Source organism: Ursus arctos, unplaced genomic scaffold, assembly GCF_023065955.2.
Source record: "Ursus arctos isolate Adak ecotype North America unplaced genomic scaffold, UrsArc2.0 scaffold_11, whole genome shotgun sequence".
NCBI classification, from domain to species: Eukaryota; Metazoa; Chordata; class Mammalia; order Carnivora; family Ursidae; genus Ursus; species Ursus arctos.
In genome coordinates, this window is record NW_026622775.1 from 54340437 (window position 1) to 54464754 (window position 124318).

A 124318-nucleotide genomic window follows, 5' to 3' on the forward strand; every position below is an offset into this window, starting at 1 on the left:
CTGGTTTTGAATTGCGTTTCAGACAATAAGTAATGTATACAATTGAATGCTTTTTAATAAATTTACAGAGTAAATTTATAGTTACAGTGCAACTATCAACAGAATTCAACGTTGAATAGGAGCGATAAGGTTGAATATTTTTCCCTTGCTCCTAAACTTGAGGGGAAAGCATTCACACTTTCCATAAGTATGATTTTAGCTATATTTTTTTCAAAATGCCCACTATCAGATTGAAAGGGCTCACTTTTACTCCTAGTTTATTGACAGTTTTTATCAAAAATAAATGCCAAGTATTGTCATTTTTTAAATTTTTACTGAGATGATCATGTAGTTTTGTCTTTTATTCTACTAATACAGTATATTCCATTAATTAATGTCCTGATGATAAATCAATCTTGAATTACTGGGATAAATTCTACTTGGTCATAGTATAGAATCCTTTTTATAGGTTGCTGGATTTGGTTTACTGATATTAAGAAATTTTGCATCTATATGCATGAGTGATGTTGGCTTCTAGTTCTCTTATGATATCTTTGACATTACTGGTTTCATAATATAAGAAATGGTGTTCCTATTTTCTGGAAGATTTTATGAGGTACTGGTATTACATCTTCCTTAAGTATTTGATAGAATGGTTTTTCTTTTAATTCCTCTCAAATACTGATGTTCCCCCAAGGATTTGCTCCAATTCTGTTCTAGTATTGTTTCATCTATCCTCCTTTAATTATCTAATCCACACCCATATGATCAGCTTGCAGTTTGTAGGCTAAGGACTTCCCAATGTTTCTTCAATTCACATTTCCCTCTTGAGTTCTATATTTCTCTTTTCAACTGCCTATTGGCTATTTGTATTTAAATTTTGACTGGCAATTCAAATACCCAATTGTCCTATCTGTTTTAATGGAGTAAAAGCCACCCATCTGCAGTCAGAGCCATAGACTTACCGACACCCACTTTTCACCACTATGTATTTAATGAACACCAAATCTTATAACACTGCTTCCAAAATATCTCTTGAACTTTTCTTCTATTATTCTTCTCTGACAGAGTCATTATTCCTCACTTGAATTAAACTATTCACTCAACTGCTTTCTTTGTTCTTATTTTGGGGCCACTTTTGATTGTGTGTTTCAACCGGAAAGCATCATTTGACTATTAGAGGTGAAAGCAAGAATGCCCATTAACTTCTCTTTTATTATGTTCAGTTAGCCACTGTATAGCACATCGTTAGTTTTTGATGAAGTGTTCAATGATTCATTAGTTACATGTAACACCCAGTGCTCATCACAACACATGCCCTCCTTAATACCCATCACCCTGTTACCCCCTCCCCTCTGAAACCCTCAGTTTGTTTCCCATTGTCCAGTCTCCCTCTCTGATTTCTCCCCCTTCAGATTTCCTTCCCTTCCCCTATGGTCCTCTGTGATATTGCTTATGTTCCACATATGAGTGAAACCATAAGATAATTGTCTTTCTCTGCTTGACTTATTTCACTTAGCATAATCCCCTCCAGTTCCATCCATGTCAATGCCCATTAACTTCTAAGAGAAGTCTTCAATCAATAGAAAGGCAGTTATCTGCCAAAGCAGCCTAACTTTTAGAGCCCCCAGCATCGTAGTCGTACAGAAGAGTAGCATGTACCCTATTGGTATTTACTCTTTTTTTCCCCTTATCCCTTGATAATATAACAGCCCTGACTAAGGTTAATACTATCCTTTTTTCCATTAAGAATACATCTTTTCCTTAATTATTTCCTGCAATGATGGTGTAAAATTTAAGGCTTTTCATCCAAAGACTTAGATCCATAAGGAAAATTATCAGGTGAATATTAACATCAGAAACATAAACTGTTAATAACCTTATTGTAACATAATTTTCTTTGATTTGTTCTTTTGAATGTCTGCTCATACCATATCCCTAAAATCTATAGTCTGCAAAAATAGTTTTTAAAAAAATGAAAAGCCAAACACAAGTATATATGTGTGAAAGATGATAGATGATGATGATAGATGATAGATAGATGATAGATAGATAGATAGATAGATAGATAGATAGATAGATAATAGATAGATGATGATAGATAGATAGATAGATAGATAGATAGATAGATAGATAGATGATAGATAGATAGATAGATAGATAGATAGATAGATAGATAGATGATAGATAGATGATAATAAAACTCTCTAGGGGTAGACAAACATGACAAATAAGAAAAAGAAGTTATTTTCATACCTAACCCTTAGAAAGTTAAATGTAATACATTTGCTTGATAAATGGATATTATAGTTAAAATCATAAAAAGCAATTACAGTGACATTTTCAGCCATCTGCATGTACAATGCCAATTATGTTGAGATGTCCACAATTATATATTTAAACTAACTGCCATTAATAAAAGTGCCTATTCAAAAAATCAGTTCATTTTACAAATGAAACAACAGTTAATACCAATTATCAGTTGTCAAGGTAACAGCTGAATACTAAAAGGCGGGCATTTTGCTCCATTAGCTTATGCAATCTGCTTCCTAGATGGGTGCATAGGGTGTAAAGTCAAACATCCAAGAGATTACAATGCTTAGGTCAGATATTCTTTCTTTGACATTTAAACACTACCATTAAAGTTATACAGAAACACTATTAATTATGCTTGATTGTATCCTTGTCTAGGTTTTAAAGCAAATAATTACAGAGTATTTATATCCCAAAACATTTCTATATTACTAGTTAGAAAAATATGCTTCAGAATATCGTGAGATTTCTCCTCTTTTAAAAGAAATCACTTTATGTAAAATTAAAAACGTTTGTACATCCATTTCACTTTCACATAAATCATATACAAAAAGTTATATATGAGACTTTAAAAGAATCACTTGATCATAGTTTTTTCTGATTTATATTTTCTAAATTTTAAAAAATATATTTATGAGAGAATTTTTGTGCAACCTACTTTTCATTGCCTAGTGTTATTTCTTCTGTAGAGTCTTAATTTTTAATTGTGTAAAGACTGTATAATTTGTAGCACTTGTAGATAAAAAAGTAATATTTAAGTTCAAATTTTCTCATATTAACTACAAGTTGAATACATTATATAAATTAGCTTTTAAAATTTTGATGTTTAAAATGATATATCTTGTAAGGAATTAATATCCAAAATATATAATGACTTACACAACTCAACACCAATAATAATAATAATAATAATAATAATAACAATAATAATTCAATTAAATATGGGCAGAGGACCTGAATGGCATTTTTCAAAAGAAGACATACAGATGGCCAACAGAAACATGAAAAGATGCTCATCACCACTCATCATCAGAGAAATGCAAATTAAAACCACAGTGAGATATAATTTATACCTATCAGAATGGCTAAAATCAAAAACACAAGAAACAACAAATGGTGAGGATATGGAGAAAAAGGAAGCACTGTGCACTATTGGTGGGAATGCAAATTGGTGCAGCCACTATGGAAACAGTATGGAAGGACCTCAAAAAGTTAAAAATAAAATTGCCATTTGATCCAGTAATCCACTACTGGATATTTATCCAAAGAAAATGAAAACACTAGTTTAAAAAGATTATGAACCGCTGTGTTTATTGCAGTATTATTTACAATAACCAAGATATGGAAGCAACCCAACTGTTCACTGATGGATAAATGAATAAAGAAGATGTACATGTATGTATACATATGTGTATATATGTGTGTATATACATATGTATGTATACATACACACACACACACACACACACACACACACACAACATAATGGATATTGCTCAGACATTAAAAAGAGTGAAATCTTGTCATTTACAACAACATGGATAGATCTAGAGGGTATAATACTAAGTGAAATAAGTAAGTCATAGAAAGAAAAATGACATATGATTTTACTCATATATGGAATTTAAGAAACAAAACAAATGAACAAACAAACAAAAAAAAGCAAACAAAAAAACCCAGACTCTTAAATACAGAGACCAAACCAGAGGAAAGACGGGTCGGCAGGTGGGTGAAGTAGATAAAGGGAATTAAGAGTACACTTATCTTGATGAGCTGAAAAATGTATAGAATTGTTGAATCATTATATTGTACATCTGAAACTGATGTAACACTATATGTTAATTATACTTCAATAAAATTTTGATGTTTAAAAATCTTTGGTAGGTGGAAAATATATATTTAGTCATAATTTCTGCTATGTCTCTGATTTGTTATAAAAGAATCAGCACAATCATAAAAGTTAGCATACTGAGGATATTTACAAATTAACAACATCTGTGGTTTTTGAAGTGTAGTCCCTGGACAAGTAACATCAACATCACCAGAGGACATATCAGAAGCGCAAATTATCAGGCCTCAATCCAGCACTATGAAATCAAAGATTTTGTGGGTGGCCCCAGCAATAGGTTCCAACTTGTCCTGCTGGTTATGCTGATGCATGCACAAGTTTGAGAACCACTGGACTAGACTACTGCTTCCCAAACACTTGTCTATAAACTGATATTGATTAATGACAAAATCATACCACTTGGCATCAGGGAGAAAATTACAGCCAGCAGCAATTTCTTAGAAAAATGTTAAATTTTACTCTAAGATGACATTTTAGAGTACTTGCTGGTATTAAGCTGTATTTGCCTTATTAAAATGATGGTGATCGTCTCTTAAAGATGCTTTTTAGTAAGATGAAAAATTGGGAACTCTGTATTCATTCTTAATATTTTTCTTTTCTGTTGTGGGGGAGGGGTAGCTATTGGGTTTCTGTTGAGTAAATTACTAGTTTATGTCCACTCCCTTTATTCATTGAATAAATAAGTGAAAGTGACCCAGCAAAATTAAAACTTCTCTAAGTCAACTAACTAACTATATGTAGAGCTGGACAAAACTCCAAATCTATGTCAATAAATTTTTTAAATAGCACATCATTCCTACGTGTTGTTAATCTTTGCCTTTCCCAAATACTCCCATTAAAAATTCAATTTGTCCTAAATCTTAACCTATAACTATAGTAAGACTATTCTTAATAGGTTACCTGTTGTCTTCCAACATCACTCAGATCAGCACAAGAGCACAGTGATTCTGAATGTGGAAAAGGTGGAGTTTACTGAAGAAATACTGTTTGCTACAATATGGTCAGGGCTTGCCTTCTAAACATCTTTCCTGAGTTTTATGGGATTTGCTATCAACATCAAGCCTTATGGGTTATAAATCCACTGAAATCAGGATTCTCTTTTTCAACTTACAGAAAGTGCTTTTATTGAGGTCATTAATTACCTCCATCAAAATCCAAGATAAGACACTAATCCTTTTTGTAGACCTATCCACACCATTTAAGTAAGAAAAAATAACCTGATCATTTATTTTAAACACTTCTTTACTTGATTTCCTAATTTTACTCCTACTCACTGACTACTTTTTTCCCTTTTCCCAGCCCTCTTAAACCTATTTGTATCAAGTCTCAATCTTTAAATATCTGCTCCATACTAGTGCCCTTGGTGAATCCATCAAGTCTTATGGCTGTAAATAAGATTTATAGGCTGACGTTTCCCAAATACATATCTCCAATCTTGACCTCACATCAGAAACCCGCTGAGTTAATATAACACATATACTTCATCTATACATTAAGGTCCAGCAGGATCTAACTCAATATATTTCCCCACCCCCCAAAAAATGCAGCACTCATTCCTCCCCAAAAACAATTCTCTCAATTTTCCCATATCAATTATTGGAAGTTAAATCCATTCAACTACTGAAGCCAAAAAATGTACAGCCATTCTGACTCGTCTTTTTTTCTCACATCTTAAATTTAATTTATCAGGAAATCAAGTTGGCTCTACCTTCAAATTCTAAGTATCTCTCACTGTATTCACGCTATTTCCCTAGCTTATATCATGACTGTTTTTACATTTTAGCCTCCTCAGTACTCTACTTCCTTGCTCCCTTACCCACTTTGGTCTATCATCAAACCAGTTATTCAGTCAGATCATGTCAGCTCTCGGGCCAAAACCTCCATTGTCTTCTGATCCCTCCTAAAACAATAGCCAAAGGTCCTATTTTTGCCTACAAGTCCCTAGATGGGTTCACTAATCGTTTCCCCTTTCTACCTTATTACCTGTCACTTTTCCCTGTCTACTCAACTGCATAAACACTAGCCTCCTGTTTTTTTTGTTTTTTTTTTTTTTCCTGAACATGCCAGGGACGGGGCACCTGGGTGGCTCATTTGGCTAAGCGTCTGCCTTTGGCTCAGGTCATGATCCCAGGGTCCTGGGATCGAGTCCCATATCAGGCTCTCTGCTCAGCAGGGAGCCTGTTTCTCCCTCTCCCTCTGCCTGCTGCTTCCCCTGCTTGTGCTCTCTCTCTCTCTGCCAAATAAATAGATAAAATCTTTTTTAAAAAAATGACAGGGACATTTTAAGTTTGGAAACTTTGTTATTTTATTTTTTTTTAAGTTTGGAGAATTTTACCTTATTCTTTCCGAAGCCTGAAACACATTTCTCTTAAATATCTTCATGGTATTTTACTTCACCTCCTATTAAATCTTTGCCCAAAAGCCATTTTCTCTCAGTGAACTTAGTCTACCCTATTTAGAATGGAAACTTCCACCAATCATGGCACTCTCTATTTCCCTTCCCTACTGTTTTTCTCTATGGTACTTATAGCATCTAACATTCTTTTAAAATTTTTAAAAATTTATTTTATTGTTACTCTTCCTCTTTCCATTTTTAACCTTGTATAGTAGTGAGGTAGTGATTTTTGTCTGTTTTGTTCACAGCTGTAACCTTGGCACTCATAGCAAAGCCTGGCAGAAAGGAAGTAGTCAACAAGTACTTTTGAATTAATTTTTGACTAAATTATCAGGATGTTTTTGTAAAAGAATACTCTTCAGGCAGTTTGCCTTAGAAAGAACAAAGGAGGGAATGCCCCTCTACAGCTAGACTCAAAGGCTTAAAGTCACGTGTCTATGGTTTTCCTCTCACACTATCACTATTTCTTACTGTTTCAGCAATATAAATATTTTGAAAAACACTATCAATAATTTCTTATCCTATGCAAAATTCACTTAAAATCTATCATATCTGGAATATTATTTGTTTCTTTCCAATAATAACTAGTCAATGACATTATGTCCACTGCTTGCTTGTATATATGCTATATACAATTTACACTCAACACTTTTTATCCCCCCCCCACTCCCCCTTTTCTCTTTCTCTCACCTTATTGCATTTTTCTTTCCTTAGGGTCTCCCGCAACTTTGCAACAAGGTTAGACACACATACATATTAATATATTTTTTCAATGATCCTTCTATTATCCAACTGTATCTCACTTATCCTGAACTGCTTTTAATCAAGATTACATTGTGGTGATTCTTGCTACGAGGACTCCTGCTGTATTTTAACTTAAAGCGTCTGAAATCTGTGATGGAATTATATCCCCATGTATAATTACTCCCAGCAGTCTCAAACAGCATCAGGCATTCAGATGTCTGTGAGTGGGAATTCCTGAAGTCTCACCCTCATTTACTACTATTGCTTTGATTTGTAAGTGTAAACAATTCAAGATGAGTCATTTCTAGTAGGTGTCAAGATTTAGAGCTTTGAGTTGTACTTAATTTTCAATTGATTCTTCATGGACTGGTTTTGGAAATAAAATGAACAGCATTTTGTGGAGTTTGCAGAAGGATTTCTTTTTTTTTTTTTTTTCTAGTTTACTTCATTCTGAATTTCTTTTTTTTTTAATTTTTTTTTTATTATGTTAGTCACCATACAGTACATCCCTGGTTTCTGATGTAAAGTTCAATGATTCATTAGTTGCATATAACACCCAGTGCACCATGCAATATGTGCCCTCCTTACTACCCATCACCAGTCTACCTCATTCCCCCACCCCCCTCCCCTCTGAAGCCCTCAGTTTGTTTCTCAGAGTCCATAGTCTGTCATGCTTCATTCCCCCTTCTGATTACCCCACCTTTCTTTATCCCTTTCTTCCCCTACCGATCTTCCTAGTTCTTATGTTCCATAGATGAGAGAAATCATATGATAATTGTCTTTCTCTGCTTGACTTATTTCACTTAGCATTATCTCCTCCAGTGCCGTCCATGTTGTAGCAAATGTTGAGAATTCGTTCTTTCTGATAGCTGGGTAATATTCCATTGTATATATGGACCACAACTTCTTAATCCAGTCATCTGTTGAAGGGCATCTCGGTTCCTTCCATGATTTAGTTATAGTGGACAATGCTGCTATGAACTTGGGGTGCCTAAGGCCCTTCTCTTCACTACATCTGTATCTTTGGGGTAAATACACAGTAGTGCAATGGCTGGGTCATAGGGTAGCTGAAGGATTTCTATATTAGTCTGCTAGAGTTATCATAACAAAATACCTCAGACTGGGTAAATTAAACAACAGAAATTTATTTTCTCACAGGTGTGGAAACTAGAAGTCCAAAACCAAGATAGCAGCAGGTTTTATATCTTTTGAGGTCTCTCTCCTTGGCTTACAGATGGCCTCTTGCTGGGTCCTCACATGATCTTTTTTCTGTGCATGCATTTGGTGACTCTCTGTGTGTCCCAGTCTCCTCATCTTGTAAAGACACCAGGCATATTGGATTAGGTCCATCTAATGGTCTCAATTTACTCATCACTCTAAAGGCCCTATCTCCAAATACATCATATTCTGAGGTACTGGGGATTAGGATTTCAACATATGAATTTTGTAGAGACCGAATTCAATCCACAATAATCCAGAAGTCAGTGTCCTCGGCTTGAAATAATCTTTTAGCTTCACTCCCTTTATTCTGTCTCATACTTTTTGTCATATACATAGTAAGAAATAATCTTTGCTTCAAATTAGAATTATGCTAATTCATTAACATAGAGTTCACTACTTAGATTTTGATGTATTACTCTTGCTCTTTTACCCTAAAATAGTACCACATATGCTGAGAAAACAAGGAAACACATACTAAAAATTAAATTAACATATATCACATTTACATATTCATCCACTTGAAAATATTTATTCAATAATATGAGAATATCTATGGAATGTCTATTATTGCTCTAAAGAATATAAAACATATATGCTAAAGTTTATAAAACATATGAAAATCTAGTGAAAAAATTATGATAAAAAATTAAACTTATCCAAAGAGAAATCTGGATTTGCCTCAACTCATGGGAAGTGGTCTTTATGCCTTTGGAATGTCCTGCCCAAGAGAGTATGTGGAGGCCTTGGCCACTGAACAACCTATCAATGTGATTTATGACAGGAGCTTTGTGCCACACAGTATATGCTTTACCTCTGGAAGGGCTGGAGTCTGAATATCAGCTACACAACATCTATTCTACCTCTGGAGGGGCTGGAGTCTAATGATTAGCCACACAATACCTTTCTATCTCTGGAGGGGCTGGAGATTGAAGGTCAGTTTTGCAGACAGTCCGCAATAGATCTCCAATAAAATTTCTAGATAGCAAGGCTCAGGTGAGCTTTTCTGGTTAGCAATATTCCATGTGTATCGTTACACATCAATACCAGAAAACTAAGGCTGTCCGTGACTCCTCAGGGATAGGACAACTGGAAGCTCCACATTTAGATCTCTCCTGTACTTCTCTTCACTACGTCTGTATATTTGGGGTAAATACCCAGGAGTGCAATGGCTGGGTCATAGGGTAGCTGAAGGATTTCTATATTAGTCTGCTAGTCTCTGCCCCATGCACATTTTCCCTTGGGTGGTTTCAATATGTATCCTTTAGCTCTAACAAATCATACCTGTGAGTATAACAGTGAATTTTGTGAGTCCTCCCAGGAAATTATCAAATCTGAAACTAATCTTGTGGACAACATATGTTCTCTCTAACTTCACAATGGTGTGTATAAGTAATTGAAGGAATATAAATGGTATTTATAAGAGATATAAAATATAACAGGTAAACACAAGGTGAGGATGTGTTATTTACCTAACGGAATCAAAGTTGAGTTTCCCAGAAGAGACGAAAGCTAATTAGAAATTTGGTGAACAATGGAAAGGTCATTTCAAGCATATGGAATAGTATGCTAATAGACAATGGCAAGAAGGTGAGAAACAGTGTGTTTTGAAAAATGGACAGTAGCATATCACACATGCTAATAATCTGCTCATTTTTACATGAATATAATTATAAGTGGCTATATGTCTCAGTCTAGTGATACTAATTTTAGACTTCTAGCTTCCAGAACTGTGAGGGAATAAATTTCTGTTGTTTTAAGCCTTCGAGTCTGTAGTAATTGTTACAGTCACAGGAAATGATTAAAGAGTCTAAGAAACATATACAAGTCATTGTCTGAAAACTGAACTGCACTGCATGAATGAAAATTCACAAGGTCAAGCAAAGAAAAGCTGTACACAAGCTATCAGCTGAAAAATTCCTAGAGGTCAGACAGGGACAGGAGATGATCAATTTCCAACCTGCCAAAGTAGAGAGAACTGGGTGAACATCTGGATCATTTAGTAGATTCCTAATAGACTTACTCCCAGGATTGTCAAATTTGGCAAATAAAAATACAGGATACCCAGTCAATTTGAATTTCAGATAAAAAACATTTTTTATATAAATATGTCTCAAATATTGAAATTCAAGTTTCAGTTTATTTCATTTATAGTATTGCACGGGAATACTTATCCTGAAAAAAATGATTTATTGATTATCTGGATTTCAAATTGACTGGGTTTCCTACTTCCTAATCTGACAATTCTTCAGACCCATCTTAATAAGCTTAAGAAAAAGTCAGAAACAAACAGTTAAAATGCCTGCCAAATCAAGGCCCAAAATTCTCAGAGAAAAAGAAAATATGGATAGTCAACAAAATAATAAATACAATGCCAGTACCTAATGAAAAATTGTCATGTAATCCTTCTTGCCCCCCAAAAAATATATACAAACAAAATGTGATCTATAAACTGGATAAAAATCAGTTAATAAAAACAGACCAAAAAATGATAGAAATATTAGAATTAGCAGTCAAGTTCCTTAAAAAAGTTATTGCAAAAATATCCAGGAACTTAAAACTAGTAATAAAAAGGAAAAAGGTAGGGAAAAATATAAAACATATATACACAAACATACAGAAAAACAAACCTAAAAATTATGAAATAAAAAATTCACTGTTTGAGATGAAAAGCAAATTAAACACTGTAGAAAGAAATATCAGTGAACTTGAGGATGTAGTAATATCAACTATACAAATTGAAGCACACAAAGAAAAAATGGCAGTTAAAAATTAAAGTCTGAGTAGTTTATGGGATATCAACCCAACGGACATGTAATTAAAGTTTGAGAAAAGAGAAGGAAAAAGTCAAGAACTAGAAAAAATATTTGAAGAAAAGTGGCCAAAATTTTTCCAAATAACATAAAAATTACAAACCTACAGATTTAAAAAGTTCAACAAACCCTGAGCAAAATAAATATAAAGAAAGCATCAAGGCATCATCAAGTTGTTATGTCAGTAATAGCATATTACATAAAAACATTGCAAATACAATATTTACTATGTTTTTAAATATTTCAGACATATGACAGTTAAAAATGAAAGAAATCTAAAAGTCTATCTACAAGAAAAATTAAATACAAATTATGTATGAATAAAATTTTTCCCTACTGATGAAAGCATACCATAAATCAAGTGCTTTTCTTCATTATTTGTCCTTTTCTATTTATTTTAGGATAAGTAGTGATCAATCAACAACAAGAATGTCTTTTCCAGTTTGCAAAGTCAGTCTATAGCAATTGCAAATCATCAATTTATAATATCACAATAATATCACAAATTTCAGTCTGGGAAATATTCAACATTCAGAGTAATTGAGAAGCAACATGAGAGATTTTCATGCAGAGTGTGTGTAGAAAAGTAAACTACATTTTATCAAAATTGTGTTCTTGTTTTATTGATGTGTCCATTTAATTTCAACCAAATTAGTAAACAGTAAATGTTTTCCACATTTTCTCCAAAGTTCTGAATTTAATGTGATTGAAAGGACCATTTTTTACATTTTAAGTCTATATTTTAATAAATGAAGATGATTTAATAAATAATGAGGGAAAATATTAAATGTATACTTCAATAATGGAAATTCATTTTCCTAAGGAATTCCCAGAACAAAGGCTAAACCAAGGAGTAAATTAATAAGCAAAAAGTCAATTCAGGTTGATTACAATTCAAAGTGGCAGCCACATTATTTTCATGCAGAGAAAGATTGTTATTTTATTTCTTCCCTCAAATCAAAAAAAAATAGAATCCAAATTACACAATAGCCTCTTTTGTTTTCTTAAAAATGGCTACCCTTTATTTAATAGTAATAATAATTTTAAAACCCATGAGTTTATCTTCAGCGCAACCACATAGAGTGACTATGACAAGGCAGCTGCCAGCATGAAGTTGTCCCTGTGTTTATATCAGTGCAATTTTCATACAGATGCCTCTTAGTTTAACATACTCTTGCTCCATGGCCCAATGAAGAAAAACACATGGGAAAATGCTTTGCATGTAATAAGGTGCTATATGAAAACACATGTGGTAATAAAAAATGTTATATTAAAATCTAGCTTTATTTTCTAAATTCGCTCTACAATTTATGAAAGACTAAATAACACTATATGATTATTTAAATAAAACTAAAGAGCCCACAATAAATCAGCTAGACTGATGTTCAATAATACACCATAAAAAGATAACTAAATTGAGAGTTGTTATATTACTTGGATAACAGTGTGCCACCAGTAAGTGACTGGAATCATATAGGCCTCAGTGACAGGACTCTGATGAATAATAGTCTTGCTATTGATCACATCAAAGCCCTTCATGAAATGGCTGGGATGTCTGGGTGAAACTGCAAATCATATGAGTAATGTAAACCTCCTGTGATCCATTTGCCCCCTTTCCACAGGTCTCGGCCTGAGAGCAGAGGCAACTTTGTGAAAGCATAGCCAACTTCAAGCCTTCACTCTATTTTTTTCCTTTTCAGTTTTATTAAGACATAATTGACATATAAAATTATAAGATACTCAAAGTGTATATTGTGGTGATTTGATATTTCTATACATTGTGAAAGGATATACCCCATTTAATTAACACATATCACTTCACATATTTACCTTTTTTTTTTTTTAAGATTTTATTTATTTATTTGACAGAGATAGAGACAGCCAGCGAGAGAGGGAACACAAGCAGGGGGAGTGGGAGAGGAAGAAGCAGGCTCACAGCAGAGGAGCCTGACGTGGGGCTCGATCCCACAACGCCGGGATCACGCCCTGAGCCGAAGGCAGATGCCCAACCACTGTGCCACCCAGGCGCCCCCACATATTTACCTTTGTGTATGTGTGAATACTTACATTCTACTCTCTTAGAAATTTTCAGTGATAAAATACAGTGTTATAAACTAAAGTCAACATGTTATACATTAGATTCTCAGACCTTATTCATTTTATAGCTGAAAGTTTGTACATTTTGCAGAACTCTCCCTATTTTCCCTTACTCCTAGGTCCTGGCAACCACTTTTCTCCATTTCTGTGAGTTTGACTTATTTATTTCTTTTTTATCTTTTCCACATGTAAATGGTACATGCAGTATTTGTCTTTCTCTGTCTGCTTTATTTCACTTAGCATAATGCCCACAAGGTCCATCCACATTGTCTTCTCATGGCTGAATAATATTCCATTGTTTATATACCACACATCTTTATTCATTTACCCATTGGCAGACACTTAGATTGTTTCCGTATCTTGTCTATTTTCAATAATTTGCAATGAACATGTGAGTGCAGATATCTCTTTGAGATCTTCAGAGTTTTCTTTGTATATATGCATAGAAGTGAAATTGCTGAATCGTATGGTACTTCTATTTTTAATTTTTGGGGAAACCTTTATACTGTTTTCCATAGTGGCTGAACCTATTTACATTCCCCAAACAGTGTACAAGGATTATCTTTTCTCCACATCTTCACCACATTTTTTATTCTCCACTCTTAGTTTATAATACTACACCTATCCCTCTTCACTCACCCCAAAACAAATTTGTCTTTGGCCCAACCTCTAGTTCTCAAAGTCAAAACACAACTTTGGTACCACCCTGTTATGACCAAGTTAAGCATGAGAAGAAGGCTATTAGGAAAGATTTGACATTTGGAGAATAGTAGAAATTGGAAACAAAGAGCGGATTCACTCAAATTATAAATCCTACTCCTTGACAATTTATGGGAAGAATAATCATCCTTTAAAGCTGTGATCTCTCAAACTAGTATTTATCAGAATATTTGCTTAAAACAGATTGCAGGTTTCTTCCTCAGAACTTCTGATTCAGTAGGTCTGGGGTAGGACCAAAAAATTTGTATTTCTTACAGTTTTCTGAGTGAAATATCCCTGCTGGTCTAACAACCACTTTGGGAGAACCATTGCTTTAACGTGATATTTACTTGTTAGTAATTTGTGTGCCTATGATGCATTTTTTAACAATTTAAATGTGCACTGGGCTAGAAATAAATGCATTATTCTTACCCTTGTGTGGCTGCTGTACATGTCCTACATTTTCTTATGAAGATAGCTTCCAACAGACTTAGAAATTATTGAGGAAATATATTTGACCATATATTCATATTAATAAAACTATTAATATTGTCCCTGTTGATCTACCTTAAGATAGCTTAATATCTTGACATCATTGGCCTTGTTTCATATTTTTATTTTTTTAAAGATTTTATTTATTTATTTGATAGAGAGAGAGAGAGCACAAGCAGGGAGAGCAGCAGGTGGAGGGAGAAGCAGGCTTCCTGCTGAGCAAGGATCCTGATGGGGGACTCAATCCCAGGACCCTGGGATCATGACCTGAGCTGAAGGCAGGGGCTTAATTGACTGAACCATCCAGGCACCCTTCATTGGCCTTGTTTTAAAAACATAAAGAACAATGGGGTGCTTAGTGGCTCAGTTGGTTAAACATCTGACTGATGGTTTTGGCTCAGGTCATGATATCAGGGTCATGAGATCAAGCCCCGTGTCAGGCTCTGTGCTGGGTGTGGGGCCTGCTGAAGACTCTCTCTCTCTCTGCCCCTCCAGCCCCACCCCCTGCTTGCAGTCTCTCTCTCAGAAAGAAAGAAAGAAAGAAAGAAAGAAAGAAAGAAAGAAAGAGAAAGAAAGAGCATTGCATTAAGCAAAACTTGCATAATAATGGATATAACCTCAAGAAGTTAATCAAATTATAGCAATTAACAATCATACATTTATATATCATCATATCAAAATAAATATATGAGAAAGTAATAATTTTATTGGGGAATAGAAGACAAAAATATTTTTTATTTTAACAATTTACATAAACTTGTAGTTAGTGACTGGACTATGTCTATACACGAGTGAAAGTAAAATGTAGTTAATAGGAGAGCTTTACATAAAATAAAAAACATGTCTAAAATCGAGAAATAATTGAGGTCTGGCTTATTGGGAGACTTGAACTGTCTAAGCCATTTTTCTGTGAATCCCTTTGAAGCACAGACAGCTACTTGCTGCTTCTGATGTACTGTACCCTGAAAGCAGTTGCAGGTAATGGTTCTAAGTGATCTACTTCAAGTAGCAGGTAGCTTCACTATGTCCTGTGCTGGGATTAACCCATAAACCTGGTTAAAAGTTAAACAACAGCACAGATCAATGGAGGTTTGCAAGACCCCACATCTTCCTTACTCCTCTTTCCTGTGAGTTCATTGAAAGCTGAAATCCCAATTCATTGTTTTAGAGCCTCTATACAACATTAAATCTCATTAATATACTTTTAAAAATTAAATAGTCATTTACAGCAATTCAATTATTTACTAGTAGCTGTTGCTTTTGACGATTTTTGTCTTCCAACACTCTAAATGACTCTATAGTAATTACAAAATACTACAGAAATGTTTCCAAAGACTTAGGGCTTAGTGTAGGCCTGCTGAGCCAGGATGCTTGAGTTCAAATTCTTGTTCTATCCCCTATTAACTGAGTAAACTTTGGCCAGGCCTCCTGTGCCTCAGTAGGCTTGAGTAAAGGAGTTACGTTACAGCTGAAACAAGAACCTCTATGCTTATCTTTGGGGTCAACTGGAAGTCTGGAACTGACTCTTGATCAAAATAAGGGAAGCAAGTGTTATAACTAATAATGTATAACGTATTATTTAAAGTTCAAAAGTTCCTCCCTGGTAGCACCAAACTGGTGAAGTTATTTAGGGCTTACACTGGTATTTCCAGTTAGACACCTTTGATTAATTAAGTGATTAGGAGCATTAAAAATCCCACTGGAAACTTTTAGGGATGTCTCTCAAAACTAAGGTTTATCACACATATCATGATGGTTCAACCTGGACATGAAGCGTGTTCTGTGCAAATGAGAAAAGAGTTTGAGAAGCAGCACCTGGAAATCTCTCCTGGATTTTGGCACTTCCCCACACTCTTTCTACTGTTCTACTGCCTTTATTAAAACCTTTCAGGTGTATGTTCTATGGAATCTTTGGAGTCCTTTCAATTATGTGACCCATTGCAATCTGTGCAGATGGCATGGTTTATAATTTAAGTAATATTGAAACCTCTATTTGAGCAAATTAAAAAATAAAGAAGGGAAGGAAGACAGGAACCATTGTTACCAGATGACTTCCTACCCATTCCTGGCATGAGGTTGCACAAATGTTGCAATAATTTTTATGAGGAATGCCTGCCAATGGATGTTGGAGAAATGGATCCCTGGCTAGGGCAAAAAGCTAAATAAATTTATAGAAGAAATTCAAAAGGAGGGCAAGTCAACCAAGCACATTGTACCTTGGTTGCTTTTGTCTTTTCTAAAGAAAAGTATAGGAACAGAAACAGCTGGTGGCTTCTAGGGTCACAGAATTGCTGCATGTGATTCAGCCAATGATGCCCAATGAGAGTTTGGAAGGTGACATTTTTGTCAAAATACAGTCCCTATATGAACAAAAATCACTAAAAGTTTACAAATGTGGGAGAAAATCAAGAGACTACAGAAACACAGACATATTCAGTTCAATCATTAAGCTACTTCGTAGACTATTCCACACTCATTTCTGAACTTCTACTGAAATCAACCATTGTGCTTGGGAAATCAAAGAGCTATCTCCCTTGTATCAGATACTATTAAATGGACAAGCATGTTAGTTCTTACTCAGGACCCTCACTTACTGAAGCTTTTGCATAAATATAGGTGAGGGCAAACACCTAATTTGTTAAGCTCAATGAAGGTGAAAGTAAATAATACTTAAAAAGAATTGTCCAAACCTATCCTTAAATATTAAAGCACACTTCTTCTGAGGCCACTGAGATGTAGAGAGTATAAGTAAATTTGATTAGTTTTAATAATTCTAAAATTTCTCCTAACTCTGCACTTTTGGTCAAGACATCGTTCATGCTTTGATAGAGGAGGGGGGGCTCCAGCTGCTTGAACTCCCGACTAAATTGTTGTAGGGGCAAGATGAAATGAGGGGGACTATGGGGGAACCCCTTGCCCAGTTACTGTAAATCGAAACTAATGATGGAAAAATAATTATAGTTATTCAAAAGAAAGAAAATAAGAATAAAAGGAGTTTAAAAGAAACTCAAAAAGATTAAACTGAATGTTAAGTATTCAGAAGATTGATTTAAAATAGCACTAAAAAGAAGACAATAGAAGGTATAACTCTGAAATTTTAATGAATCACTATATAAAGATTAGGTGATCTGACTGCCCCACCAACTATTCAAACTATGAAAAGACTGTGACAGATTTGCTCAATTTGCCCTAGCCTTAATATTTTTTGAAAACTCTGATTACTATAAAATAATGAATTTATAATCCTTGAGTCAATGGCAATTAAAATTGAGTGGAACAAAAGTGGAGAATATGACTCTGGATGACAAGAGGGCCAAAGTCACTTAGCTCAACACCTTAGCAAGGGATGCAAAGCTGTTAACATTAACTTGAGTAAAATACCCTGAGGGTGGTGAAGAAGCTTTAGATTGCTGGACACTGTTGCCCAATATAATGTAATACTAAAACCTGGTAAGGAAAAGTTAACAGGCAATATAAAACATCTGGGGAGATGTAATGAGCAACTGTAGAAGATACAGGTAAAATTATGGCTTAAAATATAGGAATTTATTAACAAATTTTTGTATGGTTGTCTTACCCTGCCAGAACATATTATGGGAACAGATGTAATGTTCAAATGGAAGACTCTTACTTTACTCAAATTATTAGAGAAAAAAGTTGTCTCAAAAATCTGTGTTCATTCTCTTCTAATGGCACATCGTAGATGGAAACATTTAAAATTATCTAAGCCCAGTCAAGTGGCTAATTTAAAACAATTAGAATGGACTAGGGTTGGATACCTGAGGTGCATAAAGAAATTTTGATTTAATTAAAGTTCTTTTAGATGCAGGTATATCAATACCCACAAATTCCTTATTTAATGACCTGTGAGAAAAGCTGATGAATCCTGGAGAGATTCACTGTATATTATAGAAATCTTAATAAATTACACTCCCATGCCATAAGTAGTACACAATATGATATTACATATTCAAACTGTGCAATAAGCTAAGGGAAACTCTAATTTTGTGATCAATTTAGCTAATGCTTTCTTTTCTATTTCTACTCATAAAGAAATTCAAGGCCAATTCGCATTCATGTGGCATGGATGGAAAAATATGCTTTTACTTGTGTTTTCAGAAAAATATTTAAATTCTTCTGCTATTCCTATACCTAATAAGATAAAAACTTTTTTTTCTGTACACTAAATCCCCAAAACTGACTCATCATATTGGAAATGTAAACCCTTTGACCAACATCTTCGCAGTTCCCCTACCTTACCCCAGCCCTAGTAATCACCATTTTACTCTCCGTTTCTATGACTTCAGCATAGAAGTCATATAAGTGAGATCATACAAGACAGTGTATTTGTTTTCCTCTGACTTATTTCACTGAGCATAATGCCCATAAGGGCCATTCAAATTGCCACAAATGGCACAATTTCCTTTTTTCTCATGGCTGAAAAATACTCCATTGTACATATAAAACACATCTTCTGTACCCATTAATACGCTGACAGACACTTATGTTGTTTCCATACTTTGGCAATTGTGAATAATCCTACAGTGAATATGGGAGTGCAGATAACTCTTCAATATCTTGTTTTCAATATCTTTCCCATGCGGCACCTGGGTGGTGCAGTTGTTAAGCGTCTGCCTTCAGCTCAGGGTGTGATCCCGGCGTTCCCGGATTGAGCCCCACATCAGGCTCCTCCGCTATAAGCCTGCTTCTTCCTCTCCCACTCCCCCTGCTGGTGTTCCCTCTCTTGCTGGCTGTCTCTATCTCTGTCAAATAAATAAATAAAATCTGTAAAAAAAATATATCTTTCCCAGAAGTGGAATTGCTAGATAATATGGTAGCTCCATTTTTAGTTTTTTGAGGAAACTGCATATTGTTTTCTATACTGGCTGCACCAATTTACATTCCCACCAACAGCGAAGAATTCCCTTTCTCTACACCCTTCCCAAAAATTGTTATCGCCTGACTTTTTGATGAAAGCCATTCCAACAGGTTAGGTGATATCTCATGGTTTTGGTTTGCATTTCCCTGATGAATAGTGATATTGAGTACCTTTTCATGTACCTTGTGGTCATTTGTATAATAAATTTTCTTTGGAAAAATGTCTATTCTGTTCCAATACCCATTTTTAACTGGATTGTTTTATTTACTATTGAGTTGTATGTGTTCTTTATATATTGTGGGTATTAGAGATAAACTTGGACTTGATTCAATTGGAAAGTACAGTTACTTATTATACTAATGATATATTATTTATATATCAATCTGAACCTTAAGCTAAAACTTAATTATAAATGCTTATTAGTCATATGACCCCAGAGGATGGCTGATTAATCCAACTAAAGTACACAGTTCAACAAAAATGGTAAAATGCTTTGACATCTCTTGGACAGGGGTGACTAGGGCAGTCATCAGACAACCAAAAATAAGTTATTATTCCTGTCAATTCCAAAATCAAAGCAAAAGGTACTAAAATCGATTAAGTTATTCAGTTTCTATAGAAATCACATATAATCACCTGAAAAATTTCTTAGCCCCTATTCATAAAATTATAGGAAAGAAAGAAAGAAAGAAAGAAAGAAAGAAAGAAAGAAAGAAAGAAAGAAAGAAAGAAAAAAGAAAAGAAAGAAGGAAGGAAGGAAGGAAGGAAGGAAGGAAGGAAGGAAGGAAGGAAGGAAGGAGAAAGGAAGCAAGCAGGCTCTAAATTTGAGAAGGGCTTTGAGAAAAAGTAGGGTTGTTTTTTTTTTTTTTTTCTTTCTTTGAGGTCTAAAAAACAGCACAATCAATCCCTTTATAAACTTATTACCCCACACTCATCTTAAAACAACCTTCTCTCCCCCCACACTCACTCAAATTATTTGGGAAATGTTCCTTAAAGGTCCATTATTGCCACCCAGAGGTAACTGTTGGTATTTTGGACTACAAAGTAACCTGGGGCAACTCAATGGGGGAATGGGATAGGTTGGTGATGGGTAGTAAGGAGGGCACATATTGCATGGTGCACTGGGTGCTATACGCAACTAATGAATTATCGAACTTTACATCAAAAAAAAATGCAATATGATCCAGAATGTGAGCCCAAGATAACTGGAAAAAGAAGGAACACCAGTGCTCTGTATTACAGAATTTGTCATTGAATCAGATGTGGGTGTCAAAATGCAGCATTTCTAAAATAACCCCCATATAACTCCCAGAATAACCTCAATAACTGTTATTACTGGTTAGTCAACCAGGGTTAGCTACATATGCAGAGGGATGTTAAAGATCCCACCAGAAACTTTCAGCAAGTTCTTACAAAGCAAGATACATTGCACAACTGTTGGCTCAATATGGAGATGGACTATAACCTTGCAAACAAGAAGGACCTTGATAAGCAGGCTCCTACTCCTTGCCCGAACTCCTTTTTTCCTGCCATATTATGTCCTTACTTTTATTAAAAACCTACACAAAGATGCCATGTGGCATTAACTGAATCTAATTTTCAATCTATTCAATCCCCATCTATATTATGGAGCAATAACGCTTACTTCATAGGATTGTTTAGAGGAATAAATAAAATCATTTAAAGTGTTTACAACAAAGCTATAACAGTAGGTGCTTAAAAATATTCTTTTATCACTGGAACAATGGCATCATTAGCATACTTAAATACATAATCTCCCACGGTGAGGGCCATACATACTTGGATATATGAATTCTAATGTTTATTTTTTAATTATCTCATAGTCACACATCATAATAGAATCTGTTATTTTACCAAAAACATATTTATTTCAATGGATAAGATTAGCATATGCATATGTTGGAAACAGAATATTTTCATACTATGATATGAGTTTTATTTTCTACTTCAAGAAAAGTTAAATCAAGTTTAAGGCTCAACTTTGGCCACGTTTGCTCTATAAGAACATGTTTCTCCCTATTACCAGGTTAAACATGTCAAAGATGAATAAGATGCATCATATGTTTTATTTCAAAACAAAAGAAAAAGCATTTATAAACTAAAAGCTAAGTATCATCCAGAAATATTTGATACTGCTTTTTAATATACTTTGCTTTAAATAATAATTTCAGATGAGACCAATTTAGCAGCACAAATATTTCTTCTTCATTAATGATAATGATTCTCTGACTTCTAATCTCTGTGAAATATATAAGAATTATTATTCCAGGAATATGAACTTTGTTTCAAATTAATATACATGACTAATGTGCTAGAATCTAATTTTCAAAGTGATGAAAATAATTTTATAGTATGTTACTTTTTTCCTCAACTTTTAATTAAATTTCTTCTATAAGGATTTGGAAATCTGATTTGAAAAATAATTAAAAATGGGTTATTTTTATTCATGAATTCTATTGCTATAAAATGGAAAGGGTCAGTGCAACTTTCCAATTAGAGTGAAATTTAAATGACTTTAGAATATCAGAATACGTCCAAAGTGCAGAGATAAAGGTAATTTTTAAAATCACATTTTGTTCACTTATCCATGACATGGATATATGTTATTAATTATATGTGAATTTGCTTGAAAAATTGTTTTAAATTTCAAAATCAATTACTTTGATCAATTTATAAAAATTGACATGGCATTTTGAGTATGACACGTATGGTATACTAAATAAAAATCTATTGTTAGAAGTGATAAGCAATATAATTCAGGAAAGATAATTTTTGCTATTTTGCATCAGAAAGAACCTTGAAGTAAATAAAAAGTGAGGCTATAGAGATTATTAGCTAAGATGACCAATAATCCTATTTTTGAAGTTCTAGGACAAATTTTTTTTTAAATAGTACATGGATTTGGGTGACACATGATTTTGGTATTTAAGCTAACAGATAATTTATATGTGTGTTAGAGATTAAGAGAACTGTCATAGAGGATGGCCACCAGGGAAAGTCTAATGGCCCCACCAACATGATTAATGATATTGCCCTCAGCTCTAAATTTTGAGAAAATCAAATTCATTCATTCAAAAACTATTTTTGGCATACTTTTTATATTTTATACACTTTTTATGTACTTTGTGTATGGTAGTAAGACCAAGAAATTGTCCTCATAGAGCTTAATTAGTGACAGAGCCATATTTTTTTTTAAATAAAGAGAAAAATGTCATTTTCATTACAGAGGAGATGAAGAAAGAAAACAAAGGTAGAAATAGTGTTGTAAGTGGAAGGATCTATTAAAAACATGTCAAGAAAGATATTTCTATGGAGGCAATATTTAAGCAAAGGTCTAGATAAGAGAAAGAGCCACTCTTGCCAAAACATGGAGACAGGGATCTGCATAAATGAAAAGGAAGTTAAATGTCAGTTGCTAAGGTTTTGAGTATGAGCCAAGCCTGGTGTCTGCAAGACATCATGAAGATGGCATTCAGTCAGTAGCAGAATGAGCCATTGGAGAAGAGGTTGGAGAAGAGGGCAGAAAGATAATCAGGGTTAGATCATGGAAGATCTTGTATGACTTGGGAAGATGTATGGATTTTACTTGAAGGGTTTCAGAAGTCACTGAAGGATTTTGAAAAGATGAGTAATATATCTAATTTACTCCGTTTCCTGTGTGGAGAATGGACTCTATATAGAAAAGCAAGTTGTCAAAGAAGCTCTGTGAGGACGATTTTGCAGTAGTCTCATCTTAGATTAAGACAGTTATGTTGGAAGGGATGAAAGTGAATGACCATATTCAAGATATATGATAAAGATAGCATCAATGCTGATGCTTCAGGATAGACAAAGGTAGTAAAAGATGAGACCTAGATTTTTGGCTTAAGCAACTCAGTGGATGGTAGTAGCGTTGAATCAATATTTTGGAGCTCAGAGACAAGACATGAAATTGATTCATAAATATATGGATGGTTTTAAGGTTCAGGGATTAAATTTGATAATAAAGGGCAAGTGTTTACATAAAAACAGAAAAAATATCAAAGACCATCCCTAGAAATTTTCTAAATGTGGAAATTGGTAAGAGGAATTTACAGCAAAGGAGATTGAGAAATTGCAACCAATGAAGTCAAAGTAAAACCAGAAGAGAGTGGTGTTCCAAAAGCCAAGTAAACAACATGTATCAAAAAGGAGAGATAAGACAACTATTCTAAATAAGATGAAAACAGAGAATAAGCCACTAGACTTACAAAGATTACCATCATTCAGGACAAAAGCACTTTTAGGGGAGTAGGGGAAAACTTAACTGAAATGATATGAAGCATGAATTGTTAAAGTAGAAAGAGGAAGTATATGTAACTGCGTGAAGGACCTTTCCCTATGCAGAGAAAAAGAAAAACGGAGTTGTAGCTAGTGGAGAATAGAGTCAAAAGAATTTGTTCTCTGGTTAGTTGGTTGCTTGTTTTTTAAAATGACAGTTGCTATGACATAGTTGGGGGCTAATGGAAATATTAAAAAATAAAATGATGATAATGAGAATAAATGGGATGATTTCAAGCTTAAATACCTTGTATAAGTTAAGAGAGAATGCGTAAGTCAAGTGCTTGGACACAGATACGAAAAGAGCCTAAGTTAGGAGCAATAACCATTATTACAAGATGTGAGGAAGAACATATTTGTACAGATGTGCATGATGGATGAAAATGTCATGACATATTAATGCATATTTCCTCAATGAAACAATAAAAGAGGCATCTACTATAAATTGGAAGTGTGGAAGAGTGTGGGGATTTGAGGTTTGGTGAAAATTAATATGTGAAATATTAATATGTGAAAAAGACCTTCAAGAGAGTGGAAAAGATGAGCAGGATTTTCAGACGCGGTTATCACAATGCTTGATATTTTCTGTCATATATTTAAGTTGTACTCAATCTAGTGTTTTTACTGTGGATATGTTCTCCTTATTCATTGTGATGTGACCATATATATATATACACCTCTACTTTCATAAACATTTTCACCACATACTTATTAGATTTAGATCGACCAACATAACACAAACATGAATTTTATAGTAAACAACTGACTTAGCAAGAATTATTAGTGTAATTTGTAAGCCCTGCACTTTTTAATGGTCCAATAGTTACTTCATTAGTGTTAATGTCTGCAAAGTACACAAAATGCATTCTAAAAAGAACATCAACTTAACTATCGAATTAGGACAAAATATCCTTCACTCCAGTCCAGGACATAGGACTTTGGAAAATCATCATAATTTAAAATGAGAGTAATTACTTTTTCTCATATGTTTATTGCTGTTCTAACTCTGTTGAAGTCAAAAATATAGACTTAATTATTTTCAAACATGATATGAAATTATTAGTATATGTTCTGTCCATTTGCCAAGTCTTCTCAAGGGACCTAAAGATAATTAAACAATAAGAAAAAAATTAAACATTAGCATAAATATATTGGTCTTTGTTACCAGGTAAGAGAAAGTTTGACCAAAAATTTTCCTATTTATAGAGTTGCTCTTTCTCAGTTATGTTTAATTTTAACTATGACAACAAGATGTATCTAAGAAAAGAGTAAGAGCAAAATCAATAGTCATTTAAGAGGTCTTGCTTTTTGGTGTATTTAGTAGACATTGAAATGAATGACTATTATGACTGAATAGCAAATCCTTCTGAACCAAATATATTGGTCAACTAATAAACTGATAAATATTTTGATAATAAATTATAATGTTCAAATCACTCAGAGACTTACAGAACTGAGTTACATTTTTTTTAAGATTTGTTTATTTTAGAGAGACAAAGCACACAGAGGGGGAGAAGCAGAGTGAGAGGGAGAGAGAGAATCTCAGGCAGACTCCCCGCTGAGCACAGAGCCCAATGTGGGGCTGGATCTCTCAACCCTGAGATCATGACCGAATAAAAAATCAAGAGTTGGACGCCTAACAACTGAGCCACCCAGGTGCCCTGAGTTACCTTTTTTTTTTTTAGTTTTTGATGTAGTATTCAATGATTCATTAGTTGCATATAATACCCAGTGCTCATCACATCATGTGCCCACCTTAATGCCCATCACCCAGTTACCCCATCCCCCTACCTACCTCCACTTCCACAGCCCTCAGTTTGTTTCCCAGAGTCAAGAGTCTGTCATGGTTTGTCTCCCTCTCTGATTTCTTTCCATTCAGTTTTCCCTCCCTTTCCCCATGATCCTCTGTGCTATTTCTTATGTTCCACATGTGAAGGAAACCTTATGATAATTGTCTTTCTCTGATTTACTTATTTCACTTACAATAATATCCTCCAGTTCCATCCATGTCAATGTAAACAGTAGGTATTCCAAGTTACATTCTTGTAGTGGTGGTGGTGGTTTTTTTTGTTTTTGTTTTTGTTTTTAAGATTTTATTTATTCATTTGACAGAGAGAGATAGGGAGAGGGAAAAGTAGGCTCTCTGCTGAGCAGGGAACCCAATGTGGGCCTTGATCCCAGGACCCTGGGATCATGACCTGAGCAGAAGGCAGATAGGCAGATGCTTACCCGACTGAGCCATGCAGGTGCCCCCAAGTTACATTCTTATAACAAAACTACCATTCCCATAAAGTACATATCTGAATACACTTCTCAGAGTTCACACCTATTAAAAAAGTAAAACTAGAATGTGTGTTATACTCTCTCTTATTCTGGCTGTCAGTAACATCCATCCCTGGATACATGTACTCATTGAGAAAGTAATTTATCCATTTCATTATATTATAATATATGTTAAAGACAGTTATGTTTTTAGCAAAATGCGCATCATTACTCTGAGGAAATCTATCAAGAAGAAACAGTTTTAACACTTGGAGCCTTATGTTCACAGGATTTTTTAAGATTTATTTATTTATTTTAGAGAGAGGGCACATAAGCGGGGGGGGGGGGGCAGAAGGAGACGGAGAGAATTCCAAGCAGGCTTCAACTCTCCATTGAGTGCAGAGCCTGATTCAGGGCTCAACCTCACCACCTAAGATCATCACCTGAGCCGAAATCAAGAGTTGGCCACTTAACCGACTGAGCCACCTAGGTGCCCCAAATGTTCACAGGATTTTTTAAAATTAAATTTCAATGTATTAAGAACTTCCAGTAATGGTGTCCAAGTGAAGTAGTTGTGTATACTCAACCACTTTAGATAGATAATAATTATAATAAATGACAGTTATAACAACTGTATAAAATAAAAAGTCAACAATGTAAAGTCACTAGAAGTTGTCCAATATCAGACAGAAGCCATAGAAAATTTTACTCTCAAAAATCAGTTCTTAAAACAATAATAAATTTAAGTTTGAGACTTTGGGGCCTGAGTTTCTGGTTTTGGGATTACTAGTCCTCTCAAACCCCACAGCTACAATGATACAAACAGGCAGGAAAAAAACGATAGTCCTACATGGTCAGAGTACCAGAAGTGAGTTTAGGATTGCAAGAGTAGCTGACAACTTAAAGCAAAAATATTAGACATTCAAAGAAACAACCAAGTGTGACACATATCTAGTAGATTTTCAGTAGAAACTAATTCTAAGTGAGCCCACACATGGATTTAGGAGAAGACCTCAAAGCCCCTATCATAAATGTTTGAACATAAGAAGAAATGGAAATTTGAGTAGCTATCAACATTAAATCCATAATAGGAATAAACTTTACCAAGAAGAACTCCAGACAAGTTTGGCTTCACTAGTGAAACCAATCAAATGCTACAGAAAGAAATAATATTAATATTACACAAATCCTTTTAAAACTAAATGAAAAAGAAACACTTCATAACTAATTTTATGAGGTCACGATTCCTCTGATAACAAAACTAGACAAACCTATTATGAAAAAGAAAATACCAATACCATATCCTTTATGAATATTAGATGTAATTTTTAAAGAAAATATTAGCAAACCAAATTCAACAATATATTAAAAATATAATACATAATGGTCAAGCAATTTTTTCCAGGAATACAGGTTAACTTAACATTCAAAATAAATTAATATAACTCAACATATTGATAGAATAAAGGAAATAGTTCATTTAATTATCTTAACAGTTCCAGAAAAAGAAACTTTAAAAATCTACTAATCATTCATGATGAAAAAAAGAACCTCTTAGTAAACTACGAATAGAAGATGTCCTCAAACTGAAATATATCTTTTAAGGACCCATAATTAATAATGTAATAATTTAATGATGAAAAATTGAATACTCCCCTCTAAGATTTGTAAAAGGCTAGGATGCCTGCTCTCCCATTTATTCAAAATTACACCAAATTCCTAGCCAAGAAAATAAAGAAAAATACATTTTAAAAAATACAGATTGGAAAGTAAGGGGTAAAACTACCTTTTTTCTTCAAACTGGCTTATTTATGTGGAATATCCTAAAGATTTACAAAAGAGCTGCAAAAACTAACAAGTTAACTTAGCAAGGTCACAGAATACAATGTAAACATATACAAATCAATGCCATACCCATTTATTAGTATTAAATAACTATAATATAATAAAATAGCAAATACAATATGAATTTCAACGGAATCAGAAAATGTGAGGTATTTCAGATAAAATTTAACTCACTGAAAACAACAAAATATTCATGAAAAAAATAGACTTCAATAAATTGAAAAATATACTATGTTTATAAATCATGAGATTAAATATTATATAGAGATCATTTCTTCTCAAAATGAACCTATAAATTTGGTACAATCCCAATTAAAAGAAATTGGAAAACTGTTTCAAAACTCAAAAAATAATGGAAATAACTCACTGGAGACAAAGAAATTAAAAAAGGAGGAGGTGGAGAAAGAGGAGCAGGAGCAGAAGGAAGAGAACATCAAGTCTGACAATTCACATTACTTGATTTTCACACTCATTATAAAGCTACAGTTATTAATTAAGACAGTGTAATATTGGGGCCCCTGGGTGGCTCAGTTGTTAAGCGTCTGCCTTCAGCTCAGGTCATGATCCTTGCATTCTGGGACCGAGCCCCGCATCAGGCTCCCTGCTCAGCAGGAAGCCTGCTTCTCTCTCTCCCACTTCCCCTGCTTGTGTTCCCTCTCTTGCTGCCTCTCTCTGTCAAATAAATAAATAAATAATCTTAAAAAAAATAAAAGTGTAATATTGGCAAAAGGAAAGACATTCAGATCAATGAAGTATAATGTACAGTCCACTAATAGACCCATACACATATGATACAATAATTTTTGACTCAAGTGCCAGGAGAAATTAATGGAGAAAAGAAAATCTTTTAAACAAATGGTGCTGTAAAACTGAGTTTTCCTATGGGGAAAAAAAATAAAGCACGACTCTTACTTTATACCATGTAAAATATGAGTATTGACCATATATCTTATAAAAGATGTAACTATAAACTTCTAAAAGAAACATTATGACAATGGAGCAGGCAAAAATCTTTTAAAACACAAAGAGTAGGAAGCTAAAAATTATTAAGTGGACTTTGTCCAATTATCAATTAAAAATAAACAAAGAAAAGTTTCCCATTCATAAGACACCATTTCAAAAATGAAAAGACAAGGCACACACTGAAAGCATGCATTTGTGAATCAAAGATGATAAAGAATATGTGTCTAGAATGTACAAAGATCTCTTACAACTCAGTACTAAAACCATCAACTCAGTTGGAAAATGGATAAAAGACTTGAACAATTTATATAAGAAGATGTAAAAATGGCCGTTTAGTATATGAAAAGTTACTCTGTATTCTTAGTCATGAGGGAATTACAAATTAGAAGCATAATGTGATATAACCACAGTTATAAAACTAAAATTTTAAGAGGTGATAATGTCAAGGGTTGGCATAAAAGCATCCTTGCAACAACCAGGTGATCAACAGGTAAATGAATAAATAATATGTAATATATCCATACAATGGAATATTACTCAGCAATAAAAGGAATGAACTCTTGATACACACATGAATCAATCTCAAAAATATTCTACTAAAAAAATCCAGATAAAAAGAATACGTATCACATGATTCCATTTATATGAAATTCTAGATAAAGCAAACTAATTTTTAGTTGCAAAAAACAGATCAGTGGTTGCCTACGGCAAGACATGGATGGTGGGAGAAACTACAAAGGGATATGGGAACACCTTTGTGGGTGATGGAAATGTTTTGAATCTTAATTGTGTTTTCAGTTCACAGATGTATATACCTTCAAAAATCAGCAAATAATACACTTTAAATGGATTCCGTTAATTGTAGACAATTTAAAGTTGTTTATAAAAATAAGAAAGATAAGTGGAAAAGAACTAGTAGCTTACAGATTTCAATGACAACCTTTACAGGCAAGCTTAGAGAAAAAAATGTATACACATAATTTAACAAGATGACCTCTACAAAAGATATACAAATATAAATTACCTCATGATAAACATCTAAAAGGGAGGTAGAATGGAAATAGTAGTTTAGAGAGGCAGAGGAAGGACATAGAATAGTCAACTGTTAAATAAGAGCTTAGTATGTTTTTTAGATGATAGTGGGAATAGAATTGCTATGGTATTTGGATCTCAGTGGATGCTTTTAGAAGAGTAAAAAGATAAATTGCAACTATCTAATCTTGAATAAAAATATTTATGTGACACCTTTAAAAAGGATGAGGAGGTACATATTTCTTCAAAATTCATTAGGGAAGGGGTACTTAGCTGGCTCAGTCAGTTAACTGTCTGCCTTCGGCTTAGGTCAAGATCTCAGTGTCCTGGGATCCAGCCCCGCCTCAAGCTGGCCTTGAGTACCCACCCCTCTTGGGCTCCCTGTTCAGCAGGGAGTCTGTTTCTCCCTCTTGCTCTGCCCCTGCCCCTGCTCGTGCTCTCTCTTTCTCTCTCAAATAAATAAATAAGAATTTAAAAAAATATTCAGTAAGGAATATTGAGACAAAACCACTGTCTAACTGGAAATAAATTTGTTCTATTTATAGCTACTTTTTTACAATTATTGTTTTTAGGTATTTTGCAGAGCTCAAGGAAACAGTGTTATTATACAAGTATATAAAAATTTATATTAAACTTACATTAATACATTTTTGGAATCATGTATAAAATTAAAACTCCAAATTATTAATTAATAAATATAAGCACCACAAGACAGGAATCTTTGTCTTGTTCAGTGAAGTACCTTAAACCCCCAGCACATTTCCAGGCACATATTAGCTGCCTAATAAATATTTGCTAATAAATCGAATGTATAATAGAAAATTTGACTCCTAGGAGGATTAAATGTTTGTTTGGTATGGCATACTATACAGGAATTCAAATCTTACCTAGAAGATTGCCTGGTGAATAGTTTAAAAAAAAAAAAATCAGAAGGTTAATGTTGAATGGCTTCCAGCCAATAGCATGATAAATACTGCCCAAATTGGGATTGCCTTAGTTAGCTACTACAAATTTAAGAGGTTGTGGATTTCCTATGGCCTTCTTCCACTGGCTTCTCATTTAAGCCTCTACCATTCTATCTTAGAATGGTGCCAGAGAGCAGAAGCAACAGAAAAGAGCAGCAGAAAATCTCCATGTATCTAAAAGCCTGTGCTCTGATATAACCTGGTCATATTCCATTGGTTATTAACCTGGTCATATTCCACTGGTTTAAGCAAGTCACATGACTAAACCCAAAATCAAAGGTACATAAAAGTATATACATATAACAGAAATGAAGAAAGTGAATCATCATGAACAATTACATAACCTACACCATGCCTGGTATTCAGGTCAATGAACCTCTAACTTAAACAATTATTAGTGGGTACTACCAATATTTGCCACATTTTTCTGTGCTTTACTAACTAATCCACCCTCCTTTGGATTTATCCACATTTTTTTAAATTATTAACTTTGACAGGTTACAAACATGTCTTCTTGGCCTAGAAGTCATTCTGTCTTTTCAGACTATTTTAGCATATCTCCTCTCTTATCCAGTATGTGCTGATTTTATGTCAAGGGGATGATATTAATTCCAAGATACTGAATGCTGCTAATATTTCTCCTTTGTACCTATAATGTTGAATTTTTATTCAAATAAATGAAGCAGAAAAAATTTTATATAGGCCATATATAACTATTCAAAGTCAAATTTAGAATTAATACAATTTAAAGTACATACTTCAGACCTCCCACCTCCCTCCTCTATCCCTGAGTGTTTGTTTCTTGGTTTCTCTACTGGCAGACTCTTTCTGTACTTCCAAGCCACATTTCAAATGCTACTTCTTTCTTTATTTGCAGCCTATAGTAATTTGCTGCTTATGAAATTGTCCATAATATATTCTGTAACTTGCTTATGGTACTTACCATTCCTCATCTTGTATTCTACGAATTTTACCTACCTACCAAAATATAAATACCTTTGAATCAAGAAATATGCCTTTAATTTTAATCTATATCTTTGTTATCTTGTTTTATTTCTTAACAAAATACCTGCATAGCATAGAGACTGAGATTATAAGTTCTGATGTGGCCTACCTAGGCTCAAAGTTCCACTGAAGCACTTCTTAGGGTATGATTTTAGGAAGTTTTCTATGTATTACCTCAATATTCTCCTCATGAAAATATGGGTAATAGTACCTAGCCTATAGAGTTGTAAGAATTAAATTCACTTATGTGGGTAAATTTGCTTGAAACAGCTCCTAATATAGAGTAAAAGCTCAACTATTGTTAATATAGAGTAAACATTCAACTATACTTTCCATATATTAGATACTCAAATAATATTTAAATGAGTAAATAAGTTAAACTTTAAAAATTATTATGAAAATCTTCAAATACAAACAAAAATAGAATTATCTAATGGATTGCCATCTCTTCAACAACTTTCAAGATTTTGCCATACTGGATTAATATGTCCCACATCTTTTTTTCATGAAGTGTATAAAGCAAATCCCAGACATCATAGTTTTAATTGAGTCCATTTTTTAAAAAGCTAAGTTATAAAGTAATGATGAGTAAAAATAATCATTGTCTGGAAGGAAATAAGGAAATTTTTACCAAATCTCTTTTCTCTCAATTATCTGATAATATTAGAGAAAATATGTTTGCCTCAAATATTTTGAAAATTTTAATTTCACATTAACATACTCAGTCTATAATTAGAGCCACAAATCATACACCTTTTGAAAACAATCATAAGAAAGAAAATGGGAGAACCTGCGTGGATCAGTCAGTTAAGTGGCCGACTCTGGATTTCAGCTCAGGTCGTGATCCCAGGGGGTCCTGGGATTGAGCCCTGTGTCAGGCTCCATGCTCAGCGCAGAGTCTGCTTGAGGATTCTCTCCCTCTTCCCGTGCCCCTCCCCCTGCTAGTGCTCTCTCTCTCTCTAAAATAAATCTTTTTAAAAAAGAAAGAAAATGATACTTTTAGTTGAAAAACTCATTTTCCTTTGTTTTTAATTTTGAATCCTATACATACAAGTATACAGTTATTTAGTAATTACTATATGCTCTTTAAATATACACAAAGAAAACATTAGACAAATTCAGACACAAATACAGACACAGGCACAAATATACATACATACATGTGTATGCACATGTATGTAGAATGATTTACTGATTATAACTTCTTCAAAAGCAGTCGACTATAATGCTTCTTTACATGTTACATGGTACCAAGTATATATTAAGTTGATCAGCATCTTATGAATTGAATGTAGCACACATCAGATATTTTTCTGCTCAGTGTACACATTATATTAAGATATCCTGCTTAATGATTTTTATCCATATTTTAACATCAGATTGATTTTGGGCAAAGTAGTTATGGATGCTGATCCATTGATACTTATTGTAATTTTACGTTCTTTCAACCAAAAGTTATTTATCTGTAATTCATTTTCAAAATCATTTAAAATTTTTATAGACTAAATGAACACTGTGTTGTTCACCAATGGCAGTAAAATGATATAATACACATTTATTTTGTGATATCTGGAACAATGTATGAAATTTATGGGGACAGGTATTTCCTAACAATTTATTAGAATTTAAAGGTATTTTTTAAAATACTTCCTTAAAATGTAATAAAATTAAATATTAAAATGAAAATATATATGAAGTGTGAAAATGATAGTGAATATATATGGTTTCTGCAAAGACTTATTGTTGGGTATTCAATTCTGACTTAAATACTTTATTTTTAAATTTATGACCAGATACACAGTAGTTAAAAATACTACTGAATAGTATAGATGCACAAACAACTTAGCAATTTGAAACATGAAGCTAGGGGCCAGAGCACCTGAAAGAGTATCTAAAAATGATAAAGCAGAAAATAAATCATTAACTTTGTGGTTAATCAACTTACCTTTCCATAAGTCATCTGCTTTTTCTAAAGATTACACTTCTTTCATTGGTTGGCTAATGTATGTTTCTTAAATCAACACAGGACCAGCAGTTCTATTTATTTTATGCAATAATTCTACCTACGCACCTATGACTGATAGCTCAGTGTAAATACGGTATCTTGAGACATGCTGTATCCAGAATTGACCCTACGCTTTCTTTCCTGAGAAACTGAGGTGAACAGTAGACATATAAATTTGATTGAACAGTGAACTTCTATTCTTTCTAGCTATATAGGAAAACAAGCCTATGCAACTGATCATTTACTAAAACTCTTTCGTTGTACTCTGAAGTTAACCACTACCATCAAAATGTTCTGTGGAGACTATGTAAGTATAATGGCTATTTTTATAAAACTCTTCCAGTCTTTTGAGATTTGAACCTTATTTATAAAATTTCATGTGTGGTGCTTGACCTTTTCATCAGGAAATATTGATGTTTTAATTTATTTTCATTAAATTTTTAAGTAATAGATATTCAACGTAACAATCAAAGTTATATTATTAAATCTCAAACTTATGCTAATTTTGAATTTATTATTCCATAAAGGTAATTTAGATGCCATTACTTTCATAAGTAACCTGACTTTGAATTTTCACTAAAGTTATAAGATTTTTCCCCATATGTATTTCTATAAGAAACCAAAAATAGGGGCACCTGGGTGAATCAGTTGGTTGGGCATATGCCTTCAGCTCAAGCCCCACATTGGGCTCTCCACTCAGCGGGGAGCCTGCTTTTCCCTCTCCCTCTGCCTGCCGCTCTGCCTACTTGTGGCTCTCTCTTTCTGTCAAATAAATAAAATCTTAAAAAAAAAAAACTAAAAATAAATGTGATTGTTAATTTTTATTTTGAATCTATGATCTCTTCAGAAAATAGTTTATTTTTGAGGGGCACCTGGGTGGCACAGCGGTTAAGCATTTGCCTTCGGCTCAGGGTGTGATCCCAGCGTTATGGGATCGAGCCCCACATCAGGCTCCTCTGCTGTGAGCCTGCTTCTTCCTCTCCCACTCCCTCTGCTTGTGTTCCCTCTCTCGCTGGCTGTCTCTATCTCTGTCGAATAAATAAATAAAATCTTTAAAAAAAAAAAAGAAAATAGTTTATTTTTGAATGATTATTTGTTGAATTTAAGCAATATATAACTCAATTTAGTATTTTGTTTTCTTATCTGAATCATTTCAATCCAACTGCTCTAATAATAGTCCACAAACTTTTGAAGAGCTGACATAGACACTGAGTTATTTAAATATACATTTAAAAAAAGATATCCATTTCACAAGGTCTTAGAAATTATATGTAATTGTGTTCTGTGTTGATGACAATTTTTTGAATCTATATAATAAAAAATGCTTTCAGGAAGCTTTTTATTTTTACTGCAATTTTTTATGCAAAAAAAATCACAACAATTATTTGGTTAACGTTTGGCACAAAAATATTATTATTTACTCATTTAAAAAGTATTAATTTCCAAGAAAATTTTATTTATTTTGTTTTTCAAATTAAATATCGAATGATGATCAGAAAAGGGGCCAATTTTCATCACTATTACCTTAAGAAGCTTAATTTCATCTTGGGATTCTAGGATCTCATTGGCAGTTGAAACTTATTACTGTTTTATTAATTGTGCAGCAGTTACATTTCACTACAGAGAAATGAGTCATGACGTAATTCAGACCAGCTTGGTAAATGATTTAATTTGTAAAAAGCTACTGTTTTCTCCCTTCCTATTAATTCAAGTATAATTATTTGGAAATAATATTATATTCTATATGCTGTGTATGCCAATTTATCAAAGGAACATTCAGAAAATATTTAAGTTATATTTCAGGGAATATTAAAAATTATGATGATGACAAGATTTTTAAAAAATTGCAATGATTGGCTATGGTTCCAGAACTGATAAAGAATATTAGAGACTAAAAAATTGAATTTGAGCATGCTTAAATATTCATTTTAAGTATTTTTTATAATTTAAGAGATGTTAGGTTTGACATATTATCTCAGCACATTTTGATGATAAAATGGTTTTATATAATCAATGTCATTATATTTTAAGGCAATTATTTGTTATCTTGAAATGTATGGCCCGAGTGATTAGAATTTGGTATTAAAAAGACCAACAGTTGAGGTTAAGTTCTTCTGTTTAATCTCCATTTTGAGTCTGGTGTTCTCAAGCAAAAGACAAGCTCTTCCATAGGAAATAAAGCAGAAGTTCTCATATTAGGGTGTGGGTGATTATTGACTGGGTTGCTTCTTAAAAATATACTCATAGGTCCTCTACCGAGCAGTTTCTATTCAATATATGACATCTGAACTTATATGCTTGATATAAATATGTGACCATTTTTGAGAGCTGCTGAGGTAATTCATTAGTATCAATTTAAAAATAGAGAAAATTAAAATATAAGTCAAGCAAGAAGCAAGAGTCATAGAAAAGTTGTTGCATTTCTGCAAGAAATAATCATATGTAATCCTTTAAAATTACTTTCTATAATTTTGGAGGTAGATAGCCCTTAATGATTAAAGTAGTTTAAGTGGGTTAGTTACATTGAGAAGGTAAATTTATTTTTAAGGCAATAAGTGTATTTTACTTATGTGCTTGACCATAAGACTGTCTATCGAAAGCAAGATTTAATTAAATGATTACGGCAAGCCTGGAATTGTTTTATTAATTAGTCAGATATAAATCACCTTTTAGGAAGATGTTATTATAACATCCCTCCTAGACTAAGGGAAATTGCACTGTAGAATGTTAAATATATAAAAATATATATGTTTTCTGTAATGTATAAGTTATTAAATTTATTAATAGTATCAATCATACTTATAATTATTTAATTATATTTATATGATTAATTCTATATTAATAAATGTATTTATTTTGTTATTAAATACATAAATTATATGTGTGTGTGTATATACATATATGTATATACACACACACACACACACACACACACACACACACATATTTGCCAAAGCCAGGATCCAAATCCAGTCATCCCTATGTTATTATAATTTGAGCTCTTACCACTATAATATACCGCCTCATCCAAATATATTGGCCTGATTCTTCTAGCGAAATTGTTAGCTGTTTTTGTCCTGTTTTGTCATTAACTGATCCCCTTTTTTTATATAGTAGCATTTTATTTACTATGGATTGATTTATTTGATTATACTCTTCCTTTCCAACTCAAAGTGAACGTTAATCCTCTTCTTTTTGCAATCCTTTTGACAACTTTATTTCTACCAATTTATTGATGGATAGAAAAATATTAATTGTAGGAGTATTACAAGCAACATAACATACTGATTTCATAGTCCATATCTGAATTAACATTATATATTATACCTGAAGTAAAGATACAATTATTAAAATTATCTGAATCTCTACTATATATTAGGAGCTTTGCACATTTTGTCTAATTTCACTGTCACAGCAAATCTTTTCACAAAAATACCATTTAACAGGCAAAAGTTTTAAAACTCCTTTTGGAAACACCAGATATTCTGTTCAGTGGTTCTATAATATATTATTTGTAGTATTCAAACCTTCAAGGAAAGTATTCCCATTTTCCACAAGAATATACTGAGGCTTAGAGAAGGTCAGTACTTTCCTCCAAGTGAAAGACCAGGAAGTGGTGATGCAGGATCCTGTCTAACTCCAAAACCATTTCTAACACACAAAAAAGGTAAAAATACCTAAGTATGATAATCCTACATAATTACTGACTTCATGTTACAAAGCAAAAATAGGTCCTTTGGGAACCCAATTAAGAGGCAGAAAATTAGCTACATAACTTTACAAAGATGCTTTTACTCATAAATGTGTCCCTAGAATGGCTCCTCAAAGAGCACCAAAGCCAAACAACAGCAATTTAGGCAATGTCTAGTGTGGGCAACATGATGGCTTGCATTTTAGCCCAACTAATATGGAGTAAATGCATTGGTACTTATCAGTGAATTACATGTAATGAAGGAAGAGCACTCAGAAAACAGAAACAAATTCAGAGCATTTTATCCAAGAGTGATTGCAAGCTGAGAAGAACTCCCATGGGAGCAGAAGCTGTTGATTAGGCAAGATTATTTTTAAAGCAGACTTTTCCTATTGAAGGGTATTCCTGAGGGAAAAACTTCCATCCAAGAAATCTGACTTTGATTATTTATCTGCAATATGACTTACTGAACAAATATTAATAAAAGGTTATTCATACTTTAGATTGCTTTCTACTATCACAAGACTACATTGTCTGAACTTTACACACTTTGATTCAACAAAAGTTATGAATCATGCTGGTTATGCTTCAACTTTTACTGAAGCCTCTGTTGAATTGGACTAGAAAAATTAAATGTAGTAACTTTTTCTTTAAAGCGAATTATAAGCATACTGTTAACTTTTTTAAGCCCTTTATAATAGCTATAGATTGCTTTTAAATGTAAAGGCTGAGCAAATACAACTGTGGAATAGTATGAAACATAAAGTCAGAGCCAGCTTTACCCTATAAGATCCATAAGACTGAGAACAATTTACTTAATCTTTCTGCATCTCACTTTTCCTATCTGTGAAATGGATGTGATAATAGCACCTATGTCATAAGAACCTCTTAAGAATGAAGCGGCAGATAAAGCACTAAGAAGATGAAGCATAAACAGTACTCCAAACAGGTATGCTAGTATTTGTGTTTATTTAGTGGAGTTCCCACGCTTTAACCCTACTCTAACTTAAAAGCTCTGACCTTCAGGAACCCAGTGCACTACTTCTAGAGATGAAGTTAAGTGTGTTACCAAGTTTAAGTTTACATAGACACACATATATGTGTTCAATCATTCACATACATATATACACACAAACACACATATACACATATACAAACACACATACATGTATGCAACTATTCATAAAATTTATTAATAAATTTGAATAACATCAGAAGTTTCATGAATGGAAATATAGTCTCTTAAACTCAGCATAATCTTTATTTGTCAATAGCTTCTACCATGCTAAAATTTTCATAATCCCACTCCCCTTCCTCCCCAGTTACTATGAGAATCTCCTTTTTATGGCAAAATTCCTCAAAAGTGTATTGCATTCATTATATTCAATTCCTCTCCTCCAATTCTCTGAATCCATTTTAACTCCGTTTTCACCCAAACCCACTTCACCTAAACTGTCCTTATGAAAATAAGCAGTGACCTCCATGTGCCTGAATCCCATGCCCAGGTCTCATTCTTCATTTTATATGTGAGTGTTGTTTGACGCAGTCTCCTTTGCCAAGAATGTTCCAGTTTTCAATTCTTGAAACTTTTCTTTTTCCTATTTTTAGCCACTCCTTTTGTCATTATATCCAATATAATGGTTTAACTGCAATGTATATACAGTCTTTCCTGAATTTGTATCTCAACCCAGCATCTATGCTTCAATCTCGGAGTCATATAACCAGTGCCTACTCAGTGAGTGGAAACTACATCATCTTAACAGCTCAAACCAAAAAAAAAAAAAAAAAAAAAGTGAAAAAAATTGAAGTTATCTCTGACTCCTCTCTTTCTCTCATACCTTAAAAACAGCCTATTTATCAAAATCTTTTGGCTCTACGTTCACAATATATTCATTATCTGACCACCTCTCACCACTTCCACTACAACTACCCTGGTCCAAGCTAACACTATCATCACTTAACAACTTTATGAAATAGCTTCCTGCCTGGTCTCCCTACTTCCATTATCTGCACTCAATTCTAGGAACTAGGGATAGAACAGTGAACATGATTGTGAAAACCTCTGCATTATTGAAATCCGCATTCCACTGACGTATAGGAACCATCATTATTCCAGAATTAAACAAAGTCATGAAGTAGGAAGTAAAAACATTAAAGAGGAGATTGTGAGAAAGATTTTGGTCCTGGTTTACAATTTCTTAGAGCATTCACCATAATAGCAAGAACAATAATAAAACTTAAATTTGTAGAATCGTTTCCATTTTCAAAAGTGCTTTCAGTATACAGAACATAAGGCCTGTAGAAGATATGATACCACTTTTTCCTCGCTAGATCTGTTGATTTCTCTTAACTGCCGGATTGTCTAGATGATTTAAAGTTATTCAGAAAGTTATTTTGACATTATATTTCTACTATTAACATTAATACTGTACACTCACTTAAATAAACATTAGGTTAAACCCAAACCCTCTTTAAGTATAAACAACACTGGAAGCTGTAAAAGCCACAACAGAAAAAATATGACTAACTATATTTTTATTTTTTCTAATTAATCAACCTATTCAACAAACAGCACAGGAAATAAGTCATCAGATTATCACAAATCACTTTTAAAAATTGTACTTCTCTTGTTAAATCACATGATTAAAGTCTTGAGAAATTATGTTTGAGCAAGAAGACTCAATAGTTATTTTAATGAGTCATATATTTCTGGGACTAAGTGGAATGGAGAAAGCAAACAGAAAGACACTATTTAGAGGGCATTACTTACTGATTTTTCCTTTTGTATTACCACCTCCCAGACCTACACCCAGCCCTCTATCTACCATAGATTTCTTCTATCAGCAGAAACTCCTTGTAATCAGGAAAGGCCTAGCTTGATTCACCAAAAAAGAATGGATTGGAGATTTTTTTAGAAAGTATTTCAGAGTTCATGCTATCAATCTCCCTGACTCAGCCTCTTTTGAATCGTCTCCAAAGATTCTTAAAACTCTGCTTATAATTTGTGGACATGCTTTTCTTTCAGGCATTTAAAAAACTGCCTCTTAAGACCAGTTTTCTTTGCCAACATCCCACCTTATCACAACACATAATTACAAATATATTCTTTCTAGATTTCCCTTCTATTTAGGTCCTTCAGACATTCTGGTAATTATGCTAGAAGGAACCAGAAAAAAAGTGATGTTAACAGTATGATAAGTATCAAGTATAAAACATAAAAATAATTATAGGCTATTTATACATAAGATGTGTTTCATGAACTATTATGGATAAAATGGAAATCAACTTTACTCAGAAGCTGCTTTGGATGGACTTTTCCTCTTTATTTTGGGGAAATTTATAATAAAGCAACAGGATGTCTTACTGTACTTTATCACCCTATTTCTTAATCACAACATTTGTGCTATTTTATTTTTAAATAAGCCAGAATTGAAAACATTGTAGAAATATTTTTTCAAGTTAAAATAAAAGACACTTTAACCCCAGTAGACACATTGTTCTATGTAATGTGTATTAGTAATGGTTTAAAAAATATGTGAACCATTATATTTTATAGTTGGATGATTCTTGTGTTGATGCCATCACTACAACAGTAATCTTCTTGAATTACTGTTCAATTCTTTAGAGATGTTGAATATATATATATACATTCTTCTAGGCTGTTATTTAGCTGTCAGTCTCAAAATGTCAGTGTTTTAAAAGATAAATAAGAAAACAGACAAATGTGCTGCAAGATAGAGGCATTGGTGCCTGGAGGTACAAACACCCTCTGTATACTTTTCATCACCTGTTGTACTGACTGCTGTGTGTTTAATCATCTAGCTCGTATATAAAAAAGTAAATATTCATAGTGGGTGTAGTAGTCCCTTCAAAGCAAAAAAAAAGGTCAAATTTATGAACCCTCAAGATAGGTGAATTATTGGCTTTGAAATGAGGATTTTTTTGTGCAACCAAGTTCACAGCTGAACTTATTACAACTTAATGTCCACTAGAAACTCTTTGAGATCTCACTCCCCTACAGTTCTCATTTTGTTTCAGCCCAAATATTGTGAATACTAGGATGATTGTGTATGGATATGACACTTCTTCCTTCAAGATACTGTCTTCTAATTTTACAATTTGGTGGACTTGGTCTTTTTCTTATGTATAATACAGATTTGGGCTAATTTGAATGCTTCAGAGATGGAAATGGTTTTAGAAAATGTTATTTAACCTATTTAGAAGAGGGAAGTAAATGTTAAATAATATCTCTTCTCAGAATCACAGGGTTATATATAATTTGTCTGCCAATAGCAACCAAGAAACAGGTGAGTCAGCCTCCCTCTCAAATATTATGCTTCATCCCCTCTCCTAAAAAAAGTTGCAGGAGTGCAGCTTTATGATCTAGGTTTATTTCCTTTTATGTCCTTTTTTAATTATCTTTGTATATTTAGAAAGTATTCAAAAGCAAATACATGTAATCTTAAATTTGACATAGGAACTAATTGTTAGAATAAGTATAATGTGCGCTACTGTTTTAAATGGTCTACTGTACTTTTCCCTGCCCCAGCCTGGAATTAACCACTTCTCCAAGGAGCCCCAATTCCCTTAGTTGAATAATAATATTTCAAAACTGAGATCCGGATGCTGGGTGTGCTCATTTCTACTTCGGAATCACTGTTTATAAGCTCTTTAAAATGACAGAGCAATGAAATATGTGAAAATACTAACCCATATATCTGCACACATCTGTATTTATTTCTGTACATATGTATATATCTATCTACCTATGCACCTATCTACCTATCTATCTGTCTATCCATCTACCTACTACCTATCTTTCTGTCTGTCTCTCTCTGGCTATTATCTATCTGCATACCGATAACTTCAATCTAACTCTGCACCAAAATTTTATCCTCCTCTGTTATCTATAACTTCTCACACAGTAAAGATCATGACTATCAATACCTAAAACGTGCTTATTTGTTCAACACTAGCATAAATACAGTTTAAAATGTGCTAAGCCACAGCCCTGTGAGAAACAATTTTGCCAAAAACAGGACATCGTTTGGGTTCTTTTCATCTTTAGCTTTACAATATCCAGTTAAACACTATTTGCCAAAGTTAGGACATGTTTCTTCTCCCAACGCACTTTACTGTGGTTATCAGATTCATTTGTAATTTAGCTTTGTTTACTACAATCTGCATTCCTTGTTGGATTCCCTCTACATTATAGCTGATTGTGTTAAATTTAAATTTATGTGTGACAGAATATGTTCTTTGTGGTATGCAGATGAACGAGTTTTGAGTCATATATCCAATACTGCATTTCCTTATAGGAGACCTTCATCATCCAAAAATCCTTCCACAGTTTCCATTTATAGTCAACCACGTCCCCAAACCCTCAGATCTGGGCAAATACTCATCTGTTTTCCATTCCTTTAGTTCTACCTTTTCAAAGTGTCATATAAATAGAATCAAAGACTATGAAATCTTATGAATATAGCTTCTTTCACTTAGTAGAATGCATTTAACACTTACCCAAGTTTTGCCTGAATCAGTAGTTCTTTTTAATGCTGAATAGCAGTCTGTTGTACGAAGGTACCACAATTTGTTTATTCATTCAGTTTGAAGGACATCTGGGTTATTTCCAACCTTTACCAATTACAAATGAAGTTTTTATGGAAACTCGAGGTTTTTGTGTGAAGATAAATTTCCATTTCTCTTAGATAATTATCTAGGAGTGGGATTGCCAGGTTATATGGTAAGAGTATGTTTAACTTTATAAGAAACTGCTACATTGTTTCTCCAAAGTGGTTATACAATTTTGCATTCCAGCAACAATGTGTTGTAGTAGTACCTCATTGCAGTTTTACTTTGCATTTCTTTATGTATAATGGTATTAGTTTTTCATATGCTTATTTACCATACCTTCACTGGGAATATGTCTGCTTATAATGCGTACCTTTTTTTTAATTCAGTTTTTTTTATTTCTTATTGTCCTTTATATATTTTGAATAAAAGGTCTTCATGAGAAATGTGATTTACAAATATTTTCTCTGATTCTGTCACTTTTCTTATTCTTTTGACAGTGTTTTTCATAGATTAAAAGTTTTCAATTTTTACAAAGCCCAGTTTATTTTTTCTTTACAGATTATATTTATTATTATGTCTAAAAATTCCTTTACTAACCCAAAGTCATGCAGATTTTCTCCTATATTTTCTTCCAGATATTTTATACAATTACGTTTCTATTTAGGGCTATGATCAATTTTAGGTTAATTTTTGTGTAAGGTGTGAGCTATAGTTCAAGCTTAATTTTTTTTTCATAGGGACATCCAGCTTTAAAGCTCCGTTTCTTGGAAAAACTATTCTTTTTCCATTGAATTGCTTTACAACTTTGTCAAAACCTATTTGTCTAGATTTATGCAGTTCTATTGCCAGATTCTCTATTCTATTCCATTGATCTATTTTGCTAGAACATTAATCAATAGCACACTATCATTATTATTGTCATTTCATAACAATTCTTAAAATCAGTTAGCATTATTCTTACAATTTTTTTTTTCAAATCTGTTTCAGTTGTTCTAGGTCCTTTGCATTTCCATGGGTATTTCAGAATTAAATTGTTCAAATCTACATAAAATGCTGCTGGGATTGTGTTAAATCCACAGATCAATTTGGGGAGAACTGACATCTTAAAAATATTAAGTTTTTCAGCCACAAAAATGGTATATATACCTCCATTAAGTTATGTCTTCTTTAATTATTGTTGACAGTGTTTTGTTTCTTCTCTTCCAATATATATGCCTTTTTAAATAATATTTTGATTCCATGGGGTGCCAGTCAAACACCTGATCTGATATTCATTCAGGTCATGATCTCAGGGTCCTGAGATTGAGCCCGTGATGGTTTCCCCACTCAGTGGAGTGTCTACTTCCCCTCTCCCTCTCCCCCTCTGCCCCTTCCCACCACTCATGCATTTTCTCTCTCTCTAAACTAAATAAATCTTGAAAAAATATTTTGACTTCAGTGTAGTTAACATACTGTGTTACATTAGATTCAGGTGTACAATATGGTGATTTAACGATTCCATATATTACTCAGTGTTCATCAAGATAAGTGTACACTTAATCCGTTTACATATTTCACCAGTCCCTTCACCCACCTCCCCACTGGTAACCATCAGTTTGTTCCCTATAGTTAAAAGTTTGGTTTTTGGTTTGTCTTTTTTTTTTTCTTTTCTTGTGTTCATTTATTTTGTTTCTTAAATTCCAGATGTGAATGAAACCATATGGTACTTGTCTTTCTCTGGCTTATTTTGCTTAGCATTATATTCTCTAAATCCAACCATGTTGTTGAAAATAGCAAAATTTCATTCTTTTTTATGGCTGAATAATCATATGCCGCATCTTCTTTATCCATTTGTCTATTGATGGATATTTGAGCTGTTTCCATAATTTGGCTATTGTAAATAATGCTGCAATAAATATAGGGGGTGCTTATATCCCTTTGAATTAGTGTTTTTGTATTCTTTGGGTAAATATCCAATAGTTTTATTGCTGGATCATAGGGTAGTTCTATTTTTAATTTTCAAAGGAACCTTCATACTGTCTTCCACAGTAGCTGCACCAGTTTGCATCCCCACCAACATTTCATGAGGGTTCCTTTTTCTCCACATCCTGACCAACACTTGTTTCTTGTGTTACTGATTTAAGCAATCTGACAGGTGTGAGGTGATATCTCATATGGTTTTGATTTGTATTTTCCTGATGATGAGTGATGTTAAGTATCTTTTCATGTGTCTGCTGTTCACCTGGACATGTTCTTTGGTGAAATGTCTGTTCATGTCTTCTGCCCATTTTTTAACTGGATTATTTGCATTTTTTTTGGTGTTGACTTGTATAAGTTCTTTATATATTTTATATTCTAACCTTTTATTGGATACATCATTTGCAAATATCTTCTTTCATTCAGTAGGTTGTCTTTTGGTTTTGTTGACTGTTTCCTTTGCTGTGCAGAAGCTTTTTATTTTTTTGTAGCCGCAATACTTTATTTTTGCTTTTGTTTCCCTTGTCTCAGGAGACATATCTAAAAAGATACTGTTACAGCTGATGTCAGAGAAATTACTGCCTGTGCACTCTTCTGGAATTTTTATGGTTTCATTTCTCACATTTAGGTATTTTACCATTTTGAGTTTGTGTGTATGGTTTCAAGAAGTGGTCCAGTTTCATTCTTTTGCATGTAGCTGTTCAGTTTTCCCAACACTATTTGTTAAAGAGACTTTTTCTCATTGCATATTCTTGCTTCCCTTGTCAAAGATTAACTTACTATAAAATCATGGGTTTATATCTGGGCTTTCTATTCTGTTCTCCTGATCTATGTGTCTATTTTTGTGCCAGTATCATACTGTTTTGATTACTCTATGCTTTGCAATATAACTTGAAATCTGGACTTGTGGTACCTCCAGTTTTGTTTTTCTTCCTTAAGATCGCTTTGACTATTTGGAGTCTTTCGTGGTTCCATACACATTTTAGGATTGTTCGTTCTATTTCTGTGATATATGCTGTTGGTATTTTGACAGGGATTGCATTAAATGTATAGATTGCTTTGGGTCATATGGACATTTTAATATTTGTTCCTCTAATGTATGAGCATGGGATATCTTTCCATTTGTTTGAGTTGTCTTCAATTTCTCTCATCGGTGTTTTATAGTTTTCACAGCTAATGATGAAAATTGAGTTTTTCCATTAAGGTCAGGAATAAGACAAGGATGTCCACTCTCACCACTTTTATTCAACATAGTACTGGAAGTCCTAGCCACAGCAATCAGACAAGAAAAAAAGAAAGAAGGCATCCAAATTGATAAGAAGTAAAACTTTTACTGTTTGCAGATGACATGATAATATATATAGAAAACTCTAAAGACTCTACCAAAAAACTACTAGAACTAATAAATGAATTCAGTAAGGTTGCAGAATGCAAAATCAATGTACCAAAATCCAATGCATTTCTATACACTAATAATGAAGCAGAAGGAGAAATTAAAATAATAATTTTAATAATAAAACCTAGGAATAAATTCAACCAAAGTGGTAAAAGACCTGTATAATATACATGCCTTTAATTTTTATGTTTTTAATTTTCTTATTGCACTGATTTTCAGTAGGATGTTGAAGAAGTGAAGAGAAAAGACATCCTTGCTTTGTTTCCAACATGGTCAGGGCAGTGATGGGGGCAAGTGGGTGAAGTACATTCGTATTTCACCATTAACTATAATGTTAGTTTACAAAGCTTTTGTAGATGTCTCTAATCAGATTAAAGAAGTTGCCTTCTAAAAAATACTAATAAAATAAATAAAAATAAATAAATTTAAAAAAATAAGTTGCTTTCTCTTTCAAGTCCGCTGAGATTTTTTAAACATGAATGAATGTTATACTTGAGTTTTTTACAGCATATTTTGATGATCATATGAGTTTTCTTCTTGGTTAACTAATATGATGAAATAAACTGATTAACTTTTAATGTAAAATCAGCTTTGCATACTTGGAATAAATCTCACTTAGTCATGCACATTATTCTTTTTATATATTTTTGCACTGGATTTCCTTATATTAGGTTGTTTGTTTTTGCATCTTTGTCCATAAGGATTACTGTTCTATAAGTTTTGTTTCTTGTAATGTTGGTTTTGTTTTGGTATTAGCGTAATTATGGCTCCATAAAATGAGTTAGAATGTGTTATCTTCTATTTCTATAAGAGATTTGGTAACACTGGTTATTATTTATTCCTTGAATGGTTGGTAGACATCTCCAGTGAAACTATGTCCTTGAAGTTCTCTTTGTTGTCTATGAATTCAATGTCCTCAACAGATATTAAGCATTTCATGTTATTTGTTTTTCTTGAGTGAGTTTTGATAGTTTTTGTCTGTTAAGGAATTCAAATTGTCATATTTATGGACACAGAATTGTTCATAGCATTCCTTTTGGTAGTGATGTCCTCAGCTATTTTCATATTTACATTCTGTATTTTCTCTGTTTTCTTTGTTAGTCTGGCTAGAGTTTCATCAATTTTATTGTTGTTGAAAGAATAGGCTTATGATTTCATTTATTTTCTTTGTTTTTCTTTTTTCGGTTTTTTTTTTTTACTCTTGTCTTTGTTACTTCCTACTTTCTGCCTGTTTTGAGTATAATTTTCTATTATTTTTCTAATTTCTTATGATAAAAACTTAAAATTTTTATTTGAAAACTTTCTTTTGTTTTAACATATGCATTTATGTTATAAATTTTTCTTTAAGTACTATAGACACCAAATTTGCATGATAAATGTAGATGGCTGACTTTGTTTCTCTTGTCTGTTTTTGATCACAAAAAGTCCATATAGTCTTAAAAGCTGCTAGGATCTGTAATCAACTTCTTAATGTTGCACAGTATAAACAATTTTAGATCAATATTTTAAATCATTTATTATGAATTTACAAATTTCTAAGATACATAAGAAATGGGAAAATATAAATATATATGTGGGTATCTAAAGGACTGCAAGCTTTAATTTTATAACTCAATTATTATTTCTAATTTTGTATCTAAATGATTTTTGAAAATGATATTGTCCCATGAAACTCTCATAAGAACAATTAAAATCTAAGTGGGATTATAAATTGAAGCTAATGATAATAAGGAAGAGGAAGAGGAGGAATAGGATTAATGAAAACTACTACCATCTGGAATATATATCCCATTAATCTCTAACAACCCAAGTGTACAAAGTATCTATGACTATAACTCCACAAAAGGTGCATCAGGAGAGTTTAGGTAAATTGCTACATTGTCCCACAAGGGATAATGATTATTTGAAACCAACCCAGCCTTATTCTAGTGAGATATATGTGTTTATCAAGGGAAATGAGAGAAGGCCCTAACTTTTACTGGCTACCTTTATTTTTTTACAATATCCAGAAAAGGTAATTATCAGATGTTTCCCAGCCATATGCTATATGATATTTGCTTTACTTTTTCTCTTATTTGAGAGATGCATGTTTCTCTTCATACCCTGCCTCCTCTACTCAGAAATATGATAAACCATAGAAAGTAAAGATGCATTAGATATAGAGATGGAGGTATTTAAATCAGTGGCATAAAGCATTGACAACTTCATGCAGTTCCTAGTATAGTTAACACTCCACATTAGGTGGGGTTTCTCGGAGAGTCATCAAAAGACCAAAATATACCATGAAATAATTGCCATATCAGTATACTTTTCACATGGACCCCACTGGCAATGGTATAAGCAGACCAATCAAAAAAAGACAGTGTGGATTTACTTGATTACAAACCAAAGATTGAATAATTCAATTTAAAATAAAAACAGGAAGGACAAAACTTTGTAATTTGTAGTCAAAATGGCTATTAATTGGTTCCACTTCTCACTGTTAAATATTTCTTTAGGAATGAAATAAATATAGACTGAGAAAGTCAATTAAGGGGGGTAATGGAGTGAAGCAGAACAAAGAATTTCAGTGAAAAATACAGAGCAATTTAAGCTTTAGAATTTTTTAAAATGAGTATCTCTGACACACTGTTAATTTAACCTTCTGATTACATAAATTAATGCACTATTATATTATTTATCTTTTATTTAACAGGTATTTTTGGAAAACAGCAAAATAATTTTTCAGGTAGTTAAGTTGGGGCTATTAATTAAAAACAAAAATATATGTGGCTTTTTTTGAATCTTACACTGTCCATTTAAACTCTATAGGGCTTGTTTCCAAGAGGTCCTGTCTTAGCCCAGGTTGCTATTAGAAAATATAATAAATTGGGTAGCTTAACCAACAGACATTTATTTCTCACATTCTAAAGACTAGGAAGTTGAAGATGAAGGTGATAGTAGATTCAGTTTCTGGTGAGAGCCCTTCTTCCTGGTTTGAAGAAGGCTTTCTTCTCACTGGGTCTTGACATGGCAGAGACTCTGTTCTAGTCTGATCTTCTTACGAGGATACAACGATATTAATCCTGTCATGGGGGACCCACACTTATTACCTTATCTAAATCTAATTACCTTTCAAAGCCTCCACCTCCAAATACCATTACATTTGGGAATTAGGGCTTCATTATATGAAATTGGGAGATACAAACATTCAGTTCTTTAGAGATATCATGACTTGATTACGCTTACTTAATTAAATATTAATAAGTCACTTCCACTCACAAAAATTTATAGAAGTTTAAAAATGTTTATGTTTGTGGAGGTAAAAATTTTGAACATTTCTTTTCAATTAAAGCTTCTCTCCCTCATCTGTTCCTGCCAGCTTCAGGCCAAACTCTTACGTTAGTAAAGAGGGCAAGATTGACTTTTTTAATCCTTCTTTGGGTCAGTCCTTCACACCTGAAAGCAGTCTGACAGGTTTTCAATACCTCCAGGATTAGGAAAGGGTGAGTATGTGGGGAAATGTTCAGGAATGATTTTGGTCTTATTTAATGGGTATTTTAGTCACATAGCACTGATGCTTTCTGGCCAAAGATGTTTGGAACCACAGATTTTGGGGGTACCTCTCATTGCCAGGAATCTTCTCAAGTTTATCAGTCTGCTCCTAGAGTTCCTATCAGTCCTTCTGAAAGAAGATTTGGAGCCAGATTCTTCAAAATGACTTATGACTATCTCTTCCTATTTTGTGGCTCTCAATTGGCCTATGATAAACGCTCAAGACATCCTATGTTCCAAAAATCCTAGGAGTGTGAGAAACTCTATATGTACATAAATTCTTGGGAGTTCAGTAACTCATTGTGAAGCCACCTCTCTTCACGTAAAGCAGCTAGTTATCCATGCAGTCTCACCTTTAGCCTTTCCCACTGTGAATCCACTGTGTTCCCCAAACTCCATGAACATGTATCAGGTTCTCTATGGGTCTCCTTGATGATGATGTTACCATCCTTCGGCTTTCACCTCACTCACCACAGCGCAGCAGAAAGGTCTCACAGAACACTATCATTTCTACCAAAATAAATCCCATTTATAGTTTTAAATAGAGCCTCTTCAATCCTCTAGGTTGGTAAGTGGCTAAGAGTTAGAAAACTGGTTTCTAGAATTTTCTTTGCAAGCCCCACCCAGATGGTTTGTCCTTCACTTTGGAATGTGGATGCACTTGGCAGCTACTGTTCTGCCAGCAGGTTAGAGCCTCAGTGAAAACTGAATTTGAAAGGGAGGAAAGTTGAAGTCCTGTTATAGTATTATATAAATGTGTTGACTTTTTGCCCTTTTTTTCTGGTGTCTGTCTATCAAATGAATATTTCTTTCAAACCTCATTTTCCACAAAGGAGATTAATGTATGTCTTATGTGGAGCAACCCATAACTGATTTCTATTCAACACACCATATTTATCTGGCAGAGATTTTCCCTTTAATGTAAGATACCATATGAACATTGATAAATTTTAGCATATGTTCTCAATTTTTGTAAATTATCTAAATACTAGTACTGCTTTAGATCTTACATTTAACTATTACATTTTTAAATAAAGAAAAGGAATGTAAAACATTCCAAATGCAATTTAGAGCAGAAAATGTAATAGAACTTTAATACATGTTAGAAAAATGTTAGGGTCATTACCAATGCTTTGAAGTATAAAAATAACCAATTGAGTATTATTTTTAAAAATAAAATAACAAGATTGTATTCCCCCTTTATGTGGATGACTATCATTTCCTGAATCGATCCTGGTATCATTGTGTGGCTTAGCAAATGGTTAACAGATTACTTCAAAAATTAAAAAAAAAAAAAGTTGGGGGGCACCTTACCATATAATTTAGTGATCATCAATATTTCCCAAATCATCTTTTACTTCCTAAACATTTGATGACTTCTGAAATATATACTTCACAATGAAATCACTTACTGCTATTTATCAAAATATTGATGAACGTTTACAAGGAAAAGCATAATAAAATTTAAGTCCAATGTCCTTATAAAACCAGGTACCCTTGAGAAATTCAAAATTACATTCAAATACTTTTTAAAGAATTTTAGCTATTAATAAAATTAAGGTATCTCACTTATCTTAGATTCTTTACTATAATGCCATCAATGCATTTCATTAAAGAAGTAGAAAGCCACGAACCAATTGACATAAAACCAATCCAGATATAATGTGCTCCTTTTGTCTCCTTCATCCCCAGAATAAATTATGGATAGATGTACAACTAATGTCTATAAAGAAAACTTCTAGTAATGAATGCTTTCCCCCTTTATTGTGGTACCTTTTTTTCTTCATTTTTCCTTTCTCTCTTTTTTCTTTCTTTCTTTCTTTTTTTTTTTTTTTTTTTGATATTTGTACATCTTCACTCACCAAACATAATAAAATGCTATGTAGGACATTTATTTAAAACAGTTCAAAGCAAGTAAGTCAAGCAGAGAAAGACAATTATCATATGGTTTCACTCATATGTGGAACATAAGGAATAGCACAGAGGACCATAGCGGAAAGAAGGGAAACTAAAGAGGGAGAAATCAGAGAGGGAGACAAACTGAGAGACTCTGAACTCAGCGAAACAAACTAAGGGTTGCAGAGGGGAGGGGGGTGGGGGATAGGGTAACCGGGTGATGGGTATTAAGGAGGGCACGTGATGTGATCAGCACTGGCTGTTATATGCAACTAATGAATCATTGAACACTATGTCAAAAACTAATGATGTACTATATGTTGGCTAAGCAAACACAAAAAATAATAAAAGAAAAGAGAAAAAAGCAAATATTACCCTAAACAACTGACCATTACTTTAATTCTGCAATATATATTAGTCATATATGTATCAAGATTAATTCTAAAGTTCTAAAACTTGTTTGGGTTAAATTTTCTTTAACACAAAAATATTAAAGTTTCTTATTATATAAAAGTTCCTTATTATATAGGTAACCACCTTATTTATGGATTACCTAGCCAAGATTTTATTTAGCTGCAAACTGGCTTTTCTTTAAAATCATATTCTCTTGCTTTAGTTAATATCAACTCAGAGAAAGGAAAAAATGTTAAACCAGCTAAAAAAAGAATTATTATAAAGGTAAAATTGGGTGGAAATAGAACACCACATTTTCCATAGTTGTCTTACAGCGTCCTAAAAGGAAGTAAAATGGTAGGCAAAAGAGGCCATTCTTTTCTCATTACCATTTCAAAAACACACAGTTCAACAGAAAACAGTATCTTTGGTTTCTGTATTAAAAGCTAAAGAAATTTTCATTTTAGGAGACTGATTCTATTTATGAAATAGATCACTGTGCTTTTAGAGTACAGGTTACCAACCTCCCTAAAAATATCAAATTAGAGGAAAGTTGCTGAAATTTTAGAATCACTATTCATCTAAGAGTTGCAACATCATTTGATAGAAATTGTTTTAACAAATCTGTTAAACTCAATTCTTCACACATTAAATCTCAGCATAATCTCTGTCTTAAGTGGGAAATCCAAGACTGCATGTGTTCCATTAGCATGAGCCATCACTTAGAGCATATACTGAATGTGCTTCTCATTTAACCTTCCACAAATTTTAAGTTACTATATGTTTAACGCCCTCTGGGTTACATTATATGCATCAGAAAATTTAACCACTTTATCAGACATAAGCAAATATGAAAGCATCATTAATGTTTTGAAATATAAGAATAATAATCAACAAAGAATAAAAAATGAGTAGCATTGAAAGATAAGATATATTGGAAAAGCACTGGGTTTAAAGTCAGAACTCTATTATTCTGAGTTGCCAATTATGAAACCAATGGGTTTGTATCAATACTGAGTCATTTTTATACGTAATATAGAAATAAAAACACTTGCCAGATACAGCCTTGTCAATAACTTCAAATTAAATAAAGAAGATAAAAGTATTGTTTAATTTACAAAGTAACTATACAAATAATAAGAAGCAAAATGTCTCACCTCTAGAATGCTATGGTTTGCAAAAAACATTTACACATTATTTTATTTTGGGGGATGGATATGGACATTAGACTTAAATGTTATTTTAGTTCTTCTTAAATAATACATTATTAATGAAATTAAAAGAGTGTTATAAGAACTTAGTATTAATTAGACCATTCATAAGAAAGATTAAGTAGTATTTTAGATCTGCTCCATGATATTTTTATCTCCAAAGATAAAAAAAATCGCAGAATACACTTTAATACCTATGGAGTGGTACAAAATGAAAAGAAAAGACGGATTAGCACATGATATGTAACATATGATTCCATTTGGGAAAATGTAGCTATATGTAAAGATATGAAAAACATAAGAAGAGTATTTAGCAGATGTTTCTATTTATTACAACTATTAAAATATTTAACAATAATTTGTAGACAATAAGATCACAAACTATTTTTAGCCTTTTTTGGTCAGAGTTCCTTATTTGCTAAATCTATTATATTGAGTGTATGTTAATTATTTAATGATAAATATTTTCCATTTGTATTTCTTCTATATATGGAGTCTAGTCTAGCAATTAAGAACACAGTCTTTAAAATCAAACAGATCTGAAAACTATTATTTACTAACCATGTAACCTAGGAACAGAAATTAACCTCTCAAAATCTGTTTCTTTATCTGTGGCAATAGCATCAACCTCACTTGTTTGCATGTTTGTTTGTTTAATTCCTACGAGTTAAATAAGGTAATATAAATTATTTTACCACAATTCTTGGTATATATTGAAAATTCAATGAGAGTTGACAATTTTTGAATTGTGGTAGTAATATTATTAAACTACTTCTTTGTTCACTTACTATGTTACATTGATTCAGATTTCACTGGATTAGAATCATTCTTGAGTATTATAAGGACATTTAGGACATTTATGGCCTACCCAGGTAATCCAGGATAATCTCTCTATCTCAAAATCATTAAACAAATTACACCCTCAAAGTCCCTTTTGCCAAATAAAGTAACATTCACAAGCACCAGGGATTAGGAATTAATTCCTAATCTTGAGCCTTAAAGAGTAAATAGTCATTCAATGCTATCAATTTTACTCTAATTAGGTTAACTTTAGTAGACTTCTATTATATATTATTAGGATAAAGTTAATACTATCTGTTACTAAGATAAGTTATTTTCAATCATATCTTCCTAGAAAATTGGTTTATAAAAAGTAAAGTCATGTTAATGAAGAAACTCTCAGATCTTAGTTACAAGAGGCTGTGTGGGTAAATTCAATTCTCTCTTTCTTAAACTCCTTGACATCTATTCACTAAATTGTTCAGACTTTACAATGACTAATTTAGTAAATGGCTCATATTTATAAATACTTCTGCATCAATTTGAAAAAATAATGTAACTAGGACTATTTCTTAATCTCACTATCTGTGTTAGTCATCTGATCAAGTTTTTGATTATATAATATCTACATATTTTCTTTGCAAGCATAACCCAGATGTAAACTGAAGTCATACTGTTCTTTAAGATTTGACTTAAAGACAGAGTCTTTAATAAATAAAGTACTGTGTAAATGTTTTTTGCAAACCATAGCATTCTAGAGGTGAAAGAGACATTTTGCTTCTTATTATTTGTATAGTCACTTTGTAATTTAAACAATACTTTTATTTTCTGTCTTTCTAAAAACGCTCATCTGAGGCTAGAGGAATACAGTGAATAAAGATTAACAGGTCTCTCACTTCAAGCTGTGTTTCTATTTCTTTTTAATCTAGCCCATGCATGCTATCCCCTCTCTGTGGTTGGTAATCCAATCATGGACACAACCATAATTCATTCACTCTTTCACAAATACCATCAACAAAAAGCCATCCCAACCAACCTTTATTACGGATTCATGATAACAGAGGGGTTATTATCGGGACTCTGCAAATACCTTGAAGTTAAATATTAGAAATTCTGTTCTTAAATACATTTTCGTGATCCAGCCAATGGGAATCTATTTTTGGCTTTTTCATATTCTCTCAATCCCTCCTAACACACACACACACACACACACACACACACACACACACACCTTTCTTTTTCTCTTAGAACTGACTTCAGAGTAAGAGCTTATGCTTTTAGAGTTTTGTTTTTACCTGCAAGATCCTTTGCAAATGGATTTTTTTTTCTTGCAAAGATGAAAAAAAAAAGGCCTCAATAGTACATGCTATTTTATTTTACATCAATTACAGCTATAATGGAAAGGGCACTAGCTATGAAGTTAAATTTGGATTTGAGTGTTGGATTCATGACACACTACCTGTATGGCTTTAAACAACTTACTCAGCCTCATAGTCTCATCATCTGTGAAATAAGATTAGTATTATCAGTCTCACAAGACTGCTGAGGTGATTACCAAGGAAGTGAAAGTGAAAATACATAGAGCGTAGCCTGCTTATATGAATAATGAATTTTAAAAACTACTGGGTAAACTAAAGATGTCACTGTGGTACATGTATTTTTATATTTTGTAAACATTCCAAGAGCCTATATTATATCTAAGGCACTGGCCTAAATGCTTTGCAAAGCAAGAAAAAAAAAAAAAGGATACCTGTCCTCCAGAAGTTTAAAATTTAGAGGAAAAGATAAATGCAAAAACTGCAAGGCCATGTATAAGAGAGATGTAAAGCAAATAATAAATAATACTTGATACAATCTGAAAAGACTTCACATAACAGGCAGAATTTGAGGTGACTCTAGTGTTTGGGTGGGATATAATCCATGTAGATGGAGCAAGTGGAGAACTTCGTGTTTTAAATCTAAGTCTAAGAAATATGTGGTCAATGAATATTAAACAGTCTACTGACAAGTATGAATGAAACCTAAAGACTGAGATTAGAGGTTGACTGGCTTGGAGATTTTGCACAAAATCATTATTCCAGTTTTCTTTCCTTTCATCTATCCCTCTGAGTACAAATTATATTTTCAGTTTCCCTCCAAGCCAATTATATTACACATGGTAAAAGGTCAGTGACCATTTACTTCAAAAAAGGAAGTTGTATGTTTACCACTACCTTCTCTAATACCAGAATAATAGAGCGAAAATAGAATTAGTATGTTCAGATACCCAAAAATAAAAGAAATAAAATAACTTTCTGTAACTAAAGATCAGATATGTCTGGGAGTAACTATAAATGAATAAAAGGAACTATTTTTACATTTCATATGTTTATTATATAGAGAAAAATTTATTGATTTGCAACTATAAGATATTCTAATAACTAAGAATATTTTTACATTTCATATGTTTATTATATAGAGAAAAATTTATTGATTTGCAACTATAAGATATTCTAATAACTAAGAAAAGATTCTATTACGATAAAATGGTAGTGTTAGAAATTTGTGTCATTCCTCCTAGAGGATGACTACTGACCAGGGCTCAGTAAGGCAAATATTTTTCCAGAATTTGGGATAGGTTTAAGCCAAATCTGTTCACATGTTTTAATCCATTCTTTTTGTGACCTATTAGCTAAGTGAAATTTTGTTTGTTGAAGCATAGGGTAATGAAACACTATGCAACTTATTATCAAAATTTTATTTTTTAATTTAATTTTAATAATTGCCTCCAGGTTCACTAATTTCACAGTGTATTTTTCACCAAAGGGAAAAAATGGGAAATTACCCAGCTATATTACTTTTCATATCATTAGTCCTGCCTTCAGCTAATTAGAAACATCAAATCCATCATTAACTGATAAATATTCAAATAGCTCTAAAAGCAATACTGCAATAGTTGCCCCCATAAGCATATTTGAACAACTGTAATAACAGTGTGTACTCCAAAATAGCTTCTTTTAAAAACGTACCAGACTATTAAATAATAAATATATGTTGTATTCTTTCAGTTTGTAGAAGGAATAAATCATATCACTGCAGGTTTCTTGTAATCTTTGTCTTACCAGCTAAGTACTAAGCTTCTGGTGAACAAGGAACTCACCTACATGTAGCTCTGCCATTGTATTAAGGGTTGGGGAGTGTTGTAAAGCTGTAAAAGAAAAGGGGAAAATGCACATTTAGCCTTATTAGCATGGGACATTAAACAACAGAGCTTTCAAAAAGATCATAAAAAAACACAAGTTCCTCTCTTTCAGCTGAAATAGTTATGTAGAGTACCATCTGATGATCAGTTTCGCAGTGGTCCCAGCGATGTGTTTCTATTTTGGGGAGGAAGCTATTGTAACCCTGCAGATTCTTCTTATTCACTTTGATTTATGCTGTGCTCTCAGGTCCTGAAAAATCCTTTAGACCAAACTGAGGGTAAAGTGATTGTAATGTGATTGCTCTCTCAGAGCAGGAGGGATTTCATGACGGTACCGGTATTCTGTCTTTTCTAATAAGTCATACTAATGAGTGGGGAGTTGTTGCGTAAATTATTCAGAATCCTTCTGGTGTTTCACTCAGAGAAAGATATTAAGCCTTACAGATCATACTCTGATATAGAGAATTTCTCCCCCAAAACCATTTCATGATGTGGAAGGAGGTTTTCAGAGATTTGCTTAAAAGAAAGCAAGAAAACATGTATTAGGTGAGAAGAAAACAATTCTGACGATATTGTTGAAGTGCATAATGATACCTTAATGGTATATTCTATTATTTATTTAAAGAAAGAGATAATATCAAGAAATAAAAATGATTATTCATTTTTTTGTAATTCTCTAAATTTCATACTATTAATTCTAACTATCTGGCTAATACAGAATATTTGTGCAAACAATCAAAGATAAAAACTCTACTTAGTTGAATACGTTTGGTATCTATAATGTTTGTTTTTATATTTAATTATGAATACCTTTATTTTTACCTAATATTTTCCTTAGAAACATTATATATAATATAAATATATGGTAAGATGTATATTTTTTCCCTGATGTGTAAGAATATCTCATATGTCTTTTGTTCTTAGTTTCAAGCATTTAATATTGTTTATAATTGTGATGAGAAAATTAGACTAGAAATAATATGAAATAGCAAAAAATGAACAATGTCAGCCCATAAAACTATCTAAGGAAATGATGTATAACCTCATGAAAAAACATGAGACTTCCAAACAACACATTTCCACTTGTCAAAATCTAATCAAACATGAGATTTTTGCCTCAAAATTTCTTCAAAACTTCCCTTTATACTCTTCCCTATTTTCATAGATTATCTCTTTCCTCCAAATTCTATGGTATTTTATTAGATTTTTATGATATAAGTTATCATCTGCCTTGAATCTGTTGTATATATGCATTTCATTTACAGTAGTAAAACAAATGATAATATGTAGCACAATCTATTACACACGTTGTTTATTTTAACTTTCTTCAAACTAAGTAAATTCGCAGGGGATATGATAAGCTATTACATGTAAAGCTAAAATAAATTAGTATTTAAAGTACCTTTAATTATGTAGTAAATAGCTGCATAAAAATAAATTATTTTACCTATGAACACAAAATAACTTATCAAATTATTCAATATATGACCTAGAATAAATTTTTAAGACTACAAGTATGAGCTACAATTATGTAGCTGTCTCATTCTATCTTATGATAATATCAAAGTTAACTCTAAAATTTGATTAAAAACACATTACTGATAAACTAAATACTTACAGTTAAAATTTGAGAATATTTGCTGTGCTACTCAACTAAATTCCAGGTTTAAGTCCTTTAGGATATTAAAGTTCACATTCTTATATTCTAGAGTATACACTAGAAATATTTTTATTTCCCATATAATTTCAATTTTCCCCTGGAATATGTTTTTTATACAGATTCATTCCCTTTTAGTTGCTCAACTTTTTTATCCTCCATTTTCACCCTCTGCTAATAAGACCCATTCTCTAAAGTCCATGTTAATTGCAGTCTCTTTGGATAAGTGACCTCTTAACCTTGTCTCCAAGCCTCCTAATCTCATTAGAAACAGAAAGGTAATAAGAGGAGGGAGAGGGTGCTTCTGACTGAGATAAGGTGATTAGCAAATAATTACCTTTTTAGTGGATTGCCTAGTAATTTTTTTCAAGTTTTATTTGTTTATTTTAGAGAGAGAGAGCAAGCAGGGAGGAGGAGGGAGAGAATCTAAAGCAGACTCCCCACTGAGCATAAAGCCCAATGCGGGGCTCAATCTCATGACCTTGAGATCATGACCTGAGCCAAAATCAAGACTCAGATGCTTAACTGCCTGAGCCACCCAGGAACCCTGCCTAGTAAGCAATTTAACTGGGAATTTGCACATAAACTTGAAGTCCGGTCCATCACATTACATAGTGTAGAACTAAATTCCAGTTGTGAATTTTAAATGCTGAAAGGCAACACTTAGAACTGATGTGAGTTATATCATATTTAGCCAAATTTTAAGTCAATTTGGTGAAATAAAAATTCTTACTCTATTGAAAACTTTGAAAAAGCTAAATCAGCAATGACATAAATCATATATTGTACCTCTAATAAAATAACATCATACAATCTATGTTTTGGGGGACTTAAAAGTCTTGAAAGAGCAGGAAGACACATAAGCCAGAGTCTGGGGGTGCCTGAGTGGCTCGGTCGTTAAGCGTCTGCCTCTGGCTCAGGGCGTGATCCCAGAGTCCTGGGATCAAGCCCCACATCAGGCTCCCTGCTCTTCTGGGAAGCCTGCTTCTTCCTCTCCCACCCCCCCTGCTTGTGTTCCCTCTCTCACTGGCTGTCTCTCTCTCTCTGCCAAATAAATAAATAAAAATCTTTAAGAAAAAAAAAAAAAAAAGCCAGAGTCCGTGTGGAGGGTGTACACATGAGACTGCCTTAAATACCCTGATTATGTGACGTAAAGTCTAAAGACTTCACTAGGCTTCAAATTTTTAGCATCTTATGTTGTCAAGATTTTTTTTATATGAACCTGTACAGCAACACATTTCTTTTTACCCAGACTGAACCCAAATAACTCTCTTTTTCTCTAGTCTGAAAAAAAATCCATATACAATATCTTTTAACAAATATTAATGAAAATTTGTGAATATCAGGGAGAAATCAAAGAAAGTAATTCTGTCTCACTATCCGTTCCTATTATTTATCATATCTCTTCCCAAATTGTTTCCTGGAAATCCAAATATTCTTCCTTTATTCATGAGAACAGTTCAATCTCCAAATTTGCACATTCACATTAAGGTTCATTCTCAACAAAACAAAGGAAGTCCAGTTAATTTGACTTATTATTCTTAGAAACCTGGTAAAATTAGAAATGAATATTTTCTGCTGATACACTACTGGTGCTCTAACAGGATATACTACAGCTCTGGCATAGGATAAATTGTAGGCACCAGGGAAAGAGCAGGCAATTCTACTAGAAGCATCAGGAAGGGATCCCTGTGAAAGATAACACTGGAGCTAATGCTTGAAAGTTAAATCTTGAACAGATGTTTACCAGAATCATAAGATGGAGTCAAGAGATGAGTGTGTGTGTTGTGGGATGAAGGGGGAATATTCCACACATATAGAACAGAACAAACAATGATACAGATGTCCCTTTTAGCTGGAGTGTGTAGCTGTGTGTGTATGGTATGAAAGTTGAGAGGTTCAGGAGAGAGAAAATAAAACATCAACCCACACAGATAGTGAAGGACCAGTTCATAAAGAACGTTGTTTATTCTTTTAAAATATTTGAATTGAATCCCACAAGTCATCTATTCTTAGTCATAGAAATGAGGTGCAGTAAGCACTGAAAATAAATATTGCCATTAATACTAATAAGCCAAAGTATGAATGTATTTTTCTATTCCTTACAATTCATGTTTTGCCCTATGAGAGTCTCATTCAGCAGTACAATATACTCTGTTGAGTAGGCAAAACTAAAATGTCATTAAGGCTAGCATACTGGTATGTGTTCATAACCCTAGATGTTGCCAGGGATGTTTTTTTCATGTGAAAATCATCCATTCTGTGACCACAGTAGAAAACAAATATTGAGAAGCAATGCTTTGTGTATTAAGAATTTTAAGCATGGAAAGACAAATGATGTGTTTGATCTTTTAGTAACATATGGAAATAAACCCAAAAGAAAAGTGGTAAAGGCTAAGGTAGTAGTAACAGAAATTTTAAAAAGGGGAAACACACGAAAGCTATTGTGAGGTTAGGGCTGACAGGACTGGACTGAAGGGCAGATTAGTCAAGAAAGGGTAAGAGAGAGGAATAATATGTTTGTTAACCCATCTTTCAGTGTTGTGTTTAAAGTGACTGAAACCCCATCAGCACAACTCTTGTGAGATATGAGTCAGAGATTATGTGGGCTGAAGATCTTCAGGAGAGTTTAAGGCATTTGGGACTGAGCCAGTGGGGATCCAAGGACCAATGCCCCAAAGATGAATAAATGCCTGGTTCAAGGAAAGTGCTCTATGGAAAGGGAATCATAAGATTTCTGTAGATTTTCCTTTCACAGACCCAAAAATACTAAATATCACTGGAGATCTAGTCATCTCAACCAACCATACCAGAACAAAGGTATTTCAATGACGCTGAATTATCCATTGAAACATGTACTCTGGGACACCTGGGTGGTTCAGTCAGTTAAGCATCTGCCTTTGGCTCAGGTCATGATCCCAGGGTCCTGGTACCCAGTCCCCATCCGGCTCCTTGCTCAGTGGGGAGGTCTGCTTCTCCCTCTGCCTTCTGTTCCCTCTGCTTGTGTTCTCTCTTTTTCTCTCTCTGACAAATAGATAAATAAAATCTTTTTTAAAAAAGAAAAAAGAAAAAAACCTGTACTCTAACAAGCATCCAGTCAGTAAAACTGTCAACCTGCACGGCTAATATTTCAAAGTCTAAAAGTCTTGAGGCATTCAGATTCTCAATATGAGTATAACTCAAAAGCCACATGAGAAAAAGGATTAAAATGTGGGTAGCTTATGAGTGTCGACTTTGGAGGGATATGGTTTTATGGACCCTAGCCCCTGGATTATCTGTGAATAAATGAAATATGATAATCTTACTGATATACCTATTGATATGAGATGCTGTAAATAATTCTATCAACTTCATGAGCAAAATATATGTGGATTTTTTTTTCAGTTTGGTTTCAGTTCCAGAAAATAATTCAAAAATTTTTCTGTCAGTTAAAGAAATCTATTCATTATTTATTCAGGGTAGATTCTAGAACCAATTTTAAATCTACAAATTACTCATGCTCTTCTGCTTAGTGAGTTTATGAAGCAGTTTATTCTGTCTTTTAAAAAGGGAGTATTTGTATTCCTCTGTCAAAACCTAAATTCACAAATGACTAGAAGCAAAGATTATATTTTGATTACCTTGTGGTAAGAATTTAAATTGAAATGACAAGCATTAGAATTTATTTTGCCTTAGACAAGTGATACTATTTCTAAGTCTGTCAATTTTCAGAGCAAGAAAAATAAAATAATTTTACCATATGCACATTCTTTTTCGTGTCACACCGGAAAGTGTCCCATTTTTCAAAATTTCCAATTTGCTCTAAGATGTGAAAAATTAGGAACATGTATATAAAAAAATAACATTGCTTTGAAAGATATATATGCTCAAAAACACCTGAAACAAAAGTCTCTGACTCTTTCAAAAGATTTAACTATTATTACTGTGTTAAGTTAAAATAAATCTTAAAAATTAGTAAGTTAAATAACATTCAGTTAACTAAGCAATTTATATTAAGAACATGTTATTTGTCTCAGTCCAGGGGTGCACTGAGTTTCAACTGGGTTTCCAAGTTAGCTACCTCTGCCACCTATATGACTTCTTTTTGTTTTATCCTTCACATTGCTATAGAGTGTTACTACTGGGACTCAAATCAAGATTACTTTACTCCTGAAGGAGAGTCTTGAGATACCGTGCTCCCATTTCCCAGATCACTTACTTGCTCATACATATGGCTGGGAAAAATTTTGCCCATCAAACTAGGAACATCTCCCTCCCCTGCACACTCTTGTCCAGGGTAATTCTTATGTGTCTGTCTCATTTATTTGTCTCTGCTCAGTTTCCCTAATACAAAGCAACAAATATGATAAATATAATGAATAAAAGAATCCACTTAATTCATGTATATTCTGTATTTGTAAAAAAAAAAAAAAAGCTTTTTTATTGGGTATAAAGCCAGGTCATTCAGCCAAAAAAATCTCAATTTTTCAAAGAAATCATTTAACTTAAGTGATATCACCAGTAGATGAAAACATTCTAAAAAGAAGTCTCACTACATAGAAAATCATGGTATAGATTTGATATACCATAGTCAAGGGACATAAAATATAATTAGAGAGACAAGAAATGTAGCCAAAGAATAACTACCTGGTACAGCACTATGTTATAAAAACAACATGCACTATGGGGGGCCTGGGAGGCTCAGTCAGTTAGGCGGCTGCCTTCATCCCAGGGTTCTGGGATGGCATCCCGAATTGAATCCTGCTTCTCCCTTTGCCCCTCACCCTACTCATGCTCACTCATTCTCTCTCTCTCAAATAAATAAATAAAATCTTCATTAAAAAAAAAAACATGTACTATGTATTACATAGCGAAATTCCCAGTTTTAAGAATAGGTAGCAAATGGGAACACACAAGGTACTGATTTTAAATAAAAATGCAGTAAGTTCTAGGGAATTAGTAAAAGAAGTGGTCAGAATAGATTCATTTTATCAGGGAGACTGGTGTTGGATATTAAGGAATGCATAGAGTATGGTTAAGCACAAATTTTGGTAAAAATATCCAAAGGAAAGATCAAATTACCTTAAAATAGATGAATATATACCTATAGGTATATCATAGTCATTTGAAAAAGTTTTATGCCCCAAAACCATCAATCAATCTTTTTTTTTTCAAATAACTGTTTAATTCAGGGGACAAAATTAAAAAATTGACTGTTTCAATAAACTTAACTGATCAGTTTAGTCAAAATGATCATTAAAAGATTGATGATTGCCAGGGACTGGCAGGAGTGTGTGTGTGTGTGGTGGTGCAGGGGGATTGAGAGATGTTAGTAACAGAGTACAAACTTCTGGTTATAAGGAAAATAAGTTTGGGGATCTAATGTACAGCATGGTGATTTTAGTTAACAATACTACATTGTATACTTGAAAGTTTCTAAGAGTAGCTCTTAAATGTTTTCATCAGAAAAAAAAAGGCAACTGTGAGGTGATAGATGTGTTAATCAAACTTACTGTGGTAATCATTTCATAATATATACATACATTAAATCACGTTATACAACTTAAACTTACACAATGTTATATATCAATTACCTCTTAATAAAGCTGGAAAAATATTATCATTAAAAGACAAAATCAATATTCCAATGACAAAATAAGTAAAAGGAACATTAAGTATGTACCTTACATGCAATAATGTTGCTGACCTGAGCTTAAATGAAACATAATAATTGGCATAAAAATAAATATAATGGTTTACTATATAAATGAGCATAAATGACAAATGCTTACTAGAAAAATTGTGTTTTGTGAATTACTAAACATTTATAATTTTCTTTACTTTGTCTTGAAATTTTTTTCCAAAACATTTTTAGTGTATTATTTTAATGCCAGTTGACAAGGAAATAAGGATTGAAATGGCCAAGATGAGAAAAAAAGTAATTTTTACATTACATTACAAAAAATTTTGCACTAGTAATCTGTACAAGGACTAACCACAAAAACTCCAAAGGAAAAACTGGACTTTTTCCTTTCACCCACAGATTGTGTCTAATAAATCCCTATAAACATTTACAACCTCCTTTATCTATAACTTTTAGAGCTTTTTCTTCTTCCCTATAAAGGTATATGCTTTTATTTTATAGCACTTACTCCAATAGAAATTCTGGAAAATCCTAGTCTAGACAATAATGAAATGTTTTGTGGTAAACATCTGCATACCTGTGTTTTAAAACTGCCTAGATAACTTACACATATTTAACAATATGTCTTGTTATTTTTCAAAAACATTTTCTCTTTTATAGTTTATTTCTTTAAAGATTTTATTTATCTGAGAGAGAGAGAGAGAGAGAGAGGAGAACAGAGAGCACAATGTGGGGTTCCATCCCAGGACCCCAAGATCATGACCTGAGCTAAAGGGAAATGGTTACCCGACTGAACCACCTAGGCACCCCTCTTTTATAGCTTAAAACAGCCTTTTGGCTGATAGCATGACTGCTATCAAAATTAAGGTCACCAGGCAGAAAATGCTATTATCCACACAAGATTTGTCCAAACAAATCTTCCAAGTCCTAAAATAGGGGAAATAAAGTGTCTCTTTTTCCATGCCTCATAAAAAACTTTATTTTCCCAATGGGGGAAAAAATTGAGAAAGAGCTATGTAGACAAAAAGGCAGTGACAAATAGCAGAAAACAATTTTCACATTCAATATATGGTTGTCCTTTCAAAAGTTTAAAGCATTCATTTTTCTAGAAAAACAAGATTCAAAGGAAAGTGCTTCAGGTGAGGAGACCTCAACCTAGGAATTTACATTAGAACCTGCTATCTAAACTTAATTTAATAAATAAAAGAAGAACCAAAATGTATCTTCTTAATAGAGTCCCAGTGGAATAGGTTAGTGGATAAAGGAGATAACACTCATATTGTCTCCTAATATATAGCTCGCAGAATTGAGGATTGGTTCAAGAGAACTTAGTCTCTAGATCTTTTCCAAGAAACTTGAATATTATAAGCAAACTGCATGCACTTTAGCAATGTAAGATGCAGACCATATTCTTATTTTAATTACACACCTCTATCCACATAAGCATTTAAAAAGAATGTTTTATTAACATAGCTATACTTAAGAAAATTTGGCCATATCACAATTATTATATGGTTTCCAGTCTACTTCAAATAGACAACTTCATCATCGTTAATATTGATCAAATGAAATCCATACCAATTTTTTTAAATTTTAACTGAACAGTGTTCTTCGTCCCCCTAAACCTTTTCATAAATATTTTGGTATTCGTATACATGTATTTCTTGGACTAGATATTATGGTGCAATCTTCTTCTCATTAATCAATTTTCTACTGTTAGAAAATGGGCACTAGAAAATTTCATCTTCCACTAAGATACTATTTTTATAGAAGAGCTTGGTGAAAGTCTGTGTTCTCTAGGCCTAGTAGACCCATTTGCTATGGCAAGGCATTTTTTCCCAATGTTTCTGGGCACCCTGACAACAAAGAGGGGAGAGGTTCCATTCTTTATAAATTTTGATTGATCGTCCTCTTGTGCTGAGTATGATGATATGGTGCCTCATCCCGGCTGGCTCTGAAATAACAGACCATGTGGATTCAAAGCCTAACATAAATGTTCTGCCATTTTATTATTAGCAAGAAAGAAAATTTAAATGGAATGTCAGTCAGGTTTTTATGATTTCCTCTGTAGCTGCAAGCTTCAGCTAAAAAATCTCTGCCTTATCTATATCACCTAGATTTTTATGAATCTCATAATCCAAATTCAAATATTTCAATTTTCTCTAGTATGATTTTAGTGCCCCTGATGTGTAAAAAAAGCTATGGTGGCAAGTGCCACTTCTGATCCATATAAATGTCATGAATTCCCCCAATTAAGTTCTCCTTTCGGTTTCTTTAAATAGTCACCAATTTCTAAGAAAATGTTTATGTTTTATTACAAATTTAAATATTTATTTGATTCTCCCATTTTCTACTATTGGTTCTAGTATCTCAAATTCCTAGATGAATAATAGAGCCAACATAATAGAGGCCACTGGATTAAAAAAAAAATTCAGCCAAATTTGCTCCATACAATTAACATACAATCAATACATTTGTTTAGTAGACTTATATGTATGTCTTAGAGTAGTTTAAACATATAGAATGTTTTTGTTTCCATTTATCTGAAAAAAAATTGTTGAAATCTTTCTTATAAAATACTGCAATCTCTTTCTCATTGACTATTCCTACCAGGTGCAAGGAACCATCTTCCCAGCTCCAAATTTCAATCCCATAATGGATGCCCAAATGCTAGGGGGAGCACTCCAAGGATTTGGTAAGCCTGATCATTTCTATCATCTTTTATTGTAATTTTTTTCACTGTAGCTTGTTTTAAGATTGTAATATGGGTATAAATAACTGATGTTTAGCAGAAGACAAGCACAGATTAAAACAAAAAGCTGGTCAAAGAGCTAGAATAAGATGAAAAATAATAGAAAAGGGCAATAATGGGGAACCAATTTGCTCTCTCAATTGCAAATCTGATCTTGACATGCTTTTGCCTTAAATCCTTAAATGTCTCATCACTAACTACATTAAATGAAAACCCAAACCAAAAATCATCCTAGGAAAAAACATCCTTCTTTGCCTTTGTTTGTTTACTAGTTTTTTTTGTTTGTTTTCTTTTTTTTTTTTCTACTTCCATTTCCAGCCAAATCAAACTTTCTGCTATTCCCCAAATTGAATCTGCTTTTCCGCATCTCTATAAACTAGTCCAATTATCCCCTGCCTGGAATGCTATTGTCTTGTCCTGTTATTTTGCATCCAAATTCTTTTCAAGATTCTCTTCAAATAATTCTTCCTCTTTGAATCATACTTTGGGCACTCCAAACTCAATCAGCCATGCAAACCCCCAGGGCACCCTCTTCTGCATTCCTGTGTCACTGATCTCATTTCCACTGTGCTTGCCTTTTGTGTCACTGCGGACTTCAGAGAGCTCCCAGAGAGTGGAGCCTGGCCCTCAGGTGCTTAATAAATGGATGTTCAATGAATGAAACCAGAGTTTAGAAAAGGAATGTAGAGATAAAGGAGGAAAACTGTTAAATACTTTTAAAAAAAAGATTTAATCTTTAAGAAATGAAATGGAGCTGGTAAACATCCATTTTCCTTACCTAAAACCTGTTTTAAGACTCCTGATGAGCATGAAGATAAACACTGAAATTTTGCATAAAACATAAAAAGCCTCTCTTAAGAAAGCAAGCTCTTAACTTTAAAGACAAGGTCGCCTTTATGAGAACTACGCTGTGTGTGTGTGTGTGTGTGTGTGTGTGTGTGTGTGCGCGCGCGCGCGCGCGCATGTGTATGCGTACGTGAGCACGAACACATGCATGCATGCTCATTTTTGTGTTTTATTCACTAGCAGAATCTCACAGGAAAACAATAAAGGGCTTTAAATATGCTCTCTAAAGCCGACTTCAGGCGTTTGTGATGCTTTCATGCCTTTTAAAATATCAGTCACCACTAGAAAAATAGAGACAAGTTAACAAAAAGTTATGGATTAACTTTGTCTTCAGGAGAGTAATTTTTGCTTTAAAACTATAGATCAAACTATTCACTGAAAAAAAATTTCTTTGCTCCAGTTTCAATTCTTCTGTCATAGCAACTTTAGGGTCAGAATGTGGATTCATTTGGACCATTGTAATTTTTTGCTTGTCAGTGTTTTTGACTGAAGAATTCCAGGAGGTTTAGGGTTTGATTGCATACTGTCCACTCCAGCATGCCAGAGCAAGAACACATCTCAAAATGCTTTAAAGTTTATCCATTTAATTCAAATGGCAAAGTGTAATTTAAAAAGTGTAATTTAAAAAGGTAATTGTTAATGTTTTCCTCGGCTACTATGGGTTTTTTTTTCCAGTTTTCCTGAGATATAATGGATATCTAACATTGTATAAGTTTAAGATGTACAATGTGATGATCTGACAGGTGTGTGTGTGTGTGTGTGTGTGTGTATATATATATATATATGCCTATATATATACCTATATATATATGCCTATATATATACCTATATATATATAATATATATATTAATATATATATTATTAAAACAATAAGGCTAGTAACCTCTCTTTGCCTGACAAAATGATAATTGTTGTTATGGTGAGAACATTTAAGATTTATTCTCTTAGCAACACAGAATTGTTAACTATAGTCATGGTCATTAACAGACGCATGCAGAGAGGTGTAAACTTTTGAGTCACCAGACTGCATATTCCAGCTGAGATCAGACAAGATGATGCTTTGTCTTCTTGTTTCAGCTCTTATACTACTGACAAGTGTGCTTTTTGTGGTCTATTTAATGCTACCTCTTTTTTTGCATCTTTATGCTTTTTGTTGGTGATTGTGTTCTTTAAAATGCCCCCCAAATGTTGTCCTGAATGCTGTCAAGTGTTCCCAAGCACAAGAAGAAATATTAGGGAGAAATTACGTGTATCACATAAGCTTCATTCAGACATGAGTTCTAATGCTGTTGGCCATGAGATTAATGTTAATAAATCACTAATATAGTACATCCAGAAAAAAAGATAAAATTCACTGATCTATGCATGAAGCTTTCCAGAAAGACGCTAAAGTAACATCCGTCCTATGTTATAAAGCTATGGAAAAGCAGCTGAATTTGTGAGTTCTTGAGATAACAACTGATAATATAAGAAGTGTAGTGATCAGCTTTCTCTAGAAAGTAGTGATAGATGCCTTGCATGTTTCAAAAGATGATACAGCATAAAAACTGTCAAACTTTCAGTTGAACAAGTTTTGTAATCAGTAGGCTGTAGAAGAATACCTCCTTAAGATATTTTTTAAAAATACCTCCTAGGGGCGCCTGGGTGGCTCAGTCGTTAAGCGTCTGCCTTCGGATCAGGGCGTGATCCCGGGGTCCTGGGATGGAGCCCCACACTGGGCTCCACTACTGGGAGCCTGCTTCTTCCTTTCCCACTCCCCCTGCTTGTGTTCCCTCTCCCACTGGCTGTCTCTCTCTCTGTCAAATAAATAAATAAAATCTTAAAAAAAAAAAAAAAAACTCCTAAATTTTACACAGGAAAGCATAGGGGGAAAGGAAGGATTTCAATGCTGATGAGACAGGCTTGTTTTTATAAGGACATTGGCAAACAAACATGTATGTTGTAAATGGCATTTCTGTTGACAAAAATACTGTGGGGGTTGTAGAACTCTAACGGTATGTTTCCCCTCAGAGCAATAGTTCAGCGTCTATTAATTCAGTGTTCATAACAACTTTGTAGAAAACTACCGTAAATACCAAGAATCAATTGTATATCATAGAAGCCTATAAAATTCCTATGGTTTGTTATGCCAGGCTTTTCTGTTAAACCAGGAAATAAGAATTACCTAGAAATTCTTGTCAGAATGCAATAGGATAAGAAAGAAAAACTGAAAATAATTGTAAAGAAGAAATCAAAATTCTTATTATGTGTAGAGTATATTATTTGTATCTCAAAATCTAAGCTAATCAACTAAAAAGTTATTAAAATTATGAGAATTCAATAATATTTATGAATACAAGGTAATTTTATGTTTATAAATTTCAATATGTATTTAATTAAGCAATTATGTGTTAAGAAACAAATTAAAAACAAAGTCACTTTAAATGTCAACATAAATGCAAATATGAATATTTTTAAACAAAATAAAGTCTCTTGCCATTTACAAAACTCCACAAACCTTTATTAAGTCTTTTAGAAAAGAAAAATACCAAAATAATTTAGCAGATACAGTGACAAAAAGACAACTTTTCAAAATTGATTCCTAAATTTATAGTTATTTTAATTAAAAAATTTTAGTAGTTTTGAGATCCATATAAAATTAATCTGAAATATCCTGATAGAATAAATGAGCAAGAATTGTTGTGAACATTTTGAAAAATGGAGATTTAGTCACAGAGGTAGGTTGTAATCTCAACAGAACAACACAAAAGACAGAAGACTATAATAATTATATAAATGTGAAGACAGTAAAAATAACAATGGATATAACTCAAAAATCTTCTATTTAAAATTTGTTCCTTTTGGAATTCCCATCATGAAGTTAACAGACTCCTACAGAACTACTGAGTGTCCTTGAGTCCAGGGCATTAACCAGCTAGCCCCAGGGCAATATGTTGCTCTATGCCTCTCACAAACCATAAATTTCAGGGTTTGGAGCAGATTCTATGCCTCTCTCCTTCCATTTTACACCTTCAGATCATTTCTCTCACCTGCATAAAACATCCTGCTCTTCCTATTGTTTCACAGGGCATAGTAATCTATGTAAATCCCAGTCACTAGCCTTCAATCACTGGATATTTCAGCACCTGACTCAGCTTTCCTAAGAACCGAAGGGCATCCAGGATGGCTTTAATTTCCGAATAGATGATCTATTTAACATCCTAGACTTTCAATTCCTTTTTCTCCTCTTCTCCATTAAATATCTACTTTCGTCAAAGAAAAACTGTACAACACAGAATTAAACAGGCAAGGAAGACTTTATTCAAGACTATTGCAACAGAAATCAAGACTTTAACAATAGAGGAAATAACTCAATTCCTCTGAAACAAATGGCAAGAGAGTTTTTAAGCACAGGGGGAGGTGGGGGACTAGTTGAAAAGTACTGGAGGACACTGAGAGTTCGGGGTGTTTATCAATACGATTAGACCATCTGTGTTTGCTAATTAGTTCTTAAGAAAGTTAGGTTCCTACCCTCCCGCAGATACTAGGAGATAGGGATTCTATCTTTCTTGATGATTATATTTCAAAGAGATGGCTCCCAATCTTTTGGGAAAGCATTTCTAGATTGTAAAACTGGCAAGTGATTGGCAGATTTATATTTCAAAGGAGCAAAGAAAAATTTACAATTGCAAGTTTTCCAAATTAATGCTCTTAGAAAAGGGGAATCAAGGGCATACAGTCAGAAAGAACCCTGTCTAAATTTTAGTCAAGCTGAGGGAAATGCTAAGGCCTTCTTGGTCACTCTACTATGACTATAATTAGAGTTAAATTTGTCTAAACTAGTTATGCATTCGGGTGTTATACCAGTACAGTGAGTTGGCATATAAGGAAACAAAGGCCTCATACAGCCCAGAAACAGCCTTGGTTATAACAGGATAAAGAGGCCATATTCCATGACAACCATAAGAGGTTCACACAGTCCCTCAGAAGGTTACACAGCCCTTGTACTTTCATACATCCCTTCTCCATTACTCTCCCTTCTTGAGGTTTTGAACTGTAGCTGTTATTTTTGTCTTAATGTATGTTCATTATAAATTATATCTCCTTAACTGTAAAATGAGAAAGATGTTGTACCCATTTAAATACTAATTAGCTTGAAGGTCAAGGAAAACTTTTATGGTGGGTAGGAGAGCTGGCTGAAGAAAGAGCATATTTTTTATTCCTCTGTATTTTTTAATTGGATCTTTTTAAAGGAAAATCTGTAAGCATAGCACCAAACCGAAAGATAGGAAGAACCTAGCTTTCATCAAGTGTTGCTCTGTGATTTCCAATTTTAGTTAAAATTGCTCACTGCTTTAAAGTACCATCAGGGATAATGCCTGCACCATAGTTTTTGATCCTTAGATAATGGGTTCTTCCAAACTACAGAGTAGCAACTTTACTAATCTTCAAATATTATTCTTTTCCAGGCTGTGACAAAGACATGCTGATCGACATTCTAACTCAACGCTGTAATGCACAAAGGCTGATGATTGCGGAGGCATACCAGAGCATGTATGGCAGGGTAGGGCTCTTCATCTTGACCTGTTTCTAGGGCAAACTCACAACCCTTTCAGAAAACAGACACTGTTACTCTTTTCAGTTTCCCAGATTACAAAGATCTCAGACTCCACTGTATGTCAGAAACAGTCCCTATGCCTCTAACATGTTTCAAGGAATGTAAGAAAGACGTATCTATGTGTGAGGCATGTTCAAACTTACAGTGACTCCATCAGTCCTTTCTCAAAAATCATTCAGCTTCATAAAATGAAAATTCTGATAGTCTTGCACTGCCAGTTGGTCCAATTAGGCTAAAAATGTTGCGCTGGGAACACCCCTGTGTCAAGCTTTAGGGAAGGCATAGAAAGGGCTAATGATCACTAGGTCAAAAAAATAAGATTTTTCCTGCAATTCTCCACAGGTCTTCACCTAACTCTCAACCAAAGTGAATTCTGTACTAGCTTTTCTTCTCACAGCATGCAGTTATAGAGACCATTAAAAAAGAATGGCAGTTAAAAATAGTTTAAGGCAATAAAACTATCCATAGTGCTTTAAAGTAATCACATTCTAATTTCAAAGCAAGTACCATTAAAGATTCCTTTCTTTTGTTATGCATTTAAACCACAGATTCAGAACAAAAACTCTTCAGGCCAAAAGGGCCTGAAATAGCAATTACTTTGTCAACTGAGCATTATTGATGAAACACTATCATAATACTTTCTCTATGGAGTTAGCTCTTATAAATTCACTCCATCTCTAAACCTCAGTCTTTGAACAGCTATAATACACGAAATAAAGGATAGCCCTCTGTTGTAGAATAAATTAATAATCAAAGAAGCTACCACTACTAGTTATATTAGTTGAATTTAGTCATAGAAGGAAACCAGTTATGCTTTTTTTTTTTTATTTTCCAGGTAAAATAGCTATTGTAGCTTATGTTCCTATGATACCAGTGCTAGTTTTCTCTTGAAAAAGAACATAAAACTATAAAAGTTGTAGCATCACTAATCTAATATTGTTTTAATATGCATACTGTTATAAGAGTGGTCATTTTTCAGTATTTTTTAACCCAAAGGTTTGCATACATCTTTGCATTTTATACATGAGGTTAATTTAGGTTGAAGGCATTACTTCATTATATTCTACAAAATGACACCAAAACAGATTAAAACATTAAGAAATAAGGTACTTACACTCAAGGAATGTAAAATCCATTAAACAGTTTATACTCCCAAAGGTCTCAAAGTTTGTTAAACTCTCACCTTCTGCTGAACAACCCATATTGCATGGAAAAGTTTGGCTAATAACACAATCGCACCAATGGGAGACAGTGAGTCATGCTGGCCCCTTTCCTCCAAAATACTCTTGTCATAAATCAGTTATCAAGCCTTGAAAATTATTTTTCTTCTCACATTTCTTTTTCCCTCACTTACACAGTTTTGATTCATTTGGTACCCAGACTAATGTGAAACTCCTAACTGGTATCTGCTACCTTTGGGCCTTCCCACTCTGGTCTATCCCCCACACTGAAGCCAGAATGATTCCAAATCTAGAGTTCTGCTTTCCTCATTTTGTCCCTAAACGTTTGTTTTATTTCTGCCTTACAAATATCCACAGGTCCATGGAATAAACCAATACCTTCCCAGCACATACAAAGCCTTGCTTTACTGTTTCTGTTCTCCACTTTATTCCCTTTCCCCCTTCTTCACATCAACTGCAACTACTTGTACTTCTACAAATGAACTGTGCCTGCTCCCTCACCTTTAATCAGGGTATTTCATCTACTTCAATGGCCTGACTCCCCACCTCCACAAGATGCACACTTGCTCATCTTCCCAGACATTGCACACTTCCTCACACCACTAACCCTAAACAGAGTGGAACGGACTCATGCTGCTACTGCATTCTTTACATTCCCCCTCAGTACATATTGACACATTATGAGCTTGTTTATATGTGTGTCCCTTTACCAGAGTCTAAATCCTCAAAAGTTGGAATGCACTTCATCCAGAAAGTTTAGCACAAATGTCCATCTAACATGTCAAGATTGCCTAATTATGTTTGTTGAATTACAATGTGAAGGCATAGTTTTGGCTGCTCTTGTAAACCTTTCTTACCTGTCACACTCACCCTCTGCCCTGTGCTAGATGCTTCCTGCCGGGGTCCCAGAATTCCCTGTGCATACTGCTACCATGGCCTTGCCACACTGGGTTGCGTTGGTTTACTTTTTTCTCTTGATGACTAGACTATAATCCCCTAGAAAATCAGGGACCAGGTTATTTGCTGCTATCCCTCCAGAGCTCAGCGCAGGGTCTAACATAGAAGATGAATTTCATTTACAGAAAAAGGGCATCTAAGAAAGTATATTTTGCCTATTTACATTTTTGTTTAAAAAAGAGAAGGGGACATCCCTGTATTATCCACTTTATACTTTTGCTATCTTTTGCTATCTTTCCCTTTCTGTGGTGAGAGTGTATAGATTTCCTGTATATTAGTCTTCAGTATTTTTATTTTTTATTAATATGGATAATTAAGATTTGACAGAATTATTTTTTTTTAGCTGCTGAGCAAAGTGCAAGTCTAGGCATGCTCCATAAATACTTATTACTTGATATTTTACATTAGTGAAGAGCGCCTGAATTTCATCAACATCTTTTCCTCACCCAAAGCACACTAATCCCTACACTCAAATGAAAAGTCTTTTGGAATGCCTCTGATTGACACATATATCAACATAATTAAAGAGGTCCCTCCTGATCCTCCACACCAAAGTAAGTACAATGCTATAGCCAGTGCAGTGAAACCAAGGAAACAACGAAACACCTCTGGGGCTAGGCAGAGAAACTACACATATCTGATAAGTTTAGCAATTAGACAGCGATTCCTGAAAGGGGTTCAAATTACCTTGCAGTAATTTATTCTCTCAGTTTTCATCTGAACCAGGAATAATCAGCTCTGAAATATCCTAACATCTAGAATTCATTAAAATTGTGGTGTTGGTTATATAATTTAGTGCAGAGGCTAAGTTGCCCTGAGCCACACAAAGTTAGAACTTAAACCAAGGTTATCGGACTCTAAATCATGTTTTTCAAAGTTTCTCAGTAATGCCTGTTGTTCTTAACTGAATAAACACCAGATTTAACAAGAGCAGATACTATACTGTTAACTCCCTCATATTCTTCAAGGCTTTGCACAATGTCAGCTACTCAAGAAGGCCTGTTTAAAACCGTCACCCACCCCAAAGCCTATGCCAGCTCCCCAGATCCCTTTCACCTGTTCTTTTGCTTTTTTCTATAATACTCACTGCCTTCTAACATACTACATAATTTATTTATACATAATTATTATTTATTGTTTGCCACCTCTCCCTAATTTAAGCCCCACAAGGAGAAGAATCTTTGTTTTGTTCACTAATGTGACCAAAGCACTTATGACAGTGGCAGACATGTAGTTGGTGTTAGACTCAACTGCAGCCCCTCAAAATTTAAATGTTGAAGCCCTAATCTCCCAAAGTAACTGTATTTGAAAATAGGGCATTTAAGGAAATGATTAAGGTTAAATGAGGTCATAAGGGTGGGGCCCTAATCCTAAAGGACTGGTGTTCTTAAAAGAAGAGAAAGAGATATTGGCACTGCATGCACAAAAGAAAGACCATGTGAGGAAACAACAAGAAGGCAGCCATCTGTAAGCCCAAAAAAGATGCCTCACTAGAAACCAGCCCTGCCAGTACCTTGATCTGGGACTGCCAGACTTCAGACTGTAAGAAAATTTCTTTGTTTAAATCATCCAGTCTATGGTAAGCTGTTAGGGCAACCTGAGCAGACTAATGCAGTTGATACTCAATACAGAGATGTGGGGAGAAGTTAAGATGACAGAAGATTAGGGGTACCCTAAGCTTGCCTCATCCCTCAAACACAGCTAGTTAAATATCAAATCATTTTGAACATCAAAGAAATTGATCTGAGGACTAAGAGGGCAAAACTACACAACTAGAGATAGAAAATCAGCCACATTGTGGAAGGCAGAATCACTGGTGCTATGAAGGAGAGGGAGCCCTGATCACAGAGAAGTGAGAGAGAAAAAGAGAGAGAGAGAGAGAGAGAGATAAAGCATGCACAGGGGATTGTACAAGAAAAATTCTTCCCTAAAACCACTGACTGGAAAAAGGAGAGGGACTATCTACTGAAGGTTTTATAAACAGTGGAGCACAAAGTCTTAAGTTTTGGTGGTCCACACCATCACCAGGGTCATGCCTGGTGGGCTTGGCAGTGCTCTGGTGGGAAAGGAAGGTGGAGACCTAGGAATGGGCAGCATGGTCGGAGGATACCCTGAGCCACACAGGGAGAAACAGTTCCCCTGCTTTGAATGCATTTGGGAGTGGTGGCATAGCCTCTCTAGGGACCAAAGAACTGGTGGTGCCAACATGCTGCCCTGTTCCCTAGCATAGGAACAAAAACACCGGCTGGGGACAGCAAACCTTGGTGCCAGCTTTTTGGCTGTGCTTTACCATAAACTTAGAATGGTTGAGGGGTGCCTGGGTGGCTCAGTCAGTTAAGCATCTGCCTTTGGCTCAGGTCACGATCCCAGCGTCCTGGGATCGAGCCCCACCTCAGGCTCCCTGCTCAATGGGCATTCTGTTTCTCCCTGTCCCTCTGCCCCTCCCCACCCCCACTCATGCTTGCTCTCTCTCTTTCTCTCTCAAATAAACAAATATTAAAAAAAAAACTTTGAATGGTTGCTGGTTGCACAACTGATTTCTGGGATAAACCGGCACCAGCTACAGTGCAGGGAGACCCTCCCTGAGGATCAGTATGGGTCCTTACCCCACAGATCTCTAAAATTTGGAGTTGTGAAACTCAGCTGTGTGCCTGAGATAAAACACAGAAGTACTGTGCCACCTGGCAGATGGACAGCTCTGATATAGGCAGAGTGAAGGCAGGGATTTGACAGAAGCTAGGGACACAAGAGAGGTGCTTATTTGCTCTTCTGTGAGGGCCTCCTGAAGAGTGGCAGATGTGACCTCCCTGCTCTTGGATAAGAGAGTGAGAGCAGGGCAACATCATTTCCCACCATCCCCCCAGCACTGACTGATTTCAGTGAGTAAAACAGTGCCATCCAATGGAGGCTGGAGCCACTTACATAAGCCCCGCCCCTGTGTGCCCTTCAGGTGTATATCCACTAGAGCAAGTCCACTTGAGAATCAGCACAACAGGCCCCACCCCCAGAAGACTAGCACAAACCCCTTGCAAGCATCAAGTCTACTGATCACAGAGTGCTACAAAACTTCAGCTCTAGGGGAAATAGAATCTAGCTTCCATTTTGGGGGGAGGGGGTGGGATCTAGCTTCTTTTGATAAGCAGACCAAAACACACCTAGGATCTAGTGTTTTTTTTGTTTTTGTTTTTGTTTTTGTTTTTGGTGGACCTCTTCTTCTTCTTAATATAGCCATTACTCTCAGGAGCAGGTATACAACAGGCTTTCCTAACAATCTCACACACACACACACACACACACACACAAAACAGTGACCCAGACAAAATGACAAGATGGAGGAATTTACCCCAAAAGAAAGAATAGGAAGTCATGGCCAGGATTTAAGCAATACAAATACAAGTAAGATGTCTGAACCAGAATTTAAAACAATAATTATAAGGATACTAGCTGGGCTTGAAGAAAGCAAAGTAGACCCTAGAGAATCCCTTATTGAAAAGATAAGAGAACTAAAAACTAGTCAGGCCAAAATAGAAAATGTTATAACCGAGATGCAAAACTGAATGGATGCAATGATGAGGAAGGATGAACCAGAGGAATGAGTCAGTGATAAGGAAGATAAAATTATGAAAAATAATGAAGCTGGGAAAAAAGGAAAGAAAGGTATTGGATCACAAATGTAGACTTAGGGAACTCAGTGACTCCTTAAAGCATAATAACAATCATATCATAGGAGTCCCAGAAGAAGAAGAGAATAAAAAAGGAGCATAGGTTTATTTTAAGCAAATTATAGCTGAAAACTTCCCTAATCCTGGGAAGGAAATAGACATCAAAATTCAAGAAGCAAAGAGAACTCCCATTAAATTCAACAAAAGCCAGCCATCACCAAGACGTATTATAGTCCAATTCACAAAATTCACAGACAAGGAAAGAATCCTGAAAACAGCAAGGGAAAAAAAGTCCTCAATCTACAATGGAAAACAAATCAGGTTTGCAGCAGATCTGTCCAAAGAAACTTGCAGGCCAGAAGAAAGTGGTTTGGTATATTTAATGTGGTGAATGGGAAAAATATACAGCCAAGAATACTTTATGGAGCAAGGCTGTCATTCAGAATACAGGGAAAGATAAAGTGTTTTCTAGACAAACAAAAACTAACGGCGTTCATGACCACTAAATCAGCCCTGCAAAAAATATTAAAGTAGACTCTTTGGGTTGGGGGCAGGGGAAGAAACAAAGACTAGAAAGAAACAGAGAATATCACCACAAACACCAACTTTACAGTTAACACAGTGTCACCAAATTCATATCTTTCAATATCACTCTGAATGTAAATAGACTAAATGCTTGAATCAAAAGACATAGAGTATCAGAATGGATAAAAAAAAAACAAGACCCATTTATATGCTGCCTAGAAGAGACTCATTTCAGCCTGAAGACATCTGCTGATTGAAAGTGAGGGAATGGAGAACCATCTGTCATGCTAGTGGACACCAAAAGGAAGCCAGAGTAGACATACTTATATCAGACAAACTAGATTTTAAACCAAAGATAACAAGAGATGAAGAAGAACATTATATCATAATTAAGGGGTCTTTCCATCAAGGAGCTCTAACAACTGTAAATATTTATGCCCCCAACTTGGGAGCACCCAAATATATAAATCAATTAATAGCAAACATAAAGAAACTCATTGAAAACAATACAATAATATTAGGGGACTTTAATACCCCACTCACAGCAATGGACAGATCATCTAAGCAGAAAATCAACAAAGAAATATGGCTTTGAATGACACACTGGACCAGATGGACTTAACAGATCTAATTCAGAACACTTCATCCTAAAGCAGCAGAATACACATCTTTTTTTTCAGTGCACATGGAACATTCTCCAGAACAGATCACATACTGGGTCACAAATCAGTCCTCAACAAGCCCTTAAAAAGACTGAGATCATACCATGCATATTTTCAGAACTCAACGTTATGAAACTTGAAGTCAACCACAAGAAAAAATTTGGAAGGTCTAAAAATACATGGAGAGTAAAAAATATCCTACTGAAGAATGAATGGGTTAACCAGAAAATGAAAGAAGAAATTTAAAAATACACTGAAGCAAATGTAAATGAAAACATGACAGTCTAAAACCCATGGGATACAGCAAAAGCAGTCTTAAGAGGGAAATATATTGTAATACAGGCCTACCTTGAGAAGCAAGAAAAGTCTCAAATATACAACCTAACCTTATTCTTTAAGGAGCTAGAAAAGGAAGAGCAAACAGAGCCTAAATCCAGCAGAAGAAAGGAAATAATAAAGACTAGAGAAGAAATAAATATATAGAAACAAACAAGCAAACAAACAAAACAGTAGAACAGATCAATAAAACTAAGAGCTGGTTCTCTGAAAGAATTAATAAAATTGATAAATCCTAGCCAGACTTATCAAAAAATGTGAGACAGGAAACTATCAAAATACTAGGAGAACAGAGGCAGCAGTCTCTTTGACCTTGGCCATAGCAGCTTCTTACTAGACCCATCGCTGGAAGCAAGGAAAACAAAAACAAAATAAACTATTAGGACTCCATGAAGATAAAAAGTCTCTGCACAGTGAAAGAAACAATCAACAAAACTAAAAGGCAGTCTATGGAATGGAAGATATTTGCAAATAATATCTAATAAAGAGTTAGTATCCAAAATCTATAAAGAACTTATCAAACCCAACACCCAAAATACAAATAATCCAATTAAGAAATGGACAAAAGACATGAATAAACATTTTGCCAAAGAAGACATCCAGATGGCTAACAAACCCATGAAAAGATGCTCAACGTCACTCATCATCAGGGAAATAGAAATCAAAACCACAATGAGATCCCACCTCTCACATGTCAGAATGGCTAAAATTAACAACACAGGAAACAACAGATGTTGGTAAGGATGCAGAGAAAGGGGAATACTCTTGCACTTTTGGTGGGAATGCAAACTGGTTCAGACACAATGAAAAAAGTATGGAGGTTCCTCAAAAAGTTAAAAAATAGAACTACCCTATGATCCAGCAATTGTAATAGTAGGTATTTACCCAAAGGATATAAAAATAGAGATTCAAAGGAGTACATGCATCCCGAAGTTCATAGAAGCATTATCAGCAATAGCCAAACTATGGAAAGAGCCCAAGTGTCCACTGAGTGATTAATGGATAAAGTAGATGTGGTGTATGTACACAATGGAATATTACTCAGCCATCAAAAAGACTGAACTCTTGCCATTTGCAATAACATGGATGGAACTAGAGTGTATTATGCTAAGTGAAATAAGTCACTCAGAGAAAGAAAAATGCCATATCATTTCACTCATATATGATAAACAAAAGGAAGGGGAAAAGAGAGAGACATGATAGAGATGTTAGAGAACAAACTGAGGGCTGATGGAGGTAGGTGGATGGGGGGGGTGGGCTAAATGGGTGATGAGTATTAAGGAGGGCACTTGTTATGATGAGCACTGGGGTGTTATATGTAAGTGATGAATCACTAAATTCTATTCCTGAAATCAATTATTACATTGTGTGCTAACTAACTAGGATTTAAATAAAATTTTGGCAAAAAAAACAGACATGTGAACATGTGAGGAGTTCAAGTTCACTCTTCAGACCCATCTTGTTCTCATAACACTTTTTTTCTTATTGTGTCTCAGCTTCATGGTTAAATCTACGATCTTGAACTATCAACATACTTAGGAAGTAGCTGGCTAGAAATTACCTTAGCTACTTTAGAGGTAGTATTATCATGTCACTAGCACCAGCAATATGTGTGGCATCTTTTCCTCTATCCTAACTTTTACTTGAGAAGTGAGGGATGGATGTAGTTTTAGCCTCAAAAGCTTAAATTCATTACATAATTTATCATAGATCAATTTTTATAAGCATGAATTAGGTAATTTAAAATGTACAACTACCTTATCTTTCAAATATATAATGGATTAGATATACTCCTTTTGGTGAAACTTAACTACCAGGAAAATAATTAATAATTGCAAGAAAATTTTTGATAAAATCAATTAAAAATTTAGAAGTTTAGAAACACCTCTGTATATGCTTGTCACAACCTGAGCAACTATTTGTCTTTAAAATAACATACAGTCTCTGCCAGGGAGGGGTGGAGGAACAGAGCTGGAGGGAGGAAAGAAGTGAGGAAAGGAGGGAAGGTGGGAGGGAGGGAAGTAAGAAGAAAGGAGAAAGAAAATTAGATACTCCTAAAGCCAGATCTAATTAGGCTTCAAAACACTCTCTAAAACAATCCTGTAAATTTGCACTCCCACCTGCAATAAATATATAATGTTTCCCATTTCTCTTAAATCTTCATAAAACTTCTGAAGTTGTGACCAATTTTATGGATATAAATGGGATCTCATTATGGTTTTAACTTGCCATTTTCCCTGATTAAGTGTAATGTTGAATCTTTTCATGTTTTTTTAACCTCCTGCTTTCTTCCTTTTAACCTTCTTTAAATTAACTCTATATTCTCTTATTTTTTTTTCAGTAACTTGTCAGTTATTGATTTGTAGTTATTTACATAATTTGGACATTAAGGTATTTCTTCTGATGTAGACTATAAATATTTTCTCCAAATATACGGATTAATTTCTAATTATGTTGTACAATCTTCTGTTAAAAACTGTGAAAGGTAATGAGACTCTGATATACAAGATAGCAGGCTAACCAGCCAAGATAACATAGATACTAGTAGAAGACAGGAGACTCCTGGGTTTAAGACAAAATACAGTTTATCACTCACAGTCATAGTGGTTGCCAAAGCATCAGAATTTTTGCACCAGTTCACTAAGCCTCAATCTCAAAAGTCAAGGCAAAGATTACCAAGTAACACCTGCACATGCAGTGAGCTGCACTGCAGAAGAGAAACCATGAGATTAGAACCTTAAATCAGAATGCATGACTGCCCATTGCTCATAAGGGAAACACCATCTCTATCTTACGATGCTATTCACTATACAAACATCCTTGGAAAGCTAGTCTAGAACAAAGGGCTGTCAGTGCCTCACTCTGTGTAATATTCAGAAACATGAGACCTACAGAAATTTGTCTTCCAACAACATCACACCTCAGTTCATTTTACTACATGCCATTTTCATTATTGGCTGTTTTTCCTATGAGCAAATCAATCCCCAAGCCACTCCTATCATTCTGACTAACAAAGGCTGAGACTAAATCCATCAATTTGTCTCATACAGCATTTAATTATCAAAGGATTCCAAGCAGCAAGGGGAGGTCAATTGGCAGTATTGATTCCAACCATGCCCCCATAGGGGCCTGGACCCAATGAACTCAACAAATTCCATAAATAATCAAGGCCTATCTTAAAAAGCTGAGTGGTTTGTTCTTAAGTTTTAGTAATGACCTTTCTACTTGGTTTGAAGTTTTCTTTTAGATAAAGGAAGATCTATTAGCAATGGCAGAGAATTCACCTTTGCCCACAAGAAGGAAGTCTAGAATAAGTCTATCATCCATAACAATTTTGCCAGTGAGTTGAGGTTGTCCTAAATACTTTCTAGAACCAAAGTGGTGTGAGCAGGTATTCCTTCCCCAGGTGCCAAGGTTGTTGTTCCTGATCCACCATTAGAAAATTGTCACTTTTCCAGTAGTTGTAACTTCATCATTTTTCTTATTTTTTCCAACTCACACCCAGAACTTTCTTTTAGAAGGGTCAGATGCAGGAGGGACAAAGGTGTTTTTATAAAACTTTTAAAAAGCCATTACGTCACACAAGCAATGTACTCAACTAAATATCATTATCCTTATGATCTAGGACTATGACAGTCCAGAGATAATCTGGTGGCTGAACTAGAATAGTTTGAAATCCTGAGCCCAATTTTGCTCACACTGCCACCCACAGAGTAGACCAACCAGTACACCCTGAAGTTGACAATGTTAGGAGAAAGAAAAGAATCATCATGCCTAGAAATGGTCAGGATAGAATCCCAAATTTTCAAAATAGATCTACATAAGTACAGGAAAACTCCTGTTTCTCTCTCCATAATTTAACACTTCACTTCTGACACCAAATGTGCAGATTATTTTTCTCAAACTAAACAATTCTCATACTACCCAGTGTTACCATAGACCCTACAAGTTAGAGGCTGTCTCACAAAATTGTCTCCCACTTCAGATGTCCTAGATTGTCACCTGTACGTCTGACTGACTGGCTGTAATTGGAGGCTCCCACATCTTCCTCCTTGAGTTCCATAATTTGCCAGAATGGCTCACAGAGCTCAGAAAAGTGCTGTACTTATTATTACTAGTTATTGTAAAGGATACAACTCAGGAACAGCAAAATGGCAGAGATGTGTAGGGCAAGGTATGTGGGATGGGATGTGGGATTTCCATGCCTCTATGGCAGGTCACTTCCCCAGAACCTTGATGTGTTCACCAACCTGAAAGCACTTCAAACCTCTTTAGAGTTCTTATACAGGCTTCACTATATAAGCACAATTAATTGAATCACTGGTCACTGGTGAATAAGTCAATCTCCAGCCCTTCTCTCTTCCCTAGAGATCAGTAGGGCTGAGGATTCCAACCCAATCCTCTGGCAATCAGCCCCCTTCCTCTAAGATCACCTTATTAGCATGAACTCAGAAATGACTGAAAGGGGGTTATTATGAAAAACAAAAGATTATCCTCTCACTCCTATCGGAAAAGTACAAGATTTTAGGAGCTCTGTGCCAGGCACGGGGGATGGAGGCCAAATACATATATATATATATATAAATTTATATATATAAAATCAAGCAGTACCTGATGTATATATATATACATATATATATATATATATATATACACACATATATATATATATCTCAAAAGAGAGATCAAATATATATTTTTTTATTATATCAAAATATCACGATAACCCTCTTCTCCACTTCATTATGATTATTATCCAGGAGGGAAAACTGCATTCAGTGATTAACTGCCCTACTAAGCTGTGTACATCAGAAAGAGGTATAGAAAACAGAGTCAGAAATTTTATTGAGTTAATCAATTATCACCAATTCCAGAAGCCTATGGATGGTAGGGACTATGCAAGATCCATCAAGTAGCTTAACTATCAGTCTATTGTTGAGTGACTTTTGTAATAAATACTGTACCATGGGGAAGACCCAAATTCAACCAACAGGTCCACATAGAATGCTGACTTGGCAGCTGTATCCAACACATTCATAAAAAAATTGAGTTCTTCCATTCCAAAGTCCCCCAGCATACTCAGACATTACGAATGTTTTAGTCCACAATGGGACAGGAAGACTTTGGTCCCACTCCTAATTATTTCTCTTCTGAAAGCAGTAGAGGCTGGGGTAGAAGGGAGGGAAGAAAGGGCACATGAGGAAATAAAGAGGATCTGCCTCAGTAAGCAAAATATTTATTTTCTGTGTGTCACCTGTGCTCACTTCAATCAAATGAACTTCAATGTCTTGGGCCCACACAAAATTCTACATCAAGTGGCAAATTCATCACGTCTGACACCATATTTCAACTTTGTGAGTTCCTGACTCAGTAGTCAGAGCCACATTTTGTTCTGGCCATAGGCAGTGTTTGGTCCTTTTGACTGATTTGGAGTTGGCTAACATTTGAGAAGGTTTTTAATGAGTTCATCTTTGAAATGGATTCTGTAGCAATGCTGCTGTGTCCTTGTGATAATACCTCGTGTTTGACCTAGTGCTGACATAAGAGCTAGGGAACTTTTCCAGGCAGGATACTATTATTGTTGAATGCTTTTATTCTACCTTGTTTTATACTACCCCAAATTAATCATTATTATGCTTTTGATAAGTTAATGCTTCTTAAGTTTTATTCATAATTTTCTATGTCTTTGTTCATTTTTCTTCTAATATCCAACTCCATGTTTCTGGTCTCAGTGCCATTTTTCCAAAGGACATTTCTTAGCATTTTTTCCAGAAATAACAAATGATTGTTAAATTACTTCAGTCTTCTCCTTAAGAATACTTTTATCTTTTTTTCTTCATTGTTGAATATTAGTTTAGAAGGCTATAGCATTCTTGGGGCGCCTGGGTGGCTCAGTCGTTAAGCGTCTGCCTTCGGCTCAGGGCGTGATCCCGGCGTTCTGGGATCGAGTCCCACATCAGGCTTCTCTACTGGGAGCCTGCTTCTTCCTCTCCCACTCCCCCTGCCCGTGTTCCCTCTCTCGCTGGCTGTCTCTCTCTGTCAAATAAATAAATAAAATCTTAAAAAAAAAGAAGAAGAAGAAGAAGGCTATAGCATTCTTGGCTGAATCCCAATTACTTTTCCTTAGGTCTTTGTAGATATAATTTTAATTTTTTTCTGGTCTTCATTGATAACTTTTGAGAAATCCCTTCTCTCATTTAGAGTTTTCCTTTATAGATTACCTTTTAGTCTCTGTTTGCTTTTAAGATTTTTTTTATCTTTGGTATTCTGCAGTTTCACAGGATAAGTCAATAGGTTTGTGTATTTTTATCTAAATAACTGAGGATTCACATACTATATACTATTTGAAATAGCATCTCCTTGGTATTGTCTACATTTTCTTCTGCTGTATATTCTATCCAACAAAAGTTTGTTCTTGCCATTCAGTTTTCCAAGTCTCTTAACCTTACATTCATATCATCTATTTCTGGTCTGTTTCTGTGAAACTTCTTATAATTTTTTTCAGGTAGTTTTCCAATTTATTAATTCCAATTCAGTTATTTATTAGCTACTCTTTAAAAGTATATATTGTGTTTTTAAATTCTAGAAGTTTTTCATTTCTAGAATTTTATTTGCTTTTTAAGTGTCATTTTTTTCATAGTGTTCTTTCCTATTTACATCAACTGTCTCAAAATGAGATTTTAATTCTGCTGTTTATAGAGTCTGGTGTCTATCCTCCAGGAAAAATTGGTTCTAAGTATATACCATATTTTTATTGTGAGCACTTTTAAAGTGATGCTCATTTTTTTTTTCAGTGAGATTTTTTTTTCCCCCTGGAGAGTCAGGGAATCTCTCTAGATTTGTTTGGCATTTGCTTCTTCCTGGTATCCCAGGAGAATCACCAGCCCTGGATCAATTTTCATGATGATTTCTCTTCATAGAGGTCTCAGTTCATGTGGGTAGAGTAGAATAAATTTAAAAGTCATGCCCAAGGGAGACACAGCTCTACTATTCTGAATTCTCAAGGAAAATATCCTTCTACTTAAAACCCAGACAATGAAAGGTGAGCTTTCTGCTCATCTCCAATGCTGAATGGTAGTTTTTTTTTTTTTTTTTCCTAGTTCATACTTTTACTGAGGGTATAATCCTTTGAGGTTCCCAACCTCACAGAGGTTTCAGACTTAGTTCCTTATATTACACTGGCCCCATAAATGCTCTCTTGTCCTCATATAATGTCCCACACTGGGCATTGAAACCCAAAACAAATAGTTATCAAAACCAACCCCTACTCTCCCCAGTCACCTGCAAGGTCATCTCCAAGGTCAGCTCATTTGCTTATCCTCTGGCTTTCATTTATCCCCTGGTTTTTACACCCAAGGGTTTCTCTTTATTCTGAGATTAAATATATTTTTAAAAGACTGTTATTGTTATTGTAATGTATGCGGCGGGGGGGACTTTAGCTTTCATATACTATGTTTCTCCAGAAGACCAAAGTATTATCATCACTACCAGACAAAAATTAGCTCAAATTTCTACTGAAAACTGAATCATTAAGTAAACTGTGAAAACATCTATAAAGTGGAGCTGTTCAAAAGAATATTCCCTTACCACTGTGAGATGACAATGCAACTTGCACACATGTTTTTATGATAGAATATAAAATCATGTGAGTATTTATACAATGAATATTGGGGTAGGTACAATTAAGAGAAATTCTAAGGCACACTTTATATGGGCCTACATCATTGAGTGTTTAAAGAGCAAGTATCATTTTTTATGATAATAGGAAAAGGCATATAAGTTAAGAGTAGATAAAAATGTTCCCCTGAGCATATTCAGACAAGCATGTTAGTCATATGTTTACTTCTTGCCCCTGATTACACATAATTATATAAAGGTAAGAGGAACAAGGAAGATTTTACTTTCAGTTTAAACAAGGAAGATTTTACTTTCAGTTTAAATGGAGTGGTCAGAAGAGCTGCACCATGGGTAATCTACAGTTTCATCAGCAGCATAGAATAGCTCAATTTGAAAAGCAAGTACTCATTAGCTTAATGCAAGGCCAAGCTGTGATTCCCACAGAGTCCCTTTAGGGCAAATCTTTGACAAACAAGAAAGCAGAGGCAGTCAGGCTGGGGAAAGTAACACTCTAAAGGTTGCATCCACAAAGTTATTTATATAACTCCAAGTGAAAATTAAAGGCTTTAATTAGAGCACCTATTTGAAGGCTCCTCTTTGAACATGCAGAGTTTAGCTATTTAAACATATTATTCAATATTTATCCTCCCCACAGAAAGTAATATCTCCTTCCAGATGTCCTGATTATATCATACTATTTCTACTATGATAGCACTTAGCACATTTTGCATTGCAAGGTAATTATAATTCCTGTGTTTCTGCCCCCTCCACTAAATAAAACTGCTTGAGGATACAGACCTTCACTTGTTCATCTTTGAATAGCCAAGAATGACTCCAAACAAATAATTGTTGAATTATAAGTAGTCTTCATTCATTTATTTATTGTATATCAATTTTCTAAGGGCTCACTATGTAGCAGGCACAGTCCTATGGGCTGGTGAAATGGCCATGAATAAAACAGACCAAAAACCCTGCCATGATGGAGCTTACATTCTACCTGGGTGAGGCAGATAAAAAAAAAAAATTAGTAAAATGTGTCATGTTAGAAAGTAACAGTACTATGGAAAAAAAGACAAAGCCTGGTGAGAAACATAATGAGTATTAGGAAACCAGGTATAATTTAAAATAGTGTGACAAAGGCAAGCTTTATTAAGAAGACAGTGAGGGGTGATGCATGTGGATATCTAGAGAAAGAACACTCACAGAAGAGTGAAAGGCAAAAGCAAAGGCCCTGAGGTGGAAATACGTCTGCTATTCCAGGATCAATAAGAAGCTGGCTGTAGATGGAATAGAGAAATCAGGAGCATGGAGAAGAATAGTAGGAGAGGAGGGCAGAGAAGTGACCAAGAACATATTGTGTAACTTGTGAGTCACTTTAAAGACATTGGCATTTGCATGAAATAAAACACCTGGCATGATTGCTTAATCTCGGATCAACTACACCAAAGCAGTTGTAGTTTATCCTGGAGTGTAGAGTGGGAAAGGACATTTCCAGCAGAGGAGTGACTGATCTGATTTTTATATCTACAGGATTGCACTGTCAGGGTGTGTTGAGGGGAGACTGTAAGGTGCAAAGACAGAAGGAAAACTCATTTGGAGGCTATTACATTAACATAGGGGAGTAATGATGATGCCTGGATGAGGGTTGTAGCAGAGAAAGTGGAAAGAAATCCTCAGTTTCTGGATATATTTCTAAGTTAGAGACAACAGAATATACCGACAATTGGATAGCATAAAAGTTGTGAGAAATACAATTTAATAGACAAAATTCTGATGTGGAGAGATAGAGGAGAGAGAGGGAGACAGTCTTTTATTAGCCATTTTTGATCTGCAGCAAATTATTTAGTAGTTTTTGAGGAAAATAAAAAGACATTTTTGAGTACCTAATATGTGCCAGAAAATATTTTAAAAATTTCACTTGAGTTAAATATTTTTATACTTAGATCAACCAGTGAAGTAGATGTGCTGTTACGTTCACTTTACAGATAGAAAAGCAGATACAAAGAGGTTAAGTAACCTGCTTGAAATCACAGCTGCCACTTTACAGTCAGGATTCAAACCTAAATACTTTACCTCCAGAACCTGTACACTCTAATGGCATTAGCTGATATCTGATACTGCTTCTTTCACAGAAATTACATAATTTCATTGACATCTTTTATAAAATCCGTTTACCAAAGCCGTGCATACGCACACGCACGCACGTACACCTGAGTTACAAAACAAAGATATACCAGCGCCATCTAGTGGCATTACGAATCTCAGTGTGCAGTGGAATACATAGCTCTGTGTTCGGTATTACCATACATAGGACGGCATAATATGCAGAGTAACTGAAGATGTTGTTATAAACATTTGAGAGGAATGGTCATCACAGATATGTTAACTAAAGATAAATAAATGACTTACAATGTCAGCTTAAACACTGACTTTATCCTTTACATATAATCAGTAAAACAGGGTTTTTCTCGAAATGAATGAACATTCATTCATTTGTTCTTGCGCTTATTTATATATTCATTTACAAATTATATATACTATATACTCTGCACATTCCATACTCAGCACTGTGCTAGAGATCAATGATGGATTTAGTAAAATTTATATGAAAGTCTGTGTCCTGACAGACTTTTGGGGGAAATAAATGCATATAATATAGTCATGAAAAATCTAGTATAATAAATGCAAAGATAGAGTAATAATGGCAAAGAAATAATCAACTTCACTTAGAGTTAGAGGAAGGCTCATAAGAAATGATAATTCTAATGTTTCTACCTTTCATCAACTGCCAGCTACCATTATCTTGTCCCAATAAAAGTATATTACATCGATCCATCTGCATTTAAACCTTCAGTGCACTGCCACTAGATTTAAAAGTTCATAAATACTACATTTGCCACATATATGTTATGTTCATCACCTTGCTGATATATCATGAGTGGCTTTCTATGGCATACATAACATGGAAAAAGAGACAAGAAGGTCAGAATCCCAGCTCCATCACTTACTTGGTTATTTACATGGAACTTGCTACTTAAGCTCTATGTGCCACAATTTTCTCACCTATATCATGGAATGTTTATAGTTCTGAGTTGTAATGAACTATTATGGTTATTCTAATATTCAGAATCCTGTCTAACATATAGTAAACATTAAATCTTAGTGGTTAATATAATCATCAAGCTCTTCTGCTTAAATCTCCACTATTAGGACCTTATCTCTCTGAACAAGAAAGGACATTGGAATTCAAACATTCAGCTTTCAAAACATTCAGAATTCCAAATCAATTCAATGTTTATTTAGAACTAGAGTTAACTGCGTATGTCCTGTTTTTCTCCATTTCAGTAAAGTTCAGTTGGAATGAAAGAACAAGCATACTATCTCCAAACAGGATATTATATTACTCATCTGAATAACTTTACAAACTCTTCCTCTCACCTAAGTTTCTCATATGCCCCACCCCACCCAGCCCAATTAAAGAATCATTGCTTTATGGCACCAGTGTATAATTCTAGTGTGGAAAAAAATGCTAAAAACTACTAAATTAGATGATAATTTGAAACTGGGTGTTAACTAGTACAGCACATAAATATGGTAAAGTAACTCTATTTGGAAGAGTTAAATAAATTGAAGCTTTAGAAAATATTCACTTTGTAGACGCCAAAATAACATGTTAAAATAAAACTTAAAATCCACAATATTGAGGTATAATTTATATAAAACATTCATTTCAGTACAACTTGATGAGTTTTCACAAATATGATAGTTCCAAACGATCCACATCCTTGCCAGTACCTGATATTATCAGTCTTTGCAATTTCAGCCACTCAAAAGAATATGTAGTGTTATCTCATTGTGGCCTTAATTCCTATTACTCTAGTGACTAATGTTAAGCATTTTGTGGGCTTATTTCCCATTTGCTTATTTTCTCAGGTTAACTTTCAGTTCAAATCCCTTGTCTGTATTTTTATCAGGTTGTTGTCTGATTATTGAGTTTTAAGAAATTTTTATATCTTCTGGGCACAAGTGTTTTGTCAGATATGTGAAATGACACCTGTGGTTTTCTTAGAAGAACTGAAGTTTTAATTTTGATAAAGTCAAATTCCTCATGTTTTTTTTTTCATTTATGGATTGTTACTTTTATGTACTATCCAAGAATTCTGTGCTACACTCAAAGATTTGTTCCTATGCTTTCTCCTACAAAATTTACAGTTTTGGCTTTTCTTTTTAGGTGTATACTTCTCACATAATGGTAAATACAAATAGTAAGAGCAATATCTTTGCCTTGTTCCCAATCTTAGGGCATGAATATTCACTTTTCACTACTAGGTATCAACTCAACTCTAAAGTTTTTATAAATGCCCTCTATCAACGTGAAGGAAATTCCTTCTATTCATTCTTTCCTAAGAGTTTTTACTATGTGTTAAGCTTTTTTAAATGCTTTTGCTATCTCTATTGATATCATGCAGCTTTTCTCCTTTACTGCTAAAATGAGGAATTGTATTTATTGATATTTCAAGTGTAAATTGACCCTGCATTCCTGGTCATTACATGTCATTGTTTTGACATATATCCTATATTGATGGCTTTGATTTATAAATATTTGGACACACATTTTTTTGCATCTGCATTCATAAGGAATATCAATGTGCAATTTTCTTTGCATGTGAAGTTCTTTTGATTTTGTTATTAGGGCAATACTAGCCACATAAAATAGATTGAGAAGTCCTCTTTCATCTACAGTTTTCTACAAGATTTTGTATAGAGTTGATTTTATTTCTACCCTAAATGTTTGATGTTATCAATGATTTCACTGGGGTTTAGAGATTGGCAAGGTGGGGTTAATTATGAATTCAATTTCTTTAATTAATATAGGGCAATCCACATTGAGTGTAAAATTCTGCTTGAATTTTCTTCGATAATTTGTATCTTTCAACAAATTGGCCCATTTCAACTAAATTTTTAAAATTCAGTGGCATTAATGTGTTCATAATATTTTTTTCCTTTAATGTCTGTAGTATTTCTACATGCCACTCTTACATTTCCAATATTGATATTTTGTATTTTCTTTTTTCTTGATCAATCTAATTAGAATTTTATTAACATTACTGATCTTTTTAGAGAATCAGATTTTTACTTTATTGAAAGTTTCTAGTATTTATCAATTTTCTGTTTTATTTGTTTCTGATCCTGTTATTATTTTCTTCCTTCTTATCCTGAATTTAATTTAACTTCTAGTTTTTTTGATGTGGAACCTTAGGTCATTTATTTCATGTGTTTTTCTTTTAAATATTTAAAGTTAAAAATTTATCTTCAAACACTGTTTTAGCTGCATCCCACAAATTTTAACATGTTGTATTTTCACCTTCAGTAATTTGAAAGTATTTTCTGACTTCCTTATGACTTATTATTTGATCCTTGGATCATGCAGAAATACATTTTTTAACTTCCAACTACTTGGGATTCTCCACATATATTTTTAACTTCAGTTTTGAAGTTGATTGTATTATAGTAAGAGAGCAAATTTACAAAGAGCCACATTACAAGCCATATTGAAGGAAACATCTCAAACATGTGTTAGCCCAACTATGCTAGGACCTCACTACTGGGAAGGAGCTATACAGGTGGGCATGGGAGAGAGTGAATGGGCAGACGATTGAGAAAGCAAAGAAAGCCCAGTCAGGACAGCATAGCTGGGGAGTTAAGTCCTCTATTTACATGTCTAGGACACAAAGCATGATCCTAAGGGGAAAGCTGAAGTTTGAGTGTAGGTTGTCAAGAGTTAACCACCACACCTACTTGACTTCACCCTCAAAACACCTATGCAAGGTAGAATTGACTTAAAGATGAGGAAGAGTAAGGGTGATTAAAATTACTTTGTAATTTTTAAATAAAATGTAGTTATTAGGTCTATTGCAGACTCTGTTAGATTCCCTACATGAATATGTGATTCCTTTTAAAAAAGCATTTTCTTAAAATTTTATCTGGGAGAGACCATTAGGAAAAGAAGTCAGTATTGTATCCTAGATGTTTAAAACAACTTAATAATGGGAAAGTTTTTGTGGAAATAATTTCAAGGGCACAGGTTTGTTTGTTTTTACATAAAAGATATTACATTTTAAATTTTAAATAGTAGAAATTAAAGTTAAAGTAGCTAATATTAATCAAGATTCGTATCTCTTGCTAACGCATATTGAGAAAACAAATAATTATTTTGGGGGCGCCTCTGTGGTTCAGTCAGCTAAGCGTCTGCCTTCACCTCAGGTCATAATCGCAGGGTCCTGGGACGGAGTCCCACATCAGGCTCCTTGCTCAACAGGGAGCCTGTTTCTCCCTCTCTCTCTGCCCCTCCCCTCTGCTCATGCACACACTCTCTCTCTCTTTCTCAAATAATTCAAAGCTTTTTTTAAAAAATCATCATTTTAAGTAGCATAATTATTCGGTGAATTAACGGAACACAGGCTTAGAGTTCCTTTGTCACCAAAAACCGCCCTGGTTCCTGAGTTCCCACAGGAGCAAAGATGCAATTATCACATAATCCTGTGCTGTAAGTCTAATTTAATACTCATCTTCTCCTCAAGTGGATCTTTCGGTCCCTTCAGATTGACTTATTCACACCGCATATGAAAACACACATACGCAGACCCAGGGATAACCCCCGGCTGCGCCCTTCTCTTTTACTGACTGACTTACCTTTTCGAACGGGCATTAGTCAGGGTTCTCCAGAGAAACAGAACCAACGTAAATGCATGTATGTGCACATTTGCTTGATAGGTGGTGTGAGCCAGACTCCTTACGGACAAGCCTGGGAAGACGGTCTCTGCACTTGCGGCACCCAAGTGTCTCTCATCACAGGAATCCCCTGAGGGCGCTGGGCTCCCGTGGAGGAGCTCCGAGATCCCGTGGAGGAGCTCCGAGATCCCGCGAGACCGAGACCGGGCTGCCTCTGGGGGGAGTGGTTCACCCGCGCGGGCCGCAGGCCTGGTTCAGCGGTCCTCTGAGCCACCTCTGACTCTCAGCACATCCCAGCCCATCCTGGTCTTGCCCCGCCATCCAGACCCACACCTACTCCTCCTACGTATCAAATGAAAGGAAAAAAAAATCTCTCCCTCAAGCCCTCTCCCTCACTCGCTCTCTCCCTGTTCAAATCACGGAGGACGTTATAGCAAGGATATAATAAGGAGCTCAAAATTTCTTGTAAGAGCAATGGAAAGCAGTTCAAGGAGAGTGACATGTTCTATCCCTGTCCGTCTAGCTAGAGAGAGAGATTTTAAGGAGTTAGCTCACATGGTCGTGGTAACCGGCAAGCTCAAAACCCATAGGTAGGCCTGCGAACTGGAGACTCCCCAGGGAAGAGCAGCAGTTCAATTCCAAGGGTGGTCTGTTGGTAGAATTCTCGCTTCCTCAGGGAAGGTTAGCCTTTTCCTATTAAAGCTGTTAACTGGGTGAGGGCCACCCATATTTTGGAGAATAATGCTTTACTCAAAGCTTACTGATTCAAATGGTTACTGTGACCCAACCAAGTTGACACATAAATTTAATCATATTAATGGCTTCTCCATCTCCTGTCACAGTGCTACTTGTCCTTCCTGGTCTAAAAGCGACCTGTTTCCCTAATCCTATAAATCCATTATGATCTTTTATCTGAATTCTTCTAACCGTTTATTACTACTGCTTTAGGATCTTATGCTGTGAAAAATGATATTGAAAGCCTTAGAAAGTGTGTTAGCTCACATTTTTACTTATGTTATCTCTGGGTTTGTGGAATGTGAATCTCCTTGAAAACGGAGATTCTATTGCATTTCTCCGGCACCTACCACTAAGTCTTGGAAACAGTATTAAATCAAATAGTATTGAATGACTGTGATCTTTCATTCAAAAAAAAAAAAAATTGAGCTCCTATTTCACAAGCTTATATGTTTATATATGTATATAACACACACACACACACACACACACACACACACACACATATATATGTTTTAATCATTGATGTAGCCCCAGTACCTAGAAGAGTGTCTGGCTCATATCACCTGAACAACTATTTGGTAAAGAAATTAGAAATAGGGGCGCCTGGGTGGCTCAGTCGTTAAGCGTCTGCCTTTGGCTCAGGGCGTGATCCTGGCATTCTGGGATCGAGCCCCACATCAGGCTTCTCCGATGGGAGCCTGCTTCTTCCTCTCCCACTCCCCCTGCTTGTGTTCCCTCTCTCGCTGGCCGTCTCTATGTCTGTCAAATAAATAAATAAATAAATCTTTAAAAAAAAAAGAAATTAGAAATAATCAATGTTGCATAGGAGGGAATTAAATAGAATATAAGTTCTATGGAAGAGGGGATCTTATGCTTCTTTTATCTACTCCAAGCACCTGACACAACTCTAGACATGTATTAATTGTTCATTAAATGAATTGCACTGACCCTAGCAAAAATTCAACAGATTCTCCATATTACCAGTTACCACCTTATGGAAAAATACTTTTGTTTGCCAAAAAGAAAATCCACAATACAGGAATGGTATTGTCAGATTATACTAAATAAAATAGAAATTATGACTATTTTATATTTATTATAATAAAGCTTATTGTGCCTCATTGGCATCTTTCACTTGAATTCTATTATTGAATCACCTCAGAACTAAAATATTGCATATTTTTAAAGTAAAACTGAATATACCATATATATTTTAACAAGAAATGTTGTTTTAAACATCTTTCAGGTATCTTTGTAACCTTACAAAAATACATCTAACCTATATTTTTTAAGATTTTATTTATATATTTGAGAGAGAGAAAGCACAAGCAGGGAGGAGGTGGAGAGTGAGGGAGAAGTAGACCTCCCCACTGAGCAGGGAGCCCCACTCTAGGCTGGATCCCAGGTTCCATCCCAGGACCCCAGGATCATGACCTGAGCCGAAGGCAGATGCTTAACATTAAAATGATCAATTTCATATTTTTGTAATATGTATTTCAAGGACAAACATTCAGCATGCTGGTTTTTCTCCATAATTGTTTAACTTTCAAAATTAAAAAAAAAAAAAGTTAAAGTGGCTATTTGATGAAAGTTCTTAGATTAGTCAATTCATTTACACAAGCTTTTTAGCAATAGTATAACCAGAAACTCCTGCTAAACAGACACTGTTGCAATTATAGAATAAAATGCATATTTTAGTTAAGGGTTAATGTTTCATTAATTCCACACAAGAAAACTAAGAACTCCCAACCACAATGTTTTTAGGTTTCAGTATTTAGTTATTTTCATAATGAGATCAACAGAGAATTTGGTGTTGGGATTAGGGAAAGAAAATCATTTTATATTTACACAACTAGAATGTCCATGTAGATGATGTCTAATGCAGAGATGTGGTTACATCAGTCATTTTCAAACCCTCAAGTCCATCATTCCTATAATCCATATATATAATATACATATATCTATATATATATATATCTCAAAGCCAGGCTTTTTACTACATGAAGTGACATAGAAAAGGAAATCCTAATAGAAGACTTTCTGTAATTATCCCATTTCTCTTGTAAAATTGGTAACTAATATAATAAAAGTATTTACTTTTTCATCCATAGGACTTAATTGGTGACCTGAAGGAGAAGCTTTCAGATCACTTCAAAGACGTCATGGTTGGCCTCATGTACCTACCACCATCTTACGATGCTCACGAACTCTGGCATGCCATGAAGGTAGAGGTCTGACACAAAAATCTACTGTAATAAGCACAAGGCAATATTTCAGTAGAGAGGGAACTGCCCTGTGATGTTGCTGTATGTGATCAGGGGTAGGGGAAGGAATATCTGAGCAAAAATAAAAGAATGAAAATGCTGTGTTTAGGAGAAGTGACCTTTTTAGGAAGAGGGGCCTCTAGACCCCAGTAGCTGGGATCAGCCTGTTCTTTTGCTGTACAAACTCAGATCCACTGCCCCAGCTCTATGCCAAACTACCAAAAGAAAGAACTAAATAACCTTCCAGGGCTGTTCATATTCGTCTCTCCCTAGTATGTACTCATATATTAAGCAAAAATGTTCTAAGTCATGTGAACCTTTTTGAATTATTTGTAAAAATTGGACTAAGTAAAAATAGGATACTGAGTCAGAGACAAAATATAGATGACATCTTTGTTTATTTTTGTGACCTTAAGTTACTCCTTTACAAAAGCTATTGCTCAAATGTATAAAAATTTTACTTCTGAAGAATTAAAATAATTCTTCCTTACAGGAAAGCCATTTCCATAAAATAAATTGACTACAGATTTGTTAGAGACTCTGTTGGCTACGGAGAGGGTACAAAAGACTTTTTACATCTTTCCAAATACTGATACTAAACACCTGCAGAACTGTTGCAATCATTCCAATACGATGCCTGCCAATGACCAGATTACTCAATCTGTGAACAATGTGTGACAGGAAAGAGGAAAGGGGAACTAATTAAGGGAACCTGGATTTTGGCCATCATATTTGCAGATGAGAATAGACATTGTATAAAATTTATATGTATTTCAACCAATCGCTTTTTTTTTAAGTTGCCTATGGCAATACCTACATCTTGCAAAATGATGTGCCTAAAAACTATAAGAAGGAAGTCTTAGGCTACTGTTTAGATAAACTATTATATTTTTTCAGTATTACATGGAATGGTAAGGATTTATGAAACTTTCTGGAAGATGTGTTGTCTTTATAATCACTAGCACAGAAAAATAGATGCAGATAGCTATAGGAGACCATAGAAAGTACCCAGTCCAATGCTTAGACAAATGGTACAAAAATCCACATTTAGGGAAGGGCAGGGAGCGAGCCCTGAAACATCTTTAGGAAACTAGGAGACCCAGGTTCTAATTTCAGCTTTCCAAAGAACTGATATTCTAGTAGCAAAAAAAAATCAGTGTCATGAGCCTTATTCAAACATCTTTTTCCACATTATTTAGAAATGTCCAGGTTGTTTTATTCTAAATGAAGGAACAAGGTTTCAGAAAATAGTATCTTCCCAGGGTCAAGTGGCTAGTAAATAGCAGAGCCAGAACTGAATTGGGCCTATCTTTATGCAAAACACACTTTCTTTCTCCACTGCCACCTCTCAGAATACCAGGAATGTTGTAAATACTTCCTATACATAAGATGCACTATTATTCCCAATACAAATGCCTTTATATTTCTCCCTTTCTCTGTATTACAGGGAGTAGGCACTGAAGAAAATTGCCTTATTGATATTTTAGCTTCAAGAACAAATGGAGAAATTTTCCAGATGCGAGAAGCCTACTGTTTGCGTAAGGAAATATACATATGTACATATATTTTACACACATATAAACTTTGTATTTTTCAAATAACACACAAAATATTCCAGTTTATGTGTTTTTAAAAATTTTCTAAGACATGTTTTTTTCAAAATATCACTCACTCAAGACCAATTAACTCACTAAGTAAAACTGATGATTAGGTTATCAAAACTGAACCGATTCTCTAGACAATCAAGTTAAGCAAAGTTTCCAGGAAAATAATTACAAGTTTCTATGAGGTGAGTGTTTCCATTAATGCAGGCAAGCGCCCAGCATCGAGCTTCAGGAGCATTTTATTTCTTGCCCAGGAGAGACCAGGTGTATAGACAAAACAGAGCCAATTAGCAAATTCTACAAATATGGTAACTACTTCATTTTACGTAAATCTCAAAATCACTCTGATCTGTCTCAAAATCAGATTTTTCCACATTTTTAAAATTAGAAAAGTAAACTATTTTCATTTTCAAAAAACTTTAATGCCTTAAGTTGCATTGCATCATGTATTACCTCTCACTGAATGTCAAGAAACTATTCTAGACAGTCAGCTCTGTTACATTTGAACAAGAACAATGGAAATTTCCCAAAGGGAATGAAGTAGGAACCTCACTTAAAATATTAAACGGAGACAAAGCACTTGGAAAAAGTGCTGGGCTGGGTAGCAGTGTACGGAAATAGAATGCAGGATTCCGAATTTTGAGAATTAGAGAATGTGAAAGGACTCTCGGTGTTGTTTCTCGATTTTGGAATAAAGATAATAGCATTTTAAGAAAACAGACTTGTGCCTATGTTACTGTTAGGTGTCCACATTTCTTTGGTGGACTCTTTAGGAGATTGACTTCATCTGAGTAGAAGGCCATAGAAGACAAAGAAATGTCAACAGGTTGATTATATTTACTGTACTTTCCACTCGAACTGGGGAAATAACATTAACTTATTCAAAGTATGTTGACATGTGGTTCTATAAGAAATCACACCTTTTTTTAACATGGAATTTTTTTTTCTAGAATACAGCAGCAACCTTCAAGAAGATATTTACTCAGAGACCTCAGGACACTTCAGAGATACACTCATGAACTTGGTCCAGGTATGAAATCCAAAAATTCACACCATTTTGGACTAGTAAAAAATATATATGTTTCGTTTTCAAAAACTAGGACAGAAAACTCCAGTTTAACAGTTAGTTCTGTATAATAATTTTACTGAATACCAGCTACATTCAAAGCACTATAATAGAAACATGGCTTGGATATAGGAACAAACAGATATGAATAATATACCATTTTTATTCTTAAAAAATCTATATGATTATGATTATAGACATATACATAAATAATTATATATTATGAGGAAGTTAAAAGATTAAATTCTTTTAAAAGATTAGAAATTAGGATTCTAATTCTATTTTTTAAAACTACTAAACAGGTTGGGTGCATACTAGCTTCTGAGATCCTAGTATGGCCTAGTACCGTGGGAGGAGAGAAGCATGTTTCTTACTTAAAAAAATACTGTAATATAAATATTCTTATAAGCATTTTAGAAAAAAAAAAAGAGAGAGAGAGTTGGGGCACCTGGGTGGCTCAGTTGGTTAACTGTCTGCCTTCAGCTCAGGTCATGATGCCAGGGTCCTCGGATTGAGTCCTGCATCAGGCTGCATGGGGAGCCTGCTTCTCCCTCTCCCTCTGCCAGCTGCTCCCCTGTTTGTGCTCTCTCTTTCTCTCAAATAAATAAATGAAATCTTCAAAACAAAACAAAAAAATGGGATGCTTGGGTGGCTCAGTTGGTTAAGCATCTGCCTTCAGCTCAGGTCATGATCCCAGAGTCCTGGGATAGAGTCCCATATTGGCCTCCCTGCTCGGCAGGGAGTCTGCTTCTCCCTCTCCCTCTGTCCTTCCCCCTGCTTGTGCATTCTCTCACTCTCTCTCTCAAATAAATAATTAAAATCTTAAAAAAAGAGAGAGATAGAATCAAAACTATTAGGTTCTAGCTCTCTGTCTAAAGAGCTAATAAGTAGAAATCCAGAATTTGAGTTGAATCCTATAGACTCCCAAGTGCCAGCATATGATCCTCGGCGCTGCCTCTGAAAATTCTGTGGTACCATACATCACCACAAAAGAACACTACTTTAAATTAAAATTAAAATTTGACACTTGTTTTGTTTTTCTACACTGACAACCTGGTACGTAATTATTTCTATCCAATTAGTATTTCTTGAAAACATCCCACGTATTATCATTGTAATAATATTTTTAGATATAATTAACCTTTGTTTTATGAATATTCTTAAATATGCCTGTCATCCAATTCAGCAAAGGTATTCAGGAATGTAAAGAGAATCACTGTTCAGTTCTTTACTATCAAAAGAAAGTCTAGAAGTCTATAGCTGGGAAAAACGTCTTAAGAACCAGTATTTTGGTTTGGTTTTATGTTGTATGAGTGTGTGTGTGTGTGTGTGTGTGTGTGTGTGTGTGTGTGTGCATTTCTAAATCCCCCAAATTTGGGACGCCTGGGTGGCTCAGTCCGTTAAGCATCTGCCTTCGGCTCGGGTCATGGTCCCAGGGTTCTGGGATCGAGCCCCGTGTCAGGCTTTCTGCTGAGTGGGAAGTCTGCTTCTCCCTCTGCCTGCTGTTCCCCCTACTTGTGCTCTCTCTCTCTCTCCGATAAATAAAATCTTTTAAAAAAATAAATAGAAATCCCCCACACTTTTCTCTTTATGTCAAGAACATAACGAAGTAGTTGGTAGTTAGCACAAAATTTCACTAAGAACCTTAATTAAGTAGAATTTTATACATGGGAATGTAAAATTAAGAAAAGACTTCATTGCCTTTAAAGAAAAAAGAACAAATGATAGCCCTTTTAGAGAATAAAGGTGGAACAGTGATACCTAGAAAGGCAAAGAAAGACCAAGAAGGAGGGGACTAGCATGAGAATGCTGCCTGAGGACCTGGGGAGCCCAGGGTCCCACACGTTCAGGTGGGGAGTCCGAATCACCAGATGAAAACATGGAATGTTCTTTTTCCTTTTCTCTGAGCCACTCCTATACCAATTTCCTCAATGAGTTGCTGGATTTTTTTAGCCTAAACATTTCTATGGCCACTATTGCCAAACTCTGAGATGTTCTTGCTTGTCCTTTAACCTCTTCCAGTTTATCTAAAGTGGTACTGTGGAGTATATCCTCTGCGAGGGTGGTATCTCTTTCACAGCTTGATTTGGGCAAATTTAGAGATCTAGCAGTTTGTTTGCAGCTTGAGTAACCCACTTTTCTTTAATTTGGATTCATGATGTCCTTGAAAATATAAATACTTAGGAAACTTAGAAGAATTCTAATGTAATTGCTTCCAGGGAATACCATATACCACTTAGCCATACCCAAACTTCTCTTCTAGACATATTTCTTTGCATCCTTTCACTCTCCCCGACCATACCTCTTGTTTTTCACAACATAAAGCCAGTTCCTGTAAGTCCTCTCAGATAATAAATTTAGTCAGATACTTGCTGCAGGGGTGAGTATTAAAAAGTGTTTGCTTTTCAAATCTTCTTCAAGTCCCAGCTCACATTGCCTGGAATCAGCGGTTTCCCCTTTAAACTGTTAGAGACACTAAATATCTGGACTTGCTCTCTACTCTCTTTTATTTCTGCTTGCACACCAGCCAATTACTTACTGAGCTCATCTCTTTCTTGTAATACATGGCCAAAAAAAAAGTAAATGCCATTTCTCAAGCTCACATGGAGACCAGAAGAGGTGCTACTCATCAGATTGCAGCTTTCCTCCAAGAAGTGATTCAGAGACTCAGCCTCTTTCCATTTAGTGGCTAATCTATCTTTACACCTTCCCTCTAACTTCATCGTGCCTGTCCTCAATCTACAGAAGCAGAAAGACACCGGAGGATGGTTCGTGGGAATTTTTATGGGCCTCGCTGTGATGTCTATCACTTTTGGTCACATTTCATTGGCTAGACCTCCATCAGATAACTCCCCTTAATATCAAGGGTGGCTGTAAAATATAGTCCAGTTGTTTGTCCTCAAAGAAGATAAAACAAGTTTGGAGATCAGCTATCAATGTGAAAACAAGACTTGAAAAGCTGCAACCAAAACCGGCCAGTGAGCAACAGAAGGAAGAATGAAGACATTTATGGCAATAAGCAGGAAATCTATGAGGATGACTATTTTGGGCACAAAATAGAGAATGTCCCAAAAGATAGCAATGTATAAACGAAGAAAAAAAATAAAATGTCCTGCATTATTTCTTAAAAATACTTTAAAATGTCTCTGCATTTTTATCCATGCTTTATGTTTTTGACATATCCTTATTGTGTCACCATTTTTAATAATCTTTAAAAGATGACTATATGAAAGTTGCTTGGCCCTACTTCTAATTTTACCTGTAGAATGATGATGTTCATCATGCTATATACTATACATATAATATACAATTTTAATCTGAATATATTAACTATATTTTAAATTTCTATACAACAAATCCTATCATGAATAATTAATTCATATGAGATGAACAAAAATCCAACTCCATTTTAATCTTTTATTTCTTCTGTTTTGGTTTTGGCCTTAATAAACTATGTATGTGTAAAAAAAAATCAGTCCAACATTTACCTGTATTTGATTGATTGATTGCTGAGTTGTTCCAACAAGCACGTTTCAAAAATGCTAGTATGAAAGCCAGTATGGGAGTAATCAGCTCCCATCAGGCCTCTGATTGAACCGACACTTCAAAGCCTCCTTCGGCTCCATAGAAATTGCCCTCGTCCAAGCCTGTCTTACGTATCTCTATTCTACCTTACCATATAATGTGGGATGTGTTTACACATCTCCCAGTAGCTTCAGTTTCCCAATCATGAGAACTATGTCCTATCCAACTTTATAGTCTTAGAACAAGGGTCTATGTGTAATACATGGAAAGCAAGTCAGATTTTTTGGAAATAAATGCTGCAAAGAACAAATTCTTAGAAAGTCTGAGTGAATAAAGTTCAGTGCTTGCTGAAGTCAGAGGCTTCATATACGATGGGTTTATACCAAGGTTCTGGAAAATGAGCATCATTTGCACACCTGGAGAGGAGGAGGGAAGGTGGTGCAGGGTGAGTGGAAAGGTCCTGCACGAGCGTGCTGGCCGGCTCGAAGGACCCCTGCTGAAAAGAAAAATCTGTCTGATTAAATTGCTGGCTGAGATGCCAGGCTGACAAGGTTCCTGTAAGCAGTAGAGAACCACAGCGACATTTTTTGGCAGCATGTGAGATGACTGGGAAGATTTTACCTATTATCATCTCTGTGTAAGCAGGAAAAAAATTAAGTTGCACATGTCATGATAATTTACCACAACAAATAGAAAGAAACTTAGAGTGAGTGCCTCACTTGTGACTTAATTTAAGAGAATCTGACTTATTAAAAATAAAAACTAGTATCCCCTTCTTATCATCTTTAATTCTTAATTCCATTCTCTTTGAGATCGTATTGATCAAATCAATCAGATGTACCCTGAATATATGCTGAAGTGAGACAAGAAACAATGAGAAGACTCAGCAGGAGGCAAGGGACATGTATTTAGGCAAGAAAAAGCTATTAACAATTCCTCTCTTTTGTTACTGGGATTGTCTTACTGGCCATCTTCCAGCAGAGAGAACAGTTAGAATTCTTGATGTTCCAGCTAAGACTAAAGAATAAAAGGAAACAAGGAAACATTCAGTTTAGGGAAAAAAATACAGAATATTCCCCAGCTATTCAGGAAAATAGACCCATAGCCATATGCTGATGTTTTTTCCCAAAATTACAAATGGAAATATTTACCTTACAGATATTTCTATTTTTTTAATTCTACAAAGCTCTGTTTTTTAAAAAAACAAAGTTTTTTCAACATTTCTGAAGTTAAAGTATTGTATTACTAGACACAAGAAAGATAAAAATTAAGAATTGTTTCTACCTTGTCTAGAACCAGTCTGTATACAAAAATAAAGTGAGAGCATGACTATTATTAATGAATTTTTCCTCTAAGATATCAATGGCACTGAATTACTACTTCAATTTCCTTCTTTTCTTATTATGTTATTTTGCTGTCTTCCTCATTCCTGGTGGATTAACATGTCCAATCAAACACAGGTGGTACAGTTTCCCTTAATACATGTTTGTTGCGATTAAAAACCTCATGTTGTACTTCACACATATTTTGTATGATTGAATTCAAGAATTAATAAATATATTAGATCGGAACACTAACTCTCCATTCGTTGCCAGACAACACCGATTTTAATTCTTTTTTATCCTTTCTGTGCAGTATGGGGGTGTGTGCCCAAGTTATTCTCAGTTTTGAATTAGGAATAAAAATTTCTAAGGAAATCATTGCTGAGGAAGCCAAGTATTAACCGCACCAGATTAAGGAGAGATTGGTAATTTGGACTGATTGGATTTCTTCAAATTATTAACTTGAAAAAGGTGGTATAGTACTAAGCAAATCCACAGACTTTTCAGTTAAATTAAAAATTTTCAAAGGCTCCTGGAGGGCTCACTCGGTTAAGTGTTTGCCTTCAGCTTGGGTCATGGTCCCAGAGCCCTTGCGATGAGCACCCAATGTCTTATGGAAGAGTTAAATCATTGTGCTGTGTACTTGAAACTAATTTTATACTGTATATTAACTAACTGGAATTTAAGCAAAAACTTAAAAAAAATTCTCTCAATTTAAAAAGGCCATAACTTTTTAATTTTCAACTAATGATGCTACAAAATATAAATTAAAACAACAGTTTTGCTGTCAGAAATTCATATTGGCATAGGCAGTGCCCCTAATAAAGGAAAGCCAACAGTCCCGTTGTAAATACATGAGTTGCATCCAAATATCAAACAAGTCGTTATTTTCTTAATATCCAAATAGAAATTTATTTCAATTTATTGATGAAAAATATACATTCTCTGGTAGGAAATAAAATGTATTTTATTAGGATAACTTTGTATTCCATTAAAGCTATATCACAGTCCAGCTTCTGCTGCCAAATCCTGCTTCCTTCCTCTCCCTTCCATAAGTGTTTCTCCCAAGCACACTCCATAATAAACAAGACACGTGCTGATCTCCATCTCAGAGTCAGCTTTCCAAAGAACCCAAAGGCTCTATCCCATCCTTGTAGAGACAAGGAAACCCAGGCTTAGAGGGATTACCATTACACATCTACTGAACGAGAGGGACAATATGAAAACAGGCCTAAGTACACTATCATCCCATTGTTTAAATCTAATTTCTCTTACCTTCAATCCCATTTGACTCCACTCCCATTCTATTTGGTAAAATATCAACGGCCAATATTCAAATAACCTCTTAAAATCTCTGTACCTCTTGAATGGTTGAGCTATAAATCACTTAAAAGTACCAACATCTCAAAATCAGGATTGCAGTGGATTTATTTAAAGCAAAGATTCTTATATTCCAGAAAAAAGGAAAAAAAAAAAAACACACGGTTCTGAAAATTAAGCATGACAGAAAATAAGTCATGGGGGGGAATAATCAGTGAACAATGTTTTCTCAGGGTAATAGGGCAATCAATCTCATTCTTAATTGCAGTTCCTTTTCTGTGAAATTAAACAATAATGCTTTATTATTGATAAAGAGTATATGTGAGTATGTGTATTTGTATATATAGTAATATTATCTATATAGACATACATATTTTAAAACAACACACTAATTTGTGTCATCATGAGGTTTTACCTAATTTGGATTATGACTTTATAAGGTATTATTTATTAATTTTAATTTCTAGAGTTGGATCATTAAATTGTGTTTGTGTGTTTAACTTTGAAATAGCTTTTCAATGTAGTAAAGTTTTCCTTCCAATAGAGAATATCAAAAAGTGAGGGTGAATAGAGACATAGATTTTATAAGAAGCCAAGGAAAATGAATACAGTTTACTTGAAGATTCAATACTTATGAAGCTTCACAGTACATTTCTCTTAAAATGTAAAACACACTTTACAAGTACAAAATATGCATTTCATAGAAATTACCTAAATTACAACAGAAAATGGAAGTAAAAAAGAGGTATTTTAGTATAATCTCCTTTAATAATAGTCTTTTTGAAGATCAGAAGTCTCATGTAATTCATACTGCTTATGTATAAATAATTATGTATAATTAAATGTATAATTTTTCTTAGATTTTTTAATATTTTGGAGATTTCCCATTGATTCCCAACTTCTACATTAGTGGCTCTTTGGTTTGGAGCTTCTGATTTACCATTTGGATTAGTTAATCTAGAAGGTTGGAAAAGATAAAAAGTGAATTAGGGAACTGAAAAGTTCATCACTTCCTCTGACCACCATCTGTGGTGTATACCACTTCAGAGAGAATCTCTCCAGACGTTCTACCAAAAGGAAATGGAATTCCTTCCTAAAGGTTGTGCACTTTAGACTGATGAGTTCTAACCAGATACCCGAGGGCTACTTCAGTGTAAACAGATTTCTTCTAAAGTTGGGATCACTGTTCTCTCTCTCAGTCTCTCTCTGGCTCTCTCTCTCTCTATGTCTGTCTCTGTCTTTCTCTCTCTTTCTCAATCTCCCTTTCTCTCTGTATATATATATATATAGAGAGAGAGATAGATAATAGATACATACACTCTGTGTAAAACCAGGTATATATCTATATCTTTTCCTCTTAGCCATATTATAAGTCAGTTGTATGTCCTTATATTTATTATTTTATCTTCTTGAGATTCAGATTAGAGAGATTTACTTTGTAAATCAAGGAATGTGAACCCATTCTTCTATCAATTGCCTCCCAATACAAATATTCTAAAATTCAATTATTGTAATTACATCCACTACTTCCCTCTGCATTTTATTTGATTTTCAGAATCAAAGTAAAGACTGTCTGTAACTTTCATCTTTTTAACATCATGAAAATCAGGCACACCTCTTTTGTGAATTAATAGAGATTGAGGGAATTGGAGCATAGAAGCCTTAAGATATTCATGAAATGGAAAGTGGTGAAAATTATTGTCATATTTTCTGGGAGAGAAGATTTTTTACTTAATCTTTAAAGTATTTTACAAAAGGGATATTTCTACTAAGGAAATAACTCAGCCAGAACACCTTCTCCTTGAAAAGTAATGCCAATCATCAAATGGGCTTACAACACTTCGTGCATGCTTTTATTTTTTTTTTATAGATTTTATTTATTTATTTGACAGAGATAGAGACAGCCAGTGAGAGAGGGAACACAAGCAGGGGGAGTGGGAGAGGAAGAAGCAGGCTCCCAGCGGAGGAGCCCGATGTGGGGCTCGATCCCATAATGCCGGGATCACGCCCTGAGCCGAAGGCAGACGCTTAACCGCTATGCCACCCAGGCGCCACTCGTGCATGCTTTTATTAACTAGATTTACAGGAGATCTAATTATCTGTCAAATAATAAAAAATTAATCACTTGGAGATTAATTAACGAGTATGTGCAAATCACACTGGAGATGATAAATGTTTTCACGGAAGGACTGGAAACAACCCAATTGGATGCTTACTCCTCATCTTAGCTGTTAGGCTTTTCCTTACAATGGTTTCTCAAACTTGTACAGTGAGACATGTTTGTTGTCCATTCTGGGGGTGTTATTGCCATCAGATTTCAGGGATCATCTGTAGTCAACTTACCTGTTCCAAATATTTTCAGCTAGATTTTTATTCCCTTAATTTCTTCTTTTTACAGTTTTATTTTGTCCCAACCCAAATCCTGTACTCATTTATGCCATTTAATCCATACAGTACTTTGAATAGTCAGTGTGAGTACATGTTCAGTAGCATTTACACAGTTATTGAGTTAAATACTCCACTCTCAGATTTCTGGTGCTCCCCTCTCCTTCTTACCAAGAGAACACTTGGTGGAGAGACATTTGTGTGTGGTTTAGGAGATAGCTTTATGAGAGTGATAGTGCCTCAGATCATGAAGATATTTTCTGCATCCTTGTTCATATTGGCTATGGAATGGTAGTTCTGGCCAACTCTGCACATGCAGCTGATGAGATATAGATGTGCGGGGTATAGAATTTCTCAATAGCAGCTTCCAAATCATGCAGCTGGTTAATTTATGACCCTTTTTCTGTCTCAATCTGGTCAGAGCAAAGTAACCTTCTCTGATGGTTTAGCCTCATCTTTACTCTCACTGGAGCTGAAGAATCCCCCTAAGTTCTAGGTCCCACACGGTTTACCGGTGTGGTCTACTTTATAGCTCTTGGCTACTAGAACAATCTGTCCCTGCTATGGTCATAAACATCTCCATCTGTCAAGCTCCCCAGCCAGGTTCTCAGCTGGCATGCAAGTTACTCCATCAGGAGCAGATAAGAAATTTGGGAACCATTAATGCTACTTAGGGATTGAGATCAAGAGAGTTGTATTTAGGACCTTCCTCTGCCTGATCTTGCTATATCACTGAGTTCCTTGCAATGTGGCTATTTCCACAATCCAAAAAGATGATAGGAGCAGAAACCACTGTATTCTCAGTGTTCTCTCAGCATAGTTAATAAGGAAGGAAGGAAGGAAGGAAGGAAGGAAGGAAGGAAGGAAGGAAGGAAGGAAGGAAGGAAGGAAGGGAGGGAGGGAGGAGAAAAAAAGCCTTTCTTCCAGATCTCAACCCAAAGGAAACATTAAATGAACTGTCTGATCTCATGTCTCTCCTAACTCTTTCCCTCACCCCTTTTAGTCATAATCCTTGCAGACCAGAAGCTCCTGCACTGGCTAGCCCTCCTTCCCTCCTGTTTGCAATGGACATCTCTGATCAACTTGGCCATGTCTGTTCTTTATGTGATAAATGGCGGGGGGTGGGGGGAGTGGTGGGCATGATACAAATTTGTAAAATACTCTTACTCCACAAAATCTGGATTTCATTATTTTATTGTTGCATGTATCCTATTTGGCAAGTTAGGAACTGAATATTAACTCATTCTTTCTCTCAGCCTCTTCACTCTAACAATGTTTAATCCTTCTGTACTGCCCACTGCCATGCTCTGGATGTTCAGTTGGGTGGAAAGAAGATACTGCCAGAAAGTCAGAAGAGTGAAAAACATTTCAACGTCTTTGAAAGATTACCACTGGTCCAAAGAAAAGATAAAACCCACATTTTTGAAAAGGACCTATGTTTCCTATAGTATTCAACAAATGTAGACTAACTCCAAATAATGATAGAATTTTCTTAGGAATTATCAATGTATTTGGTGCTTCAAAGATTTTGTCCCAATAATCCTATATGGGTTGTTAATTTTAAAAATTTACGAAGGAAAACCGGTGTTTATTTTACAGGGAACCAGAGAGGAAGGATATACAGACCCTGCTATGTCTGCTCAGGATGCAATGGTAACTAGAACCAGATCTCAAAGTGACTATGAAAAACCTTTGTTAAAATGGTCTAGGGTGATTATGGGGCTACTTCCTAGCTGTATGATGTTTCAGGTCCTGTGGGAAGCCTGTCAGCAGAAGACAGGGGAACACAAAACCATGCTGCAAATGATCCTGTGCAACAAAAGCTGTCAACAACTGTGGCTGGGTAATTATTAATCAAGTTTCTTTTCAGCTACGTAACAGATAGCATAATGGAAAGCAAGTAGTTAACTGGAAGAGGAAAAAAGGGAAATGTTGCATATAGAGGAAATTACAGCCAGCTATTACAAAGGTACTTATTTTGAATTACATTTACACAGACAAGTCTCATCTAATGACATTACTAAGGAATAAAATTTTCTTATAATTTTATTTTTTCTAAAAACTGAATTATATAACCTTTAAATACTGTATCTTTTAGAATCATCTCTGTTTCTGATGGAGAACTTATTCAAATAAATCTGCTGTTTTCTGTTAGGCATATTATATGTTTTCTTGAAAAGAATATAGTAAACATGGTTTAATTAGTCCATTATAAGTCAAGGAAATTATTATTAATGTTACGATCTGTGTGAAGCTGCCATGTTTGTCTTAGAGGTGCACTCACATTAGTTTGCACATTGTTTGGCTTTTATACTTTTCTGTTTCTTTTAGTTAAAAAAAATGTTTTACATTTTTTCTACATATATAAAATGCTATAAAAATTTATAAAAGACAGCCGACTCCAGTTCAACCTGTACCCCTATACTTTATTTACTTTCACTATTTATAGCAATCTAATCAATATTTATATTTTAAATTTATATTTTAAATTTATAATATGTACAAAATCTCCTTTGAATTATATCAATTTGTTGAAGTTTTCCAGGAATTTCAAAATATTTCTGGGCAAGACATAGTAGATGCCATTAATGAATGCTATGATGGATACTTTCAAGAGTTGCTAGTTGCAATTGGTAAGTAATACTTTATTTGGTGTACAGCAGACCTTTCATTCCACAATAAACGCTGATTAGCTCTGATTGAATTAAAGATGCATGACTTTGCTCTTCACTGAATCACTTTCCCCTGAATTTAATTATTTAGGAAGGATGTTAACTCTACAGAGGAAAAGTACATTAGCTACTGACTGATACAGTGCACTAAACTGGCAACTTGATAACTTTAATGAACTAATACCCTTCTCTAACAGCTGGTTCAACTTTCATACTGGGAAACATTAATTCTCAGATACTCTCTCAGGTAATGGGATCTCATACCTTTAAATTCATTTTATAGGGGCACCTGGGTGGCTCAGTCGGTTAAGCGGCTGCCTTTGGCTCAGGTCATGATCCCAGGGTCCTGGGACTGAGCCCCGTGTCTGGCTGGCTCCCTGCTCACCAGAAGTCTGTTTCTCCCTCTCCCTCTGCCCTTCCCCCACTTGTGCTCTCTCTCTCTCACTCTACTCTTTCTCAAACAAAAATATTTTAAAAAAACAAATTCATTTTATATGTACTGATTTCCATTCCCTTATTAAAAAGCAGATAAGTGCTAGAAATATGGCTTCTTTTTCTCCAAGAGGAAGAGGTTTTTTTGTCATCATCTTTAATATTTTGTCTTTAGGGGTAAGTTCTACCATAAACAAAAATTCACCAAGTTGTTACTCGGTAGTGATTTCTGCAGGCTTTTGTGAGAGACATACCTACATCTCTTTCCTAAGAAAAGATATCTTCCCATAAAGAGGAAAACAGTGGTAGCTATCCGTAACAACTACTATTAAACTACCCATGCTGTACCTTGTGTTGTGCTAGGACTTGACAGCATACACTGTAGGAACGACAAATGAAGGGTCTTTGTGAAATGTCCCCATAGAGAACACACATCAAGTAATCACTTGTATTTGTTGAATAAATGTATATTATGATTTTCCAGTCCTAGAATAGCACAAACATACATGGGCATTAGAGATGGTAGGGAACAGAATTTTCATAGCTTAGCTTATAAAGGAGTTTTAAGCTAGGGTTCCATTAAAAAGGTTTGGTGGGTTCTTTGAACTCCTTAAAATAGTATACAATATATGAACAAGCATGTGTTTTTCTGAGAATATGGTGCATTTATTTTGGCTAATTCTCAACATAATTTAATAACCATGTATTACATCACAACTCATTTAACAAACAAGGCCCAAGAAGGTTAATTGACTACTTCAAAGTCTATCAACTAATGAGCAACAAAGTTATGACTAGAACTCATGTCATCTGAATTTCAAGATAACTGTCTTTCCACTATAGACCATACCACAAACAAAGCAGTGGGTGAGAGGAAATAGTAGACATGAGAAATACCAGAAAACAATTTAACTGATTCATTCATTTATTCAAGAAACATTTATTGAGTCATCTACTATTCTGGCCATTGATTTAGGCCCTGCAAATGGAACAGTAAAACAACAACAAAAGCTTCTTCTCCTCAAAGTGTCCACATTCTAGCAATGACTCAAGAGTGCTATGAGGTTTACAGTTATAAATAAAAATAAAAGATGAAGGCATCATCTTACAACCTAAAATTATCATTGGAACTATAGAGAAAACACTGTTGTAATGACTTTATTTTTCCCAAAAGTTATAGCCTCACACATGTTACTCATTTATTTATTAATTTATTTACTTATTCAAATACACATTATTGAATGTCAATCATTCAACTGATCTCCATCAAGGACAACTGTTCACTAGGCTGTAGGTGGTTCTAATGCCATAATGGTTTTGATTAAATGACTCCTAACACTGGTCCAGGCCCCTTATTGCCCATCCAGTTTTTTTGTTTTTTTGTTTTAAAGAGACTTCAGATTTGGGGTGGTTGGGTTGCTCAATCGGTTGAGCATCTGACTCTTGGTTTCAGCTCAGGTCATGATCTCAGGGTCATGAGATCCAGCCCCATGTGGCAGGCTCCATGATCAGTGGGGAGTCTGCTTGAGACTCTCTCTGTCCCTCCCCCCACCTACTCTCTGTTTCTGTCTCTCTCTTTCTCTCTCAAATAAATTTAAAAATATTTAAAAAGAAAAGAAAAAGGCCTCAGATCTATTCACAAGTCTATGAGGGATTAAATATAGTGTTTGGGAAAATGAATCAATTGCATATTGAGTTCTATAATAATAAAAATCTATAATAGTGGTGATAACCTGGGTCTCTTTAAAGCTTTATTTAATATTCAGATAAAAGGGGCACATTTTTCTTCACCAGATGCTGTGAAGGAACTAAGAAATCTCCAAAGATAGAGATAGACTAAATGAAAATCTGAATGAGTCATAATTGTTGCTTTACATTTTTCTGTAGGTTATGGCTTTACCACTATTCTACCCATTGAAATTTTACTACAATGTACAATGAGGGATTCCACATAGGACTCAAAAAGTTTCACTCTCCCAGGATTTTAACAGAAAAAAAAAAAAAGTGTTTTCGTTGTTTCCCAAATTCTGAAGAAAATATATATTGTCACTCTCAAACTTTCTTTTTTTCCTCTGATTTTTCCTAGTTCTCTGTGTTCGAGACAAACCAGGCTATTTTGCTTATAGACTATATAGTGCAATCCATGTAAGTATGGCCCACATTTTTTTAAATTTTTCCAGAAAATCATGTCTACTTTCTCAAAGCACTGGGTTTACTTTTTTTATTTAAACATTTTTGAACTTGTATGCAAATATATTCATTTCAAACAAAATATGCTCAAGTGAAAAAAATGTATTATACACCAAAATGAGAACGACCAAATAAATAATGCTCTGCTTTCTACATCAAATTGAGTTACCTGAGAAGTATGACTCCATGGGTCCTATCTCCCCCATGTGCTTTAGTTCTTCTTAGCATACGAAGAAACTGGCAAATCCTAAAGCTTTTGGACCCTTACTTCATACTTAATTCAAGTACAAAACATATAGTATCAAGCAGGAAATGTCAAAACACTGTAAGTCCTTAGTAAGAAATTGCTACATATCTGAAATTTAAAAACATGAAATAATGCAGTGGTTATTTTTAAACCTAAAGTATTTTTTTTTTTAGTACTTTAAAAAGAGATGGCTAGACAACAATAAACTCTACATCTATTTTATGAGAATGTTGATCATAGTTTAGTGTGATAGTCAATCACACATCCTTTGGTGCTTTTTAAAGAAACAAACACTTAAATGCATGAGACAATACACGTTTTATCCATTATATGGATTAACACATTTTTAGGAAAATTTAACACATTAACACATTTTTAGGAAAAGAAAAGTTCTGATACAAATCATTATACATATTATCATAGCTTCAAAAACTCAGAGGAAATTATTTTTTTTAAAGTCAGTAATACAGCAGTTTTAAGAGTCAGAGTTTTATCCTCAAAGTAATTTTTACAGACCAACTTATTAAAAGTAGCTAGCATGCTGGGATAATATGATAATAGTTGAGAATATTTCTATTATATATCTTGTGTATTTTTTATTTATGTACAAGAACCAACCTATGTATCCTCAGATCACATATCCTATGCTCACAGCCTTCTGCTTCTATTTTATTCTATTTCCAAGCAGAAAAAGTTGACTTGATTTAAAATTTTTTTTAAATAATGTATTGGGCAATGCTATGGAATGATTTCAACAGTGTCCTTCTCCAAAAATGGAATGAAGTTTCACTTGTGAATGACCATGGGGAGATAAGCATAATTAGTCTGATTCCAAATCTGTCCAAGTTGAGGGCTACTTATTCTAATAATAAATAAAAATTCTATTCCTTCTGTGTGTGTTTCAATGCAAAAATGAAGATACATGTACTCACAACTGACTTGGAGGTAAGAGGAGGATTGTATATTCAAATAATTGAATTTTTAATATATGATGACCTCAAATGTAAAATATTGGTCAAAGCTGTTACACTACCCCTAACCGAAGTAAACTACAGGTATTTTTCTCTAGTGCACTCTAAGTGAATGATGTACAACTTAAATATGGAAACTTGGGTAAATCATTTAACTTAATCACCCCAAATTATGAAAAGATTGCTTAGAGGTCTATACCCAAAACATTCAGATATCAAAAATTTTATTATGTGTTATATATATATTATATATATATATATAATATATATATAAATATATTATATAAAAATATGTATTTATATATCACATATATATTACATATATATACACACACACATATATATATACATATACACACGTATATATACACACACACACACACACACACACGTGTAAAATATATATGTATATATATTATGCTCACTGGCCACTGGATGTCCCCATTACTCCACTTGAAAAGACAAATGGAACTTGGTTTATAAAGCAGTATTCTTTCTGGAGCTAGTATACAGAAATTGATTTTTGTATTTTTCAGTATTTGAGTTTAAATCCAAAAATATTTCAAATACCTGGAATTTTTATTTTTACAATTTTTAGAAATAGACTGTAAAATAAAAATGTAATTGTTGTCTCACTCAGACATATCAATGTTCATCTAACATTATCCCAACCCACCTCCCTCCCTGGCCTAGAAAGAGCACATGATCAGATCTGCATTATAATGCAGTGTGAGGGGCGCCTGGGTGGCTCTGTCGTTAAGCATCTTCCTTGGGCCCAGGGTGTGAATCCCAGAGTCCTGGGATCGAGTCCACCTCAGGCTCCCTGCTCTGCTGGGAGCCTGCTTCTTCCTCTCCCCCTCCCGCTGCTTGTGTTCCCTCTCTCGCTGGCTGTGTCTCTGTCAAATAAATAAATAAAATCTTTATAATGCAGTGTGAGGGAGACAGTGTGAAGGCGGGCTAGGCTGAAAGGAAGGAACTATTACAGAATCAGGAAGGAGACAGCGTGAAGGTTGGCCAAGGGGTGAAAGGAAGGAACTACTGCAGAATCAGGGTGAAATGATAAGGGCCAGCATCAAGGCAGTGACACTGGAAATAGATATTATGGGACATTTAAGAAGTAAAACAGAAAGGGGGCCCAAATGCTGATGTAGGAAGACCCTGAACCCGCCTCTTCCCCCCGACATACCAAATCTACACGTACATAAAGAGCAATTTCTCCTGAACAACTGAAGGCTGAACAGCTTCTGCACAACAAATAATGAAGGGTCCACATAGAGAATGTAGGAGAGTTGGAGACATAATACCCTCTACACGAAGACCTATAGTAGGGAGGGATATCACTGAGGCACCCATGTGCAGACTCACCTGCCCTGGGCACAGTGAAGAAACAGCAGTTTAAAAGACAACTAGACTATAAGTAAAGGAAATTTACTCATTAACCTTAAGACATCCACCAAATGGGTGAGGAACTGTCGGAAGTCTCTATCCCTTACACCTGCCAGACTAGTTATTATCAAAAAGACAAAAAATTACATGTGTTGGCAAAAAATGTGGAGAAAAGAGAATCCTCATACACTATTGGTGTGAATGTAAACTGGTGCAGCCAATATGAAAAACAGTATTGAGTTTCCCGAAAAACTTAAAAATAGAACTACCATAAAATCCAGCAATTCCAGTTCTGAGTATTTATTCAAAGAAAACAAAAACACCAATTTGAAGAGATATAAGTACCTCTATGTTTATTGTAGTATTATGTACAATAGCCAAGAAATAACCTATGTGTCCATCAATAAAGAATGTGTCACACACACACACACACACACACACACACACTGGACTATTAGCCATTAAAAAGAATGAAATCTTGCCATTTGCAACATGGATGGACCTAGAGGGTATTATGCTAACTTAAATAACTCAAAGGAAGACAAATACCATATTATTTCATTTATGTGTAGAATTTAAGAAACAAAGCAAATGAATAAACAAAACAGACTCACAGTTGCAGGAAACAGTTGGTCACTGAGGGAGAGGGGTTGGGGAACAGGCAAAAGAGCTAAAGGGGATTCAGAGGTACAAACTTCCAGTTATAAGATAAATAAATCATTGTGATGTAACATTAGGGAATGTAGTCGATAATATTGTAATAACTGTATGGTAAAAAAGAGACTGATGGGGATCATTTTGTAATGTATAAAAAGACTGAATCACCATGACGTACATCTGGAACTAATATGCAATAGTATGTCAATTATACTTCAACAAAATAAATAAATAAAGCAAAAGAAAGAAGTCAAATAGGTAGAATACTTCACCGCCTGTACCCTGTATGAGAGAGTCTCAGAGGAGACTGGGAGTCTGACTTGGACACACCCCAATCGCCATGCCAGTGTTTGAGGAGTACAGGAGAAATAAAGAATATGAGTCTATATTAGATAGATTACCTTTAAGGTACTGTTTTCTAATTTTTTTCACTCCTCTTCTGTATCTTTTAGGACTTCGGTTTCCATAATAAAACCATCATCAGGATTCTAATCGCCAGAAGTGAAATAGATCTGATGACCATCAGGAAGCGATACAAAGAGAGATACGGAAAATCCCTGTTTCATGACATCAAGGTAAATCTCCTACACATATTTATTTTGACCCAGATTTTATCCTTTTTGAAACTGAAATAAGAGCTTTAAGTACCTTCGCGTTAGAATCTAAAAAGTTAACTATTCTGACAAAGATGATCTACTTTAGTTCATCAGACAGTCTTTAGAGCATCAACAGGTGCTAAATTAGGAAATTCCTTCACCTCAGTAACAGAATTTGTTTCTCTTTGGTGTGTTTCAAACAAAAATTGTTGATGGAATCATGTAAAATATTCATTCCCTAATTGTGTAATGGTGCCATGTGAGTTAAATTTTGAAGAATGATCAGTATCAGGAAAAATACATTTTGCAATAAGGCCACACTACTTATGAAGAGGCTTCTTAGATCAGTTCAGCTCCTATTGTCATAGAAGGTTGGGCACCCAGTCGAATCCCATAAACTGGTAACTTGGAGGAATTTAACATTGATAGTTATGTAAAATTCTATGCAGCCCTAGCCCTTTAGCCCTTGAAGGGCAAAGCAGCAATGATTCAGAAGTAAACCAATTTCTTCATTCTAATATGTCTAAACTTTAGTCGGGATTTTGATAAAGCCTAGCAAAGAATTATTAGAATATACAGGGCTACGTATGTAATTTTTGGTACCCAATCTAAAATTAAAATATTTGACCTCTCGTTCAAAAAATTATAAAGAATTTCGGGGTGGTATTAGCAGAGCATTAAACCAAGCACAGGGCCCTGAGAATGTATCTTACCTTATACTCTGCACATAGCTAAGTGCTGTTACCTGTTCACATTGCTTTCCACTGAAATTTTCAATTGCATAAACAAGCTTTTTAGTTTATTAAAAGTGATCCAGACGCAACTTGACAACCTAAGGACCAAAAGACCATAAAAAAAACAGAAGACCCTATAAGCCTTTGCATAGCCAAAGTGGTTTCCAAAAAAGGCATTGCAGCAGTTAAGAGAAATTTTATTCGTTTTGCTAAAACTGTCCTCCACCTACCTTCAAAACCCTAAACTTTAAGTGGCAATAAACATTTTTCATTGAGAAATACATGTCATAACTTATTTTCTAAATGAATAAATGAATTCTAACATATATACTGCAATTAACCAAGCCACCTCAAAGTCTGCATGTAATTCATGTAACTTACTATATGCATTTAAAACAATGAATTATAATTGCATGACTTTGTGTAAGAAAACATTATGGTAGTTGATTTTTAACATAATTAAACATGATTTTTATAATTCCATATATATCTTACTATTATTGTTTGAAAAACTTAGAAACTATAGAAGACCTTAAGATAAAAATTGCCCTTATTCTCCACCACAGACATTCAGTAATGCAATGTTGTTGTAGGTGCTATGTTTTTAAAAATATATATAAACATTAGTATGTTTTACTACATAAAGGAATACTTTTATTGAATCATGGTATTCCACTAAGTTATAAAATACATAAACTACCCTACATTATTAAATATTGCTTTTTACTTTTTCACTATTATACATAATGTCTATATTTTTTAGTGTAAATTTTTGTGCTCACCAATAATTGATCATTATTTCCTTAGGATATATTTCTTGAAGAAGAATTATTGCATTAGTGAGTATAAACATTTTTAAGTCTTTGGAGGTATATTGTCCATTTGCCCTCCAGATTCTAAATTGATTTATAACAATAATATTAGGACACCTCTTTTAAAGTTGAGGAGATTTAATTCTACCGTGAGTTATTCTTTTCATAAATACACATTAGGGTTCAATCAACTTTATATAAACCCTATTCTATTGACTATGACCATGGTATTATTTTTCAAAAACTTCCACTGGGAATAGTTCTCAGGACATATTAAATCTTTAGATGAAAAGAGTCAACAATTTTAGAAACGCTAATGGCCCATGGATCTTTCTCACTGTAATTCAGAGGAATCATGCTGCTTCTTAGAAATACTGTGATATTTTATTTCAAATGCATTGTTTGTTTGTTTCAGAATTGTGCTTCAGGGCATTATGAGAAAGCTCTGCTTGCCATCTGTGCTGGTGACGCTGAAGACTACTAAGTCAAAAGAAGCATTTGGAAGACACTGCATTCCTATTTACAGACAGGTCAAAACACAGAGTTTGTGAGAAGTTTGCATTATTAGAAACATGATAGCAAAATTATAGAATCATATTTGCTCTTGTATCTTTAAAATCATTCTAAGCCAAAGAAAAATCTATTGATAAAGGTATATGAGACTGGATTTATACTTATCATCCAAATCAGCAATTTACTACATGGAATAGTAAAATAATGGAATAATAAAAATAATTTCATTGAAATATATTTTATTTAAATGTGAATTGTCAATTCCCTACAGCAAGAAATCTGTTTATAGCTGTCCTTAGCATGCTTGGGGAGAGGGAAACATGGTGTGTGGCCAACCCCCTTCGAGAAATTTTCTAGATTTTTGTACAAATGCAATAAAGCCAAAGTGAACATCTAAAGCTGCCTTTATTTAAAAGAAAATGAAGATATAAAACAGCGAAGGGCAGCCATACAGGTATTTGTCAGGCTTCAGTATGTAAGAGACCTGGATGTAAAAATGGGTGTGTGTGTGTGTGTGTGTGTGTGTGTGTGTGTGTGTGCGCGCGCGCGCGCAGATGTGGGGGGTGGGAAGGGTGTAACCATTCTGGTCAAGGCAGTTTATCCTTAGCTAATTTTATTTTTTTAATGTGAGTGCCTAACCAACCCCGTATTTACCCATGCAATGACAGAAAAATCATTGCTCATTGTTTTTGTCTTCCCTTCTTAACATCACCATCAAAGCCATTTGGAAGTTATTACGAACTTTGTACCATCGGTAAAGACTGGCCCCTTGCGGGTCTGACGATTCAGTAAATTAAGAGCAGCAAAGGAAAAATACTGAGGTCAGATTTGGGAAAGAATCTAGATTGATGCCACAAACTAGCCTAGAATGAAAGCAGAAAGAGAGATGGTGAGTCCACAACAGAGGGCTCCCAATATATGCAAAGAAAAAGACAAAACCCAAGATCACAGGAAGCGGCAGTTAATGAAGTCAAGCAAGGAAAATGAGGGCACATGGCAGCCAATCTAGAGGACCTGGTGAAGGAGTGCTCTGTTCCAAGAGCAACACATGGAATGTTTGGGGCTTTTTGTTTGTTTGTTTTTCCCAATAACCTGTGGCCCAGTCCCTGTAGATCTGTCGTCACCAGTCTCAGGAGAAGAAAACTGTATTTAGAACCTGTTTTCTTACAGGCGAAATGATACAGGACATTTAGAACACAGTGATTGGGCACAACATGAAACATTTAAGAATAATTAGACTTCTGAAATCACTTTCAAGATGTCAACTTACTGCTATGTTGTATGATGTTACATCATTTTAAATTGACTTTGATTTTTATCTTTAAAAATGTATCTTTAAGATTTCAGTCTCAATTATTTGAGATATTTAGCATAGCTCTTCTTCCAGATAATTTTTTTTAGATAAGAGTTTTAATACAAGAAAAATGTTAGAATTCCTACTGAGAATTTAGATATTTAAATAAAAATTTTCCTTGCTAGGACATTTTTGTGTAAGTAGTTCAATAAATTGTGAAATTTATACTTTTGCTGGGTAATACCTCTTATTTCTTTGGTAAGGCATGGTGTTGTCAAATCAAAAACGAATTCGGACTTCTATAGGGAGGGGTTTTATTTGAAAAGACTACTGCAATAAGTGGGGAGAGGGGCTGCAATAGGGAAAGAGGGGCTACTGCAACAAAGAGAATGTTCTGACTGTGAGATTTACAGGGGTCTCAAGGGTCAGCCAGAAAAGGATTTTTAATTTATAGGGATGAATAAACAAGGCTAGGAAGAATCAGGTGTGGGGAATGGGATGAATCTGTGGTGTGATCGGACAATTCATCTGGAAAAGTCTTTGGTTAACATTGCCAGTAATTGATCGAGATTGGACAGTTGATCTGGGACAGTTGATCTGGGAATGCCTCCAGTCAGTTTTCAGCAGGAGCTAAAGGGTGGATTAAAGTGCAGGGACCTCTGGGGAAGGAAGAAACCTGAGTAAAATTTAGTCAGGTTAGCATGTACTTTGTCCAGATCGGTCAGGAGGGGAAAACAATTCAGCTAATCATTTTGAGGCAAAGAATAGGAATTTGAAGGATGTATTGGGGATTGTTATTGGTAAGCAGGGGGTCATCTGAAGTCTTATCTGAGTCATATAAGAAAGAATGGTTCTATGTTATAAGCCATTTTCTGAAACACAAAATGGTGGGAAAATTTCTTAATCATCTCTGTTTTCCAGGATCACAGTGCTTGGGTAAAGATTAACATTGTCAATGTCTTTTTTTTCCCAAAGTTTTGTCTTGAATGCTTCACTTAGTTGTTTAAATGCCAATACAACATTATCATCTTTACCATCACATAATTCACTTAGTGAAGTCCTGTGAAAAATTAAGTGTCTAAATTGTTATCATTATTATTTGTGTTTAATGATATTTAGCTATTTATATCATCTTCAAATGTTTACTAGACCTGATGGACTGAATAACAAGTGAAATATCTCTGATTAAATTAGAGATCTCCCATATTTAACCTATAGGGAAAAAAAAAACATTTAAAGGAATAAATCTGCTTTTGGTGTGTTGCCAATCTACAGTAAAGGAAAATAAATTACTACTGAATTGCTAGCCATTCCAGAGACAAAATAAAATCAGATATGGAAACACTGCAGAGAGGTGTTTGTCCATTACATTCAGTATTTTATTATGCTCAGTTTAGCCCTAAGTAGGTTAAACTTGTAAAAAGGCTAAAAATTTGGCTAAGAAAATATGACTTTTAGTGTTCTTATATAATAGCATGTAATTATTACCAAAGTTAAATATTTCACATATGCTAAAAACAGTGCCAAATATGTGATGTCACTGAAAATGGCAGAGTAGGTTGCTGTAAGGGCCCATCCTTCCACAGAAGCATAAAAATAATCATGCAAAAACTGTCAGAATTAACTTTTTCAGAACTCTGGAAAAGAGTAACTCTAAATCAAGAAAAAAGTTACAGAAAGTAGAAAAAGCTTGTGACATTTTTATTTGTTCTTTCCCCATCCTCCTCCCAGCTCAGTGACAGTCTTGAAGACAGCAGCCTGTCCCCAAGGTGGACCTCTGGTTCCTGTTCTAGAAGGAGCAGACCTGGCTTATTATCAAAGAATATGTTTATCTGTCTGTTCTGTCTGGGAACTCCCTAAAGGACCAAGGTGAGGCACTTGTCTTTGTTTTGTCAACTCAGAACTCACCTGAGGAGGAAAAATCATAAGACAAATGAACCACTTGCAGCTGTCTAGGGCAAAAGATTACAGTTGAAGCAGTACCACTGAGCAATGAAAGCCTGTGAAGAAAATTTGGGAAATCTATATATTTCCCATATATAGGATGATTTAGAAAGCCGTATACATGCCTAAGGCAGGACACACGGCTAAAAACACTTGAGAAGATCCTAAGCTTTCAACTGACTGGTCTCTAGGATTAGTCCAAACAGAAAGTGAAGGGAAAGGCAGAGTTGTAAATGGTCTCAGTCTTGAAAGGGGTATCCCAGCACAGAGCCAATCTACAAAATATGGAAGAAAATTTCTTCTTAATTCCTCCTCCTCCTCTTCTTTCTTGTTCATTCCTGTGCTCAAAGAAATCTGTCAAAACAGTAGCTGAATAGAAGCTAAAGAAACAAGGACTTCAGAGACCACATATGATGAAGAGTATAGACATTATAAAAATTGTTTAGAAAAGTCACTAAACAAAACTACAGCTACAATGAACAGCTAGAAACAAAAACAAATGGTAAGGAAAAAAATTCTAGAATTGCCACGTTATAATATTCAAAACATACAGTTCTCACATTGGAGAGTTGACAAATACATGGAAATTAAACAGCAACCTGAATATAACATACAAAAGAATAGTATTCAGCTAGAAAAAGGAGTGCAGTACTAATAATGCTATAACAGTTATGAACCCTGAAATATTATAGTGAAAGAAGTCAGACACAAAAGGTTACCTATATTGTATGATTCCATTCATATTAAATATCCAGAGTAGGTCAATCCATACAGACAGAGAACAGATTGGTAGTTTCCAGAGGTTGCAGGAATGAAGGAATGAGAGAATGGGAATTATTGCTTAATGGGTACAAACTTTCCCCTTGGGTTAATGAAAATGTTCAGTAACTAGATAGACTTGGTAGTTGCACAACATTATGAATGTACCAAATGTTGTTAAATGGTTCTCTTCAGAGGGCTTTATTTTATGTTATGTAAACTTCAGCACAATAATAACAATAGTAAATCGTA

At 34.4% G+C, this 124318-nt stretch overlaps 1 protein-coding gene across 2 annotated transcripts; it reads left to right on the forward strand.

Moving 5' to 3' along the window:
• The first annotated feature begins 33953 nt into the window (after positions 1 to 33953).
• On the forward strand, positions 33954 to 120584 carry ANXA10 (annexin A10). 2 transcript variants are annotated; one of them, XM_057310164.1, is made up of 13 exons: positions 33954 to 34182; positions 38434 to 38515; positions 67381 to 67462; positions 72815 to 72909; positions 97485 to 97598; positions 99085 to 99175; positions 100192 to 100271; positions 110459 to 110512; positions 110609 to 110702; positions 111397 to 111492; positions 114050 to 114108; positions 117867 to 117989; positions 119972 to 120584. In XM_057310164.1, the coding sequence occupies exons 2-13, from the start codon at positions 38489 to 38491 to the stop codon at positions 120038 to 120040; spliced, it is 984 nt and encodes a 327-aa protein (XP_057166147.1). In that variant the 5' UTR covers positions 33954 to 34182; positions 38434 to 38488; the 3' UTR covers positions 120041 to 120584. The 2 variants fall into 2 exon arrangements, with proteins under 2 accessions (XP_057166147.1, XP_057166148.1); XM_057310165.1 differs by lacking the exon at positions 38434 to 38515.
• The last annotated feature ends 3734 nt before the right edge of the window (positions 120585 to 124318 follow it).

Coding starts and splice junctions, on each gene's coding strand:
- ANXA10 (XM_057310164.1), top strand. CDS start 38,489: ATGAAGCATAAACAGTACTCCAAACAG. Junction 97,599..99,084: donor AACTCTGGCATGCCATGAAG/GTAGAGGTCTGA, acceptor TCTGTATTACAG/GGAGTAGGCACTGAAGAAAA. Junction 100,272..110,458: donor CACTCATGAACTTGGTCCAG/GTATGAAATCCA, acceptor TTTATTTTACAG/GGAACCAGAGAGGAAGGATA.